The sequence below is a fragment of the Phocoena phocoena genome, chromosome 19, assembly GCF_963924675.1.
Source record: "Phocoena phocoena chromosome 19, mPhoPho1.1, whole genome shotgun sequence".
In the NCBI taxonomy this organism is placed as follows: domain Eukaryota; kingdom Metazoa; phylum Chordata; class Mammalia; order Artiodactyla; family Phocoenidae; genus Phocoena; species Phocoena phocoena.
This window is the reverse complement of record NC_089237.1, coordinates 57019106-57161793: the sequence shown is the minus strand read 5'-3', so window position 1 is coordinate 57161793 and position 142688 is coordinate 57019106. Positions and strand designations below refer to the sequence as shown.

The following is a 142688-nucleotide window of genomic DNA, read 5'->3' as shown; positions in this document are numbered from 1 at the left end:
TTACTGCCTGTGGGTTTCAAGCATCAGACGTGGAAACAGCTTCGCAGAGACTGTGTACCCAGCCCCCACGATTCCCAGAGCAGGTCTCCTTTGATACAGTAGCCAGGCCTCCCCAGGAGAGGATCCGTGGCTTTCTGGCTGATAGCAAATTTCCCATTACCTCTGGAAGGGTCATTGCCCAGATCCTGGGAATCACGTGCCTGGTCTTGATGGGCACAGTGGTGACTAAGACAGTCATGTTATTCCCTCTGTCTGTGAAATACGGAGACATAGAAATCTTTTCTGATACCAGGATCACAGGAAGCAATGAAGGAAAAACCTGAAATGAGAGTTTGATGGCCTGCGTTCTAAGGAATCTCATGTTTTATAGACAATCAAGAATGGATCAACAACAAGGTGCTCCTGTACAGCACGGGGAACTATATTCAATATCCCGTGATAAACCATAATGGAAAAGAATATGAAAAAGAGTATATATGTATGTATAACTGAATCACTTGGTTGTACAGCAGAAATTAATACAATGCTGTAAATCAACTGTACTTCAATTTTAAAAAATTTTTAAAAAAGTGACTTCTAAAGTTCCTATCAATTGTCACAGGTTGGATTCTTCTGCGAAAGCAGTTTCATTGATGGGTGTGGCTAACCAGCTAACTTTCAGCTAAAAGATTATAGATTTAGCAAACTGTAAGTATAACTGTGATTTTCTACACTCAAATGACATTAAATCAAACAGTTGTGGATCTTTAAATATATATTTATATACATTATATATATATTTATTTATATATGTATATATAAACGTAAGCTCTATAGTTGCAACACTTAAGCTTGGAGTCCTCTGGTGACCAGTTTTCATGAAATGAAAATAAGATTGCAAAGTCTTAGTATACTTTATGTTATTTGTCCTTATTACAAAAATGGATTCAAATGCATTAGTGAAGTATTTATAACATACACACCAATAAGCACAGAAATCATAACTCTACGACTCAATGACTTATCAAGAAGCAAAGACACCCTTGTAACTACAACACAGTTTAAGACAATGAAACAGAATAAAACTACCAACTCAGAGGCCCCTCTCCCCGACCTTCCCAATCACTACCCATTCTATCCTGCTAAAGCTAACGATCATCTAGTTTTCAACACCACACGTTAGCATCACCTGTGTTATAAACGTGTGTACTTAGATCCAAACAGCACGAATTATCCTGTGTCTGGCTTCTTTTGCTCGGCATTATATTCGTGACATTAATTTGTGTGGTTTCATGGAGAGATTCTTTCCGTTTCGGTGCTCTGTGTGTTCTTTGAATGACTACCTCACGTTTATCAATTTTGCTGTTGATGGACATTTGGTTTGTTTCCAGTTTGGGGTTATTAGCAATAAAGCAACTATGAACATTCTTGATGGTTTCTTTTGGTATATATGCATAGACATTTTAGGTAAGTATAGACCTACAAATAAAATAGCTTGGTCATGGTGATTGCAGATGTTCAAATTTACACATCACTAAAAAGCAACAGTTTGCTAACTTAACAATCTAGTTAAGTGATGGAGAAAGTCTGGGAGATCTTTCTCTGATCTCACTGTGTGGGGCAGGGGGATTATCACACGCCACCTCCTTTTTCTCATGTGTCTATGCCTTCTTAGGATTCCTCCTACTTTAGAATATATGGGAATAGATATGGGCAAATTCTCCACCACTCCCTAATCAGGTAAACCTCAGAAGATTTCCCTCCCCCATTTCCAATTATATCTCTCACAGGTGATGAAATGGGACTGGAACTGAGCAGTTACACATCCATGGCTCTAAATGTAAAAGGAGATGGAACTAAGGACTTAGAAACTAATAAAGGAGCTAGAACTCACCCAAATCTGTCCTTTTCTTTTGGGGGGCATGAAAGATCTTTGATATTGATGCTTATGTGCACATGAAGTCCTCTGAAATAAGATCTCTGGAAATAAAAAGCCAAGCTCTTCAACCCTGTTGAGTTGTTCGAAAAGTTCATGTATCTGGAGACTCTAAGGGGTGATACCAGAGACTCAGGCACTGCTGGATCAAAGACCGTTTACCTCTATCTCTGTGCACATTTTATGTATAGTAAACTCAATCTAGGGACAGATTATCTGGTTTATGGACAAACACAGTTCAAAAATAACAGGTTACACCGTGAAAAATGTAAAGAACAACAATGCAGGAAAAAATATCTAATTTTTTGAGGGCCTTATTTGGAACTGCAAGGTAATCCACAAAAGCCACATTTTATATATTACCACAGGGGAATACCCTTCCCCCTTGTCACCATAAAACCTATGGTGAGGGACAGCCCAGGTGGGACCTTAAAAAGAATTAGGTAAGGGCTTCCCTGGTGGCGCAGTGGTTGAGAGTCCGCCTGCCGATGCAGGGGACGCGGGTTCGTGACCCAGTCCGGGAAGATCCCACATGCCGCAGAGCGGCTGGGCCCGTGAGCCATGGCCACTGAGCCTGCGTGTCTGCCCCAACGGGAGAGGCCACAACAGTGAGAGGCCCGCGTACCGCAAAAAAAAAAAAAAAAAAAAAAAAAAAAAGAATTAGGTAAGGAAAGGGAGAAAGGGACAAAGAACTTCCAACCTGAATCCTGTTGTAATAATTTTTAAAAAGTGAGAACTCATTTAATAAAATTAAAGATTTTGAGAGTTAAAATAGGTAATTGAAATAATTAATTGCCAACTAGTTTGAATAACACATTCTTATACTATCGTTTTTATACTTTTGGGTGATGAAGCCGAAAGTAATTCAAAGTTTACCTTAAATCAGTTTTTTCGCATATTTGGCCTAGTTTTAACTGTACTTTTCACATGAAGTTCTCCCCTCCCTTGTCTCCCCAGTATGCCTAAGTGAGGGGTGTGCTTGGCCTGAGGACTTCGAGCATCATTTGGTAGGAACGACCTTCCTTGGCTCTCTCACCTTCTTGCAGATACATGGGTTGTGATCCCCCAGCTCATGTCTACAGAGGTTGTGAAGCCAAGATGAACAATTAGAAATGCGATCAGTTTCCTGAATGATGTGGAGATATTTTATAGTTGGTTTTTCTTTGCCTCTTAAAATATGCCTAAGTGAGAATTTGAAAGCAAGTTATAGAAGTTTCTGACAACAAATATATAAATGACATCTTTATTGACAGTGGGCCAATAAGAACAATCAAATTTTGTTTACACGTAACCAAAAACATTTGAAAAGCAGAACACTAAAACTTCCAAGATTCCTGTGGGAGCACAAATACACAGTCAGAACTGATTGAACTCCAAGCATAAAAGGAACAAATACTGAAACGCAAAGGGCCAGAGCTCTCCGTAAAACTAGCTTAGAGTAAGTCCTTTGACACTAATTAAATGACAATAATACTTGAGTCTCTGGAACCATGGTGTGGCTCCTGGTTAAGTGATAATTAGAAGGAAAAAAGGCAGATTCCACGAGGTCTCCAGGAGGCTGTGCAGGGAGCTGCATCAGATGGAAGCAACAGCAGGAAGAAGTGAAGCCCTCCTCTACGATACGCCAGGCAGCAGGATGGTCGGCTCTAGATCACTAAGTAAAGGTGTGGAAGACTCACTCATTCTTAAGTCATTTCTGATTGACGCTTAGTCACTTGCTATAGACAGAATGCTTTGTGTCCCCCCCAAATTCCTGTGGAACCCCAATCCCCGAAGTGGTGGTATTTGGAGGCAGGACCTTTGGGAAGTGATGAGGTCATGAGGGTAGAGCCCCCATGAATGGGACTAGCGCCCTCATGAAAGAGGCCCCAGAGGGCTCCCCTGCCCTTCCACCATGACAGGACACAGTGAAAAGATAGCCATCTGAGAACTGGGGAGGAGGCCTCACCAGACACTGAATCTGCCAGGGCCTTGATCCTGGACTTCCCAGTCTCTGGAACTGTGAGAAGGTTGTTTATAAATAAGCCACTTAGTCAATGATATTTTGTTACAGGTAGCCTAAAACAGACTCACCACTTCATTAAAATATATGTTAACAGTGGATCCTCCAACTGCATGGGTTTGAACTACTCAGGTCCACTTACGGGGATTTCTTCAATAAATACTGTCGGCCCTCCGTATTCGAGGGTTTTGCATCAGCAGATTCAACCAACAGTGGATCCAAATTTCCATCCATGGTTGGTTGAATCTGAGGATGCAAAAGCCACAGATACGGAGGGCCGACTGTACTACACCATTTAATATAAGGGACTTGAGCATCTGTGGATTTTAGCGTATGTGAGGGCTCCTGGAAGCTAACGAGAGAGAGAAAGCGAATGAGAGAGGTGGAGGAGGTCTCTCAATACAACTGACTATGTGCCAGGTTCTTTACATTCATTGTCTTATCTTCACAACAGCCTTGAGAGAGGGTTGATCTGTCCCCATTTTACAGATAAGCAAACTGGGGCTCAGAAACAGTAAGTAGCTTTCCAAAGTCACAGAATTGCCAAGTGGAAGTGGCAGAATTCAAACCCATTGATTTTGGGTTAGTCAAATATTGGCCCCCAGATGAATTTCTTCTCACTCAAGCATTTGGCCTGTTGAGAAACAGCAAATATTTTCCGGGACATGTAATCTCTGCTCGAACTATTCAACTCTGCTCTTTTAGCACAAAAACAGCCAAACACTTGTAAATGATGAGTGAAGCCCAGTTCCAATTAAACATTATTTACAGAACTAGGTAGTGGGTCCAGGCCATAGCTTGTCAACTTCCACCTCAGACCGTTAATCTGAATATCGAGGTGATGAGAGGGCTGAGCTCTATTTTGTTTATTTTGTCCTGTGTCAGCCATTCTCCGACCCTCACCTCTCAGACCTCGGCCCCTTTCAATGTATTCTTGTTTTTTAAAAATGCTTTTCAAAGCCTCTTTCTTCCCAGTCCTTCCCGTCCCATTTCCTATTGTTTTGATTTCCATCATTGCTGGATTAGACTTGACCTTGACCTGTTTTACCACCACTTTTAAAAACTCTATTCCTCTTCTTTTCCTCAGTAATAGAACTAAGGTCTACAGAGGAAACTATAAAAATTATAAGAAGTAACTGGGATAATGTGTAGGGGGAAGAGTGCGGGCTGATTGCTGAATGTCCAAGGATAGGATTTAGGAGAGGAGAAAGAAGAAACCTGTAACTAATCTTTCCCTCTCTATCTTTTCTATAATCTTCTTTTCACACCGTATAACAAAGCAACAATAAAAACGGACATTTGTATAGTGTTTTGCTAAATTTTTATTTGAACTTTTGCTTTTGTTTCCAATCCCATCACACGGTTCTTTGGTCACCCATGTAACTTATGTCAATCGATCACTGTGGCTTCAAGCCTTTTCTATCTTCCTTGGGGCCCGGGGATACAGCAAAGACCAACCGACATACAGGAGGACAACAAAAAAATGTGGGTAAACGTGAGGCCTGAGAAACGACAACTTCTTCCCGGGGTGCGGGGTAGGGGGAGAAGCCGCCTGTCCTCCTGAAGTCACTGTCCTGTGACTCTCTTCCGTATGTGACACGGTGTTTGTGCCTCAAAGCTGCTTCAGTTCTTCTTCTTGTCCGAGACCCTATATGTAACCACACATGGAACCCATCAACTTTTCACTCTGTACATCCCAGGGGCTTTCTCTCCAAGTGACAAAACATACTCTACAGAGAGCAGAATAAGGTAAAGAAATGAAATCTCCCTAATACTGTGATTACAGAAAACCAAGGATTCATTCAGTGCCAAGGATAAGAAAAGAGGGACTTGATCAAAAACTACAGTTAAGGTTCTGACTCTTTCTCTACCTCAGGGTAACTTCCAAGGAAGTGTAAAGTGAAGATGTACCCAGCGGGGGAATAATAATCATCTAAATCTCAGCGTAACCCATGTGAGCATAATTTAGACCGCTTATATTCATCAAATGAGATAGTAGCCTTTGGGGTTGGGAGGAAATCCAAAGCACATTTCAGCTCTTAACCTTTAAGTTTTTATAGTTAATGTAAAAGAAATGACATTCTCTGTATATCTGGGTCTCCACTTTGGATTCAAAGAGGAACAGCTCTGTGTCTTCCCAATGATGAGAATATGAGCCCTCTGCCTCACCTACCAGATAAGAATGTCCTTACAAAGTGAGATGCTATAACAGGCTTTGATGTGACAAAGAGGGGGGAACTGGATTTCACATTGATTGCATTGCTACCCACTCCCAAGGATTTTCTGAATTTCCACAAAAGGGTATTGGGGGGCAAGGGGGGTGGGTTAGGGATCAACCTATGAGATTCCTGGCTGGAAGCATTCAGAATGATCAAATCAATGGATATAAGGAACATTCTGTTTATGCCTCAAAGCTATGTATTATGTAAGTAGAGTTAGATACACACAGAACTGGTCCTCAGACAGCAATTTATGTGTCTTCCACACAAAATGCTCAGGTATTTAACATAGCGATAAAACCAACTCACATTTCTTCACATTCAGTCATTTTTCAGGGCTGCTCTTCCGTGTGAATCCTTTGATGTCTGATGAGGGATGAACTGCACTTAAAGCTTTTTCCACATTCGTTACACCTATATGGTTTCTCCCCAGTATGAGTTCTCTGGTGTTGAATAAGGGCTGATGAATGAATGAAGGCTTTTCCGCATTCGTTACATTTGTATGGTTTCTTCCCAATATGAATTCTTTGATGTTTAGCGAAATTTGAGCTCCGGCTGAAGGTTTTCCCACATTCATTACACTCGTAGGGTTTCTCTCCGGTGTGAATTCTCTGATGCTGAACAAGATGTGTGCTCTGACTGAAGGTTTTTCCACATTCACTACATTCATAGGGTTTTTCTCCGGTATGAACCCTCTGATGTTTGGTAAGGGATGAGCAGTGGCTAAAGGCTTTCCCACATTCCTGACATTTATAGGGTTTCTCTCCAGTGTGAGTTCTTTGATGTTTAATGAGTGCTGAAGAATGAATGAAGGCTTTATCACACTCGTTGCATTCATAAGGTTTCACCCCTGTGTGGATCAGCTGGTGCTGCACGAGGTGTGTGCTTCGATTAAAGCCTTTCCCACACTCACTGCACTCATACGGTCTCTCTCCAATGTGAATCCTCTGATGTATTGCAAGGGATGCGCTTTCTGTGAAGGCCTTCTTGCATTCGCTGCACTCGAAGAGAATTCTAGTGTGAGTTCTCTGATGTTTAGTTAAGTTGGCCCTGTGGCTGAAAGACTTCCCACACTCGGTGCAGCTGTAGGGTTTTTCCCCGGTATGGACTCTCTGGTGTCGAATGAGCACTGAATGGTAAGTGAAGAGCTCACCACAGTCATTACATTTATGAGGTTTCTTCTCTTTGTAGGTCCTCTGCTTTTTCATTAAGGTTGATTTCTGTTTCAATCTTTTTTCAAGGGTATGGAAGGCACAGGATCCTTTGGGAACTCTGTCTTGAGTGAGAAGTACTGACTTCTGGTTCAAGTTTTTCCAGTAAACACCATGCTCACGAGCTCTCTCTTCCGGGAGTGAATTCATGTGGGTGAACATTTCTCTTAAGCATCTCTCCTGATTTCCTTGCTGATTCTCTAACCGATTTTCACATGAGAGAGTTGTTTCCAAGTTGGAGTCATAGACACCATTCCTTGTCAGCCTGTCTATGACTGCAACCTGGCATGATTCTTCTTTGGAAAAATCTTGCACTGAAGTTGAATCTTTGCTCCCGGGTCTAGTCTCTGAGTCTGAAACAAATTGGAAATGCAAATTTCCTTTGTTTTCTGAGTTCAACAAAAAGGCAGGTCTGTAACGGGTAAGAGTTAATGAAGGTGAAGAGCATGGCTTCAACGAATAAGTGGATCTGACTCTTAGAAGATGACTTGCAAAGAGAAGCAAATGGAGGAAAACAAATGCACAGTAGATGCAGAGAAAATCAGCAGACCCTACCCAGGAATCAGAATGGGGGAAAGATGACCAGAAAGACAGGAGGAGGGATGCAGATGAAGCACCATTTCACCAGATGAGCAGGAAATGAGCATCCCAGATCAGGAAAGGGGAGGAACAACCTGTATAGAATATCAAGTGCTGTCATAAACTTCCAGGTAGTTACCACCTTAGTGCAGGGCACAGTGATGACTTCTAAATTTTCAGTTACCCAACCCTACTCACATCCTAATACGCATTCCATTTCCAGTTTAAAATCTTCCCTAAGAATTCTTTTATAATATGTCCCTGTTGAAAAATCAGTGATCTCCCAAACATATAATGGCAGATACATTAAATTATATCTGAACAAGGCTAATCATTACAACACTAACTGAGGTAGCAAAAGACTGGTAACATCTCAAATATTAAAATACAGTAATATTTTAATACTATAAAGAACGATTAAACTATGGTGTACACATACAATGAAGTATGTGCAACTTAAAATAATATGAGAATGATCTCTACATATTGCTATGAAGTGATCTTCAGGATACATTAAACTTAAAAAACCCAGCAAGCTGTGAAGGAGTGTGTATGGTCTGCTACTTTTTGTGCAGGAGACACAAGGGGAGATACAAATATATAGACATATTTGGTTATATTTTCCAAAACTAAGAACAGATAAATGAAATACTAATAAAAATGATTGCCTACAGAGAGAACACCAGAATAGAGAGGGCAAGGATGGAAGCCAACCTCTCTGAATATATCTACTATAAATCTATTAGAATTTTTATATTCAATATGAAACTATAAAGCTAAAATAAAGAGTTTCGTTCAAAGGAATAAGTAAATAGACCAATGAAACAAAAGGGCAATTTCAGAAGTCAAGTAAATATAGGAATTAAGGACAATACAAAGGTAGTATTTCAGTCAGTGAACTAAAGATAATTTGTGTTTACAACAAATGGTCCTGTGAGTGATTAAACATTCAAAAGACAGTTAAGTTAGATCTGCCCCTCATTCCACACAGCCAAGTGAATTCTGTTCCTTCATCTATGTATTCTTCTATCCATTTATTCAACGATTACCTATTGGATGTCTACCATACGCTAGGCTCTGGGGAAAAACACACAGTCCATATGTACATGAAGGGAGAGAAAATTTAGTCTAACATCTACAAATACATATAAAAATGCACCTGTAGTAAGTACTAAGAAATAAAAGGCAAATGATGCTGTGAAGGATGATAAGGGGAACCCAGGGGGATGAGGAGAGGCCTCCCTGAGAAGGTAAATGACTGAGCTGAAATTGAATTGGGTTTGGGGCTCAGGTGAGTGTTCCGGGTAACAGGTACAGCAGCACGGGGGTGAGTGTTCCCGGTAACAGGTACAGAAGCACGGGGGTGAGTGTTCCAGGTAACAGGTAGAGAAGAACGGGGGTAAGTGTTCCAGGTAGAGGGAATGACATGTACAGAAGCCCCAAGGTGAGAGGGGACATTTAGGAAGAGTACAGTGGTTGAGAGCAATGGACTCTGAAATCAGAATGCATGAATTTAATCCCAGCTCTGCCACTTACTAGCTGTGTGACCTGGAGCATGTTTTTTTACGTTTCTACTTCAGTTTCCTTATCTGTAAGATGGGGCAATAACGGTACCTACCTCGTGAGGAATAAAAACAACACCTACCTTAAGGAACACATAATGAAAATATTTATAAAACACTTAAAACTCTGACACAGCATCAGTGCTACATAAGTGTTTGTTAAATCAGTAAAACATAAATTGATACAAGGATAGTGTAGGTACGTAGAGGCTGTGACCTCAAAGTGTGGTCTGAGGACTCCTGGGAGTCTGTAGGTTCAAAACTATTTTCAGAATAATGCTTACATCTTATTTGCCTTTTTCATTGTCTTGACATTTGCACTGATGTTGCAAAAGTGATGGTGGTAAAACTGCCCACAACTTACGCACAAATCAGGACAAGACACCAAATGTACTAGTAGTTGTTGTATTTTTCCCCACCATGTACTCTCAGTTAAAAAAAAAAAAAAAAGCCAGTTTCACGTAAAAATTTCTGAGGAAACAACAGGAATCGTTATTAACTTAATAAATTAATTTTATTTATTAAACCTTGACTACATGCCTTCTTAATATTCTGGATGATGAAATAGGAAATATTCATAATGCAAGTCTGCTCATATCAAAGTATGATGCTTGCCTTGAGGAACACCACTCATGAGACTCTTTGAGAGCTAAACTGGCCTTTTTTTTTTTTCATGGACCATCACTTTTACTTGAAAGAGTCACTGACAAACTATGTTATCCATGTTGGGTATTTGGCAGATATTTCCTCAAAACTGAAAAAAAAAACGAGCCTGTCACTTCAAGGAAAACAATTGACAGTATTTGATAAAATGTGAGCTTTTGGGCAGAAATTAGAATTTTGGAAAACTTTTATCTACCACTGAGAGCTTGATAGCTTCCTAATACTGAAAGACTTTTCTGGTAAGGTCAGTGGTGACACTGAAAATTGTGGTTTTTAAAACATCGCATAATGTATTGTGTCAATATTTGGAAGATATGCATAACTCAGTGAACCAATATTTCCCAAAACATCAATAGATTTTAAGAGTAGGAAAAATTCATGGATATGGTTTCAGATGCACCTTGCACCTAACCTTTAAGAAACTACAACTCGCCCAACTTTGGTGTAGTATCAGAATAGCCAATTATCTGGAAAGTATATTAATTATATTTTGTTTGTGTTTTTTTAATTTTTTTTTATTAGTAAGGTTGTTTCCTGATGTGGATGCTAGCTACATGAATGTGTTCAATTTGGGAAAATTCATAAAACTGTACAGTTATGACATTTTAATCTATTTTACATTACAAAAAGAAGGAAAAGAAAAAAGGCAAATGAAGCAAATGTGAGCATGTGTTTGATCTCAGTGTTATTTTATTTCCTTGACTTTGTATGTATTCAAAATGCAATATAATTTAAAATAAGATATTTAAAAACTAAAAGCATGTTGGCACTTCTATATTCTTACTTAAGCACTGAAGAGCGCCACTTCTTTATTGTCTTGTGGGGTTATTCTTTCCGAAGATTCCCGTCTATCTGACTCACCTGAACAGCTGCTTTTGGGGGCTTTTCTCTCAAGCATCCATGGTTCTTTTCCATTCTCCAAATTGTGGTTCTCAGGTTTGGAAACTGGAAGCCCTGCTCATTAAAAAAGAAAAAAAAAAAGAAAGAAAGAAAAAAAAGAAAAGGGACTTAACTCTTTGTGATGGGCACAAAGCTCTATTCCAGAGCACGGTCCCAACCCCTGGATCCACAAATAGGAAGTTTTGGAATAAGGGTGCGGGGGGTCTCAAAATGAACCTTAAAACAGGTGCAGCAAGAGCCTGGGCCTCATAAAGAGTTACATGCATTTGAAAAGACAAATATTTAGCCTGTAAAAAAATAGAAGAGAATTTGTCTTGTTTACTGTGGGAGTTCTGGGGAGATACTGCAGACCCGTCCTCAGCTCAGGGAAGGAGTTGGGTGAAGTGGGACCCCAGTGGCAGCACCACAAGCCTGTGACTCTGTGACTAGCTGTCTTCTGATGTTTCTCCTTTCTTCCTTCTTCGGTTACTAGAACCTGCTTTCTTAGGGAATTTATTATACGAGGTTTGGGAGGAGCTAACATAGTTCCTTCCACCACTGATACGAACACATACGTGTACATGCATGTGTCTACATGTGTACACATGCAAATACCTCCCCCTGCCCAGAGGCGGGCACACTATCCAAACTGGTCAGAGCATACTCTATCTCCCTGGCTCGAGTTACTGCTTCACTGATGGACATGTGACCCTATCTGCTGAAACTCCCAGGATAGAAGCCTTCTTTTTTCCCTTAGCTCTCTAACTGGAAGAATAATGTAACCCTAGAGCGGCCAATGGCCATCTGTGCCACACAGGGAGATCAGGACAAGCTATACCACGTAATTAAAAAACAGGTAAATAAAAGAAATTCCTGACAATATATCTGATTCCCTTTTAAGCTAGTGTGAATTCGGTTTCCGTCACTTGAATCCAAAGACTCCAGATACAAAACAAGCCTAGACATTTCACCAAGAACCCAGAGCAGAAACAGATTTTCTCTAGGCCCAAAGGGATCACTACTTTACGATTACTGGCTTTGTTATGCTACTTCATTGTCAATAAGGTAATGATGCCCCCATAAGCAGGAGCCGGAGTCATGGCAGGAGCCCATCCTTACAGAGTGAGACGAGGTTCCTGTAGTTCTCCAGCATCACGTCCCTCTGTGCAGGATCCAGCCTCCCCCACTCCTCTGGGGTAAAGTCCATGGCCACATCCTTGAATGTCACCGATGCCTAAGACACAAAACATACTTTTGTTCACCATCTGTCACTCCACAGCCTCCCTTTCATGCCCCAGTTTCTGTTGGCCCTGGAGTAGATGTGTAGATGTATTCAACGGGGGAAATCACTGTGAAAAATGACAAGCATTCTCATGTGTCCTGGACGTTCCATGGAAAGTCACTGGGTATCAATTATGTGCCAGGCACACTGTCCGAGATTCAACATGAGAACCAAACGAAACAAGACCACGGTTTCTCCACTGACAGACTAATTTTTCTGGGGAAGAAAGAGTTAAAACATGAATCAACAATGAATCAACAATGTAGTCTGGCAAAGTAAACAAAATATAGGCAGAGAATAAAAGGCATGTGTCTGTATAATTCTCCTTGTGAGACCTCACCATGGAATGAACAGACTGGCACCAAATCCAGTGAAGCACGGAATCAATTCAAGGCAAGATGCATTAAATTGGAAAATGACAGCAACAAATTCATTAAGGGTACAGATATCACATATAAATGTTTATGGGTAAACACCATAGGATTATTTATACAAGACATAAAATACAAAAACTGTATGGAGATAGACACATACCAGTACTGAACACGTCTCTTTAAGTAAAGACATAGAGAATGAGAATAATATTCCAGGTTACTGAAATAAATATATACCAAATGCTATAACTGGATAGAAAACACCTTCTATTTAAATGTTCATGAAGCACTTGCAAAAGTAACAAAGTAAATGTTAATAAATTCCAAAACAGAAAAGAAAGAGCAATAACTGATAACTGAAAAAACGTATCAAAATTTCAAAATAATAATGAAATAAAACGCAAAAATCAATGCCATAAAGCTAAAATCGTACTCAGAGGAAACACTTCAATTTCATTAAAAGAAAATCAATGTAATTAAATGAACAAAGCATACAAATCAAATTAGAGACAGAACCCAACAACAAATTAGGGAAAACAGAAGGAATTACAGGATAAAAGTAGAAATTAAGGGGAAGAAAAACAAGAAAAATAAGACAGCTGGGAAATCTGAATAAGAGCAGTAGGTTATAGTACTATACCAATGTTAACTTCCTGATTTTGGAAAAAGAATAATAAAAGTGAAGTGAAATGCTAAATTTTGGAGAATCTGAAAGGAGAGCATATGAGAAATCTTTCTACCACTTGCTAAATTTCTATAAGTCTCAAATTATTTCAAAATAAAGTTCCTCAAAATGGAAATAATCTGAGACTTAAAAAATATAAGAATCATCCTTGGAAAATAAAATGTAAAAATCATTAAGCAGCTACTAAATAGACAAGATACTGTGGGAAAAAATAACTTTGATCCTACAATCTGCATATCTATAGCTAAACTGACAGTGGAAATTAACTTCCAAACCATAAAAGAAAAAAAAAAAAAATCAGAATAACAAAAATGCGAACCACAGCACAAAAGGCACAAAAAAATACAAAAGAACAAAGCATAGTAAACAGAATTATAAAAATCACATAGCAAGAAAAATGTGAAACATACAAGTAATCATAATAATATGAATAAATTAATTTCTCTTATAAAAAGGTTTCTTAAAATAGCCACATCCTCTTTACAGAAAAGAGATCCAGACAACACCCCAAAGTTGGGGATGGAGGGGGGGATGGAAGGAAATATAGTATACTACATATTTGAATACAGTACTTGAAGCTCAACAAAAACATATGGAAAAATGTACACCAAACCGTTATCCTCAGTAGGGAGAGGTGGTGGACTGAACTTGGGAAAGTAAGGACGGGTAATATACTTTAATATTTATATACGTCTGTACCGTTCACCTGGTTACCATGAGCAAAAATTAAAACTCTAATTATTAAAAAAGTCTAATAAGTAAAAGATAAACAGCCCAGGCAAATTCTAATAAGAAAGACAGTTGCAGTATTAGCATCAAACAAAATCCAATGCAATGCAAAAAGGATAGTTTTAAAAACTTCCATAAAAGGTTTAATCAATTCTGAAGCTATACAAGCAGTCCTGAATCTAATATTAATGTGCTGAAATGTATAAAGCATTCACCCTTTTTTTGGTATCTGTACTCTGACTTTCCTCTGGCTGCTATGCTTGACCACTATTAGTCCATGCAGTTCAGGTAGTACAACCCCATCTCTGACCCATGGGTGGGATGTGTGTTTGTATGTGTATGTACAGGTATATTTTCTAGTCTGATCATCACACTCAGATTTGCCAATAATGGTCCAACAATGGGCCTAATACCCATTATAGAGTTAACCTCAGTCCTTCTTCTGGAACGACCAGAAGGGAAGATGCCCCTTTTCAATGATCTTCAACGTGGGAAGATGTAGGCCTAAATTTGTTAGGGGCTACCCTGCACGAGAAGAAAAGCCTGCTTGACTGCAAAACACACAGAAAGAAAAGAAAAGGTCACTGAAATGGAGAAAATAGATTCTAATGTCACTGCCTGAACTCAGTTTTAGCCAGACCTGGATTTTTCACTTATAATAGTCAATAAATACCTCTTTTTGCTTAAGCCAGTTTGAATCGAGTTTTCATCAGGTGCAACTTAAAGCTTCTTGACTAATAAAGTCTTCAATATTCACGTAAGGTATTTAAGAAACCAATGGAAGCAAACAAGTATACAAGGATCCTGGGAAATCACGTTGACAAACGGCAGCAATGTGCAATGCCCACTTTCACACTTTGGATTAAAGTAGCAAAAAGAGAGGCTAGTGGAGGAATCTTTGCATTGTGGTATGACACACACATTGTGGTATGACACACACCATGTGGTATGACACACACACTCCCGCTCAACTTCGTTTAAGAAAGATGTTCAGACATACAAAAAGTTGAGAGACTAACACACTAATCACCCATATACAACTACCGCTTAAATTCAGCAATTCTTAATATTTGCCCTTGGGGAAGTGAGAGTTTGGAAACTGAGTTGTAACTTGGTAACAGTTCACCTCTAAAATACATCCGCATTCATCATCTTGTTGGGCTGGATTCTAACTCTTTAAATTAAATCTTCTATAGGCTTCCTTTTCCAGCATTCCTTTGAACTATTTGAGTACTCACTATGTTCATAATTCACTCCAGCACTTCAGGTGTTTTCTTAAATTCCTACTTAACAGTCATGTGTATGTTGTTTCCCCTAGTGAAACATACATTTTAAAAGGTATGCACCACACTGTCTTTTAAAATCGTTTCCCAAATAACAAGCATAGAAATTAGCTAATGGGCTAAAGGAGGGCAATGCTCCTTCCACGCCTTCTGAGTGATAATAAATACTAGACGGACAAGATACCACGAAGAAGCAGAAAACATTTTCCACTGAGCCCTTTAGTCACTCGAGTTGTCTCTTAGAGTTAGAATTCAGCTCTAGTGGACACAGAAGCTCCACATCAAAAAGAAGGGAGTGCGTCTGCACTCCGAGAAATAAGGTGGAATTTCAATAACCAGCAGAGACTCACTCACCTGTGATCTGGCTGTGAGGTGCAAAGCTGCCACTTCTCCCTCTTCTGTGCTCTTTTCTTGGGAAAAGGGAGAATCCTGGGAAGACAGAGCTAAGGGCAAGAAAGCAGTCATGATAGGGCCTAGATCTATCTTGTGACTCAGATTTATGAGCTTAAAATTCTCAGGACTTCCCTGGTGGCCCAGTGGATAAGACTCCGTGCTCCCAATGCAGGGGGCCCCGGTTTCATCCCTGGTCAGGGAACTAGACGCCACATGCATGCCGCAACTAAGAGTTTGCATGCCACAACTAAGGAGCCCTGGAGCCACAACTAAGGAGCCCTGGAGCCACAACTAAGGAGCCCTGGAGCCACAACTAAGGAGGCTACCTGCCGCAACTAAGACCCAGCGCAACCAAATAAATAAATAAATATTAAAAAAAAAAGTTGCCACCACCGTACTCCTGGTTGTCCCTACAAACACTGCAACTGAAGGGAGCCTGAAACAACGCCGTCCTGGAAGACGGCACTCTCTGATCTGGAAATTAAAATAAGTTTTTCTCTGAGCTTAATCTACATTAAATTAATATGGGAAAAAGAGGCTCAACGGTTCTGAAAAATCACCCTGCAAGCTTAGTCCAAATGTAGCTTGCTGGATCCCATCTCTAAATAATTATCACTAGTTGAGACTGGGGTACAATCTAGAAATCCAACAAGCACAGGTAGGGGCGGGGTGTGGATTCTGATATAAGAGGCCACAGACCAAACTTCTAGGAGAGCTGGAAGCCAGTCACTGACTCCTCTGCCTGGTGCCTCCTCTATTAATCAAAGTATCTGCTCTACTGAAACCAAAGGGTTTTCGTCCAAAGTGGAGGAACAGTGGTGGAAAATACTTTTGCCAACCAAAAAAAGCTAAACTGTCAGACCCACTGATGAGGCTAGGATGGTATAATCCCCCGGGGAGGAAGAAGGTGTGAGACAAAGTACGAGGCTATGCTCAAGCCTCAGAAGCTGACATTTCGCTCACATTTTGGGGGTGTCTTTGGAGGGTCCGCTGTGCACCCAGCTGGGATCCCACAGCAAGCCCTCCACTCTCACCCAAAGAGCCCTTCCATCCCCAGACAAAGGAGCCGGACAGCAGCGACTCCCGTTCAGGAGGCCCCCAGCACAAGGTCAACACCGGCCCCCCTCACCGCTCTTCCCAGGCATTTCGGCCATATCTGTCTCCATGGTCACCACCTCCCGGCCGCGAAGGTTCAGCTCTCCCCCCAGCGCAGCCCTCTCCGCGCGGAGGAGCAGGAAGCCCCGAGGCCTCGTGGTCCTCCTTCCCGCCTCCCCTCGGGGGGCTCCTCCGAAAGGCTTCGCTCCGTCCCGAACCGGCTTGGCCCTCGAGGCTGGCACCTGGAAAGCCGGGACAGCATCCCTGAAGCTGGGCGCTCGCGCCTGGCGCTGCCGCTCGGAGCTGCGCGGGGGCCGAGCGGCCGGAGGAAAGGCGCCGGGGCCGCAGGCAAGGGGCCGCCGCGCAGACCAAGCCCCCGCCCACCCCGCGCCCCGGGGCTTCGGGGATGGGGCTCGTGCCTGCCCTCGACGCCCCTTTCTCCAGCGCTCACTCCACCCGGCTCGGCGCAGACTAATGTTCCGGGGGCACCGCCGAGGACGAGCAAGGAGAGCCGCACCTGAGCAACAACTCACCTCCCACACCGGGCCTCACAAAGGCTACGAACTTCTCTGGCCAGCGGGGCCGCGCATGCGCAAAAGCACAGGGCAAGACTGGCGGGCCTCGTCCGGCCCCGGAACTACGATTCCCAGAAGCCCGCGGGAGTGGCCGGACTCCGCTCCTCAGCAGGTGGGAGCTCTGGTAGCGCGGTTTGGGGAATCCAAGCAGCTGCGGTCTCCCTACCTCTCGCGAGAGTAGCGGTCGCTTAGCTCGTGCGGGATCCCGCGGACACGCGAGAGCGTGAACCACAGAGCTGCGTTGTTGCGGGTCCGACGCTGTGTCTGTACTTGGTGCTGCTGAAGCTACCCACGCACGTCACTCCAGTGCAAGGTATCTTAGAGTATATGGCTTTCCCCATATTCTTGTCCTCCCAAGGCTCATCCTTTGCCGTCAAACAATGTGAAAGGTGTACTTTGCAAACCGATGTGCATGCGTCCGTAGGCTACTTGTTATACTGAAAATACACACGTGTGAGATAGGGGAGTTGAAAAGATTTAACCAGTTTCAACAAATTTGAGGAACGGGTTATTTGCAAGCATAAAAATTAGATTTATCAAAGGAGGTGTTCTCTCAAGGGAGCACGTTTCGTCTCTAATTCTGTTACTGCGCACACCCAAACTCAAAATGTCTAAATGCCCCTCTTCTTCTTAGTGAATAATATTACTGCTCACAAACCCATTTGCAAAAGCCAGAAGCAGAATATCCTCAACTCTCGCTATCTGTTCTTCACGAAGTCCTATTTATTGTATTCTCCAGTTTGTCCATCTTTCTCTTTTCCCACCAGTATTACCCTAGTTCTAGCCACCGACATTTCACTAGGATTACAGTACCAGTCTCTTAGCTGATTTCTACAAGTCGGGTTTGCTTTCCCACCAATCTATTTGCCACACGTTCTGGCTCGTGATCGTTCTAAAGCAAGAATAAGATGTTACTTAACCCTTCAATGGCTTTCAAAAACTTTGGGAAAGATGATTTTTAGTTCCTACAAGAAGGCACCCCCTTATCCAGTTCTCATTTTCCAATGTGGTTCTCATCATCTGAGCCTCCTGGTATTCACACCTGTGTGTAATCCACCCCCAACTGAGTGTGGATAGGACTTGTGACTCACTTTTAACCCATAAAACATAACAAAGGTGACATGATTCTAATTCTTGTTTTGCTAGGGTAATCCTCTTTGCTGGCATTGGTGAAGCAAGTGTAATGTTGGGGAAATCCACCTGACAGGGAATTGTCAGCCAGTAGGGACCTAACCCCTGCCAACAACCCCCAGGTGTTTGGAAGTAGATCATCCCTCGGTAGAGTTCATATGAGAACCCAGACCTGGCTGAAACCTTGACAGCTGGCTGCAGAGGACCCAGCTAAGCTGTGCCCGGACCTTTAGCCACAGATACCGTGAGATAATAAGTGTGTGCTGTTTTGAGCCACTAAGTCTGTAGTAATATTGTTATACAGAAAAAGGTAGCTAACACAGCATCCTAATGTAAGTGGCTAGCTCCTTGTCCAAAACCCAACCTGGATGCCTCTGGAAGGAGGGAGGTTGTTGGATTGAGAAACTATTGAAAAACTGATTGGAGACCTTCTGGGAGACAGATGGCTACAGTTGGTCCTACAGGGTGTGTGTGTGTGTGTGTGTGTGTGTGTCTACATGGGGAGGGAATGGTAGCAGCAATGGATAGCACCAGATGGCCCAAGGGGACTGCAGGGAGGTGCTTTCTGTTGTTTTGGGTGCTCCTTTCTGTTCACTCTCAAACTGCCCCAGGTAAATCTTTGCCCACTCTTTCACCATCACACAGGGTAACCTTAGAGCTGGTCTGGGAGAGGCGTGGATAGTAATACAAGATACAGGCAGCTCCACCTCAAAGGTTTTTATTCACCTTTCTCCCACCCTGATACACACAAACACACACACACACATATACATGCACAAACACACACACCGTGAGCCAGATGATTATTGCAAAAAAGAGGTGGGACGATGAGGTTCCTTGTGGGATAAGATCACCTGGTAGGAAGAGGGAGGTAAATGGGGAGTGGTCTTGCCCCAATTTTAACATCATAGATTCTCTGCTTTGAAAATAACTCAAATTTCCGTAAGCCCCCTTTTCCCTCCCCACATACACATACATACATATAATTCAGCCACAGCTTGTTCCCTTCCTAGTGAGTTGAAGGAGGTATAGGAAATACCCCCAGGGTTTTGGTTCCCTTTGTCCCTACATTACCAGCTTATATCCTGGGATTGGGGAATGTGGACTCACAGTGAAAAAATAAGATCTGAAGCATTCTATTGCTATAAAAGAAAAACAATAATTTGAACGATCTATAACAGATAAGGCAGACTTAGTGGGCCATTTAGAATGTATGTATTTTTAAAAAGCTTTCCTAAAAGAGTTAAAGGAGGACATAAGAAATATTAAGCAAGAACTTGTCATAGTATTCAATTTCTTAATGACTAGCAGAATGTGTAAAACTGAAGAGTGAATTTGAAAGCTGGACTCTCGGATCAAGGAAGTCTACTTTGCCATAAGATATCAGGAAGGGATAGAAACTTGAAAAATGTGAAAGGAATGTTAAACAATATCGAAACTGACTGGATATTCATATAATGAGAGTCCTAGAAGGGAAGAAAGAATAAACAGGAGAGCATGTTTTAAGAAATAACAACCACAAATTATGGAGAAGTAAAGGTTAAAGAACTTGGACGGAAAGTGCTCATTGAAAGACAAACAGGAAATATATGAAAAGACATTACACGTTATAATAAAATCTAACAACATAAATGTTGGTTCACAACTTCAGGAGTTTCCTGGGTGAAATTCGAAACTGGCCCCTGTATATGGGGGGCAAGGAGAGACCAAAGAAAGATGCAGACCACAATCCAGGTTGGTAGGTGGCAGGATTGATAAGGGAACTCAGATACGAGCCTTGTCTTGGGCCTGCCACAAGACGAGTTGATCTCTGCACCCGACCACCAGAGTCTTAAAAGTTAACACAGAGGCCTTAAGTGGGTTCAATCACGTATTCAGTCCAGATGTTCTCAACAACACACTGCTCTCTCAAGGCTGCATCCCTGAAACAACTCCTACTGTGGGAACAGTGGGCAGAATGTACATTCCAAGGACAGGGAGGATATGAGGAGCCTCCAGTTGGCTGAGTCTAGTTCTTGGGTCAAAAACCAAAGTGTCAAAAGCAGTGCCTGGCATTTTGTGGCCCCTCAATGAGTAACAATTGACTAAATAAATCTGACTTGTCAGTAGCACTGACTGCAACAAGAAAATGTAATGATATCTTCAAATTGTAAAAGATAAAACTTTGAATCTAGAACTTGATATTTTACTTAAGAAGCATGTAAATGAGGTAAAATATAGATACTCTTACGTATGTAAGACCTTGGAAATATTCTTGGAGGAAGTATTTCAGCAAGAAGAGAAAAAATGAGGGAGATGCTTCAAGATACAAAGGAAGTAAGGATAAGAATAATTTAGTAAGGGGCTTCCCTGGTGGCGCAGTGGTTGAGAGCCCTCCTGCCGATGCAGGGGACACGGGTTCGTGCCCCGGTCCGGGAAGATCCCACATGCCGTGGAGCGGCTGGGCCCGTGAGCCACGGCCGCTGAGCCTGCGCATCCGGAGCCTGTGCTCCACAGCGGGAGAGGACAGTGAGAGGCCAACGTAACGCAAAAAAAAAAAAAAAGAATAGTAAAGAGTTTGTTATCATCTTAATAATCAAGGAGCAGAGATAGTGAGACAGGGTGTGACACCAACTACATGTACATAACAGTGGGATACTAAAATTTAATGATACCAGTGGGGAAGAGAGTGGGAAGTAGAAATGAGAAAGTGAGAGTAAGTTACTTGTCTTGATTAGAGAGGGGATGTACATATTCACAAGCTTAATAAATGGATAGGGAGAGAAGAAACATAGGTGTGGGTTTTACAACTTAGGGACAAGTACCATGAGAATAAAAGTAGAACGCATAACACTCAAACCAGAAGAAAACAATTGATTATTCAATAGAAAACTGGACAAGAGGAAAGCAAAAAACAAGAAAGTGTGGTAAAGGGAAAACACAGAATAAGACCTGTTATATCATTTATCACAAAATATGTAAATGGGCCAAACCTACTGATCAAAAGGCAGAGAACTTCAGTTTAAATTAAAAAGAAACAAACAAATGGAAAAAAACCCCACAAAAGACAAACCCCAAGATGCAACAGTATGTTCTTTACATCAGAAACCAAGCAACACAGAAAGATTAAAAACAAAGTGATGGCAAAAGATATACCAGGCAAATATGAATTAAAAGAATACCCAGACCACAATGTTATTATTAATAAAAGTAGATTCAAGATAAAGCATCATATTGGACAAAAGAGGAACATTATATACTTGTAAAACTCATGAGGATAAGTGTAGTCAATTGTATTTGCCCATATTTCTGGTCTTTCCTGATGCTCCCTGATTCCTTCCTTTAGCATTCATTTTTTGATAGAACTTCTCTTAGCCATTCTTTAAGGGTAAGTCTGCTAAGTGACAAATTCTTTTAGTTTCCAGTCATCTGAGAATGTCTGGATTTCCTCTTCATTCCTGAAGGATAGTTTAGCTGGATATTCAATCGTGGTTGACAGTTCTTGTCCTTCAAGTTGACAGCACTTGAAAATGTGCCATTTCTTTCTGGCCTTCATGGTTTCAAATGAGAAGCCTGCTGTCATTCAGATTGGTGCTCTTCTGTAGGTAATGCGGCATTTCTCTCTGCTGCTTTCAATATTTTTTTCTTTGTCTTTAATTTGCAGAATTTTAATTATGATGTGTCTCAGCAGGGATTTTGTGGAGTTTATTTCTTGAATCTGTTAAGTTTATGTCTTTCACCAAGTTTGGAAACTTATCTGCCATTGTTCTCTTGAATACTCTTATCAGCTCCACCTTCTCTTTCCTGTGCTTTTGGGACTCTGATGTTAAGATTGCTGGATCTTTTGTCATTATTGCAACAGGTCTCTGAGGCTCTGTTCATTTCTTTTCAGTCTGTTTTCTCTGTGTTGTTCACATTGGGTACATTCAATTGATCTGTCCTCAAGTTCACTGATTCGAAAATCTGTCATTTCCGCTCTGCTGTTGAGTCCATCCAGTGAGTTTTTAATTTCAGTATTTGTATTTTTTAGTTTTATAATGTTCCTTTGGTTCTTTTTGTATAACTTCTTTTTCTTCGCTAAGATTTTCTGTATAGTTTGTTTTGAGAGAATTTGTAAATTCTTATCGAACATTTTTTTCAAACAATGGCTGCTTTATTTTATTTTTGGCTGTGTTGGGTCTTCGTTGCTGCACACAGGCTTTCTCTAGTTGCGGCGAGCGGGGGCTACTATTCGTTGCGGTGCGCGGGCTTCTCATTGCGGTGGCTCCTCTTTTTGCGGAGCACGGGCTCTAGGCACGCGGGCTTCAGTAGTTGTGCTGCACGGGCTTCAGTAGTTGTGGCTTGTGGGCTCTAGAGCGCAGGCTCAGTAGTTGTGGCGCACGGGTTTAGTTGCTTCATGGCATGTGAGATCTTCCCGGACCAGGGCTCAAACCTGTGTCCCCTGAGTTACCAGACGGATGCTTAACCACTGCGCCACCAGGGAAGTCCACGATGCCTGCTTTAAATCCTTGTCAGATGATTCCAGTGTCCGATTTGTCTCAGTATTGGCGTTAGTTTGTTGCCTTTTCTCCTCCAGGTTGTGATTTTCCTGGCTCTTGGTATAAGGGATGATTTTGTATTGATTCCTGGATATTTTGTCTGTTACGTTAGGAGACTCTAGGTCCTACGTAAATCTTCTATTTTAGAACATCGTCAACCTACTTGGAGGTCTTGGTGTACTTTTGTGGGCTGTGGTTTCAATGGCAATTTAATTTTCAGAGCCTTTGTGGTACTAATTTGGTCTGCTTGGTTTATCTGGTACTGCTAGGGCTCCTGCTGGTGCCTGCTGATTCTGCCTGAGCGGGTGGAAAGAGCTTCCCCAGGCTGGTCCAAGGTGGGGAAAGGGGTCTTCAGCCCTTGAGGAAAAAGAGTGCTTCTTGGGTCGGGTGCTTTCTGTGGTGGCATCCCACTGCCAGTGCCACCCAACCACCTGCTGTCTCTAGGGGTGTGTGTGTGTGTGTGTGTGTGGGTGTGTGTGTATGTGTGTTTTGGGGGGAAGTGGAGATTCCCAGGTCCGGTTGAGACAGAGTACTTCCTGGGCCAGCTGATTGTTGTGGCAGGATCCCCCTGCTGGTGCCATCTGGAGCCTGCTTTCTCTCTGTGGGTGAGCGGGGTCTCAGGTTTGGGGGGACATAGAGGCTTCTCAAACAGGTTCCCCCTTGTCAGTGCCACTTCACCCCTGCTTCAGCTCTAGGTGGGGGAGGGAAGACTCAAGTCCAAGGGATAAAGAGGCTTCCTGTCTGGGTGATGGTTGTGACAGTTGCTGACTGGAGCACTGTGATGAGGCCGCAGCGTGGATCGCTGTGAGTTGCTGCCAGAGGTCTGAGTAGAGTGTGGGGCATGTGTGCCAGGAATCGCCATCCTTGTTATTTCTGCCTGAGGCAGTTGTGGGGGGTCACTGGATAGGAGGGGATTTTCCTGTTAACTGAATTTAAAGCTCAGAACCTCACAAAGCTGTGAAGAGCCGCCATGGGTTAGAGTTCACGCCTTCCAGCTGACATTACGAACTTATCTCGCAAAGACTTTGCCTCATGTGAGCTGTTTGTGAGCAAATGAACGAACACATTTTATCTATTTATTTTGCATTCACAAGCGTCTTAGATCCACGGTTCTCAACCAGGGATGCTTTTGCCCCTAAGGGGGACAATTGCCAGTGTCTGGAAACCTTTTTGGTTGTCTCCACTTGGGGAGGGGGTGTCACTGGCATCTAGAGGCAGAGGCAAGGGATGCTCTAGACATCGTACAATGCACAGGGCAGCCTCCCTGCAGTAAAGAACGATCCCGCCCCACGTGGCAACAGTGGGGAGGCTGAGAAACCCTCAGATAGGCAACCCGCCATGGCGGCATGTGACCACCAGGCGGCAGTCATGCCCGCTGCTGAGATGTTAAATCACAGGAGCTCACCAGCCCCACAGTTGATTGTAATAACAGTCCATCACTCTTAACATACACACGAGTTGTTTTTAAATTACAAAAGTGAAACATTCTTTGCAACAGGTTCCAATAACATAGAAGTATATGAAGTACAACATAAGGGTTCTTCTGTTCCCCCTTACCCTTAAAGTCTTACCCTTAAAGAATTGAGTTTGAATCTGAGGATCTATCCCGATTCCTTTCTCAGATATGTGTGTGTATATATATGCATATGTTGTGTGTGTGTGGACACACACATCACTAGTATCGTAGTTTCTTTTGTTTAGCAACTCACTTTTAGTTCTCAACATCGTACTGTGGACAAATTTACAAGTACTTTAGAGCTACCTCATTTTAAATGGATGCACAGTGTTTTGGTGTATTAATGCACTACAATTTATTTATATATATTCTTATTGATGGGCGCTAGAGTTCTTTCCAATTTTTTTTTTTTTTTTTTTGCTGATGCAAGCAATTTTGCGGTCATGCTGCTATTTCTGTAGGATAGATTCCCGGAAATGTGATAAGTCAGAGTGTATGTTCGTTGGAAACTTGATGACACGGCAGCACTAATTCATGTTCTAACAGTGCAGGAGAGGACCTATTTCCCCTACTCTCACCTACATTGGATACTATTGATATTTTACTATCTTTAATTTATATTTTATTGTATGAGTTGGGATATATTTTTATATGTTTATATTTTCATATGTTAATCAGTGTATTTCCCTTTCCCATTTTTATATTTGTTTTTTTAAAAAAATCAATTTGAAGTAGTTCTTTATATGTTTTGCTTATTAATACTTTGTCTGAATTTTGATTTTGAATAAGGGGTGAGTTAGGGATAAAACTTAATATTTTCTCAAATAGCTAGCCAATCGAACTAACAGCCTTTATTAAATAATTCCTTCCTTTCCCCTTGTAATGAATTGCATGCATCCCTGTGTCTGTTTTTGGACTCTGTTCTATCTAATCTTGTGCCAGCTTCACAGTGTTTTGTTCATGGTAACTTTATAGCTGGTGAGGAGGGAGGGGAAGAGTGCTAGGATGAGTACTGTGATATACAAAAGCCGAGTGGGAGGAGAAGACATGGCACGAGACTCAAAGTCACCAGAAGCTGAGGAAGGCATGTAGGCGGGGGGAGAAGGGGATAGAGTTGGAGTGAGAGCAGGCTCAGATCACACAGGGCCCTGCAGGCCGTTTCTAATTGGATCTTTATCCTTAGAGCCGTGGATCCATAGACGGATTCTGACCAGAGGAATAATATGATCAGATCTACATTTTATTCAGCTTTCTCTGGACTTCTGTTTCCACCCACGATGCAGTAACTGGTACCAGACTAGCCCTCCCACCACACACCTCTGTAAAACTGGACAAGATGTAAGAGATAACTATTTTCAGGCATCGAATGATAGACAGCACAAGACTGTTGATCCCTGACAGAAGGAAAAACTCATGAGGTGAGCCCAATGGCCACCCAACTTTCTGTCTGGGAACAATTTGCCAACCATGACACAGAGAGCTGGAGTCCAGCAGGGCACAGAGGTCCCGCTAAGCTGAGGGTCTGGAAGAAATCAGGGTTCAGAGCAGCTGAAGCAGCTGGAAACTGTGGGGCGAGGTACACAGAGGAGGATGTTGTGTAAAGAAACACAACACTCTGATTGCATGTACATTACGCCTCGGTAAGGTGGATTGGAAAAATCTTTCCCTCGGGAGTTCCCTGGTGGTCCAGTGGTTAGGACTGTGCGCTTTCACTGCGGTGGCCCTGGGTTCAATCCCTGGATGGGGAACTAAGATCCCACAAAATAATAAGTATATAAAAAAATAAAAAAGCTTTTCCTGGATGCACTATGGAGAAAGGATTGCAGGGAGTGGTGAGTGGATGCAGGGGTTCCAGTTTGTGGGCTGTCACCGTAATGCAGGTGAGAGACAGTGGTGGCTCCAGCTACAGTCATGGAGCATAAAGAGTAAAGGTTCCGGAGGTACTTGGAATGTAAAATGGTGATGGAATGGACGTGGGGGACGAGGGAAAGGGAGGAGCGAGGGGCGCTCCCTGGGTATCTGGTTGAGTGCTGACAGCAACCTCAGGGAAGAGAACCAGGAAGAGGGCCAGCTTTGTCTGGGGGGATCCGGAAAGGTCGTCAGTTTCATTCGGGCTGTGCTGGGTTTGAGGTGACTGAGAACGTCAAGTCTTTATATTTAGAACGTAGTTGGAGATACGGATTTGAAAGTCTGAGCCGGAGATGTCAGTTTGTACCGACGGTAGCTGAAGTCTAAGGGAGGGGTGAACTCATCGAGGGCAGAGAGTAGGTCAGGAAGGGGAAGTGATCGTGGCTTGAGCTCCAAAGAGCTTCTCGTCTTTACCAGCCGGGGAGAAAGAGAGAAGCGAGAAGAGCAGATGGGAGAGTAGTAGCTGGGAGATGAGGGCAACTGGGAGAAAGGGGGTCCCTGGAAGGCTGTCTAGTCATTTTCCAACTTCCCACTACATCATCCTGATTTAAAATTTAGAATCTTGCAATAACCCTGAGAGTTAGACAAAGTGAGTACTACTCTAATTTTACAGGTGAAGGAACTAGAGACTCGGAAGGCAAACGACGTCTGGAAGTGGCTAACGAACAGCTGAGCTGTGTGCAAACCCGTCTTCTGACTTCTGAATCCTGGGCGTCTCTGCTTGGAAGACGATCACTGAGCGGCCACAGGAGATGTGCCAACAAACAGGTTTATTTTTTAAAGTTGCAGTTTTATGATTTTGTACATTATGAGTTGTTGGTTTAAAAATTGGAAAATATCAGGGCTTCCCTGGTGGCGCAGTGGTTGAGAGTCCGCCTGCCGATGCAGGGGACACGGGTTCGTGCCCCGGTCCGGGAAGATCCCACATGCCGCGGAGCGGCTGGGCCCGTGAACCATGGCCGCTGTGCCTGCGGATCCGGAGGCAACAACAGTCAGAGGCCCATGTACCGAAAAAAAAAGAAAAATATGGGAAAAAAGTAACTACCTGCGATCATTTCATGGAGCTCTTTTCCCGCTGTCTACACGTAGACACACATACACTAAAGCTGTTCTTTTTGACATAATTAGTCTCAAAGTGTACGATCCATTTTATAACCTTTAAGAAACAATATATTGTGATCCTTCCTCATACCTTTAAATGATGAGTAACTGGTTTGAATGACTTAGAAAGAAAAGCAAACAGAACAACTTGCCAAAAGCAAACAAGGCTTGTTGGCTGGATGACCTTCAGTCCCACCCAGCTGCCTATGACCTTTTTATATACTTTGTATTGGACATTTGCATCTGCTTTTTGGACTGAGTGGTGGTGTAGGAACTGAAGCTTCCACGGCACAGACTTGTAATTTCCACCGCTTTCATGCAACCCTGGAGGGCGTGTGTTGTATGCCTCGGCCTGACCCGATGTTCCCAGGCCCGTGGGTCCACTTGGGCTTCTGGTTTATGGGGACAGAATCAACACACTCTTCCTCCATCCAGGCTTTTTTTTTTTAATCCCCTTTGCTGTCCTACAGCTCTCATATTTACTATCCCCATCTGCTGTGCGTTATGAATTCTCCAACCAGTTTTGGCCATCCTGATGCTGATTTAACTTTCAACTTCATCCAAGCCTGCACCCCACCGTGGGCAGGTGCTCCTTTCTGGGCCTCACCTGCCCTCCCCTCTGCCGCAAGTCGGGAGATGGGGGTCACTGTGCTGCCTCTTCACCCTTACAGCTGACACGTCATCCCAGCAAAGTGTGAAACGCACCTGTACCACCCTCTGAATTACAGCTGCCGCCATATGAGCCCGTTTGTGCTTTTCAAAGATGATCCAGAGCCGGGGGTTCAACTTGGCTCTTAAATCCCATTTTAGCCACTGTATTGCTCTGGTTGGCTTGTGTCCACCATAAGGGACCCATGAGGTGTGGTTTTAGTCAAACACTGTGCCCCTCCTTTGTGGCCACGGGCGGACTCAACGTCCAGTACTGCTTTCTGGGCTGCCCACCATTCTGTGATCCACCAGACTGACCCAGGGTATTACTGGTGGTGACCGACCTGGGGTGGGCAGGCAGGGTGAATGGCATTGACTAGCCCTTCCGTGACATTTGCTGTGTGGAGACTGGTGGGAAGAAGGTCTCTTCCCTTTTGGATCCCAGGGCTGTAAGGGTGTAGATCGGACCTGCTTCTGGGAGCCTTTCCTGCCACGTGGAGAGAGTGTACCACTTACAATGCTTCCAGCTGGACCTCAAGGACATTTATTATCTTATATGACTTGAACCCTGAAAACAAGCAGTTTTGAACAGCTCAGCAGTGTCACCGAAGCTCTTCCCATCTTCCTGTTCCATCTTCCTCAACTACTGGCTTGGCCCTTGCCTTGGTCCTCACGACTGCAAGGTGGCTGCCGCGGCACAAAAAGCAGCGCTCTCAGCCAAGTCAAGGTGGAATTCCGGAGATTTTGTGAATGTAGGACTGGCCCGCTGTGCCCTTTGTGGGCAGGGCCTGTGTCATAGCCTGTATATGTTTTGTGACCTGCACAGGATCTCACAACAAGCGTGTGAGGGGTGCAGCCTGGATATAGATGGATGAGTGAACCCATCCTGGGGTGGGGGAGACATAGGCACGAGGAGACCTTTTCTGGGTCATCTCTCGGGCCAGGCCTGACTGTGGGGCAGACACGTGGAGACCCTTTTCACTGGAGGGCACTTCGGTGTTTGGGAAAGAATTGAAATGAGGTAAAGATGTTTCAGGAGAGAATGTGCCCATTTTCTCCTCTCTTGGGGAGGAGGGCCTCCTTAGAAGATTCAGCTGAAGACCAGACAGAGCCCGAGCATAGGCAGCCCGCTTCTCCACTACCAGCCGAGTCAGAAGAAGCTTCCCCAAATCTGCCGGTAAGGGACCACCTCCCTGTCCGCGGAGATGAACGGTACCTCAGAGCAGCTCTGGCCCTCCTGCAGTCCCCCTGGGGCTTCTCCTGGCTTTGGAGTGACCAATGTGCATTTAAATCCCAACTCCAGCATGTGTGAGATGTGTGGCTGCCCAATCTCATGTATAAACCCGCTCTCACAGAGATGTCATAACATGTATCCGCCACTCAGCACATGAGTAGTCAGCTGTGGTGATGGTGCTGGGGGTGGCAGTGGCTGGGATTTCAGAGACAGCCCTGCTGCCGAGCTCAGGAAGAACACAGCCTTGTCTTGGAAATGCTCTGTGATTGGGGGTCACGTGGAAGTGGTCTGAGGGCCTGATTGTGTGAAAGATGAAGTTGGAGGACCAGAAACCGAAGGATTCAAAGCAGCATGTGTGCAATGTCTGTAAATAGTGGACGAGACATAGGTGAGTCTGAACCAGGAAGTTCAAAGAAACCCCAACAAGGTCATGGTACGGAATCTGGGACGCTTATGAAAACTGGGCCGGAATCGGTACAAATAGAGACCTGGTTTTGGGGCAGCCGTACCTGAGCTCACAGCTGACTCTGGGCCTGGCCTCTCACAGCCAGGTCTCAGGAGGATTCGCTTTAACAGGTATTTATTAGGCACCTACCGTATGTGTTACGTAATTTGCCAAATGCTGTATTTTTGGAATAGATGATAAGCTCTAGGGGCAGTGAGGAAATGGAAAAACCAATATTTATTTATGAAGGGGGCAGAACCTGAGCTGGTACTTGGGGAGTGATGTTTGGAGGGAAGTGGGTGGGATCTTGAGGCAGAAATGATCCCTTAGCTCAAACCTAGGACTCAGAGTTTCTTTAAGAGTCTGTCAGAGAAGAAGCCAGAGGAGAGAGTGTGGGGCTGAGAGGGCAGGACCAGGTCTGGAGGAGGGAGAAGTGGCCTCTGAGCAGCTCAAAGGCTGGTGGGAGCATACTCAGCCACCATTCACCTTCTGCTAAATCCCCACGTAGGAATGACCCCTGAGGACGCTGGCCTGTTGAAAAGGGAGGCTGTACGAGACATGCACCGTATAATCTAATGCTCTCAGCATCCTGGAGGCTGAGTGCTGTTATCATTTCCATCTGGGTAAACTTGGAGGAGGTAAGGACGTGTCCAAGGTCGCCCCTGAAGGTTTGAACCCAGATGACCTGATTCCAGGGCACACACTGCAGAGCTGCAGGAGTTGCCAGTTTCCTGGCCAAGACGAGGGTGCAGGAGCCGCCTCGGGTGGCCACATCACATGCAGGCAGCCTCAGCGCGCCATTATACCCCGAAAGGAGTACCAGGAGTGAAGGATGGGCGAGGAAGGCAGGAAGCATCAAATGCCATGCTGCGACAGGGGGTGGGGAGCAGCATCTGGTGACGGCCACCAGTAGAAATTATGCCTGTAAAGTGAGAGGGCTCCTGCGTGCTGAGGAGACCACCTCCTGTAGCTCCAAGGGTGTTGTGATGAGCTTTGTGGTTGAGGTTTCCTGGCAATGTCCATTCCTTCCTGAGAAAAGGCCAGTAGCACCTGGAGGTACACTTGACTCAAAGTTCTTGCAGCAAAAGAATTCAAGCCGGGGGCTTCCCTGGTGGCGCAGTGGTTGAGAGTCCGCTTGCAGATGCAGGGGACCCGGGTTCGTGCCCCGGTCTGGGAAGGTCCCACGTGCCGCGGAGCAGCTGGGCCCGTGAGCCATGGCCGCTGAGCCTGCGCGTCCGGAGCCTGTGCTCCACAACGGGAGAGGCCACAACAGTGAGAGGCCCACGTACCGCAAAAAAAAAAAAAAAAGAATTCAAGCCGGTTTCAGGGCACATGCTTTTGAAAGTATTCCTCCGTCAGGTCAGATGTTTCAGGCTATTTGCCGACCAATCCAAACATTTAAAAATCATAACGAAATGCTTAGAAAGTGGATCAGTTTGATTCTGCAGCTCGGTGGTGCCAAGGACGAGGTCCTCTTAGTCTCTCTGCTTTGCTGTGTGCAGTGAGGGTACCATCCTAAGCTGGTCCCTTCGTACCTAGGATGGTTGCCAGGAACAACGCTTCTTAGTCCATTTCCAGAGGGAAAGAGGCCAGTTTCCCAAGTATCTCTTAGGAGCCAGGAAAACCCCAGCAAACTTGTCAGATATCTTTGGCCTAAATTTGCATGGACATCCCCATCCCTGGAGCAGTCAGCATAGACCAATGGGATGGAATGACCAGGCCCGGCGTAGATGAACAGAGTCTATCCCTGGAGCCCCCTGGGTGCTGGGGAGTCCTGTTTTCCAAGCTGCGGAAGAAAAAAAAAAAAAGCCATGTTCTGGTGATTTAGAGTGAAGCTAGAATGTGGGATTCAGAAAGTCTGGGCCTCTCTGGTGAACTCGTGGGGCAGCCCCCCAAGGGGTCTCCGCACGAGAGGCCAAGGAGGGTCCCAGCAGAGCGCCTGTCGCAAGGGAAGGGGTCGACTATGGTGGGTTTGGCTGTGCACAGCTTCAGGGTCAGAGCGGAAGGTGGTCCTGATGAGGGCAGAATATGTCCACAGCTAGCCTCTGTGGGATCATGGAGTTTCAGGGAGAAAAGGGGCTCTGAGCAAAGAGAGAATGGGCAGTTTCAGGAAGATGGGAGGGACCCTGGGTTTGGGACGCCTCTGACAAAACATGTTACGGGACCTCCCTGGTGGTCCAGCGGGCTCTCCCAGTGCAAGGGGCCCGGGTTCCATCCCTGGTGGTCTGGCGGGCGCTCCCAATGCAGGGGGCCCGGGTTCCATCCCTGGTGGTCTGGCGGGCGCTCCCAATGCAGGGGGCCTGGGTTCGATCCCTGGTTGGGGAACTAGATACCGCATGCACGCCACAACTAAGAAGTCCACATTGCCACAACTAAAAATCCCGTGTGCCGCAACTAAGACCCGGTACAGCCAAAACCAGCAAACAAACAAACATGTTACAAATCCCTGGGCGACCCTGGGCCCCTTTGGACTCTAGAGCATCAGAGGCAGCAATGGTGGGAGAAGAAGGTACCCAGTGGACAGTGGTGCCCCCGGGGACCCCCAGAAACACTGGGAGGAGGGGTTGTACGGGTCTGGGACCCTGGCCTTAGTCTGCAGGGGAAGGAGCAAGGAAACATGAATGGTGACTATAAATGTGACCCTCTTCATATTCACAGGCTTCTGTGAGCGGGGGAAATTAGGGTTTCATAACTTTTAGAGAGAGGAGGGTCATCCTTAGCCTGTTCCTTGTCTCACAGCTTACGAGAATTCATCAGAAGGAGCCTTTTGCTCATTAAATCCTGGTGTGTTTGTGACCATAATATCATTAGTATACAGATTCACTTGCATTATATGATGGCTTCACTTCCATTTTTTCACAAACCACACTATAAAGTAGTTGGAGTAGATATTGCTTCCCCATTTGTTGGATGAGGAAATGGAGGTTCAGAGAGGTTAAGCTACTTACCAAGGTCACACAGCTGGCAGGTGCTAGGATCAGGGCTCTGACCACCTAACGCTTCTAATCCAGGTTCTCTTTCTGACTGTATTTGGATTCCCCCAACATATGCAGGCACATCTCCTGTTTCATAAGCTTGTTTCTTTCCGACTAAAATATTCGTGGCAAGACAGCAGTTATTTCATTCCCATGGAGGTAATAGCTCCTACTCTTGGTGTTTTATTTAGTTCCTGAGTCTGTACACCAGGCTTTGGATCAGGGCGACCCCCCTCTTCCCTGGAAATCCAGATACAGATGTTATGCTTCCTCCACCCAGTCAGGGGTACAGAAATTCAGAGCGTTCTTCAACTTCTGGTTTGCAACAGTGAGGTGGAAATTGAAACCATTTGAGCAAGTGTGTGTGGGCTGTGGCAAAGTACAAGTAAGGATGCAGCTTCTATAGCTCCTGAGACACAGCATCTTCCTGCAGGGAGGGGGCTTTGGTGAGGAAGAGAGTATATTATGTATACAGACCTTTTGTCCTCAGACCCAGCCACAGACAATCCCTGGGGTGGGAGGTGGGGAAGGTCTATGGTTTTTCCCCTCTTTGTTCAGGGATCTAGGTCACCAGTCCTTTTTTATTATTAAAAAATAAGTAAATAACTAAGAGGAGCCCATTCCAAGATTGCTGGAGGAGAGTTAGCACAATGCAGTGTGGTAATGCACATTGTAATAGAAACTGTAGACATGTCCTCCTTAGCATTGTTGGGGAGGAAGACATTTCCCTCTACCCTTCTAGGTTCTTCTGGCTGGTCTAAGAATTAAAGTGACATGAAGCAGATCAACAGGAGGAAATTAAATGAAAGTTTAATAACGTGTACCTGGGAAAGACCCAGGAAAAATGAGTAACTCACCAAAATGGCTGAAACTCTCACCTTAAGTACCATCTTCAGCTAAAGACAAAAGAGGATGTTGGGGGTAGTGGTTTGGGATGTCAAAGGGGAGGAATGCAATTCACGTGAAGATGGAAAAGCGAATGTTTGGAAAACAAGTGTTTGCTGGGCCAGCAAGACAATGGGACTCGGAGAAGAATTTTAACAAACAGACTTGGCTGGGTTCCTCCCTGTCTGCCACTCAGTTCATACTATGTATATCCATGGGGATAGCTCACTTACTGGAATGGCTCCTTGCTCTACATTCTTCTAGGCTGCTCAGGGGAGGTAAACAGGAAGACTTCTTGAGTCTTCTGTTTCTTAAAAATAATCAGCCTAAATTAGTCCTCACGCCTAAGAGACACATTTTAGGGTCTACTTTTGCTCCCCTGCAGCGTCATGGGTTCTGAATCAGCCTCTTGGGTTCAAAGCCAGCTGGTTCAGAACCAAGGGTCTTTGGGCAGGTTATCTAACCAAAGAAAACTTCGTTTCCTCATCTGCTAAATAGGAATAGTAACGGCCGCTGTCTCAGGGCTGTTGTGCGACTCACCCAGTTGGTACATGAGGGCCCTCAGCATTTATACTGGTGTTGGTGCTATCACCAGCACGCTCCTCTGGGCTTCATCTAACTCCACATGTAGAGATGCCTGAACCACAGTTACTGCATTTTGATTTTTTAAATACATTCTTTCCTTCCATGGCTAAAACAGATGTGCAGTGTATGTGTGACAGGCCACAAAGCAGACTGTTCTGGGTAGTGTAAAGTTTAAGTTAAGTCACGTGTAAGCCAGAAAGACTTCCCCATACTTCACTATGTGAACATTTCCTCTGTCATTTTCCTCTTTTGACTGCAAGTATTTTGACAGAAAATATTGATGGTGAAAATATTTGTCCCTTGATGCCAGGGTGGTTGCTGCTTGCCCTGGGTCCATCATGTCCCTTGTTGCTAGGCAGAACACTCTTTGACATAAATTGTAACAGTATATTTTTGGATATGTCTCCTAAGGCAAAAGAAATAAAAACAAAAATAAATGGTACCAAAAAAAACCCCCAAAACAAACAAACAAAATAAATGGTACCTAATTAAGCTTTAAAGCTTCTGTATAGCAAAGGAAACCATTGACGACATGCAGGGACAACCTACAGAATGGGAGAAAATACTTGCAAATGATATAACCGATAAGGGGTTAATAACCAAAATATATAAACAGCTCATAGAACTCAACAGCAAAAAAACCCAAACAACCCAATAAAAAAATGGACAGAAGACCTGAATAGACATTTTTCCAAAGAGGACATGCAGATGGGCAACAGGCACATGAAAAGATGCTTAATGCCACTAATCATCAGGGAAATATAAATCAAAACCACAATGAGATATCACCTCACACCTGTCAGAATGGCCATCATCAAAAATAACACAAATAACAAATGTTGGAGAGGGTGTGAAGAAAACAGAACCCTTGTACAATGTTGGTGGGAATGTAAAGTGGTACAGTCATTGTGGAAAACAGTATGGAGTGCTCTCAAAAAACTAAAAATAGAACTACCATATGATCCGGCAATTCCACTCCTAGGTATATATCCAAAGAAAGTGAAAACACTAATTTGAAAAGATATATGCACCCAATGTTCATAGCAGCATTATTTACAATAGCCAAGATAATGGAAGCAACCCAAGTGCCTTTCAACAGATGAATGGATAAGGAAGATATGGTACATATATACAATGGAATACTACTCAGCCATAAAAAAGAATGAAATTTTGTCATTTGCAGCAACGTGGATGGATCTAGAGAGTATTATGCTAAGCGAAATAAATCAAAGACAAATATTCTATGTTATTACTTATATGTGGAATCTAAAAAATGAAACAAAGGAATGAGTGTAACAAAACAGAAACAGACTCACAGATATAGAGAACAGACTACTGGTTACCAGTGGGGAGAGGGGAGGGGGAATAGGCAAGACAGGGGTAGAAGATTAAGATGTACAAACTACTATGTATAAAATAGATAAGCAACAAGGATATATTGTACGGCACAGGGAAATACAGGGGCTTTGGGGTCATTTTCTGCATCTTTCCATCTGAGGTGCCCATTCTGACTGGTTGGGGGTGTGCAGCTGTCCCAGGTCCAGAAAACTGGCCAAACAACAGTGGTACCAAAGCAACAGCTGTCCTAGGACCTCTGGGGGGGAGCTAGACTTGGAACCCATCTTCCATTCCCAGGGAAAGAGAGCATTTGTTGTGCATTTTAAAAGATTTGCTCATTTGGTCGGAATAGGTTGTTTTGCCATTTTAAGCCTAAGCCGTATAGGTGACTAGAGTTTACTTTGTGTAGTTACTTTGGGTTTTCTCATACACAGCTCTCAGAGTTCGAGGAATGTGCTACATAAAGCGTCATGTCTTTGGGTCTGGAATTTACGAGGAATGATTGCAGAGTGTGGTCCGGGTTCTGGGCTCTTCATTTCTAGGACATTGAATGCTCCTGCGGGGGTTCCTGGGAGGTCCAGCTGCTAATTCTGGCCCTGAGAGCCTGGGTGGCTGGAGGATTGCTGCTCAAGGGTGCACCATGGCCACACCTTGTCGGCAAACAAGAGTGAGCTGGGAACAGCCCCGGGCCAGACCTTCTGTGGCCTTGGCAGGAAATGACCCCGTGTGCTTCCTTAGTTGCAGGTGGTCTGTAGGCCAGTTTTCTCCACCCATCATCAGGGGTCCTGCAGGCATTGTGTTAGGTGCTCACGGGCAAGGCAGACCCTATGCAGGCTCACAGTCTTGTTTGCTGAACCAACATGTGTGCCCCTGTCTTTGTGAAGAGCAGGCATATGGAACACCCTGGGACAGCCCTGCCTTCTTTAGTGGGCCAGTCGCTACCTGGCAAAGAGACAGGAGGCTTGGGGGAGGACCTGAGAAGGGGCTTAGGTGGTCACAACTGTTGTGCTCTGAGACTCGGAGCAAAGATCCTTTGAGTCTGTTCTCCTCCCCTGCAGTTTGTTCTCTTGCTTTGCAGTTGTTAATTACCAAAAACGATCTGAGAGGCCGGCTTCTCACTTTAGGACAAAAGCAGGGCTGGGGACCAGTTTGCTGATGGCAACCCCAGGCCAGAAAGTCTATTGGGCCCACCCCGCCAGGTGAATCAGGAAAAGTCTGGGCTGGTTTCTGGAAGAGGGATCATGCAGCTTCCAGCTCTGTGGTTCTCTGATTTGGGGATTTTACCAGAAAAACTGCACGGTGAATTTGGAGGACTGATTTAAATGTAACTCTTCCAGGTAACTCCACCTCACTGTCATCACCATCGTTTCATAAAAGAGAAGACTTTCAATTCCAGAGAAGGGGGAAGGACATACTCTTAATCAAGTGTCATCCCTTGAAATCAGTCAGTCAGATCTGTGACTTGTTTATTATGTTATTCTTATTTTTCTCAGTCTGATTGCCTGCTTTTTCTTAATTTCTGACGGACACATATTAGCTAGGTTTGTGAATCACAGCTCGGCAGACACAGATGAAAAGTATCCAGAGAGATTTTTGAAGCTGTTTCCTTAGGAGAGAGGCTGCGGGGCTTCCTTCGTCTGAAACTGCCCGATAGAGTCTTTGGGTTGAGAGTGCCCTTCTGGAATCCTTCCAGACCCCTCAGGGTGATGGCCTTAAACCCGTAAACTGGGAGGGCATCTGTTGGCGGCCATCGTTCATGTGACTCCAAGGGAGTTTGTCAGTTTGTGGGATTATTCATCACAGAGTCAACCGGATGAAAGATTAACGATGACCTACCTGCTGACCGATTTCCTACCACATGGCTTGGTAGAGTTTGAGTTTCAAAATTCTGAGCAGGGAAACCTCCCTCAATTCTGGGAAGGAATACCAAGCCACAACACATAGGATGTTGGCCCTAACATCCCTGGTGGCAGGTTTGATTCAGGAAAGAAGGAAATTACAAAATTTGTAATGACAAAACTTGTTTTGTGCCGAAGAGAGAGAGACACTCATTTCATGTGAGGTTGAGTGGTCGGAGGCTGGCCTGGAGGACAGGAGAGGGTGGAATTGCAGGGCCATCTGACGTCCGGGGAGCAGGTGTGATGAGAGGGCCGGGAGGTGGTCTGGACATTGTGACGGGGGGTCAGGAGGACCCCCACCTCAGCTCTGAGATACGTTGGCGGGGGGCGGTGGTGGGGAGAAGGATAGCACCAGCTGAGAGGCGGCAGGAGAAACAGCGTCTTTGGTGAAAGCTGAGCTTCGGTTAAGGCAAGGAGGCAGGGGACTGTCTAAGAAGAGGCTGAGGATGTTGGGGTGCTCAGGGTGCAGCGGGGGTGGGGTGGTGACTGTGAGCGCTGGGTCAATAGGGAATTAGGGTCTAGGAGATACGTGGGCATTAGCCCCGCCTTCCGGTGCGGGAGTGTTGACCCAGGAGGCCTGGGTGTGGTGAGGTACCCTGCAGCTCCTGGAGGCCATCCAGAAGGTGCTGTGTCAGGCCGGGCCGCGGAGGGGATTTAGAAACTGGGGTTGATTCTGTGGTCCTGGGAGGGCCAGAGGCTGCCACAGGGTCAGTGCTCTCAGGCCCAAGTCCGGGCAGATGTCACAGCTTAGCCACGGCGCCCTTTCCCCACAAGCTCAGGTGAATCTCAGACACAGCACAGTTTCCCCGAGAGCCGCACCGGGAATCTGTTTCCCGGCCCTGGCTTCGGCCAACCTGCTCACTTCATAGATGAGGAAGCTGGGGTCGAGAGAGGACAAATGATTTTCCCAGTTCAGGCTGGGACTGAAAATTCAGGTTTCCTGTTTTCCAAGCTGCTGCAGAATGTCTGGTGGCTTGGAGCTCCGTTGGGGCACCAGGACAGGCTGAGCAAAGCTGTGGGCTGCCCTCTGGGGTCAGCAGGAGAGAAGGGGCGGGGGAGATAAGAGAGAGCCTGGCTCAGTGCCCCCTGATTGGCGCCTGAGGTTGTGGAACAGGTCAGAATGGGCAGCCACCGCCCGCCCCCCCCCCCCCCAGAAATATCAGAGGCTCTGTGGCATGTGGGGTGGACCAGTTCAGCTTCCAGAACCAAGTCATTCAGAGAAAGGGACAGAAAAGAAAGCAGCCCTATTTGTTAATGTTGGAGAAAACTCCGGGAATGTTCTGGGCTGCGAGAAGCCAGCTCCTTTCCCTCCCGGCCAGAGATTTAAAACCATGAAATGAAATGCAGGGGAACCTCTTCTGGGGTGTCTTCAGCAGTGGAAGAGGACAGTCAGGTCAGGGATACTCAGGAACCTTCGTACTGCTGAAAAGGGCCGCATCTAGGCCATCATGACATGCATGCTCTGTGCGTGTTGACAATCAACAGAGCTGCATCTGACATAGATTTTTACCGTCTTCCACGCCCTCCAACACCAAGCAGGAATTCTCGCTCAGTGACAAGAACTGCCCTTTAATCCAGATCCTACCAAATCACGCGGGGTGGAGAACCATGGGGGAGTGCGATGGCTTGGACCCACCCCAACCCTAATCTCAGGGGCGAGCTGGACCTGCCCCCACCCCATTCTCTCTCTGTTCCGTTAGTTTTCCAAATCCACTTGAGTGTATATGAAGAAATCCTGCGGGGAAGCTGTAGAGCCTGTCCAGGACAGGGGTCCCCAACCCCTAGGCCACGGACCAGTAGTGGTCCGTGGCCTGTTAGGAGCCAGGCTGCACAGCAGGAGGTGAGTGGGGGGAGAGAGAGCGAAGCTTCACTTGTATTTACAGCCGCTCCCCATCGCTCGCATTACTGCCTGAGCGCCGCCTCCTGTCAGCAGTGTGGTGGGTTGTATAATTGTTTCATTATACATGACAATGTAATGATAATAGAAATAAAGCGCACAGTAAAGGTAAGGCGCTTGACTCATCCCGAAACATTCCCCCCGACCCCGGTCCGTGGAAGAATTGTCTTCCGTGAAACCAGTCCCTGGTGCCAAAAAGGTTGGGGACTGCTGCTCTAGGGTACAAATGTTGGGGGCCAGGTACGCTAGAATAGTCCTGGGTTCCTTGGTGCCCACCTGGCATCCCCACCCAGTGGTGATGCCCAAGAGCACCTTTCTTCTGAGGAGCTAGATGCTTCCCACCTTATCCCCTGGCATCCGTTATGGGCTGAATTGTGAACTACCTGCCCCCCGCCAAAACCCCGCATCGTATGTTGAAGTCCTAACTGATGCCGAAAGCTCAGCTTCCCTGTACTGGTGCCGAATTGAATCTCGGAGTTTTGGGTGAAGTAGAAAGAAAAGAATAGGTTTATTGCTTTGCCAGGCAAAAGGGGCCACAGCCAGTGCCTGCCTCAAAGAACTATGTGTCCCAACTCAGGAGGATCTGATGAGGGGTTTTATAACAGTGGTTCAGAGGTGAGATCTCTGACAAGATTAGGGTGTGTGCCGGGTCTCAGGTGGGTCTCCTAATTTTTTTTTTTTTGCGGTACGCAGGCCTCTCACTCTTGCGGCCTCTCCCGTTGCGGAGCACAGGCTCCGGACGCGCAGGCGCAGCGGCCATGGCTCACGGGCCCAGCCGCTCTGCGGCATGTGGGATCTTCCTGGACCGGGGCACGAACCCGTGTCCCCTGCATGGGCAGGCGGACTCTCAACCACTGCGCCACCAGGGAAACCTGGATCTCCTAATCTTGATGAGCTTCTCTGGTCCCTTGAATCTTGCCTCAGGTGGTTTTTTGACTGCTTCTCCCTTGATGAGCAACTGTTCAAAGGGAATCTGCCCTTTGGATCTCAGGGAAGGTCATGGAGGCTGGAGTCTTGCCTACAAAAAATGCGGGACAAAAGGAAAAGCCCTCCATGTCTGGGAGCCCCACGGGGCCCCGTTCGGTTTCATAACCCCCAGTACCTCAGAATGTGACTGTATTTTGAGACTGGGCTTTTCAAGAGGTCATTAAGGTAGGATGAGGTCATGAGGTTGGGCCCTAATCCAAATCTGACTGCTGTCCTTATAAAAAGAGGAGATTAGGACACAGATGTGTACAGAGGGGAGAGCATGTAAAGATACAAGGAGAAGACGGCTGTCTACACGCCAAGGAGAGAGCCCTCAAGAGAGACCAACCCTGCCGACACCTTGATCTTGGACTTCCAGCCTCCAGAACTGGGAGAAGATAAATTTCTGTTGTTTAAACCAACCAGTCTGTGGTACTTTGTTATGGCACTGGGAGCAAACCCATACACCTCGTCTAGGAAAACCTTAGTAAGTAGATAAAGCGCCCGCCCCTCTCTAGGAGCCACTGGGCAGGTTGTGCAGCCTGGGAGGGCTGTCTGCTTAGAGCTTTCTGTGGAAGGAGGCACGTTCTTCCTGAGCCTCCTGATCGCCACTGAATCCCCCTCCGAGAGAAGTCCATCTCCTGGAATGTGCCAGAGGTCATATGGAAAAGGTCAGGGTCAGAGACACAGATCCTCTTCCCAGCTGTTTCACGTCCAATTCTACGAGGTGGGAAGGGATGAGGGCTGCCCTATTGCTAAAGTCCTTACATTCTGGGTCCCTTTAAAAATTGAAAACAGGGGACTTCCCTGGTGGTGCATTGGTTAAGATTCCATGCTTCCAATGCAGGGGCCGCAGGTTGGATCCCTGGTCAGGGAACTAAGGTCCCCCATGCCACGCAGTGCAGCCAAAGAAAATAAGTAGAGAAAAACTGAAAACAAAAAATCGAACCTGTCAAGCCACGTAAAGCAACGTCGGCTTTGACTGCAGAGCTCAGGAATCTCCAGTCCTTTCCAGACCGATCCCCCAGCTTGGCTGAGATTACGGGGGGGGGGGGGGGGGGGGGGGGGGGGGCGAGTGATTCACAGAAGAATAGCAGTTTCGGGTCTGGGCTGGAGGACGGGTCGGAGCCTGTGGGGAGACAGCCTGGGTCTCCCTGAGCCTGGGGACCCGGGCTGCCTTGTGGCCACTGCAGCTGGCCGTCCTCTAAGCCGAGCAGAGTGATGACGACCGACTGAGCTTCCTCTGTGGGGAGGAAACAGTTAAAATCCTGAGGCAGCTGCAGTCAGCTGGGCGTGGTTCTCCCATCTGACTGGGGCCGCAGGACTCTGGGCCCAGGAGCGGAGGAAGCACAGCTCTGGTGCAGAACTTCCACATGGCTGAGTTTGATCTGATGGCTCCAGGGCCGCTGCCCGGGGTTCCCGCTCACCCTCCGGCCACTCTCAGCCCAGACCGTGGGTCGGCCAGCCCAGCAGAAGAAGAGGACGCAGCCGCCCCGGGGAGCTCCCCGGGGGAGAGCTGGGGACAGAGCCGTGGCTCTGCCTGGCAGGGGCGTCCTGGGGCGGAGGTGGAGGCGGGGGCGGAGGTCCTGTGCGACTTCTGCCTCGGGGCCAGCAGGGTGAGGGCCGTGAAGTCCTGCCTGACCTGCATGGTGAACTACTGCCCGGAGCACCTGCGGCCGCACCAGGAGAACAGCAGGCTGCACGGCCACCAGCTGACAGAGCCCATGAAGGACCGGGACCTGCTCGTGTGCCCGGCCCACCACAGCCCCCTGGTTGCCTTCTGCTGCCCCGATGGGCAGTGCATCTGCCAGGAGTGCGGCCGGGCCGAGCACAGGGGCCATGCCTCTGTCTCCCTCGGTGCCGCCCACAGGGACAAGGAGGCAAGTGCTGGGGTCCGTGCGGAGAGGGAGGTGGGGAGGCCGTGGGCCAGGGAGAGGCCTGGCCTCTGCCTCAGCTCCTGGGGCTGCCGGCTTCACTCCTGTGCTCTTAGCTTTGGCCCCTGTCTCTTGCATTTGCTTTGGTTACTCTGTCGCCATCTCGGTCCTGCTGTCCCTGTACTCTCTGTCTGCTCGCTCCTGTGGCGAGTTTGCCACTATTTCTCACTCAGCTTTTGGTGACTCATCCGTGGGTGGGTGTTGGGTGCAGAAGGTGTTTCCCTCTGGCTGGATCTGAGTGGCAATGAATGCAATGTAAAGCTTAGCAGAAATTCAAGAGAAAAGAGCCTAAACTTTGCCCGAAGTTCTCTTTTTCCCTTTACCCGAAACAAGAGATCAGTAGCAAGGGCCCCTTTGGAGATACCGGGTATGAAATCCAAGAGCTTGAATAGTGCCGAGATAACAGAGAACTGGAAACTTCCCTCCGGGGTACGATGTCAAGGACTGCTTACCTTAGGGAAAATAAATCTCCTCATCAGATAGAGGTATCAGGAGAGACTGAGAAATGCTGTGCTCATAGCCTGTAATTTTATTCCCATCAGGTAGGGCAACTGTTTCTAGAACAGCTGGCTTTTCTTTGCCCTGAGAAAGCTGAAAGCCTGGAGAAGTTCCTGGGAATGGATTCATATGCTTCGTTTCTCATACTCGGACTTTCCACGAGCACGTTTGTTCTCAGTGGGGAAGTGCAGTTCTTTTGTCCCACATTTCTTGTGTCCAGACTCCGGGCAGCTCCCTGTCTGCACTGAGCACGGGCCCGTGGCCGCATCTTGGCCCCGGGCTTCCTGGCAGCAGACAAGGAGCTTCCTGGAGCAGGACCCGCTTCTCCACACCCTCCCTTAAGTGTGGATTTTATCCAGCGTTAGTGCGAATTGTTCCTGAAAGCTCTGCATTCCAGATGCCAGTGAGTCACCGTTATCAACTCCACAATCCACTTGCCAACAGTTCCCAGCATCTCCAGTGCCAGGAAATGTCCACTCAGGAGAGCAGGTCACTGCCACCCACTCCCCACGTTCACAGCCACGTTCACAGAGGAGGCTCTGCGTCAGCAGACAGGTCAGAGGATAAAGCTCCATGTAACTGACTACATGGTCTTCATGTAGCCTTGCCGTGTGCTATGTGCTTTCCATGGATTTTCCCATCCAGTCCTGGAATAACTCACTGAGGTGGTGACTCTTTTCGTCTTTACCAAATTTGTCCAGACTCATACAGATGACTAAGCCATGGAGTGGGAATGGAAGCTTCTGGAAAGCCACCCCACTGGAGGAACACAGGGAAGGACCCCAAGGTCACAATATTATGACCTTACTTTATTTTTTTTGCACCAAAACCCTGCTACACATGTAGAGAGATTAAAGCAGAGTGTACTGCTTTTCCCTTGTTCAGGGTATAATATCTGAATTCTGTTACATTTAACTGGAAAAGTGATGTGTGCCCCCGTTCAGAAACAATCTCCACCAAATACTGAGATAGATTTTCCCAGAAAAGCCCTCCCTCCCAGCCTGGATCTGCCCATCTCCCTCCTCAGAGGCAGACACCACAATCTACTCTTTTCTTCTGTTTCCTTTCAGAAGTTCTATGCCTGTAGCAGCATAGCTACAATATGAATTTTAACGTGGTGTAAGCTGGTGCGTTACAGAGACATGGGGTAATTGTCATTCTGAGCAGGGAGAGTTGTGTTGCTCCTGGGTGGAACCCCAAATTCAGACATCCCAGGAGGGAGCTGTGTCAGGTAAAATACAGACAACTGGGGCAGTTCTTGGTGCTGAAAGCAGGCCGGTTACAGGTGTGATGCAGCAGCCCCGTACCCTAGATCCTTGGTGCGGGCCCAGTTCCCAGCCTCTGCTCCCTGGTGTGTCTATCAGAGTTCCTGCCTTTCCACCCTGCATCCTTGCTTTCATCTCTGAGAGTGAGTGTGTGCTCTGTCAGCGCTTTTTGGGTGGCCCTGCCACGGCTCAGGAGCCAAAAGATTTCTTGCAAGGAGCCCAGGAGACCAGCTCCGAAGACACAGTACCTGGATGAGGCTTCAGCCACCACCAGGATTATTTTGAAAGTCTTATTAGATATCAGTAAGGCTCCAGAAGCTCCATCTTTCCTCCAGCCAGCCCAAGCCCGCTGGAGCTGCTTGCTGAAGGTCACTTCGGATCGAGTCAAGCGCTAGTCACTCAGGAATGTTGTGCAAGGGAAACCGTGAACAGCAGGGCCAGCCACAGGGACACAGAGCGGCCGGAAGCTGCATTGGGTCCACAGCGATGGATTTCTCAGTTCACCGACAGAGCCCCTTCTGAGGCTCCCACGGTCTCTAGCTATGCCAGTGGGCAAAAACTCTGGATTTGGGAATTCTGGGTGTTCTCTGATTATTTGTTCTGTGCCGCTGGGCTTCCAGAGCCCAGCTCTTCCCAATGGGGACTCAGCTCTGCCCCTTGCCCAGGCCAGCGTCCCAAAGCCTCTTAGTTGTTTTTTTTTTAAAATGGAAGTGTAGTTGATTTACAACGTTGTGTTAATTTCTGCTGTACAGCAAACTGACTCCGTTTTACACATATAGACATTCTTTTTAAAATATTCTTTTCCATTATGGCTTGCCCCAGGAGATTGGATATAGTTCCCTGTGCTCTACAGTAGGACCTTGTTGTTTATCCATTCTACCTGTAATAGTTTGCATCTACCAACCCCGAATTCCCAGACCATCCCTCTCCCTTAGCTTTTTTGTTTCTTTTTGGCCACACCCTGCAGCATGCAGAACTTCCCCGACCACTGTGCCCCCTGCAGTGGAAGTGCAGAGTCTTAACCACTGGACCACCAGGGAAGCCCTTCCCTTAGCTTTTAAGAGCAGCTGATCTTCACTCCACTCACCTTCTTTGAACTCAGGCTCGCTGCTGGGAAATGAAGCTGTGGCATGCGTGTGTGTGAGTTGTGAAGTTGGCACTCTTTCTGTAACTGCTTTCCTGTTATTTTCTGTTCCTTTTCAAGTTTATCAAACATTATCGAGCACTTTCTATGGGCTAAGTGTGCTACACTATCTCAGGGAGCGTGGGCTGTAGTCAGGAAGCCAGGGCAGGTCCACGTCTGCCAAAGGGCTGGGGCAGCACAAAGGCCCTGCTGCGTGTTCCAAGGAGGAAGACCCCCGGCAGTGAGGTCAGGGCAGGTATCTTGGAGGAAGGAAGGCTCGGCTGGGCCCCGCCTTAGACCTTCAGGTCCATTAGTGGCAGGTCACCGCATCCGATCTCAGCATTGGTTCCAGAAAGCTCAGGATATGGTGGGGCTCTTGGACACAGTCTGCAGCTAGAGCAGGATCTGAGTTCTGAGAGCCACAAGTGTTCCCGCTTCTTGGGGGCGCCGTTAACCAGCATTGTTCACAGCCCGTCTGCTGCCAAAAGGCGGATGGCTTGAGGCTGTTCAGGAGAATTTCTTCTAGAAGTTCCGAGGAGTGCCTTGGACTCAGTATTATGCGACTTGTTTTATCCTGAACATTCCACCAGGCTGTGCATCTTTCAGGAGCAGGGACGGTGTCTTATATAACTGGACTGGCACGTAGTGAGCTCTGATCAGCTGGCCAAGGGGTGAAGTCAGGGCCCAGCTGGGACCCTAGTGTTCCCAGACACAGACTCTCTAGAGGGAAACACAAAGCAACTGGCACCATCTGGAATCTCCTCCTCTCTTCTCCCTCCCCCTGCTGTTCCAGTTTGCATCTCTACCCCGACCCTGGCCACTGAGCTGGGTACCACCTTTGCCCTGGAGACAGAAGCAAGAACGATTTTGTTAACATATTCTTGAGGCACCGGAGGAGACGCTAAACCATCTGATGAGGGTCGTAGAGCCTGAGAGAGGCAGGTCTTGTACCCCAGATGTGGTGCCTTTTGCACAGCATCTGCCCTCACCCCGCTGAAGCAGGGAGGACTCTCTGTGCCCTTGGACATGGGGCCGTCTACTCTCATTGGCACTGCTGTCCTGCTTTTGTATGGGGCTTGCCTGGGCCTGCGACCGGGAGCCAGGGTCTAAGGCACCCCGTCATTTCCTGGGAACAGGAAAAACTGGAGGTGCTCGTCTCCGAAGTGGCCCCGCCTCTTGTGATAAGCAGGAGTGCCTGCTTGTGGGGTGACTCACTCAGAGGTCCCCGTTAGGCACTTGGGAGCCCCTTTCTCCTTTTATGGCAATCCGCAGACAGCAGGGAGAAGCCCCCTCCCTGGACACTCTGGGGGTCTCCTGTGTCCCCGGATGGTGCTGGGGCCGACCGCTTTAATACGCTCTGCACTCGTTGCTAACGTGTGTTCTGTTGTGTCTCCCACCACCTTTCAACAAGCAGCTCATGTCCCCTCCCGTCATGGAACAGGTCACTGGGTAATAAGCCTTCTAGACAGACCAGGATTCCACGTTGCCCCCAAATAGGTCGGACCCCGCATCTTCCCTGCTTCCCCCACTCTCGGGCATCAGGTCTCAGGCCTCAGGGGCGGGAGGTCACCTGGACTCACTTGGCTCTGAGTCAGGGCCGCAGGGCCTGAGCAAACGTTGCCAGGCTTCTGCAGAGGGAGGCGAGTCCCCTGCCTGCCTGGGCTGCCACCACTGGGGCCTGGGATCCCCGTGGGCTTCAGTGGGAGGAAGGGGAGACGCGTCACGGTGCCCCCGCACCCCGAGTTCTGTTAGGGCGAGTGCAGACACGCTGCTGTGAAAATCAGTGAAAGCTCTTCTTTCTGTTGCTGCTGTCTCATGCCCTTGTGGACGCAGAAAGTGACAGGGCCTCTGAAGTTTGCAAAGGCTCTGGTTTCATGCCTCGGCATGTTCTCGGCAGACAGTGCTTGGGGAGTTTCAGGAGGCGAGAGTGGGGCTGGGCAGGGGCGTCGACGTGGGCAAACCCGGGGTTCTCAGGTGGGCACTTGCCTCGGTGGGGAGGGTTCGCTCTGTCTGCATCCGGCGGAGAATAAGAGTCCGTGATGGGAAGCAGCCGAGGTAGTGCTAGTAACGATGAGGATAATGACACCACTGACACGGATGGAGCGCCTGCAACGTGCCCGCTACTGTACAGAGTTCCTGCTGACACGCCTCCCATCCTTGCGGGAGCCCTGTGAATCGGGCACTTTAGCTGCTCCCACCTCACAGGTGAAGAAATGCAAGTGTGGAGGCGTTAAGTAAATTTTCCCGAAGTCTCATCTGCTAACTAGAAACCCTGGCATGCCCACCCCCGACTTCAAGCGCCCTGTGCTCCTTGTCAGGCCGTTCTGGGCCGGATGGGCTGGACTCAACTCCACTGACAACTGTGTGACCTTGGATAGGTGGCTCCATTTTCTCACCTGTACAATGGAGATAATGTGTTTACCTGCTATGGGCATGGTCAGGATGATAAGAGGTGACACAGAGAAATGCTTGAAGCGATGCCCAGTGCAGCGTAAGCTCTCCCTGCATTTTAGCCAGTTCACCCCAGGAAGTGCCGGCACACAGCTGACCCTCTGTGCCTCCACTGAGGGTGGGTGCTCCAGCCTGGCTTCTGAGAGCAGTTTCTGAGACAGACTCCCCTTTCCATGGAAGAAGGGCAGACGGTGCCCTTGCTCCTGGGGACCTTCCGAGTGCCCTGGGCTCCTTCCTCCTTGACGCTGACCTTTCCTCTTCTTAGGCTGAGCTTCGGATCACCCAGTTAGACCTGGAGCAGAAACTCAAGTTGAATGAAAATGCCATCGCCAGGCTCCAAGACAACCATAAATCTGTTCTGGTAAGGCTGGCCGGGGTCACCTGCCGGGCTTTGGCGCTGCTGCATGCCCAGCCAGGCCCACCCGGGGTTGTGGGATGCAGGGTGCAGGCCCGGCCCCCATGTCCACGGGCCCCATGGGTTTTATCATTGGGTGAGAACTGTGGGTACAGATAAGGTCGGCCACACTGCAGGGTGGCTTCAACTTGTTATGGGGATTTGCTATGAAATTAGTTCAAGATTCAGAACTGGCAAGTGATTTACTTTTTAATGTTACAGAGTAGAAGCAAGCTAGTCCTGTAATGACAGTGTCCTTATTTGTACATGTGTATATGCTTTTTTGACCGGGAGAAAAGGGTGTGTGTGGGAGTCAAGGGGGGTGGTTAGCCAGAGCTCCAGAAATTATGCATAATCTTGGATCCTTCCATCATAGGAGGGTGTTCTGCATGCAATTCTCACCAGTCCTAAATCCTGGCAGCCAGAAAAGAGAGGTGAGAGCTGCTGGATTAGTGGACGGTACTTGATAAGGCCAGTGGCATGCCAGGCTACTTAGTTTTAGTCTCTCTGGTTTGTGACCACTTTCTATAATAAACCCTATGTAGACCCAAACAGTTCCACAAAGGTTTCTCATTAGTGGCAAGCCAATAACCACAACTCAGAGGAGAATGCAAAACAACTACCCTATGGCAGTCAGTCAGCAGCAGCATCTTTGCATACCAAGAATGATTCTATCCATTCATCCATCCATCCACCTACATATCCACTATCCATCCACCCACCCATCCATCCATCCACCCACTTATCCATCCACCCACCTATCCATCCACCCATCCATCTATCCATCCATCCATCCATCCATGCACCCATCTGTCCATCCATCCTTCCATCCATCACCTACCCATCCACTCACCCGTCCATCCATCCATCCATCCATCCATCCATCCATCCATCCGTCCGTCCATCCATCCACCCACCTATCCATCCATCCATCCACCCATCCACCCATCCATCTATCCATCCATCCACCCACCCATTCGTCTGTCCATCCATCCTTCCATCACCTACCCATCCACTCACCCATCCATCCATCCATCCACCCATCCATCACCTACCCATCCACTCACCCATCCATCCATCCATCCATCCATCCACCCACCCATCCACCTGTCCATCCATCCATCCATCCACCCATCTGTCCATCCATCCATCCATCACCTACCCATCCACTCACCCATCCATCCATCCATCCATCCATTCACCCACCTATCCATCCATCCATCCACCCATCCATCTATCCATCCATCCATCCATCCATCCACCCATCCGTCCGTCCATCCATCCATCCATCCATCACCTACCCATCCACTCACCCATCCATCCATCCATCCGTCCATCCATCCATCCATCTGTCCATTCACCCACCTATCCATCCATCCATCCACCCATCCATCTATCCATCCATCCATCCACCCATCCGTCCATCCATCCATCCATCCATCACCTACGCATCCACTCACCCATCCATCCATCCATCCGTCCATCCATCCATCTATCCATATATAATACATGTAACCATTTCAACTTAATTTCTTCCTTCTTGGTGTTTATAACTAACTGGCTGTGGAAGAATGAATACCTATTTCTTACCCATATAGTCTTATGAAAAGAAGAACAATAATTATCCCTTTAAAGTCTTGGAAACCTTCAGAGATTGTTGATTTCCATGCTCAGTGTAATCTGGAGAACCGCATGGAGCATCTTGCCTTTTTCCAGCTCTTTATTTTCCAGACACTTTGATCCCTACTCAGTTCTTCTCTTAACTGCATGGTAACCAGGTGAGGTAGTTACCACAGTGGCCACCATGTAGGAGGTACATGAGGACACAGAGACAACAAGAATCATCCAGGGTCCCTAGATTGATGGGACAGGAGAGCCTGCGAGTGTTGCTCCCTTGACCTAAGAATTACTCAGTCTGTTGAAATGGTGGTGCTTTAGTTTCTTTATCTAAGAAATGGGGACTGTAGTAGTACAGTCGTGCCTTGGTGTCCTCAGGGGATTGGTTTTAGGACAACCCCCAATCCCCCCACCACGGATACCAAAATCCACAGATGCTCAAGTCCCTTGTATAAAATGGCCTAGTATTTGCACGGAAACCTACGCATATCCTCCCGTATACTTTAAATCTTCTCTAGATTACTTACAATACCGGATAAAATGTAAATGCTATGTAAATAGTGGCCAGCTTGGCAGAGTCCAGTTTTGCTTTTTGGAACTTTCTGGAATATTTTCCCAAATATTTTCGTTCTGTGGTTGGTTGAATTCGTGGTTGTGGAATCTGCAGATATGGAGGGACATCTGTATTTACCTTCTAGGGTCGCCATGAGAGAATATGTATACCGTGCTCAGAACAGTGCCCGGCCCATGATAAGCACTTACTAAATGTGGCCGGTATTGTATTACTATGTTGTGTAATTAAAAAGTGACCAGGCAGGCGGCAGGACCCCAGGAGAACAGAAAATAGTACCTGGAGGGGCTGCTCAGAGGGCTCTCAGATGGGATGGTCATGGAGGGACGATGGGGGAGATTGAAGGGAGGGTGAGCAAAGGAAAGTGTTTCCAAGAACGTTACATGAAGTTTAACCAGGTAATTTGTGTTGGGGCAACGATCTGGAGTTGGGCATTGTCAGAGGGAGCCGTCAGCACCAGGACCTAAGAACTACCAAAGAGAAGTGGAAACCGTTGAAAACGTGGATTGAAGTTGTAAATATGACATTGACTGAAGGCATTTGTAAAGGATGTGGAAGGATAGAATCCCACATGCACAAGTGCCATCATGCAAATCCTTGCTATTCATCACATGGAATTTGTTTTATATATTTTTGAACGTGGCATTCCATTCTGCATAGGTAGGCTGGTCCTGCGATGCTTACGTGCTGTGGACACCTGCACACACCCTAAACATTTTGTGCCTGGCACAGACACCATAGGGTTAGATGTGCTTTTGGCTCAGATGGACCCGGTGGGCAGTTTAACTGGACATAAATGAAATGCTAAGAAAGCAAATCCATGCTACTGATTTGTACAAAGAAGCCAAATTATTATTTTACCGCAAGAAACATGACTATCAAGTATACTGAATACGCACATTGTCCTGGTTGGTAGACTGATGTCACAAACTTGAAGAGCAGCCCGACTGTCAGAGCTGGACTCAGAAATCAGATAATTCACTCTCTCATCTGATGGATGAGAGACTAAGGGAGTGATTGGCAAATAAGTACTTATACCCTGGAGAGTCCTTCTTGTTTCCGGGAACCCAGGATTCAAATGAGAATAAAGGCTTGCTTTTACCATAGGAAATCGCTCCCTGATTTGCGGGTTTCTCGGGTTTGCGTTTCTGCGTGTTGAGCTTTGAGAAGCTTGGACGCCTCGCTAACGGGTTCTTCACCCCTCCGCCCCTCCCCCCGCCAGGTGTTGGTGTCGGAGGTAAAGGCGGTGGCCAAGGAACAGTTTGGGAATCTCCTTGCTGCCATGAGGAAGGCCCAGGCTGACATGATGCTCTTCTTGGAGGAGAAGGAACAAGCTGCCCTGGGCCAGGCCAATGGCATCAAGACCCACCTGGAGTACAGGAGCGCAGAGATGGAGAAGACCAGGCAGGAACTGGACAGAATCGCTGCCATCGGCAACCCCGTGATTTTCCTGGAGGTATGGGCTGCCGTGCCGCTGACGCCAGGGAGACCTTCGCTCTGCTCGGCCTGTGGCGCACGGGGGAGGGGGACTGCCCGCTGATAAACGGGTGCGCAGGGAGCTGTGAGGGCAGAGAGGAGCTGAGTACAGGGGTACAGGAGGGAGGGCTTTCCAGAGCGGAGAGGCTGGAACCGGGTCGTGGAAGACGCATCCTGTGCCAGCAGCGGCAACGGCATGTGCCGAGGCAGAGAGGTTTGAGACAGCACAGCTGATTTGGGGAACTGAGGCGCTTTCACAGGGATGGGGTGCGGGATGCTGGGTACAGAGTGATGGGAGGCGAGGCTGGCGGGGCCAGGTGGGCATCTGGCTGTAGAAGCTTGCTCTTCATCGTGAAGGCACAGCAGCCCAGGGAGGACTTCAGCTGAGGGGTGATGAGCTCAGGCCTCAGTGTGCTTTATAAACCGCTCCGACAGTGGAGGGATGCTTGCTGGGCCGGGGTGAGACCCGGGTCCTGCTGCCTTTCGGAGAGGGCTGCATGCGCTGGGGGTGACTGAGGACAGACAGCCCAGCAGAGAAGATGAGACCTTGCATTACCATGTGCCATTCATTGTATGTTAAGCCACCTGCCATCAGACATTCCATCCTCCTGGGTCTGTCACTAGAGCGCTGTGTAGTTTTTAGCAAGTCACTTGACCTTTTTGGGTCTCAAATTCCTCATTTATAAACAAGCAGGTCGGAGTGAATGATTTCCAAGGCTCCTTCAGTGCTAATATTCCTACATACAAATAGTTCTTTTATTGCATTTTGGGAAGATTCCCTTCTAGTTAAAGGCAAACATAAATGCTTATTATGAAAAAAAGCCTTGGAAAATATGGAAAAATATAAAGGAACGCGATCATTCATATTTCCATCACCCAAGATAATCATCGTTAGCCTTGTAGTGAGTGAGAGAAAGAGAAGCAGACAGAGACAGACAGACATACCAAAGAATGTCTTTCAGTTCCTTTACTTTTCAATATCAAAACAAAGAAACTATGAAGAAAAATTTGGCTTCCCATGTCATGAGTTTCCTAAAGAGCATATAAATAATTTTTAAAAAGAAATAAAATCTCTTTATTTTTTTCTCCTTTTGTAACTTTAACATAAAAACTTTAATATGTATAAAATATATTTTAGTATAGGCCAACTTATTTTAGTTAAACATAACTTCTTTTTCCACAAATTTTTAGCCAATCGAAATGACATGTATTGTTGTTCCCCAGTGATTCTTTTTTTTAGAAATAGACCATTTTATTTTATTTTATTTTTTATTTTTTCGCTGTGCCGTGCAGTATGAGGGATCTTAGTGCCCCAACCAGGGATCCAGCTCTCGCCCCCTGCCTTGGAAGCATAGAGTCTTAACCACTGGACCGCCAGGGAAGTCCCCCCAGTGATCTAAAATGTTACTTTTATCATATATGGCACTAACTCTACATATGGTGTTAAAATGTTCATTTTTCTCCCTGTCTACTCTCTGGCTTGGCCTCTTTCTTCTCTTCCATTATTAATCTAACCATTCTGGTACAACTGTTTTCATCGCTAAGTTTTCTGCCGTACCCACTCTGTAATTCAGTGCTTCCATTGCATTTGAATTTTGATAATGTGTTACACCTGAAAGCAACCTTTCCTGATCACTGCAGAGTTTTGAAGCATGAGAGGCTTAATGTGATTATCTATGTGAAAACACTTTTCAAACTCTAAAGCACAGACCAAGAATTAGAGAACACTGTGTATTGGATTGAACCGACTAGGAAAATGCAGCAGCAGGCACTCCCGCCTGAGGACTTGTCTGTGAATCTTCCAAGTGCTACACCCCTTCCTCCATCCCTGTTGTGGTTTGTGTTTAAATTAGTTAAAAAAAAAGTACTGATAGAATGAAGGTTGCAGGAATGTTACCGCCATCTGCGCTGTTGGTGTAACACATTTGTTCTTCGATTCCCTGTCTGGGCTGTGTATTGCATCTGCTCGTGGGTGCCTAGTATCTCTTGATTTCTAAAAGTCCACTTTCCCAGTTAAAAAACACGAATGCTTTCTACATTATCAGACACTGAGCTGGACCCATTACACACACTTTCTTTGTGAAGTGCACGTCACCATCAGCCTATTTTACAGATGAGGAAGGTGCCGTATTGAGGAGGACAGCCCTGTTTAAGAAGCACAGAGGCCAGGGCAAGTTCTGCCGTGTGTCCTTTCCTGCAGGAGTACTGCAAGTTCAAGAACATGAAGGACGATGCTTTCCCTAGTGTCTACATTGGACTCAAGGACAAGCTCTCGGGCATCCGCGAGGTCATCATGGACACCACTGCACACCTGATCGAGTTGCTGCAGAATTACAAGGAGAAGCTCCAGGAGTTCTCCAAGGAAGGTGAGAAGCTGTGGCTTGAAGTGTCTCGGAGGGGCTGACGCGGGAGGTGGGAGTTGGGAGGGAGAGCAGAACCAGGGAGCTTCTCATTTTCAGAGCCATCCTCTGGCTAGCCGTGCTACTGATGGACACTTACCTTGATGACTGAGACCAGAGAATGTGAGTCAGTCACATCACGCCCTTGGCCAGCATCTCCGAGACTAGCTTCTGAGGTTGCTGATGCCTGTACTTTCAAGGGAAATCCAAGTCGGGCTGGGGTCTTTCCTCAGCGTGTTTCACTTTAGTGTGGTCCATTGAGCAGGGGTCTCTGACACATGACTAGTGTCCGGGCCCTTCTTCCCCGAGGAAGCCCAGGGAAGAGGGGCTGGGGGTTCCTGCTTAGGTTCTCCTGCCCACCTGGACAGGTGTGCATTCACAATTCTCTGATTTTCTAGAGGAGTACGACATCGGAACTCAGGTGTGTGCCATCACTGAACACAAACACTGGACCTCAGAACCGGAGCCCAGCACCAGGCAGCAGTTCCTCCTGTGTAAGTCGTGAACAGCTTCCCTTTCCCTGGGTGTGGGTATACGCGTGAGGCTTTGGAAGCAAGGATGCCGTCTCACGTAGGTTTCAGGTTCTTGCAACAGCAGGGTCTGTTCCCAAATGGTACATTTAAAAAAGTTTAATTTAAGAAAAATTTGAACTTTTCATTTTGAAACAGTTTCCAACTTACTAAAACATTGCAAAAAGAGGACCAAGAATTCTTGTATACCTTTCATCCGGTTTTTCCAAACATTAACACTTTACGTTACAACGGTCCACTGATCCAAACTGGAAAATGAACTTACTGCAAGTCTATTAACTAATCTGTGGAATTTATTCAGGTTTCACGAGGTATTCCTCCCAATGTCCTTTTTTCTGGCTGCAGGTCCGGTCCAAGGTCACAGATGTTTCTTTGTCTCCAGTCTGGGTCCAGTCCCTTTGTCCTTCTGTGTCCTTCATGACCTTGGCCCTTTCAAAGATCCTGGCTAGTTCCCAAATGGCTCCCTGTTAAGTCTGACTTGGCCAGAACTGCAAAACCCATTGTCCCGTCATGATGTGGGAGTGTCCTGGGCTGTCAGCATTTTTGAAAACACGTTATTCCCAATCAATACTTCCTTATGGTTAACAAGGCAGGGAGGTTTCATCTCCCAGGAGAGGAAGGGCTGCATCTGGGTAGTCGAGGCTCACTTTTAGGACATGCAGCTGCTTCATCTCTTTGGAACGTGCTGTTGAACCCTGCTTCTGCTTGCTTTCTGGGGCTGAGCGCTGGCTGACCAACTCCTGAACCCCTTTTGCTCTGGTCGTGACGTGGAGCCTCGGATTCGATGACTGTCTCCTGTTCTTTCCACAGCTCCTCATTTTCCCCAGGACCTCTCGGTTTCCACACAGTTTCCTTGATTGATTCTTTCCTGCTTCCTGACACCAGCACGTCTATGTTTTTTTTTTTTAATAAATTTATTTATTTATTAATTATCTATTTTTGGCTGCATCGGGTCTTCGTTGCTGTGCGCGGGCTTTCTCTAGTTGCGGCGAGCAGGGGCTACTCTATGTCGTGGTGCGCGGGCTTCTCATTGCGGTGGCTTCTCTTGTTGCGGAGTGCGGGCTCTAGGTGTGCAGCTTCAGTAGTTGTGGCGCGTGGGCTCAGTAGTTGTGGCACATGGGCTTCAGTAGTTGTGGCTCACGGGCTCTAGAGCTCAGGCTCAGTAGTTGTGGCACATGGGCTTAGTTGCTCCGCGGCATGTGGGATCTTCCCGGACCAGGGCTTGAACCCGTGTCCCCTGCATTGGCAGGCAGATTCTTAACCACTGCGCCACTAGGGAAGCCCCACATGTATGTTTTACTAACAGATATAGTTAATAACAAGAAGCCAGATACCTTTTGTGCTTAACATTAAAATAAAAGTGAACCACATCCTATTATAATCTGTTTTCTGTTGCATGAAAGTCATCTCTTTTCATGCATGACATTAACTTTTGCTCCTAGAGTATTGCTGTGACCTTTTAGCTTTTTATGGACTCAGATCATTTCACCTGTCCAAGTTCTGTCAAATTGCCAACTTGACTGACCAGTGGGAGCCACTTGTAAGCTGGCCTCTGTGACCTTTAAGCCTTGACCTTCTGCCCTTGAGATTCTGAAAAGTATTGCTGCTTTCTGGCACTAACAGAATGTTCCAGACCCATTCTGGTTTTCTTGTCCCAAGGCATAGAATCACCTACCCTGTAAGGAGCCCTGGGTCGCCCTAGACGAGAAGAGTACTAACGCACTCATTCATTTGGCACGTGTATACTGAGCATCTTCTCAGAGCTAGAACCCCAGGATAGAGTCCCGCATAAAATGTGGAGCTGATAGAATAAAAGGAGAACATTCATGAAACAAACACACGGATAAATAATTACACATTGTGATGAGTACCAGGAAGTTATAAAGCCAGGGTTCTCCGAGAGACATTGAGGCAGGCATGGAGACCTCTTTGAGGACAGACTCACAACCGCAATCCGAACGGATCAGTCGGGATCTCCCTAACTCAGGTCAGGGCGAGGACCCCACCGTGGAGGGAACGGTCTGTGCCGAAGCCGCCCGAGCGGGTTCAGCGTTGGGTGGGTCTGAGGTCAGGGTGCTGGAGTGTGGAGGTCAAGGGGGAGAGGGCAGGAGACGAGGTTGCTGACGCAGGCAAGCGCCAGTCACACAGGGCTGGGTGGCCAGGGAGGCGGGTCACCGCTTTTTCCTAAGGGCAGGGGCGCCATCAGGGGCTGTAAGCTGGGGCGACGCGATTCACCTTAGCTGGCTCCCTGAAGCGAGCTCCTGTCCGGGAGAAGGTCTGGGCGGGGGAGGCGGGAGAGAGCACCCCGGCCAGCGTGGGGCTACTGCACGCTCTGGGGGAGATTTGGGGGTGGCTTAGATGGGGGTGAAGCAGGGCACTGAGAGGACTCAGGGCTGCCTGTGTGTGTGGTGGGACAAGATGTGGGAGGATGAGGGAAAAGAAATGGAGTGTGACTTGGGCACCTGGGTGCGTGGAGGTGTTGTTTTCTGGGACCAGGAAGAGAATGTGTGGGGCAGGGGACTGCTTGAGGGTTCCTCTGCTAAATATTGGCCAGATATTTTAACAAATGAGTGAATCAGATGTGGGTGTATGAGTGCCTGTCTGCCCCAGACCCTTGCCGACACTGGGTAGAAAAGTGCCTGGATTTCAGGACGTATTTGTTGAATGAATGAAAGCATGAGCCCATCCGTAGGTTTTACTTCTTGATTCAGTGCAGCAAATAATATAGTAAATTCCAAGCAATTTGAGCTTCAGGAAGGAAGGAGGTGGGTTGACTTGTCAAAAGGGGTCTGGGACCACTTACGACCTGCATGGGCGAGGTGCCCCCCCCCCCGCAAGCAGTTCTCCGTGACACTGCCCTGGCGTCCCACAGTTTAACTCGGTTCTGGCACTGCCTGGAGATGGCGTCAGATCCCACAGGTTGGCTCCCACTTCAGATGCCAGTCGCCAAGTATTGGGTCCCCAGGTGACGGACAACTTCTGTCCGACTTGGCTACAAATCAGAGGTTCCCAGGACCCCCCCGCCCCAGCCTTGGACTCGAGCATTTGCTAGAACAGCTCACAGAAGTCAGGGAGACACTTATATTCACCAGTTTATTAAAGGATGTGGTAAAGGACACAGATGAGCAGCCAGATGGAGAGAGAGAGGCACGGGGCAAGGCTGGGGAGGGTCCCGATTTCAGGAGCTTCTGTCCCCATGGAGATGGGGTGCATCGCCTTCTGGTGTGGATGTTTGCCAACCTGGAAGCACTCAGAACCCTGCACTATTGAGATTTTATGGAGGCTTCATCTCATAGGCATGATGGCCCACTAACTCCATTTCCAGCCCCTCTCACTTCTCATGAGAATAGGAGTTAGGGCTGCAAGTTCCAAGCTTCTAGTCATGACTTGGTCTCTCTGGTGACCAGCCAGCCCCCTCCAGGAGCCCACCCAGAGTTGCCTCGTCAGAACAAAAGAGACATGTATAACCTGGGAAATTACAAGGGTTTCAGTAGCTCTGTGTCGGGAACAGGGGCCAAAGACCAAATATTAGAACAACAGATGGTCCTAGTGCTCTTATCACTCAGGAGATCACAGGGAGCTTTGTGCCGGCAAACGGGAACCAGAGACCAAATATATATTTATTATAAATCACAATATCACACTTGCGTTCTGTTTTCTGGTTTTTACCCACCTCTTTTCTGGGAAGGAACAGGGGTCTGGGAGACGGATGTCTTTTCGTCCTTTGGAGGCTCGCTAGGTTTGAAGTGTTGGGTCTGAATCAGCTGTTGGTCCCTGACTTTCTGTGTCCCCTCAGATGCCTGTGACGTTGCCTTCGACCCCGACACGGCACACAGGTACCTCCGGCTGCAGGAGGACAACCGCAAGGTCACCAACACCACGCCCTGGGCGCACCCGTACCCGGGCCTCCCCAGCAGGTTCACACACTGGCGGCAGGTGCTGGCCCAGCAGAGCCTCTACCTGCATAGGTACTACTTCGAGGTGGAGCTCTCCGGGGCGGGCATCTACGTGGGCCTGACGTGCCAGGGCATCGACCGCAAGGGCGAGGAACGCAATGGTTGCATTTCCGGAAACGACTTCTCCTGGAGCCTCCAGTGGGATGGCAAGGGGTTCAGGGCCTGGCACAGTGACACGGAGACCCCACTCAGGGCCCGCCCTTATCAGAGGCTGGGAGTCTATGTGGACTTCCCTGGAGGCGTCCTCTCCTTCTACGGCATTGAGCCGGAGGCCATGACGCTGGTGCACCGTTTCGACTGTAAGTTTTCGGAGCCCGTCTTCCCAGCCTTCTGGCTTTCCAAGAAGGACAACGCCATCCGGATTGCGGATCTGGGAGAGGAACCCGAGAAGCCGGCACCGACCCCGGTGGAGCCTGCTCCCTAGATGCCGGGGTCCAGAGCCCAGACCTGTGCTAACACACAGACGGGGCGGCAGCTTGCGTTTTAAGGCTGACTGGGGGGCAGAATCCCTGCCAGCGGTTGCTGGCTTTAGAAATCACGTGGGTCACGGGATGAGGGGAAGGGTCTCTGGCCGCCGCCTTGGGCTCCATGCATCGCTGTTCACCACGTTTGCCATAATCCTCAGGCCCTAAGTCCCCCTCGCCATCTTCTCGTGATGTCCTGTCTGCTCGGGTGAACAGCACACGGTGCCCAGAGGTGGTCACCAGGAATCCTCAGAACCGTCAGAAAGACTGCAGAGGAATCAGAATAAATCGCTAACTTTATCTCGCTTCCCCCGCGTCCCCGGCGCTGTCCTGAGCTCCTCCCTTGCGTCAGCCCTCGTGGCTCTCATGGCAGCCCCGTGGGGTAGCTGCTCACACCGTCCCCATTTTGCAGGTGGGGAAGCTGTGGTCCGGTGGGGGTCAGTGAACTTGCTCGGGGTCACCGTGGTCACGTGGTGAGTGAGTGGCCGAGCCGGGATTCAGACCTGGGAGGGCTGACGTTGAACTTCTAACCCCGACCCCACGCTGCCTTGCTCCTTAGACGGCGGGTGTTGTGTGCACGGGAATAAACCACATCATGAACTGCGTTCATAGGAGTAGAGCGTCTTACGGCCTCCGTCGCTTTGCACCCGCACGTCTGACCGGGCCTTGCAGCTCTGCCGTGATGGAGAGCTCACTACCTCACCCGGAAGCTCACCTGGTTTGGGGACAGTGAGGATTGCAGGAATGTCTTAGTGGGGTCCGAGTCCTATAGTCCCTGTGACCTCAGGCGACGGGGCTCCTTCCTCTCTCCTGGAGCCACCCGGACGGTGTGGATGCGTCTGATTCCTCATTCAAGGGCAGTTCTCCACGTGTTCGGGGGCAGCTCTCACACTGTCCCGCCCGGGAATTATTCTTGGCTTCTCACTCTATCTCCCACTTTCCTTTGTGGTTTCCGGACCTTCTACTCCTCTGATCACATCCCCCTCCTTTCTTCAGACACGCTCCCTAAGCGCAATGACAAACTGTATTTAAATGGGTTTCTGAGGATATAACCTGAGGCCCCTTTCGGGATTCCCTGGAAATACAACTTCTGGGTCTTTTCCGTGACCTGTGTCAAGTCAAGCCCCTTCCTCTTTGGCCAGTCTGACGGTCCTGTGTCAAGAGTACTTTACTCCAGCGTCACTTGACTCGTTTCCAGAGACCCTGCCCTACATTTGAATTCTAGGATTTATATAGTATAGGATTTGAATTTTTTAATTGAATTTAAAAGCTTTGAATTTTATTGACCTTGAAAATATTTTAAAAAGTTTTTATTGGTGTATAGTTGATTTACAATGTTGTATTAGTTTCCGCTGTACGGCAAAGTGAATCAGTTATACATGCACATATATCCACTCTTTTTTAGATTCTTTTCCCATATAGGCCATTACAGAGTATTGAGTAGAGTTCCCTGGGCTATACTGTGTATCCTTAGAAATTTTTAAATTTGCATTTTAAATGTCATCACATCATTGCTGCTTGCGGAGACAGTTTTATTCATGACTCTATGCCCAGTGTAATAGCTCTCCTTCCTAGCCTGGTGTCACCTACAGAATTGGTAACCTTTTCTTCTTAAATCTTACTCTTGTTGATATACATATTGATTAGGTTGATACCTATATTGATTGGAATCTTGCAGTCCTCAGCCAATATCTTTTGGGTTTAGTTATTCAATGAGTCATGCATCAGTAGAATTGTTTGCTAATGTAGCCCACCTTACGGCCCCTTTATCCACTGCACACCATGAAGGACTTTTCAGTGGCAGAGATCAGGATATACTATGTCAGCATTTCCTCTCTAATGATGCCCTCTAGGGGGAAAGTGAGATCAGCTTGGCCGGGTTGTTGATTACTCCTTACTTCCTTCTCCAAATGGTCACATAATATTTGACAAACCATTCTAGAATTCTGGTGTAAGTTCACACCTCATCTGCTGTTTCCAGAATCTACCTTTTTTTTCTTTTAAAAAATCAAGACAACGTTGCCTGTCTTCATCCTCCACCATTCTTCCTAATTTCTCAAAATTTACTGCCTGGATTTCAGTCACGTTGGTAAACTGTGCCAGTGTCGTGAGATGTAATTTGTTTAGGCCACACTCAGACTCATAAAAGGAACCCTTTGGGTGTCTCCTTACCTGTTTTGAACTTCAGTTCCTCTTTTTGTCCACTCATTTTTGGTTTTAAGACCTTTCTTCTCGAGATAGAAGATCAAAGCAAAATTAAGCATTAGCATTGCCTTAAGCGATGGGCATATCTTTTTTCTTCCCCTGGGTCCAAAAACTGAAAATCGCCTAAAACAAAATAAAAAATTAAAAAAGATAACAAAGGCCAATTTTACGCCCTCTGTCATTTTCCCCAAGCTGTGTCAGTGTGTGCCACTCTTCTGTATGTCCCACAGAAGCCTCCACGGCCTTTGGCAACTCCCTAAGCATAGACTGGGACGTATAATAGCAGATGCAGCTGATCCGACATTCCAGAGGTTCTGGATCCTCTTTCCTCTTCACACCCACCGCTGGCTGCCGCGTTCCTTCACTGAAGTTTTGCTGAGGCCCTCGGGTTTCCTCTAAAAAGCTTAGGTTTGGGGACTTCCCTGGCGGTCTAGTGGTTCAGACTCCACGCTTCCACTGCGGGGTCGGGGGGCTCTGGTTTGATCCCTGGTCAGGGAGCTAGGATCTCGCCTGCCTTGCGACGCCAGCAAAAAATAAAAATTAAAAAAATTTTTAAAGCTTAGGTTTTTAAAGTTAATGATGAGTAGGGAGGGCTTTGGCATTTTGAGGACCGTTCCCCATTTCTTACCTCATTTAATCTTTGCAGCCCTGTGAGATAGGTAGTATTTTTCCTGTTCTATGGAATGAAAATGAAAAGGTTGGTGGCTCAGAGAGGCAAAACTTGGTCAAGGACGCTCAGTAGGACGTTTTGAAAAAAACGTTTGTGTTTATTTCTAAAACGGGGTTACGTTCACAGGTTCTGAGACATGAACATCAGTGGTTCTCAGAGTGTGGCTTCCTGACCAGCAGCATCGGCACCACCTGGGAACCTATTAGAAAAGCAAATTCTCGGGCGTCAGCCAGACCCGCTGAATCAGAAGCTCTGGGGCAGTGTTTTAACAAGGCCTCTGGGGGTTCTGATGCAGACTTGGGTTTGAGAACTTCTGTCTGCCCCACCTACTCTCTTGAATCTGTTCCACCCTTCATACCAATAGCAAGTGGCCGTGAGTTTCCGAACAAGCAGGAAGTCACCCGATCTCCTTGAGGACCTGGCCGTGTCAGCCAGGTGAGAATTTTTCTGTGCTCTCGTGTTTCTCCCCCTCCCGGAGAGGGAGACATTTCTAGCCAATGCCCTCGTTCCCCACCTGCTTCTCTTTTTTTTTTTTTTTGGCGGTACGCGGGCCTCTCACTGTTGTGGCCTCTCCTATTGCGGAGCACAGGCTCCGGACGCGCAGGCTCAGCGGCCATGGCTCACGGGGCCCAGCCGCTCCGCGGCACGTGGGATCTTCCCGGACCGGGGCGTGAACCCGTGTCCCCTTCATCGGCAGACGGACTCTCAACCACTGCGCCACCAGGGAAGCCCCCCACCTGCTTCTCTTTAAACCAAAGGGCAAATGGCAACTGGAAACTCCACGATTTCTCAGGAACGAAGACTTGTCTCAGTTAACTTTGCCAACAAGTGTGACACCACCAAACACGATGGTTTTCCCATCTTTCCTCTTGAGAACGATCCTAGTACAGCTTTTCCCATGTGATCAAGTGCCTTTGCAAACACATCACCCGCCTGTGAGCGAGGTGGACTCACGACCTCCATCTACAGAGGTGGGCAGCCGAGGGTGGCAAGTGAGTCGCGGGGTGGAGGTATGGTTGCTGCTCCGTAGCCGAGACCCTCCTGCTCTGCATTCTGAGCCCTTCCCTGATTTCCCGCCATCTGACCCAGGTCAGGTGCTGGGTGGGAACCAGCAGAACCTCAGGTGCACGTCGTTGGGCAGGACAGCGGAGCCGATGGGGGTACAGCAGCCATGCCTTCCGGGGCTCGCTACGCCATGCAGGGGGCGGGCAGAGGAGGTGAAGATTTGGGGCGGTGTAGGCTTTAATCAGAATCATGAACAAAACAGAATGCAAAGGGCAGAAGGCAGCTCGGGGACTGCATGGAGCCTGCAGGCTGCTGGTAGCCTGGATATTCGAGAAATCTCCAGATGTACGTCTCAGCACCAAAGCTTTCCTCTGAGAAGTGTTTTCCCCTCCTGGGTCTTACTCCAGCGAGACCTGTTTGCCCGCCTACCTCTTTGGGTACCACCGGCGCCACTTCCCCACCACTGGCTTACCCGTCAGGCCGTCGCATCCCGCCATCCGCCAAGGTCACATTCTAAACTCTAACACCCGATCTCAAATGGCTCCAGTGTCCCTGCCTGAGCCGGCTGACATGCCGTGTGTGCACGTGTGTGTGCTCACACCTGTGTATGTGGGATGCGGTGGCAGCAGAAGTAACCACCAGACTTAGTTACACTAACGAATGTAAGCCTCACCCTGCAGGGCACTGGTGATCACACATCTTCTACAGAGGAGGAGAGATGGGGGCCCAGAGGGGCCGAGGGGCTTGCCCAAGGCCACAGCCCTAGTAAGAAAGCAGCAGGATTCCAGCCAATCTCTGACTCCAAGGCTGAGTTGGATTGCAAAACTGCTCCCTTGAAGTATGTCAGCTTCACAGATGAAAATCCTCATTTATTTGGACCTTTAGGAACAAGCTATTGTATTTTCAGCTTGTAGCATTTCTGGGGGTAATGTGCCCCCTTATACACTCAGGTACTTTGGACCTCCCTCCTCTGTCTGGCCTTCCTGGTGGGTGAGATGCTAATCCACTCTGGCCTTTTCTCCAGGCATCTGTCAGATAGAGGAGCCCGAGCTGTTAGCACTGACCTCCTTCCCGGCCTGGTTCCTGTCCCCACCCCCACTCTTTACAAGACCTTCACGGCCAACCAGCCCAGCGATGACTCACGCTGCCTTTCTCTATCAGTGCCCGGTCGCCAGACGCGGGCGCTAGACATGCTCACGGTATTGCCAACCTTTTGGTTTAATCCGGGGTAGTAATAACAACACCAAGAGCAGAGGCAACTGGCCTCACACATTTGATCTGATGGTAGAAGGTAGCGTAATTTCCATCATCTGCCTTCATCTCCTCCTTCCTCATCATCAGTAAGATGGAGAAACTGAGGCTCAGAGAAGCCAGGCAGGGAGCGTATGATCATCCAGCTCCGTGGTACCAGAATCAGTGTGTGAACCTGGTCCCACCTGAAGTAGAGTTGTCTCAGTGTGTCCTCAAAACTCTTTTCTGGGTTGTCCTACGTTTGCAAGGGCATTTTGGCTGCGGTGCTGAGCTGAGGGGCTATGGTTACGTAGTAGTCTTTTACAGTCATTTTTCCTAATTTAGCAGTATAGCTTTATTAGTTATTTTGAAAAATTTCAAACCTGTGAAAAGCTGAAAGAATAGAATGATGAACACTCATATGCTCTTCACCCACCTCACCAGTTATTAGCAGTTTGTTGCATTTGTGCTCTCTTTCTCTCTGTGTATACACATATACACACTGAATATGTGTGTTGTGTGTGTGTGTGTGTGCGCGTATTTTTCTCAGACTTTTTGAAAATTATTTGGAGACACTTCATTCTGAGTATGTCAGCATTTAGGAGTGATTTTCAAGCTGTTTTCTGTGGACTCTGGGTTCTCTGGGGCTGCTGCCAATTTAAATTTTGTGGAGTCTGAAGCTGGTGTAAGACAATGTCTGTCATCTTTGGCCTCAGGTGTAAAGGTTTTGTCTTCAGAATAGCCCCGTGGCTCTCAACAGCTGCCCTGCTAACAAGTCAACTTTTGAACTTATAAATTTGTACTAATAGACGATCACTATGTCTATGTTGCATGTTGGGTTTTTACAGAAGATATAATTTGCAAACAGCCTTTTGTTACTAAAAAGTTTTGGAAATCTCAGTGAGCCCCTGGTCTCCTTCTGGGTCATCACTGACCATCTTTCGGGGGCCCCGAGGGCCGTGTGTGCTCACATGTTTGGCTGGAATGGCCCAAGTCACCACTTCTGAGTGGATCACAAGCCAGTGCTAAATGGTAATGATCTCATGAAACAGGTAAGTCACTGTCATGTCATTTTTCTTTTAAAAGCTCCACACATACTGTTTCTTCCCATGCATCTCAACGTCTGTACATACGCATGTATAAACATCATAGTGGACATCGATTATGTGGCTGCCCAGAATAATGACCCCAATGACAATAATACTGATGACAGTAGGACGATAGTTAGCATTTATTGGGGGCCGAATATGTACCAGGCGGTCTTCTGAGTGCTTTGCATATAATACCCCATTTCATCCTCACACTGCCTCTGAAGTAGGAACTACTGTTGTTTCCATTTTACAGATGAGGAGACTGAAGCATAAAGGGTTAAGTAATGTGCCCGTGTTCACAGAGCTAGTGAGCAGCTGGGCTGGGGTCCAAACCCAGGAATTTGACCCCAGACCCCACACTCCGCTCAGCTGTGCTTCCTCCCAGATACCTGGGTTGGTGTGTGATTGAGGCTGGAAGTCCCCAAATATATTCTCAGGCCCACAGACATTTTTTTCCACTAGGGAGTTTTCCCTGCAGAGGTTTCTGGTTAACCTTCTGAAGCAGTTAAGTAACAAATATATATTAAACATTTGTGTTTTCACTTTGATGATGAGTTAAGAAGATGACTATAAACGTATTCAAGATCGTTCTAACCAAACAGCCGTACACAGACGTTTCCATCTAATTTCATATTCACAAATATTTAAAAGTCACTCGCGAACAGCAACAATGGAAACTCAACACCAGGCTCCACAATGGTTTTTTTTCCCCTTTGAAAGGGGTCCGTACATTATTTAAATTTGACTACCTCTCTTCCTGTTGTTCTAGAAATGACATGACCAGCTCTTTCAGAATATACAGCAACTGCCTCCGCCTGAGCAGCGCCAGGCTTAGGAGATTTACGGTAAAGGCATGTTTCCTAGGAGGTCGGTACGGAAAGCCAGACTCAACGGCAGTTTCTGGGGAGAGCAGCTTTCTGCCCATTGCAGCAGTTTTCTTTTTCTTTGGGAGATGTTCACATTTGAAAAGGCTCAATTGGGATATTTATCAGCCTCTCCTGTTCCTCTGGGGTTTGGTGCAGTTGACAACCGGCAAGGATAAAATGAGCTGGTCATCTCGGGACCATGGAAAACATGGCATCGAGGCTCAAAAATGCCCCTTATTTTCGATGTGAGAACGGGAACAATTCTGTCCCCGTGTGCCAGAAGTGTGAGACGTGTGTCCTGGCCTGGAACATCTTCTCCACCAAAGAGTGGTTCCGAAGGGTGGGCAGGATATCCCAGAGGAGGTTTCTGGTCAGCATCCTGCAGCAGCTGGATAGCTTGTATTTGTTACAGTATTTTCAAAATATCCTTCAGACCACGCAGGGGAAGGATTTTGTCTACCACAGGTCCCGGGTCAACCTCAGCAAGAAGGAGGGGAAAATCAAGTCCTCCTTGAACCAAATGCTGGACAAGATGGTGGAACAGAAGATGAGGGAGATTTTGTACTGGTTTGGGAACAGCAGCTACCGGACGAAGGCGAATTACACACTCTTGCTGCTGCAGATGTGCGACCCCGAGTTACTGCTCGCTGCTGTTGATGTCATCAGAGTCCTGTTTCTGAGAGGGCGGAACGATGCCTCAGGTGAGCGAGGCCACAGGTAGAGACCTAAGGGTCCCCAGAGACCAGGAGGCCAGACTTCAGGAGCTCGTCAAGGAACGGGAGGTGTGGACAAGCTTAGGTAGATGGGGATCTTCCGGATTGCAGAACAGAGCGCTTTGTCTTGACACCCAATCCTGTTGACCGAAGGAGAAGCTGCTGAATGTGACTTCCTTCTAGAAAATTCTAAAAGGACAAATGCAGAAGGAACTTTCAACTGTCAGGCTTTTCAAAGGGATTTCTGCCTCCCTTAGGCCCAGAAGTGGCGGGTCTGCGCCTCTGCCGCTGAATGCTGGGGCGGTTCCTGCTTTAGCGGGTTAGGGGTTGAAGCGGGTTTGAGAAGGTGGTAAGGGGGGGTGCTACTGAGTTGTCTTGCCCTTCAGTTTGCACTGCACGGAAACTAGGCCAAGAGGTCAGAACCTAGGGCTTTCCTTCATTCATCCCACTGTATTCCTTGCTTGCACATAAAATCCAACCTCGACTTGGAGTTTATCCAAGGCGGGAGGTAGTGGAGGGGCCAAATAAGGCTGGGGTAGGCGTTCTCAATCGTTGCTTGTATCAGAATCACTGGGAGGGCTTATTAAAACCCAGGTGGCCGGGGTCCTCCCCGAAAGGTCCTGACCCAGCAGGTGCGATGTGGGCCACGAGTCTGCATTTCTAAAAAGTTCCCAGGGGATGCTGCTGCTGGTCTGGTGACCTCACTTTGAGAGCCAGTGGTCTAGGGTGTCGGTGACAAGGTCTTGGACATGTTTGGCCAGCTGGACTGGGGCAGCAAAAGCAACCAGAAAGGAGGCGAGGGACTAGGGGTTGCAGGGGGTCCAGTACGAGAAGCAGAGGATTAGCAGACTGGGACAAGGCTGGGAGAGGGCGTCAGATGGAGGGATTCAGAGGTTGAGCTCTTGAGGACGGGGAATTCCTGCTGTCCACGAGACCTGGTTTGTGGTCCTGTTTGCAGACTCATAGAATCCTGGGAAAGTTTAAAGCTACGTGACCTTGGGGGCAGTTAGATCCCGTTATATGCCCTTGATTTCTTTGGTGTGTCCACAAAGTAAAAGAATAATCATCTGGAATGAAAAAGTGGTGGAGAAAATCAGAGGATCCCATAAGTTAGATTAGAGATTGATCAGTCCAACTCCTTCATTGTTTAGGTAAGGAAGTCGAAGTTCAGGGATCCTGAGTGATTCGGCCGTGGTCACCCAGTCGGGGGGTTGAAAACCAGGCCCCCCATCCTGATCATCTCCCATGGGCAATGCTGGCCCCCGGACAGGGGCGGCAGGCTTGAGTAGCCTCATCTGTACACACAGGTCCTCACCCACCACAGGAATCAGCTCCTTGTATTAAACGTTGTGTAAGTCCAGTTACGGGTTGTGGCAATCTTCCCCTTTTCCTAGGGGAGCTTCTCTCTTAAAAATTAAATTTTCTAGGACTTCCCTGGTCGTCCAGTGGTTAAGACTCTGTGCTTCTCCTGCAGGGGGGCATGGGTTCGATCCCTGTTGGGGGAAGTTCTGCATGCTGCGCGGTGCGGCCAAAAAGAAAGAAAAAAAATTAAATTTTCTAATTTGACTCAAGGGCATTTATTCATATCATTGAAGAACATGACGAAAAAGCTTCAGAAAAGCAGTCCCTCTTCCAGCTCCTCGCTCGCTCTCTTCCTCTTTCCCTCCCTCTCTCCCTCTCATTCTCTCTCTGTCCTCGTGTATATAGAGCCCTGATGAAGTTTGCAGTGCAGGTGGGCTGGCAAAGGCTAACAGAGGCTCTCTGTGATTTTTATGTAGAAACTCAGAGGCCCCAAATAAAAACAGACATAACTGGCCTGGTCCGTTTTGTGTCGATTAAAAAGAAGCCAGTAGAAATAACACCATCTCTCTCTACCACTTCCTCTCCACACACCTGTACTAAAGAGCCGCTCATCTTGGCCTTTTGTTTTTCAGGGAACGACCCAGACTCCAAGGATGTGTTTTTCGGCCCTGAGAAAGGCCACACGCCCCCGTGCAAGACCTCACAAGTCTGCTGGGCAGCCAGACCCGGGCACACATCCTTCCCGTTCTCCAAAACTACAGGAAAAGCAAGCTTGCACGAAAATGTGTCGTGGGGAGCAGCCACTACTGGTAAGTCTGCTGGTAGGAAGAAAGCCGATGGGGAGGGAGTCCCGTGGAGATGGAGGGGCTGGTAGGGCAGCCGTATCTGGGGAGGACAGAGTTGGGCAACTAACATTCACTTGTCACCTACGAAGTGGGTTGGGCTCTGTGATATTTATTCCCTCATTTAATCCCACATCTGGTAAGGGGAGAAACAAGGATTAAAATCAGTCAGTGTGGGACTTCCCTGGCAGTCCAGCGGTTAAGACTCTGCGCTTCCCCTGCAGGGGGTGCGGGTTCCATCCCTGGTCGGGAGCTAAGATCCCACATGCTGTGGGGCGTGGCCAAAAGATAAAATAAAATCAGTCAGTGTGACCTTAAGTCCCCTTTTGCCCCAGGCCGGAATCTCTCGGTCTAGCCCCTGACCTCTGGTGTGGGGGGATATGGGGACGGGCACCTCCAGAATCCAACCCACCAGGAGCTATTTTTGCGGCATTGGATTCAGTCTTGAGGTGGAAACAAAAGCAGTGGGGAATTGGGCCCTGACCTTAGGGCCGTCCTCACTTGGGTTTTGAAGCAAGACATATACACGGAAAAATTATGGGAAACACAAAACATAGATTCAGAAACGCTTTTTATACAAAAATTTTCAAGTTTCAAAAGTAGGTAGAACAGTGTAATCATTACCCACATAACCGTCATCCAGCCTCAATAATTATCACCGCCATACCAATCTTATTTCCTCCAACCCCCTCTTTTGAAATTGAGACTTTTTCTTGTTGGGCTCATTTAGAGGAAACTCCAGACACCATGCCATCTCACCAGCAGGGCAGTTTGGATGCCACAGACATCGACTTGAGCTGGGAACGTTGAAAACTGCTGGTGCGTTTGGTTGGGGAAGCTCTGTTTTCATTTTGGCGGAAGAAATGACCAAACCCCGGTGGCCTCAGGGTAGACCCTGGTGAGCTCTGTTTTGGGGAAAACTTTTGGCAAGGACTTGCTCTCGGCCCGGAGTCACCCCAAAGACGCCCCAACCATGCCCCCTTCTCCGGCTTTCCTCTAGAAGGACAGTGGAAGAGTTCACTCCAGTATATTTCCGAGATGAATAGGCTGTCTTCTGAAAAAGCAAGCGTGTCCAAAGCAGGCTCGGCCCCCGCCGCCGATGCGCTGGTGGATCTGGAGGCCATCAGAGAGCTGCCTTCTGGGGTCAGCACATACCGCGACTTCATCCGTCACCTGCCGGTCCATCTCTCCAAGTATATCCTCGGTACGCGGGGCCTGTTGGGGGATTTCTCAAGACTCGCCCCCCCACCCCCACCCCCGCCCGCCACCATCGCAGCGCAGTTGGGAGGTCCCCAGGTCCACCTCTTGTCTTCCAGGTATGCTGGATAAGAACAGCCTGAACAGGTGTGTGTTCGTGAGCCAGCACTGGGCAGTGCTGGCACAGCAGGTCAGGACCGACCTGTCCATGCACTCTTTCATCCAGCACCAGATCACCTTACTGCAGGTACTTTCTTTGGGAGGGGACAGCTGTAGACCAGCCTCATGTCTGCATCAGCCTTTCCATCTGCGGTAGACCCTGAGCTGGCCTCCTGCTGCTTCCTCAACTGCCTTTTTGTCCGGACTCCCGATATCCCCATTTACTCTCCCCTTGTTGGTGCATCTAGCAGGGATGACACGTATAGAAGCCTCTTGGGAAGACAGGGGCAGAGCCTTTCCAGAGCCTCACAGAGCAGGGAGCTTTCCCCAGGGAGCCACACTGCAGCTTGTGCAATGTAAGAAAGCCTCATGCACGCAGATGTTCACGGAGTCACAGAGTATTTTTTTAGGTGAAAATGCAGTTTTCCCTGGATAGTAACCATCTCTGGTATTCATACTTCTGTTTCTTGCCAGAAGCCTGACCCTAAATCATGGGTTCCTGGTAGCTTGGATTTTTCCCAGCAGAGGGAGAGGAGGCCTTGAGCCAGGGGACATGCTGGAAGCTGGGAACCGCCCACCATCCTCGCTGGTCCCTCTCCGGATGTTTGGTGGGCGTTACCCTCCTTCAGCCGGTCTACACGCACCGCTGGCCTAGCTGGCCAGGCCCAGGCCTTCCTTGCCCAGAACTTACCCATCTTTCAGATCTTGCCAAACACTAGTTTTCCCCCTCCTCTTGGAGTGTAAGAACTAAGAGTAGCCATTTTTGGTTCTTTTCCCCCAGGGGTCCTACACCAGGGGAATAGACCCTAATTACGCCAACAAGGTTACTATCCCAGTTCCTAAGATGGCAGATGACGGGAAGCACCTATGTGTGAAAAATCAGAAACGGAAACTGAGAACGAAGGTGGGTTCCGATGGCGCCTGGGGCAAGCGACTGTGGGCGTCGTTTCCTACTGGCTATTGAAGGCTGAAGTCCAGACTCGGCCCTCACATACAGATGTCGGATATGGGAGGATGTAGGATAGAGCATATGGATGTAGGGTATGGGAGGGTGTAGGTTAGAGCACATGGATGTAGGATATGGGAGATGTAGGATGGGGCATATGGATGTAGGGTATGGGAGGGTGTAGCATGAAGCATATGGATGTAGGGTATGGGAGGCAGCATTCCCTAAGGGAGACCACGGTTGGGGGTGGTGTGTCCTTAAGCGAGTGACTTTCTCTCCTTAAGCCTTAACTACCTCTTCTGTTAAATGAGGGGGCTGATTTGGTTGTCTTCTCAGGGTTCTTCCTGACTGCAGCTCCCACGTCAGGTCCTGTGTCCATGGCATCTGCCATCTAGTGGGGAGCTCAGAGCCAGGAGCAGTGTCAGGATCGCTGGGGTTTTCCTCACCACCTCTGTCCCTGCATTGAGAGGCTGCAGGGGGGTCTGTCGCTCGGGATTGAGGACATGAGGGCAGGGCTAGGGCTGTCCCCAGATGTCCAGGGTCCAGAATGAATTAAGCTTTCCGACCTCTCACTTCCAGGTTCATTCTGGTTCTGGGATGGAAGGAGAGCGTTACTTAGCCTCAGACCTCTCTACAAAACCTCGGGCAGTAATAAAAAAAGTACCGTGTCTCAGATGGGAGACTCTGAGCTCTGGGTTCTGCCCATTCAGCCGTGGTGGTCGTTCCCCAGACCAGTGGACTCCTGCCCCCTCCTCTCTGCTCAAGGGCCTTCTATTTTGAAATCTATTCAATGGGCCCCAAAAGGATACTTAACAGGGGTGGTCAGACTGTAGCTTTCCATAGGAAGACTGTGCAGTTTCAATTAGAAGTTGAGAAAGAGAAGGGTCCAGTTCTTATGTCTGTAGAGGCCGTTCTGGTCACACAAAGGAGGGAGGGAGGCGGGGAGGGCGGCAGGATGATGGGACCGTGGTGACTCTGGGGGGTGCAGTCCCTACTCAGGTCCAGCTGAGCATTGCCACGGGAGACTGTGCACCCCGGCTTCCCAGGCCGCCTGAGCTTTCAAGGGAAGTGAGAAATCTGAATTATCACGGGACAGCTCTTGCTTTTCTTTAATGCTGGCAACCAATTAAAAGCATTAAAAAAAAAAACCCAAAACTACATGGGCCAAAGAAAGCACATTTGTGGGCCTGCAATTTTTGAAATCTTTGAGTTGGCCCCTCCACCCATTTTATAGAAGAAGAAACAGAGTGTCAGGCCTCCACTGGAGGGAAAGAGACATAAGTTCAAGGCTGACCCGCTCTTTCCAAGCCCGTCACTCTGTTAAGTGTAACACAGCCAGCACCCTTCTTCCTTAGGTGATGTAGCTAGTAATTGCCAGACAAACAAGGACTACCCGGACAGTGTTTGCTGCTTAGAAATGTATAATTAATTTAAGAAAAGAAAGAGAAACAGGTAAAGGTATGGAGACCGGTAGGGAAGCAGTAGGACTCAGCAGAGAGCGGGCTGCTGGGAAGAGGCGGAGGCTAGTGGTGAGTGCTTCCGGGGGTGGCGGCTACAGCGGGTACTGCCTGTGCTTGATTTCCGTGATCTACTTGATCTACTTGATCCTCACAACGGGTCGGGTGGACAGCGTTGCTCCCAGTGTGTGGGTGTGGAAATGAGGCTGTGCTGTTAGAATACTTGCCCAAGGTCTCCTGGCTGGTCATGGCAGAGCTGGGATTCGAAGCCAGATCTCTTCCACCCCATCGACTCCACCGAGTAGCCTCCAGGCTCTCAAAGCTCAGTGGGTAGGCGAGAGCCAAGGAATTCCAGCCTGGGCTGTGAGAAGCCAGGGAAGCCTTGTTTAATTCACGGCAGGATATCAGAGCTGCCTGAACACGTGAGGGGAAGCAGGCTGATGGATTCTTCTGGGGAGAGACTTCTATGTGGACGTCAGGACCTGGTGAAAGATCGAGAAGGAGGATGGGCTGAGGAAGAGTGGACGGGCATGGAAGAGAAGGCTGAGGTTGGGAAGGAAGACAGGTCCCCAGACACAGACGTCGTGCTGTGGTCCTCTTTGCTTTCATCATAAACTCACCTTGTCTTATCAGTTTCCTGTTAGCGTGATTGCTGTTTCCTGCTTTTTGAGGTTGAAGAAAATGAGGTTGGGAAGAAGACTGGAACTGGAATTCCAGTTGACTCATCTATACCAGAGTTTAGCATCCCTGGAGGGCCATAGCTACTCAGAAAGTGTGTGATGAAGGGAGGGAGTGGGGAGGGAGGAAGGAAGGAAGGAAGGAGGGAAGAAGGAAGGAGGGAAGGAAGGAGGGAAGGGAAGGAGGGAGGGAGGACAGAAGGAGGGAAGGAAGGAGGAAGGAAGGAAGGAGGGAAGGATGCAGGGAAGGAAGGAAGGGAGGGAGAGAAGGAGGGGGGAAGGAAGGGAGGGTAGCAAGGAGGGAAGGGAGGGTGGAAGGAAGGAAGGGAAGGAGGGAGGAAGGAAGGAGGGAAGGAAGGAGGGAGGGAAGGAGGAAGGAAGGAGGGAAGGAAGTGAGGGAAGGAAGGAAGGGAAGGAGGGAAGAAGGAAGGAGGGAAGGAAGGGAAGGAGGGAGGAAGGAAGGAGGGAAGGAAGTGAGGGAAAGAAGGAAGGGAAGGAGGGAGGAAGGAAGGAGGGAAGGAAGGAGGAAGGAAGGAGGGAAGGAAGTGAGGGAAGGAAGGAAGGGAAGGAGGGAAGAAGGAAGGAGGGAAGGAAGGGAAGGAGGGAGGAAGGAAGGAGGGAAGGAAGTGAGGGAAAGAAGGAAGGGAAGGAGGGAGGAAGGAAGGAGGGAAGGAAGGAGGGAAGGAAGGAAGGAAGGAGTGTTGGAAAGGGACGGGGAACACCCCTGTTGAGACTTGATAAAATTGATTTCCCCTCTCAGGCTCAGATGCATCATCTGTAAAATGGTGGGAAAACTTTGTGGGGCAAGTGATGTACTTTGTGAGGCAGCTGTAAGGAGAAATGAAGGTTGCGGATGTATGAAAACTTGGACACACAAGTGCGTAGAGCGTGCAACAGGAATTTCACATGTGACTTGAGTTCCCACGAGTACGCTCTGTACTGTCTCGTGCACACACACCAGGAACTCGAAACCCCGGCTTCTGTGAAATGGGCACCGGTGACTATTTTGTGTGCATCCTGGTCGTGAGCTCATTTTTGGAAAAGTTGTGCTATCAGCAGCATCGGAAGTTCACAGAATCAGAGGTCGAAGAAGGGTCAGGACCTTCAGCTCAGTATTTTCTCACACAGGGGTTCCTTTTGCTCACAGGTCCCTCCCCATCACCACATAGCAGTGGCCACAGCCTGAAGAGAAGGAGCTCTTGGGCCCCTGTACCCTCGCCATGGGAGAGTCATAGGGATGCGTGTCTGGGGTCAGGTTGCTGCCATCCTTTGACTGTAAGTGTTCCCTTGTTAGAATGGCTACAACCTGTGGACCGCGTACCAGAACCAGGAAACTCAGCAGGTGCAGATGGAGGAGAGGAATGTCTTCTGTGGCACTTACAACATCCGCATTCTCTGTGACACGTAGGTACTGTGGTCAGAGTCCAGGTCTCCAGGGACCCCTGAACTACCCACACGGGCATCTGAGGACTCCCATGACCTTCGCTCACTTGGAAAGGCAGTCCTTCCTCACCTCAAGCCCCAGCCTCAAACCCACATGAGATCCCACTTGGAGAATAGGTGCTTGATTTTTGCACCATTCTTGGCATCGGGTGGAGGTCGCTCTCCCCTTATAAACTTTGTGTACACTGACCAAGCTTTCACACAATTCACAGGCATGAAATCTTTTTTAAAAATATCTTTATTGTTTAATTCTTATTTTAGAAGTAATATATCCTTACTGGAAAAAAAATCCAAAAAATGCCAGGAAGTGTATAGAGGAAAGGAAAGCTCTCCTACAATCTTGTCACATAGAGATGACTACCATTAATATCGATGTCTACCCTAGAACTTTTTCTTTGCCTCTATAAATACATATTTTAAATAGAAAGGGGGCTATGCTATACATAGTTCTGTAACCCACTCTGGCAAGGTACTGTGAATGTCTTTCCGTGTTAAACATGAAAATGATATTTATGATAACTACCTAGTGTGGCATCGTTTGAATATGCCGTAAGAAGACCCTTTAATAGGCAACTTCCTTCCATACTTTAGACCTAGGACTTCACTCTTTATTCATAAAGTTTTGTGAAGACCATCATTGTTCTATTTTTGTCTGTGAACCTTACTAACGAATTGCTTCTTGACCAGCCAGTAGGGGGAAGACAGAGCAGATGGGAAAAGGCAGAGCTGAGATTTTATGGATAGTGTGGTGATACGTGCTCTTTAGAAGAGAAGATGACTGGTTGAACTCTAGATAGGACAAATGGAATGAGGACAAAAACGTCAGGAATTGCTTCTCATATTTAGAGTGACTTTATATCCCTGTTTACTGAAACAATTCGATTTTACTCTGTGGTCCTCCAATAATTAACAATAGTGTCCCCTTTCACAATAAAAAAGCTCAGTTTAGACAATAAATTATTTGGTCATCCTGCTCATATTTTATCTGTTTGCTAATAATCTTATGATTGGAAAATTAATTCAACTCACCCTGTTTTGTTAGACTGTAAACTCATTGAGGGCAAGGTCCATTCATATCTTATTCATCTATCTTTGTATTTCCCGTTAGCACCAATTATCCCAGGACTTTGCCCCTAATATATGCTCACTGGATATTGGTTAAGGGAAAAAAGAAGAACAGCAAAAAACCAACAATGGGACATGCAGTGGGTATAGGGCTTCCCAAGTGTGTTCCTCTGAGGTTTTCCATGAAAAAAAGGTTTCCATGGTCAAATAAGGTGGGAAATGCTGCATACTCTGTTCTGTGTCTTGATGATTTATCATACATTAGCAGAAATTATTAAAATAGTTTTGCCTTTTGTGTTTAGGTTTTAAATCTGTTTGAAATGGATTTTTGTTATGGTGTGAGGTGGGGATCCATCAGGAACCATTAACATTAGGCCTTGCCTTCTGCTATATCCCTTGTTGGAAGGCCCTGTATTTTCCATTATAGTATTGCTGCAGGTGAAAGGCACTGTGCTAAGTGAGTTCTAGGAAGGACACTAACTCTTCTTTCCATGGATCATCCTTTTTCTGGCAACTCAGGTGGGACCGAAACAGAATCATCCACTATTCTGGGGGAGATTTGTTAGCTGTGTCATCCAATCGGAAGATCCAGCTTCTGGACATCGTACAGATAAAACAGATACCCATCAAGTTCCGAGGCCACACTGGGAGTGTCCATACCCTCTTCTTGTGTGAGGAGGAAAACTTTCTCCTGAGCGGGAGTTATGACCTGAGTATCAGGTAAGTGGTCCAAGAAAGCTGTGGTCCCCAACCTGCCGAGGCCTAAATGCAGCTTGTGGAAAGAGCACGCATGCTTTTACCTTTTTGTATTTATGCAAAAGTTATCCTAAATTACACTGACTTTTAGAATAGCCCACTTTTTTTTTGGCAAGATAAAAACCAAAAATTTGTATATTGTTTAAACTTTGGGTGAGATAGATGTACGGCAATTATCAGATCTATTTTCTAGCTGAAGGCTGTGACTCAAAAAGTATTTTCTTTAGCATTATTAGGTGAAGGCATAATTTATATATATTTTTATAGATTTCTTCAGGGGAAAGTAGTTTTTTGTGGGTATGGAAACAAAATAGTGTTAAATATATATATATATATATATATATGTATATTTTTAAACAATCTAATGAACACCCATGTGCTCATTACTCAGGCCAGGCAATAGGGTGTTACCATTCCCTAAATCCCCTGTGTGCCTTTCTCTTATTCCTTCTTTCTTCCTCCCAACCAGAGGTAATGTTATCCTGAATTTTATACTAATTATTCCCTTGTATTTCTTTATAGTTTTGCTACCTATTTTTATATATGCCGATATATTAATTACTTTTGTCCATTCTTGAACTTAACATAAGTGGAATTGTATCTTCAAAGTTCATCTGTACTTGATTCTTGCACTGAACTGTGATTTTGAGGTTCATTTGTAGGATGTAGGTAGCAGTAATTGATTTATTTTCGCTGAGATGCAGTATTTTATTAGATGAATACATCATAGCTCGTTTATGTACTCTTCTGTTGGCGGATATTTGCACTGTTTATAGTTCTTTATTCTTTCAAAGAGAACTGCCACAGACATTCCTGGATGTGTCTCCTGATACCCATGTGCGTGAGTTTTTTTATTTTTTATTGAGGTATAATTGACGTAAAGTGTTAGTTTTAGGTGTACGATATAATGATTTGATATATGCATATATTGCAAAATGATTACCACAGTGAATTTAGTTATATCCATCACTACACATAGTGACAGTTTTTTTTCTTGTGATGAGAACTTTCAACTCTCTCAGCAACTTTCAAACATACAATACAGTATTGTTGGCTTGTTTTTCTGTTCTTGCTTCAAAACCGCCTTTTTTAAAAAGATCGTTTTTATAGAGCAGTTTTAGATTCACAGCAAAATTGAGAGGAAGGTACAAAGGGTTCCCATATACCCTTTGCCCCATTCTCAAGATACCCCATCAGAGTAGTACATTCGTTACATTTGATGAACCTTCATTGACACATCATAATCACCTAAAGTCCATAATATACCTTAGGGTTCATGCTTGGTGGTGTACATTCTATGAATTTGGACAAATACATAGTGACGTGTATTCATCATTATAGTATCATACAGAGTATTTTCATTGCCCTAAAAATCCTCTGTGCTCTGCCTATTCATGCTTCCCCCTAACCCCTGACAACCAGAGATCTTTTTACTGGCTCCATAATTTTCCCTTTTCCAAAATGTCACATAGTTGGAATTATACAATACGTAGCTTTTTCAGATTGGCTTCTTTCACTTAGTCATATGCATTTAAGGCTCCTCTGGGTCCTTTCATAGCTTGATAGCTCATTTCTTCCTTATGCTGAATAATATTCCACTTTCCGGATGGACCACAGTTTATTTATTCATCTACTGAAGGACATCTTGGTTGCTTCTAAGTTTTGGCTCTTATGAGTAAAGCTGCTATAAATATCCATTTATAAGTTTTTTGTGTGGACATAAGTTTTCAGATTCTTAGGGTAAATATCAAGGAGAACAATTGCTAGATTACACGGTAAAGTATGTTTAATTTTGTAAGAAATCTCCAACTGTCTTCCAACATGGCCGCATCATTTTGCTTTTCTACCAACAATCAATGCGAGTTCCTGTTCCTTCACATCCTCACCAGCATTTGGTATTGTCAGTGTGCTGGATTTTGGCCATTCAGATAGGTGTGTAGTGGTGTCTTGTTATTTTTTTTTGCATTTCCCTGATGACCTGAGGCGTGGAGTATCTTTTGGGGATGTCTTCTTTGGTGAGATGTCTGTTAAAATCTTTGGCCCATTAAAAAAAATTGAAGTATATTTGATTTACAATATTGTGTTAGTTTCAGGTGTATGGTAAGCTGAAATACATACATATATATATTTCAGATTATTTTCCATTATAGGTTATTACAAGATATTGAATATAGTTCCCTGTGCTATACAGTAAATCCTCGTTGTATATGTAGTTTATGTATAGTACTTTGAATCTGTTAGCCCCATCCTCCTAAATTATCCCTCCCACCCTCCCTTTACCCTTTGGTAAGCATAAGTTTGTTTTCTATGTCTGTGTGTCTGTTTCTGTTTTGTATGTAGATTCATTTTTATTATTTTTTAGAGTCCACATGTAAGTGATATCATATAATATTTGTCTTTCTCCATCTGACTTACTTCACTAAGTATATTCTCTAGGTCCATCCATGTTGCTGCAACTGGCAATATTTTGTTCTTTCTCATGGCTGGGTAATAGTCCATTGTATATATATATATACCACATCATCTTAAGCCAGTTATCTGTTGATGGGCACTTAGGTTGTTTCCATGACTTGGTAATTGTAAATAGTGTTGCTATGAACATCGGGGTGCATGTATCTTTTCGAATCAGAGTTTTCATTTTTTCCAGATATACGTCCAGGAGCGGGATTGTTGGATCATATGGTAGCTCTATTTTTAGCTTTTTAAAAGGAGCTTCCATACTGTTTTCCACAGTGGCTGCACTGTGGAAAAGTGCAGTGTAGGCAGGTTCCCTGTCCTCCACACCCTCTCCAGCATTTATTACTTGCAGACTTTTTGATGATGGCCATTCTGACTGGTGTGAGGTGATACCTGATTGAGGTTTTGATTTGCATTTCTCTAATAACTAGCGATGTTGAGCATCTTTTCATGTGCCTGTTGGCCATTTGTATGTCTTCTTTGGAGAAATGTCTATTTAGCTCTTCTGCCCAGTTTTTGTTTTGGTTGTTTGTTTTCTTTTTGTTGAGTTCTGAGAGTTCTTTGTGTACTTTGGATAATAGTCCTTTATCACATGTGTCTTTTGCAAATATTTTCTTCCAGTCTGTGCCTTGTCTTCTAATTTCCTTGACATTATCTTTTGCAGAGTAGCTATTTTAAATTTTAATGGAGTCCAGTCTATCAATTCTTTCTTTCATGGGTCATGCCTTTGGTGTTGTATCTAAAAGTCATTGCCATACCCAAGGTCGTAGTTTTCTTCTATGTTATCATCTAAGAATATTATAGTTTTGTGTTTTATGTTTAAGTCCGTGATCCATTTTGAGTTAAATTTTGTGAAGGATGTAAGGTCTGTGGCTAAATTCTTTTTTTTTCTTCTTTTTTTTTTTTTTTGCATGTGGACGTCCAGTTGTTCCAGAACCATTTGTTGGATAGACTCTCTTTGCTCCATTGTATTACCTTTGCAATCAGTTGACTGTACTTACATGGGTCCGTTTCTGGGTTCTCTGTTCTGTTCCATTGATCTATTTGTCTATTCTTTCACCAATACCACATTGTCTTAAGTACTATAGCTTTGTAGTGAGTCTTGAAGTCAGGTAGTGTCAGTTCTCCACCATTATTCCCCTCCTTCAATATTGTTTTGGCAATTCTGGGTCTCATGCCTCTTCCTATAAACTTCAGAATGAGTTTTCAATATCCGCAAAATAACTTGCTAGGATTCTGATTGGGACTACCCTGTTTTGTTTTGTTTTAAAGATTTTTTTTAAGTTGTTGTTGTTTTTGATGTTTTCGTATGTGATGGTGGGGCAAGTTTTACATTTCACTTTCCTTTTTTTATATAACTTAGCTATGGTATATATTTTTTGAGTTTTTAGGGTAAGTTTACCGACTTGAAAAATCTAACTAGACTTTCAATTGGAGTTGCATTGAATTTATAAACAATTTGGGCCACACATTCATTTCTTTGTTCTTTCTTAGAACTTAAAACTTTTTCTTTATAAAAGTCTTGTGTAGTCTTATTTAATACTTGTAAACTTTATAATTTTATTGCTATTTTGAGTGGTATCTTATTTTCATTTATATTTTAAAGTTGGTTATTGCTGGTATTGAGGAATGGTATTGATTTTTATAGGTGGATCTTGTATCCAGCAACCTTGCTAACCTCTCTTGCTAACCTCAAAGTATGTATGTTGGTTTGGTTTTTCCATGTAGATGATCTTATCAACTGGAAATAATGGCAATATATTATCTTCTTTTCTGATACTTACGCTTTTCTCTCTTTCTTTCATTCTAACTTTGCCTTGGCCTTATAGTTAAGCAGTAGCTGTGAAAGCCATCTTTATCTTTTTCCCCTTTTTGAAGGAAGTACATCTGTTTTTTCTTTTATAAGTTTGCTAAGGCAAGGAAGTCCCTTCCATTCCTATTTTTCTGAAAGTGTTTCTCAAATATCAATACCTTTTCTGCATAAATTACAAAGACAACCTGGACATGTGGTTGGCCATGTTGTTAGAAACAGAAGTTCAAAACATGCTTTTTGGGACTTCCCTGGTGGCACAGTGGTTAAGAATCCGCCTGCCAATGCAGGGGCATAGGTTCGAGCCCTGGTCCAGGGAGATCACAAATGTCACAGAGCAACTAAGCCTATGCGCCACAACTGCTGAGCCTGCGTTCTACAGCCCGCGAGCCACAACTACTGAGCCCACGTGCCACAACTACTGAAGCCCGCATGCCTAGAGCCCGTGCTCTGCAACAAGAGAAGCCACTGCAATGAGAAGCCTGCGCACCACAACGAAGAGTAGCCCCCGCTCCCCGTAACTGGAGAAAGCCTACGTGCAGCAACGAAGACCCAAAGCAGCCAAAAATAAATTTAAAAAAAACATGCTTTTTTTTCAGACCAGTGGGACATTGTTGAACTCACTGTGGGTGCGGAGCAGGCTCTGACGAGCAGGTAAAGCCATAGGACCTTTAGGAATATTAGAAGGAAAAGCCTAACAAATCGAAAGAAAAACAGAACAAAAAAAACCCATTTACTAATCATTTCTTATGTGCCAAGTCTCATAATAACTATGAGGTAAGTACCATTATTATCCCCAATTTACAGATGACGAAACTGAGGTACAGAGTGATTCAGTAACTTATTCGAGATCACACGGCTAGTAAGTGATGGACCTGGGATTGGACCTCAGGCAGCCTGGCTCCGGAGCCCACCATCTTGACATTATATCGATACTTTGTACTATCATAAAGGCATTTGGCTGAAGTGGAAGTCAGTATTAATGATAGTTGAGAGACCTCAGGCAGGTTTGCGTATTAAAAAACAGTGTGACTCTGGGAATTACCTGTCGGTCCAGGGATTAGGACTCTATGCTTTCACTGCCAAGGGCGCGGGTTCAGTCCCTGGTCAGGGAACTAAGATCCCACAAGCTGTGTGGCCAAAAAACAGACAAAAACAAACAAACGAAAAAACCAGTGTGACTCATACACGTTCCCACGTTATCTCTTAGATATGCTTTAGAAATGCACATAAAATATTCTAGTGGCTCGGGTCAATTGTTGTGTTGTTCTTGTTTGAAGGTCAGCTCTACCACTGAATCAGTGCCATGGATTCTGAGCCTGGTGACCATTCTAGGGACCCTTCCACCTAATACGAGCTAACAGTTATCAATTATTTTCTACACACTGCTCATTGTTCTAGTGTTACATGCGTTATTGCAGAGTTTCTCAACCTCAGAAGCATTGACATTTGGGGCTGGAAAATTCTCCCTGTGGGGGGGGTCATCCTGTGAATTGTAGGATGTTTAGCAGCATCCTTGGACCTTGCATGCTAGATACCAATAGCACCTCCCTACCAACTTGTGACAACCAAAAATGACATTGTCACAGGGGATGGAAATCACCCCTGGGGGTAGAAATCACCCCTGGTTGACAGTCACTACATTAGTGTATTTAATTCTTCCCCAAAACCCTGTGAGGTAACTACTATTATTATCATCTCCATTTTATCAATGGGGAAATGAAGCTTAGTCAGAAATTAAGTAACCTTCCCGAAGTTACAGCTAATAGGCCCTGCAACTGGGATTCAGATGCAGGCCTTGGTCATAAAACTGCTGCCTTCCAACTCCCTGTTGAACTCTATACCGTCTGATCCCTTGGGCCCTCAGAAAATCTCAAAAACTTATTAGTATTATTTTTGGCCTGATTCCTGCAGATACTGGGATCTGAACAGTGGGGCTTGCATACGCATCTTCAGTGGCCACCAGGGGACTATCAGTTGCATGGATGTGTGGAAGAACAAGCTCGCATCTGGAGCAAGAGATTGCCAGGTAAAAGGTGAGAAAGAAACACCTCCACCTCTCTAAGAAGTTTCCCCAAATCCATGGGTTGCCAAAGGACTTGTTTTGCTCATTTCTACGGGCGGTCATTTACCCTTTCAACTGTCCCTGTATCCACTGACCCATTCACTCAACAACTGTTGATTGAATGCCAGGTGCTGTGCTAGACGGCAAGGAAAAAAGCGCTTATGATATGGCCCTTCCGATGTGGCTTTTTATTTCCCCAGGAGTCTCATGGTCTTCTAATGGAGACACACGTAGAAATATATAATGGGGGATTATAGTAAATATGTGAATGATAACAGTTGCCATTCATTGAGTACTAACCTTGAGACAGGCACTGTGATAGGTGCTTTGCGTACATTACCTTATTTAACTCTCACAAGAATCCTATGGGGTGACTGTAATTTTAAATTACAATCAATTTTAAAAAGAAGAGAGAAAAAAGAGGGAGAGAGAAAAAAAAAAAGAATCCTATGGGATGGATGCAGATAAGGAATCCACAACTCAGAAAACCAACTTGCCCCAAATCAAAGCTGCTAAGTTGTCGGGTGGGGATTTGAACCCAGGGCTGTCTGGCTCTAAAACGTGTGCTCCAATGAGCTTGTGGGGTACTAAGGGACCGTAGATATAAGAGTAAAAGGGAAAGCACTGCAGGCAGGGTGCTCTTTGAGTGTGATCTTGAGGAGGAGTAATTCTACACGCAGAGGGAGAGTGTAGAGCATTCCAAGCGGAAGGAACACCTCAGGCAAATCACAGAATATTGAAAAAATATGAAGAATTTGGGGAATTTCCCTTTGCTCTGTACAGCTGGGCTGCAGCCTGTGGTGTTTGGAGATCAGGCGGATACGTTTGTCTGGGGCCAGATTGTCAAGGGCCTTCTGCGTCGTGGTTGGAAATTGAACTTTATTCTATAAGACGTGGGGGCCGGTAGATGCGTTTTAAGCTGAGGATTGATATGATGAAATGTGTATTCGAGAAAGATTGCTCTGGTGATATCGTGGAAGAAGGATTTGGAGAGGTGGTGACTCCGGGGGACAGGGGGCAAGTTAAGGTACTTACTCAGTCTAGAGAACCTGTGATGTCTTCAGAATATCCGAGAACAGGCAAGTGTGAAGACATCAGATGGATGCGAGTTTACACGAGATGGTACAAAGAGAAGGGAGACTTCTAGAAGGAGAACTGGTGGGACTTCAACACTAGCTGGAGATGAAAAGTGAGAGAGGAGGGCAAAGGGTGAGGCCAGACTTTATAACGCAGGCCTCTGGGTATCTGGAAGTACCGCTGATGGAAACGGGGCTTCAGAGGAAGAGTCGGGTGGGGGAGGGAAGCAGGAGGGGGTGAAGGCTTCCATTTTGGACACGTTGAGTGTGGCAGGCAGGAGGACGGCCGACCAGAGATGGTCACGTTCTAATCCCGGACACCGGCGTCTGTGTCATCTTGTGCCTCGCATGGCAAAAGGGACTTTGCAGATGTACTGAAGTTAGGGACCTTAAAATGGGGAGATGCTCCCGGGTTGTTGGTGTGGGCCCATGGGTAATCACTTGGATCCAGAAAAACAGACATTTTCTTACCTGTGATCAAAGGGAGTCATGACTATGAAGAGTCGTCAGAGAGATACAGTGTTGCTGGCTTTGGAGATGGAGGAAGGGGGTCGTGAGCCATGGAATGTGGGTGACCCTAGAAGGTGGAAAAGGTCAGGAAATGCATTCCTTCCCGCCCACCCCCCCAGAGCCTCCATACACGCACACAGCCCTGCTGACGCCTTGATTTTAGCCTTGCGAAGTCGTGGCGAACGTCTGTAAGATAATCCATTTGTTGTTTTCAGACACGAAGCTGGTGGTAATCTGTTACAGCAGCAATAGGAAGCTAACACATTGAGCGTGGGATTACCGCGGACATCCGGGGGAGGGCAGCAGGAGGTGGATGCAGCCCCAGATGGGTCAGCTTGGTGGTTACCAAGTACAGTGAAAGGTGGAAGCCCCGGGTGTGGGTGAAATTTCCTTTGCAGAGCAGGAGGAAAGAGTGAAAGAGAAGAGAAGCCAGGGCCTCAGGAACCCACAGCATGTTAGGTGTGGGCGGAGGAAAATGACGGGAAAGGGACAGTGGGCTGGTGGGACACACACGGATGCTCAGAGCTGCCTGGGAAGCCTTACTCCCTACCTCTTTGCCCTCCCCAACTGACTGAGCGTCTCATTGCCGTGATTGCTTTGAGGGGTGGAGCAGAAAGGATGAAAGATGAGGCTCTGAAGATGGAAGGGTGGACGTGACCTCCCACTCACCTGAGAGAGTCCTGTGGGCCACCAGCAGGGCTATAGGGCAAGGGGAGTTAGGCCCTCACCTCTGGTGCAAAATTTAAGGGGACAGAAAAAAAAACTCAGTGATCAAGATGGTTATTTTAATGCAATACTTTAAAAGTCAAAATTAACGTGCAAAACACACAATGAAAAAAGTATCCGAAGATCTCTCACTCCACCCTAATCCTGGCCCAAGCTACCAGCCAGCCTGCTTGGGCTCTTCCCGCCTTCCTGGGTTACCAAAATAGAACAAAAAGGAGACAATTAGAGACCTGAAGGGTACCCCCCCACACTTTAAAAGTTCTTTAAGTCAGGACACCTTACCAATAACTCCTTTAATTCATCTTTCAATTTTCCCACTCCTAATTTGATAAAAGGGCCAATATATATTTAAAAACGAGTGTAGAGAAGTGTATTCACATAGTTCTGGTTAGTGGTTAGGAGCGTGGCCTGTGGACCCAGACTCCCTGGGTTTGAATCGCAGCTCAATCTGCTCACCGCCTGTGTGATCTTGAGCAGGTTACAGAACCTCTCTGGGCCTCAGTTTCCCCACCTGTACAGTGAGGAATAGTAATCGCTCTGCCTCGTGAAGATGAGTTAATGCCTGTCAGGCACTTCGAGTGGCGCCTGGCTCACAGCTAGCGCAGCGTGGATGCCAGCTATTGTTACTCTCCGGTCCTAGCTTACGTGTTCTGTTAACCGAGGAGGAAGGTTCTTCGGGGGCTTTAATGCCCTCACCCCCCTGAAATCGTGGTGCCTGCTTTCAGCTTCTTCCTTTAAGCTCGGCTCTCCCACCCACCCAGGGACACATACCCACCCAACACTTACAGTTTGGGGTACAGTGGCTCTGACGCTGTCTGTGTAGCAGCAGCAGTAGACCTGCCCTGAGCTGTGACAGTCTCGCAAAAGTAAAATCAATCCAAAAGTCAGATTCAGGAATATTTTAAAATGTAAATGAGGAGACACAGCTTTCTTTCCTTTGGGGGATAGAAGGTGTGGGTCAGGAGGACAGCATCCGGGAGGAACGAGGACATGAACATCTGCCATGATTTTCCTGAAATCCACTCCCTAGGAAGCATTTTTCAGGCTTATTAGAGCTGAGGAGGCTATTAGAGATGAGCTGTCCGACTCTCGGACCCCGAGGCTAAGTTCCAGGGTCAGAGCCAAGGTCCATGCACTGCTGGCTCTCCTAAGGGCTGTGTTCGGGGAGCGCTGGGTTGCAGGTACATGGAGTGTGGGTCAGCCTCTGGAGCTGCCGGGCCAGGTGAAGCCTTGCAGGGTCTGACACAATGGGCTCGGCTGGTCTTAGCTTGTGCGATGGGGTGTGGAGCCCCACTGCCACCCTCTCCGTGCACCTACCCCTCTCTCCCCCTCCCTTTCAGAGTGGGATATAGAGACAGGAAAGTGCCTGAAGACCTTTAAACACAAAGACCCCATCCTGGCCACCAGGATCAATGACACGTACATCGTGAGCAGCTGTGAGAAAGGGCTGGTCAAAGTGTGGCACATCATCACAGCCCAGCTGGTAAAGGTGAGGGGTGGGGACTGGGGGGTCGGGGCACTGGGGGTGAGGGGCTGGAGGACGCTGGCAGTCCCCCTCCAGGTAGCTCCCCAGACTGCCCTAGAGCAGTTGAGTGGCAGTCACCTAAAGAGGGTGGTCCTGAAAAGGGGGAGCGGAAGGCCTGCCAAGAATGGGCCATTCTGAGCCAGTAGAAGGTCAAGGCCCGCGTGAGCCGCCTCGTCATGGGTGGGTGGCGGTGGCGGAGGCTGCATTCTGACTCCTCATGGTACGTGGGCTCGGCGTCTTTTAACAGCAGCACGAGTAAAGTGCCTTCTCCTCTTCTGGAACATTCCAGCCTGATTCTGGTGTGGGGTATAGGAATGAACAAAGCCACAACTGTTTTCCTCCTTCCTCTCATGAGAAGAGAACATTGGCTGTCTAGAAAGTGATTGTTCACGCACAAAAAGCGTTCTCGCTGGATTGGAAGCCCCCTGGCCCTAGTGGGCGGTGGGGAGATGTCATTTGTGCCAGGACACAGGATCACAGTGAGAAACACTGACGTGGCTGGCAGGCTCTTGCCACCAGTGGTGTCGTCACTGTGGTCTGCCCAGCAGTTGCAGGCAGAGAAGCCCAGCTGCCTCCGGGTCCTGGCAAGGAGCTGGGGACGGAACACCTGAGCCTTGCCCTTCTGGCAGCAGAGGAAGGTAAATTGTGGCCCTCTCTGGCACTTTAGGAAGGTGGGGCCTGCCCCGCCGCAGACCCGCCGGGAGCAAGGCCTCGCCCTGCTCACCTTCCTCCTTAACTCCGGAGAGCTCCGGGGAGCGGGGGGGGCATGGAGTCCGCTGGCCTCATCAGAGCAAAGGCGCGGTCAGCTCAGATAAATGCTAAGTGGTGGTGGCCACGGATTGGTGGAGTGTGGCTTTGGGATTCATCTCGAGAAGCCTCCAGCTCTGGCCTTTGAGGAGTCACAGTCTGAGTGGAAGACGGGCTGAAAACAGAGGCATCTTTTCTTGCAGACACTCAACGGCCACGAGGGAGCTGTGAAGTGTCTGTGCTTCGACCAGTGGCATCTCTTGTCGGGAAGCGCTGACGGCCTGGTGATGGCCTGGAGCATGGTGGGAAAGTACGAGCGGTGCATCATGGCCTTCAAGCATCCAAAGTAGGTGCCCAGGAAACCGTGACCCAGCTCCTGCCCCGCTCTGTCTCCTGCCAGAGCCCAGACTTCGCTCTTCAGCAGATCGGTCCCCTCTGCTCCTCGTCCGTCTCTGCTCCCTCTTCTTCTGCGTGTCGTCCACTACGAACACCCCCTCTCCTGTCCTCCCTTATTTCTCTTAAGAAATAATACTAAATGTGGATTTTGAGAGGTTATTGAAACTTTACACTTACGACACATGGCATAAATTTGTATCTGTTACCTACCAAACTTAGGAATATTGGCAGAACTGTCCCCCAAATAATGCCAGCTCCACTAAGCTTAAAATCTTGGAATTGCGTGTTCATAAAAGCTTAAAATTATCCAAGTGCCAAAGGTTTAAAAATAACCAAGGGCTTAAAGAAGGAGCTCCCCTAAAGCCTGCAGGCTTGATTCTATTCCAGGACAGCAAATGGATTTCATTGTACACTTCCAATCCCAGTTTAGTGATGGTGGCTGCTTGGTGCCAGTTAAGAAGTACTCTGAGGTCACATCTAAGCTTATTTGAAAGGGTATTGTGGTCAGTTAATGGTTCTGCCACAGTCATGGGTTTTACAGGCTGCTCTGTGCCACTTCTGTACTGCATGAATAATGCTTCTTCCCCTGAGTGCATTATAAGAAATACCAGGAAACTAAGTGCTGTCCCAATCGATTGAAAGAGTAAATGGGCCTTCCAGGAGGATCTATCACGGGATAGTTATTTAGTGAAATATGGCCCTATATTTCCTTGTACCCTCACAGGAACCTCTTGAACAGGCAGACTGGCTTTGTGGGCGGTGGAGGGGGATATGGGCGTTTATGTGTATGTTCTCTCTCTGGCGTGTATGACTGCATTGTTGACAGGTGGGTGTCAGGAAAGGCCAGTGTTCAGTGATTTACCCAATCCTTGGGTGATTCTCAGTAAGCTTCTCAGCATATCATCTGGATTGTCAAAACCTGACCTCAAGGAGGGACTCAAACTTTGTGATGTCACCTGAAAATTGTAACTCTGCGTTTTTAAAACCTTCCAAGCATGATTCAGTAAGATTTAGTTTACTTATTGGAAAATAATTGTTCCCAGCAAACTCAGCAGTATGTTCAACATTTCATCAATCTATGAGCCTCCCACTCTTCCTCAGCTATGACACCTTCTGAGACCATTCCCACTTCCGTCGAATGACAGCCCAACATACCATTCACATTGGCTCTTGATGCCTTGTACAGTTACAGCAAATCCATAGACAGTTACAGTACACCTGGAGGACATTGTCAATGTTCTCATTTTTAGGGCCCTTTCTCCCACTCATCTGTAGTAGTGCTGTATATATGTAAGTGCTTAATAAATATTTCCAACTGATTGATAATGAGGACTAATTTGACAGATTGCCTTCCTGGAGGGTTCTAACGATGCACTGATACCCATCTTTAGAATATGACATGGATGAAAAAACATATATTTGCTCTCTGTCCTTCGTGGAAGAAGGACCAGAGAAAAAGGGCTCCTTTCTGTTCTCTTGGTCCAACAATTTTTTTTAATCCAAAATTAAGATTCTGTATACAGCGTAGGAGAGAATGGTTATGAGGAATGAAATGAGAGGATGCAAAGTAGGGCTGACAAAAATGATGATCCTTAGAAAAGCTTCTGTACCCTGGAGTGTCTTTTTTTTAAAAAACCCTTATTCTTTAATGTCTTTTCCATAGCTAGTATTGTACTAATATATTTTTTTGCAATTTTAAAATTAAGATATAATTCACATTACATAAAACTTACCATTTTGTAGCATACAATTCAGTGGTTTTTAGTATATCCATAATGTTGTGCAACCATTACCACTATCTAATTGCAGAATATTTCCATTAGTCAGTAGTAATGTCCTCTGTTTCATTTCTGATTTTAGTAATTTGACTTTTATTTCTTATTTTATTGGTCAGTCTAAGCAAAGATTTGACAATTTCTAGCTAAAGGTTTGTTGATCTTTTCAAAGAACAAACTTTTCGTTTTATTAATTTTCTCTATTGTTTTTCAATTCTCTTTTCATTGATTTCTGCTCTATATTTTCCTTCCTTCTGCTTGCTTTGGGTTTAGTTTGACCCTTTTTTTTAGTTTCTTAAGGTGAAAGGTTAGGTTATTGATTGGAGAAATGTGAGTATTTACTGCTATAAATTTCCCTCTGAACACTGCTATAGGCTGCATCCCATAAGTTTTGATATGTCGTGTTTTTATTTTAATTTATCTCAAAGTATTTTCTAATTTCCTTTCTAAATTCTTCTTTCCCCCAGTGGTTATTTAAGAGCATGTTGTTTAATTTCCATACATATTTATGAATTCCCCAAATTTCCTTCTGTTGCTCATTTCTAATTTAATTTCATTGCAGTTGGAGAACATACTTTATATAATTTCCATCTTTCAAAATTTACTGACACATTTTATGGCCTAATGTATGGTCCACCCTGGAGAATGCTTCATGTTCACTGGTATGAATGTGTATGCTGTTGTTGGTGGAATGCTCAGTATATGTGTGTTAGGTCTACATATAGTTTATAATGTTGTTTATGGCTTGTGTTTTCTTGCTGATTTTCAGTTCTATCCATTTTTTAAAGTGTTGCATTGAAGTCTCCATCTATGATTATTGAGTTTTCTATTTCTCCCTTTAATTCTGTGAGTTTGGGGGCTCTTAGGTGAATATGCATTTATAATTGTTATATCTGCTTGGTAAGTTCACCCTTTTATCATTATACAATGTTCTCTTTTGGTCTCCATTAGCAATTTTGTCTAAAAGTCTATTTTGTATGATATTAGTGTAGCTACTCTGGAGCTTCTTTGGTATGGAGTATCTTTTTCCATTCTTTCACCTTTATTTGTGTCTTTGAATCTACAATTGAGTCTCTTGTAGACAGCATATAGTTGGATCACGTTTTTAATCCTTTTTCCAATGTCTGCCTTTTAATTGAAGAGTTAGCCCATTTACATTAAGTGTAGAATGGACTTAACTCTACCATTTTGATATTTTCTATATAGTCTTTTGTATTTTTTTGTTTCTCAAGTCTTCTATTATGGTCTTTTTGGATATTAAGTGAATATTTGGATATTTTCTAGTGTGTCATTTTAATTCCCTTTTCATTTTTTTCCTCTATATTTTTGAACTATTTTCTTAGTCGTTGCCCAGGGGATTACAATGAATGTCTTCATTTATCTAGTTCACATTAATATCAACTTAATTTCAATAGTATACAAAAACTGCTCCTATACAACTCCTTTCCCCCCCTTTTTTATACTCTTTTTGTAAACAAATTAAATCTTTATATCCTGTGTGTCCATTATCATAGACTTATAATTATTGTTTTATGCAGTTGTCTTTTAAATGAGATGAAAAAAAGAGTTATAAATTAAAAAATACATTTATGCTCTGTTTTATATTTTCCTAGGTAGTTGTATTGATAGTTACCTTTACTGATGCTCTTTATTTCTTCATGAGGATTTGAATTACTGTCTACTGTCCTTTCAGTTCAACCTGAAGGACTCCATGTACCATTTCTTGTTAGGTAGGTCTGCTAGTGATGAACTTTCAGTTTTTGTTTATTTCAGAATTTCTTAATTTCTCCATTTTTGAGAATGGTTTTGATGGATATAGAATACTGGGTTTACAGTTATTTTTTTACCCTTTCAGCACTTTGAGTAGGTCATTCTATTGCCTTCTAGCTTCCATGGTTTCTGATGAGAAGTCAGTTATTAATGTTATTGAGGATGCTTTTTATGTTATGAGCTGCCCTTCTCTTACTGCTTACAGTTTGATTATAATACGTCTAGGTGTGGATCTTTTTGAGTCTATCCTAGTTAGAGTTGAGGTTCTGGAATGTGTAGATTAATGTTTTTCATCATGTTTGGAAAGTTTTTGGCCATTATTCAAATATTCTTTCTGCTCCTTTCTCTCCTCTTTTTCTGGGAATCCTGTTATGCATATGTTGATGTTTGATGATGTCACACAGACTTCGGAGGTTCTGTTCATTTTTCTTCATTCTCCTTTATTTCTGTTCTTTAGACTATATAGTCTCAATTGACCTCTCTTCAAATGCTTTCCTTCTTCTGCCTGCTTGAAACTGCTGTTGAGCCCCTCTAGTGAATTTTCATTTCAGTTAGTATAGTTTTTCAACTCCAGAATTTCTGTTTGGATTCTTTTATAATTTCTAATTCTTTATTGATATTCTTTATTTGGTGAGACACCATTCTTATACTTTCCTTTAGTTTTGTGGGCATGGTTTTCCTTAGCTCTTTGAACACATTTAAAATAGATGATTTAAAGTCTTTGTCTAGAAAGTGCAACCATTGGGCTTCCTTATGCACAGTTTTTATCGATTACTTTTTTCCCTGTTTATGGGCCATACCCTCTAGTGTCTTTTTACACTTTACAACTTTTTTGCTGAAAGCTGTACATTCTGAATATTTTAATATGACAACTCGGGAAATCAAATTCTCCCCCATGCCCAGGGTTTCTTTCTTTCTTTTTTTTTTCTAGCTATTTGTTGTAGTTTTTATTGTTTGTTTAGTGAGTCTGTATTCTTTGTCTTGTTTGGCCACCGAAGTCTCTTTTATTACCTTGGTGGTGTGCTCATGACTGGAAAGAGATTTATTGGAACACCTGGAAACAAAATACCCCCCATTCTTTGCCAAGGGGCTCTGTGTGCCTGTTGAGGGAAGCCTTCAACACTCAGCCAGACAGTTTACAACTCTGCCTTAGCCCTCATTTCCTGCTTGTGCAGACCATCAAGGTTATTCAAGAGTGAGAGCTTAGGGCTTTTTCAAGTCTCCCCCAAGCATGTGCACAGCCCTGGGCGTGTATGTGGCCAGAGAGAGTCCCAGAAATACAGCTGAGCTTTTCACAGCCCTTACAGACATTTCATTCCCCAGTTTTTCCTCCAAAGCTTCTTGGTTAGTGTATTGTTTGCCCCAGCAGATATCTATTGCCTTAGGCAACCATGACTAAAATATTTGCCTATGTTTTTAACAAAACATTCCCCCCACCTCTACCCTCCCCAGGTAGTAGGTTTAGCACTGGGTAAGTTCCTGGTAAGATGAAATAATAACAAGTTTTTTGAGCCAGTCTCCCAGGAAGCCACCAGACAGGTCAGATAATTCATTGTGAATGAGGTCTGTTCTGTTGCCTCCAGTAGCAGGAATGTGGGCTGTTATTGATATTTTCATGGCTGCCACTGGGCTGGAGAGTTGGGATTGGACTAGGGTAAGTTAACATGCCACAAAGTCCACTGTTCCTACTGAGACTAAGATCATTTTCTTGTCTAAGTGCTCCCTGGGTTGCTGCAAGCCTTTGGTTATTTTCCAGAGTTCCAAATAGTTGATTCTGACAGTTTTTGCCAGTTTCTTCGTTGCTTTTATGGAAGGATGGAATTTTGGAGTTCCTTCCTCCACCATTTTCACTGACATCACCCTCTGCAGTCTCTTTTGATAAAAGAGGAACAAAGAAGGAGACAAATGACTTATTTTTAGAACAGAGATAAACCTGAAAGGAGACTGGATTATGCCAGGACCATGAAAACTTGTGTCAGGTATGGGCTAAGTTTTAAAAATACCTTGATTGATTTAATCCTGACAGCAATCCTCTGAGGCAGTTCCCCCTTTTCATGGAATAGAAAACTGAAAACTGAGAGGTTAAGTTATTTTCTCAAGGTTATATAGTCAATAAGAGGTAGGATCAGGTTTTGATCCCAGGTCTTCTGATCCCAAAGCCTGTGTTTTTAATCACCAGGCTATAATGGTATAGGTTGAACCACCAAATGTCACAGGAACCCATGAGAAGTGTAGGTTTAGCTCAGCAAGATCCAAAGAGATACACAAAGAGGCAACCCTTCTATCATGAGGCATCTCTCCTAGTGCTGGATTCCCCCACAGGTGGACCGAGGTGCATCAATATAGTTATTGTATTTCCAGCTTAAGAAAAAACCGGAACTTTGTTGGACTTTCTTATACTTATTTTATACCTTAGATTGGTCTATCTATCTATCTATCCATCCATTCATCATGTGAGGTGGGATTCGAACCACATTGGCGTCTTTGCTGCTTTTTGAATATCTCCTGTCTTTCAAGGTCTTTGCTATTTCTGTTTTGTTAGTTGTTGGGGCCTTGAAAAGTCTTATTATTGGCTCTGGGATCTGACCAAGGCCAAATGGCGTGGGGTGGATGTCATTCTTTTAACATACTGTAGCAACAATCATACACTGAAACGTGAGTTGACATTCACTTTTCTAACAAATGTTTATTGAGGGCCTGCTGTGGGGCTAGGCACTGTGCTGGGTGTGCAAAGATGGATAAGATGTGGACTGTGCCCAAGAGGTTCTGACAATATACCCGAAGTTTGTGTGTGTGAGTGGAATGAGAGGAGAATGAAGGTAAGGGATGGTTTTATGGAGAAGGTATCACGTGAGCGAGGCCATGGATGGACTTGGATGGGTAGAGACGGCAGGAATCAATGGATCTGCTTTACAGATAAGATCTAACAAATTGGTGGCATCGAGGTCCATTTTTCAGTAGCATTAACAGCAATGGGGTAATTACACTTCTCAGAATTGAATACTCCAACTTACCTGGAGCCCAAGTTGGAGCCAGCTGTTGTAGGGAGAATTTTGTTGGAGGCATCTACCTAAGTCTTCTCCTGATCCCCTCTCCTTTCCTGCTGGTTGTCACAAAAGGGAGCTCAAAAATCTCACCCCTGGGTACAATTTTCCTTAAGGATGTTTCACTGAAAGAATTAAAGCCACTAATTTAAGAACCAAAAGAAACTGCTCAAATACCAGGTTTTTGCTTATTATAAAGATGATTATTTTCCCTTGTTTTTTCTTTGTTTCTTTATATAACAATGCTACTTTTAGAAAGATTCAAAACGTTAAATACTTCTCAGCATGAGAAGTATTAGCTAGGAATCAAATTGTAAGAGAGAAGCATGGTCATCTCTGTATCAGACCAAAAAAGAATCTGTGACTTAAGCTTTTTTGTTTTGCCACCTTGTGGCACTGTGACCAAATTGCAGGAAAAATAACAGAATATGGGGGGAGATTCCATCTGTGTCTTGAGGGTTAATGGTTTACATCCAGAATCATAGAATGATGGCAAACATCGTTTCAAGGACAGTCACGACCCCTGCCTCCCAACAGTACCCGAAATGCCCCAACTCCAGACACACCCACACAGTTTGCCAGAAGGTGGGTACTGCCCATTGCTCTGTTCCCTTCCAGGGAGGTTCTCCACGTGGCCCTTCTCTTCCTCCGGGTCATCAGTGCCTGTGCAGATGGCAAGATCCGCATTTACAATTTCCTAAACGGGAACTGTCTGAAGGTGATGAAAGCCAATGGCAGAGGTTATCCTGTGCTGTCCTTCTTTATTCAGGGCAACAGGTGGGTGGTAGGTCAGAGCCCTGAGCATTTCTGTTTGGATGATTATTTTTCCTCCTATGGGACACCGGCCCCGGATTTGCTGGCAGCAGGAGAGAGTGGGCCGTGCTCCGCTCCAGTCTTGGCTGCAGTAATAGGCTCGTGGGGGACTCATGGGACTTCACACAGAACTTAGCAATCAGGGACCACACTACTCTTCATTCGTTCTGGGTGTCTGATCCAGTCACGCGATGGGTTCGATACAGCTCTGCCGTGGGGACCGAGGTTCTGCCAGCCTGCAGCCCCTGATCCCACGTCCAGCCTGAGAGCTTCCCAGCTCTCTGTGTCTCGCTTCTGATGCAGAGTGACGTGCAGGAGGGCGGGAGTGGCATTGGCAGGCGGCCCAGTGTCCAGTGGGGCAGAACTGAGCAGATGAGTTTACAGAAAGCAGAACCATGACGACACTCACTGTATATAATACTGTGTTGTTAGACGCTAGGTTCAGGGTGATATTATGTGAAAATACCCAACTAGACTTAACTTTTAAATTCTACCACAGCCTCACTTAAGACATCACTTAATCGCTTCGAACCACATTGCCTTCCTCCTGATTAGTCCTCCTTGCTTAAAGCAGGGGGGGTGCTAGTATACGAAGGCTCAATAAATGAATGGTTTTCAGTTACGAAGTCAGAAGGCTATAAAAAAAGGTCACCTTTGACCTTTTCTTAATCATGACATCCGAAGAGAGATGTCAGCTTGAGCAAAATATGTCTGAAAGAGATTCCTAATTGGAACGATTCCCCAAGTTCCATTCCAGTGCTTCCAACCGTAACGAGTCACTTTTATGGAGAGTTTACGCTAACAGTGACAGTCTTAAAATTGCAGGCTTTTGGCGCAGAAAGGAGCCCACACATAGCATTTCCATTTCTTGTTTATGGTTATGGGAGACCTAGGAGCAGAGGTGGGGGAGGAAAAGCAATGCCCTGTAACCGCTGTGAAGCCCAGGAACAGTGGGTGGGTAGGAGGTGATGTTGGGGACCCCGGGTTTAGAACTCTTTTTTTCTCTAGTGGCATGAGAGTGGGGATTAGGGAAGACAGATGTCCTCCTGCTTTACAAAGTACAAATGTTCTGTCTGAACGTAGAGCGTGCACAGACACCCAGAGCGATGGCTTGAAGGGGGTGGGGCTGGAGGGTCAGCGAGGGCTTGAAGGCCTCCCCCATTAGAGTTTTCCTCACCCCATCACGGCAGTAGAGCCATGGCATTTGGATGCTGTGCTTAAGAAAAAAGGAGTGAACTTGAAGACATCTGTGTGCAGAGTAGCTAAGCCTTCTGACTCGGGCACCCCAGGTTCTTGGCACTCACTCCAGGAACGGAAATTCGTTAAAAAATATTGTAATCCGAGAAGCGAAGTAATCAGGACGTGTGTGCCTTGTTCACATCTAATTTCTAAAGAAAACGGCTACAGAGCTAACGACCCCCGCCGCACGGCCTGCCACCTTTCTCCGCCCGTAGACCCTGCAACAACCTACACCACCCTGTCTGTGCGGTCATTTCCCGGGCACTGATCCCTTGGCCTCAGGATCGGACGGGACGGTAGTCCAAATGCATATCTGGTAGCCGGGCGGTGGCAGCCTCCACACTCCTTTTGTGGGCAACCCTGTCGCTTTGGTTCCAGGATGGTGATCAACACAGAGAGCAACATCCTTATGTTCCAGTTCGAGAATATCAAGTGGCAGTACTCCCTGGAACGGGCCAAACAGAAGAAGAAGGACAAAGAGTGTGCCAGGGAAGAAAACGGCCTCGCAGAAGCTCTCTCCAAGTCGAGCACTCAGATTTACAGCCCTCAGGAATCCATACCTAGCAAACACACGGCCCAGGAGTCCCTGTTCAGCAAATCTCACAGGTCCCCAGTTCTCCTGAGGGCATCCAGGTTACCTACAGGTAAGAATCGAATCCCAGGCAGCCCAGTGGTACCCGGTGGAGCAGGTGAGGGGCTTCCGGGACCAGTTTCTCTGTGGAATATTTCGGTCAATGGTTTCTTGATGATATGAATCCCAACCTGTATGTCATTCTCTTTGATGTGACAATTTGTTAGCCAGCTCAAGGGGATCTCCTGATTTTCAAGGCCTAAGTTTTCAGACTTACTAGAATCTTTCTGCAGTAGATGACACTAGCCCTTCGTACTTGCCATTAAAACAAAAACCAGACAACCAACATCCTCCCCCTTGCGCCCGATCCAAGCATATAGTACGTGATTATTTCCTTAGGACACAGACAAGATGTATTGTACTGCAAAAAAACCTCCCCTGCGGAACATATTCTCTGTAGACCTCTGACTGATAACATGCGTACCTGGAAAATACTAGATCAATAGATCACCTCCAAGAGTATTACACCACAAACGGTCAGTTAGGACAGAGGACCGAGAATTTCAGATAATGCATAAAGCTGGATAATCAGTAGGAAACGGGGGTAGGAGGGGGGCGTCAGGAGGTGATCTAGATGGACCTTCGGCTCCAGGTGATTGCCTAGTTTCATGGGACAACAGGAAGCAACAAACAGTAAAGTGATCATTTGGATGAAAATCAGTTGAATTATCGGCTACGCCCCCAGTATTCATACCTAATTGAATCACATAATTACTACGGTTTCCTTCTCAATCTTAATTTAGGAGTGTTAACGGAGGCACCTCTAAGTCAAGGAACGCCAAAGTCACCCCGAAGAGATGGCAGGAAGAGACCGAGTTCTAGGGAAGCAAATGGCATGGGCACCGAGCAAGAGAATTTGGAAGCAGAACCCCTCGCCAGAGATAAGAACGGTGACCCTTCATTCTGAATTCACGTGGCAAGATTCAATCTCTCTCTCTTTCTCTCTCTCTCTCTCTCTCTCTCTCTCTTTGTTCAGTCTGATTTTTCAGCAGGTTCATCAATCAGTTTGCTTGCATTCTGAATGGATCAAATGCCCAGCTTCTCCTAAGAGTGGTGGGTTTTCCCTAATCGTCCCCTTACTGACTTGAGGCCACACAGAGCGAGCGCCTTTCTCAGAGCTGAGCCTCTGGTTTTGGGCTCACAGTCAGCCTCCTCACTTCTTGGACTGTTGTGTCATCAATCTGAGTAATGGGCTCAGCGGAAGGGAGAAGAGGCAGTGGGGCTGATTGCAGAGGCGTTTTAGGGGGGTTTCATGGGGGAGGAGCTGGATTGGGGGGTGCTCTACATGTGAGATAAGGGGATCAGGGAGATAGGCGGGGAGGAGCTTTGGAGAAGAGTTACCATGAATCAGGTGTCCCTTTGTTGTTTTCGAGAGACTCTGGTAAAGATTTAAAATGCCTTTCAAATATTTTTGGCTAATATAGTAGTGTTTCTTTGAATCAAACTCCCTGCAGAGACTAGCTTCAAGGTGAGGGTAAAACAATTGAGTTTTGTGAGGTCTGTAATAACAATGGGCATCCTTGCATATACCTGTCTCTGTATACCTGTATAGGTATACCTGCGGGGTAAAGTCCTAGGTGTGGCATCGCTGAGCCACAAGGATGATTGCATTTTAAAAGCTAGAAGGAGATCGCCATAGTTGTCTTTAAAAACTGCTGTGTCACTTTTCACTCCCACCAGCGATGCTTGAGAGCTCCCGCTGCTCCCAAGCCAACACTGGGTGTCCACCATCATTTTGCTCATATGATAAGTAAAGATGCTATTTGCATTTCTTTAAGGTTGATCACTCACAAACTAAATGTCCCTCAGTGGGCAGTAACTAAGTAGGTGATGACAAAGCCATACTATGACAAAGGCATATTATACAACAGCTAAAAATGGATGAGGAGCCCCATTTTTTTTTTTTTTTTGAGGTACGTGGGCCTCTCACTGTTGTGGCCTCTCCCGTTGCGGAGCACGGGCTCCAGACGCACAGGCTCAGCGGTCATGGCTCACGGGCCCAGCCGCTCCGCGGCATGTGGGATCCTCCCGGACCGGGGCACGAACCCGTGTCCCCTGCATCGGCAGGCGGACTCTCAACCACTGCGCCACCAGGGAAGCCCATGGAGCCCCATTTTTGACTTGGAAAGAGATCCATAATGTATTATTATATGAAAAAAAGACAAGTTACTGAACAATGAGCCCATCACAATTCCTTTTAATAGAAGGAGAAAAACTGTGTTTTGTCTCTCTCACACACACACAGAGTGGTGTATTCTGGAATTGGATGAAGCACGGGGAAGACTTTGACATCTTAATTTCATTTAGATAAGACCTACTTGGTCAAGGAAAATTATACACTGTTATAAAATTGTGAAATCAATACCCTGTTGCATTTTCTTTGCTAGTTTTATTGGTGCAGTTTGAGGTGCAGATTTTACTTGCTAGGTCAGACTAGACAAATGCCTTCTCCTTTTCATGGTTCAGTTATGCATTTTGTAAAAGGAGGATAATGTTTTCAGTGTGTCTGTGAGGTATTGCAGGGATTCAAAAGCCCAAATGAGAGACATAGTAAATTTGCTCACCTGTGAAGACATCGTTGCTAACTCAAGGGCCTTAGGCATCTTGGAGGCCTTGACCCTAAAGTAGCATGCCAGAATGAATCTCTTGTCCTTGTCAGTGGCTTTTGGACCTACAAAATGTTCACAACATTTTGGGGGACTTCCCTGGTGGTCCAGTGGTAAAGAATCCGCCTTCCAATACAGTGGACGCGGGTTCGATGCCTGGTCCGGGAACTAAGATCCCACATGCCGCGGGGCAACTAAGGCTGCGTGCCACAACTACTGAGCCCACGCACCTCACAGGCCACGTGCTCTGGAAGCTGCGCGTCTCAACTAGAGACGATCCTGCGTGCCTTAACATGATCCGATGCAGCCAATAATAATAATAAATAAATCTAAAAAAAAATGACAGGTGATTTTTAAAACAAACCAAACCAAAACAAAACATTTAGGGAACTCCTGTTCAGGAACCGCCTTTTGGCCATTTGATAGTTTCAGTTTTGCAGGGGTGACGTGTTTTTTGAAGGCAGTTTTGATTTTGAGAAACATCCAAAGATCATTTGGAGTCAAATTTGATGAATAAAGTGGAAATCAAGCTTTGCCATCCAGGTTTTATTTAAAAATATAGGTATGTTACTGAAACTTTGTAAGGCCTATAAATGGGGTGTGAAGGTCCTTCCCACAGGGAAGTTTCAGGAATGTGTGGAGCACAGGCATTACATATGTTCCTTCCAAAATATGTGTATCTAGAGGTTAATACACACTTGTACACAAGTACTAGCATATTTGTTAAAAACGTGTGTTAAATATTTTGTAATTTCTCGTCTCATAGAGGATTTTTGCTCACATGATGGCAGCATGTCCACTCGGTAACAAAGACTATAGTCTGAATAGCAGTTGGAATGGATTTAACTTTCATACGTAAGTACTTAATGGTTTTCACGGAACACTTGTTTTTCTTTTCTTTTTTTTTTTAAAAGCAGATGATGTGGAGGAAATACCAAAACAAGGACAACTGGGAACTTTGGGAGACTTGATCAGTTGCTCAAAGAAGAAGTCCTGGTGCATCCCTATGTCACCTGACCAGTTCCTCCTGACTGTGAATGCCCTGCAGAAAGCCCATAATTCTGGGGAGTTTGCCTATCCCCGGAGGCCCCAAACCCAGGTCATCGATGCCTGGGGACCTTCCATTTCATACCCAAGGAAGGTCCTGAGTTTGAAGGGACGATCGGTCCAACATGCTGTCGATCGGTTGAGATTGAGCAACCCTCCCATAGACGTGAAACAAACCAGTATTCCCCTTGAAATCCAGAAGCGTCAGCCTAACCTGAAGAACTCCGTGCACAGCCCCAGAGTCCAGTCTACCATCCCCCAGCCGGTGCTCATCTTCCCCAGGTTCTCTGGAAGCTTAAAGGCTGAAGACCCGCCAACCAGTTCAACTGATGGAGCAGTGCGCAGCTTCAGCCCCTTAACCAGCACACAGGTCATCCAGCCAAACCGCGTGCTGGCTCCGCCGATGGGCACGACGGCCCAGGCTGCCAAGAGAGATTGGCCCCGCTTCTACACGGCCCTCGACCCCTTCAGGGTGAACACGGAGTTCATGCTGCTGACTGTGAAGGAGGAGAAAGAGTACGAGGAGGCCAAGATGAAGGAGTTTCAGGCCATAAAGCCGGCTGGAGGGGTTGACCTGGAAAAAGCCAGCAGAGCTGCCTGGGTCAGGAAGATCAAAGGCCTGCCCATTGATAATTTCACGAAACAAGGGAAAACAGCAGCCCCTGAACTTGGGCAAAACGTATTTATCTGAACCAGCCTTGGGAAATTGCAGCGTTTTATCATAAACAAAAAACCAAGTGGATGTTGGTGTTCGGCCTCTTTTTGTTTGTTTTCAACTGTTCCCTGGCAATTAACATGGGGACTCTTTAATTATTTTCCTATAAGCCAAAGAACTGATATTTATCAAAGTAAGAAAACAGAGAGGCTGGGGGTGATTGGCATCTGTAGTTCCACTGAAAACCATTCAGTGAGAGGCATGGAAGCCCTGTTTCATTGATGGGAGATGTTGGAAGTTTGATACCACTCATGGCTACCAATTTAGGGCTGTCATTTCTTCTAGCAAATGAACTGATGGGATTATATCAGAATAATGCACTGGAGTTCCCTGGTATTTTCGTATGGAAGCCTGATGAAGCTCAATGAGTTCAATTAAGAATCTAAAAGGAGAAGCCCTCAAATTGCATTCTTCCTCCTCAGGGCTAACTCCTATGGAAGAGAATTAGGCACATTCATCCTTTCTACATTAATATCATGTGTGTTGAGGTTGCTACTTAAGCCTGCTGAGGTTGGTGTCAGGGGCCAGGCAGGTGATTTAGACGTGAGCAGCCCAGCATAGGGGCTGTGGCCCATCAAAGAGCACAAGCCCCATGTGAAGGGGGTAGCTCCTACTCAGTAGCTCAGCATGGCCTAGGATGGAAACCATTGAAGCAGAATGCAGAACAAAACAACAAAACACCAACCCCACAAAACTCTGCAACCCACACACTGAGTGGGCCACCAAAACCCTGGCCTCGGTAGGCTGGATGCACAGGCCACCTGTTCCCAGCCTCCGCTTTCACCTCCAGGTGCAGGAATACCATCATTTGCCAAGCTTTCTCTCCCTGGAGAATTTTTTCTCCATTCTTAGGAAATCAGGTTTAAAGTAGCACTGGCAAACAGCCATGTAAAAATTGTGATTTGAATGGAAGGAATCCCTTCAATTAAGGAAACGTGCTTCTACACATTATTCCATGAGCCTTCCAACAGCCGTTTGACAGCAGGCTGGGCAGATAGGATATTGTTATAATCACAGTTTCAAAGATGACATGAAGTCCCTGAATTTCAGCTCCTTCAAGGGGCAAGATCACAATATTCACAGCTAAACTTAAAACCGTGATAAGAATAACATCTATTGAGTAGGTATGGACCCTGGAAGGGAAGGACACATAGATGTTAGCTAGATAATTGGTTAAGTGGAGTAGACGGGCTCAAACCCAGGGGGCTCAGACTCCGGGGCCCACGCTCTCAGCCTCTCTCCTTACTGTTTCCAAGGTCTACCTTCCTCCCTTAATAAGACCTGCCATGTTTAGGGTCCTCCCGCCTACTTCTTCTTAATAACATTTACCCCTTCGCAGGAGGACATTTATTTCTTCAACTGCTTCCACTATTTAAGGTACAAAAGTAATCCTGTACGGAATTACACGTCATCGTAAAACACTCAAACGAAATGAAAACTATGGAATAATCATGGCCCTGACCCCCACCCCTGCCCTCAGGACATCCACACTAGAGGAATGACACTCTGTAGGCGGCAGCAACATCCAGGCAACAAACCATGAAGTCCCAAAAGCAGCATCTTTTACTTTCCTCTCCTGCTTGGACCTGCCCGTGCCCCAGCCTGAGTCCTGGCTTCTCGCCCCGCCCCGCCCCCTCTCTAGCCCCGCCCCTCCCTAGCTCTAGCCCCGCCCGGATCCTCCCACTCCGAGTCGCCCCGCCCCCACTTGCTCCTCCCCTGAGGGCCCGGAAGCGGAAGTGGGGTCAGGTTGCCGCTGTTACTCCGGCTCCTCCAGGCCCGTAGTGACCCCTCCTCGTCTGTTCTGGTCGCCGGCCCGCGGCTGCGGCGCTGACGTGGCTCCCGGAAGTGGGGCTGGCGTGGGCCGCCATGTTGCAGCAGGTGAGGGGCTGTGGGCGCGGAGAGCGGGCCGCGGCGGCTGGGCCGGGCCTGCAGGGCCTGAGGGGCCCGTGTTGAGCGTCCGGGGCCGCTGCCGGAGCCCGAGGAGGGGCGGGTGGGCGGCGGGCGGGGCGGCCGGGGGCGGGGCCGGGGTCCGGGCTGCGCTGAGGGCCGGCGCGGGTGTGAGAGGCGCGGGGTCGCGCCCGGGCTGGCGGGCGGCCGCGGAGACGCCGTGTGTGGCCGGGCGAGGGGAGGGGGGCCGCCACCCCGCACGTGGGATTAGGGGACACCCCCCGGCCTTGCGTTCAAGTTTGTGCTGTTACAGCAGCGTTGGAGGTGGCTGGTCCACTCCCGTGACTGCATCTGCGCCTCCGAGCTAATTACAGCCCTCACGTGTAGGACCAGAGATTAGTAAGAATCATTTCGTAGTTTCTTCCTATTTTTAAAAAAGTTTCACTTTTAGTTAGATTTTGTAGGCGTTTTTTCCTCTTGAGGGGTTACTGTGGCCCAGGCACTGTGCTAGGCCCCGGGGAAGGGCTGCGAACCGCACAGACGATTTCCTGCCGTGAATCGGAGGGAGAATTGGAGGGTGCCGGCGGTGGGGAGGCAAGATAAGTTAAAGACTGAAGGTAGTTTTCACAGGGCTGTCACAGAGCCAGGGTGGTGTGATAGCAGGTGTCTGCGAATAGGACGCCCTCGGGATTTAGTGTCGGAAAGGACCGCTCCGGGGAGGTGACCTGAGTGGGGAAAACCCGGTGATGGTCTGCACCTGCGCCCCGGCTGAAGGAGGCTGGAGAAAAACACAACGGCACTGACTGTTCCCACTTAGGCGTGTGGCCAGGCACCTCAAGCGAGCCCTTAGGGCCGCCAGGCAGTCGTCACCCTGCCCCCTCCGTAGACCCCTCTCCCTCCCACCTAGGCTGCTCTCGAGGGCTTCTCCCTCAGACCTTCAGCGTTTCTTCCTTATCTGCTCTCAGCCCCTAGCCTTGCTGCTCGTTTCACTGAGAAGGTGGAAGCCATCGGTGTCCGCACCGCCTGCCATCTCCAGCTTTCCTTGTAATCTCCTGTTCACTCTGCCTTTGTTTTATGTAACTGCACTGTCTGTGCTGCTTTTTTTTTTTTTTTTTTTTTGATATGGGCCGTTTTTAAAGACTTTATCGAATTTGTGCGAAAACAGTATTGCTTCTTTTTTTTTTTTTTTTAATGTTTTGGTTTTTTGGTCACGAGGCATGTGGGATCTTAACTCCCTGACCAGGGATCGAACCCACACCCCCTGCACTGGAAGACGAAGTCGTAACCACTGGACAGCCAGGGAAGTCCCGGTGCTGCCTTCTAAAGTCGAGCCCTCTCCTTGTGCACTGGTTTCCATCCCCTCTTGCCTAAATAAAGTACCCCCAGAGAATTCTAGCCTGTCGCCAAGGTGGAGACCACTGGTCTCATAGATGTGAATCCATTTTACATTTTCTAGCTTCAGCTGTTCCTCCACTCTTCCACCTTCATTTACTATGAAGGCTTTCTCCATACATACTCTGTGTGTTCCCACTTCTGTGCCTGTGAACAGATACCTAGTCAAGGGGCCAGAGGGAGGCCCAGCGGGTGAACTCTCCTGGAAGCCTCCCCACAGCCCGTCCCTCCCTCTGCTCCTGTTTGCGCTCAGGTTACTTCTGGCACTGATCACAGTCTGCCACGTGTCGTAGGTGATTGCTTCTTTGTTTATTAGCTCATGCCTTCAACAAATACTGTAGCACCTGGCCTGGTGCTCGGCTAGACACTAGGATTTATTACAATGCAGGGATGGAACTTGCCCTCCAGTAGCTTGGAGTCTAGGAGGAGGTAGGAGGAGTAGACTTGCAGTAAGACTATCCCGAGATAATTGTTCAAGCGGGGATTTGCCCAGGTGCTGTGGGGACGTGGGAGGGGGGATGCCTGGGGATTTCAGGGCAAGTTTCTCAGCCGTTGCAGTATTTGAGCTGAAAGTTGAAAGATGATTTGGCGTTTGCCTGATGGTCTGCTTCATAGGGGATGGGGAAGGGAAGAGCTTCTGGGTAGAGAAAACATGAAGGGCAGAAAGGTGGGAGGGCCCGAAGTGTTTTCCCAGAGCAGGTAGTAACAGCATTGCTGCAGTGCTCAGTGGGAGGGGGCGTTGTTGGCCAGAGCAGGTAGTAACAGCGTTGCTGCAGTGCTCAGTGGGAGGGGGCGTTGTTGGGAGGTGGGCATGGGATCAGGTCCTGAGCTGCCGCGAGCTCTGGTTGGCTGTGCCTGAGGGATTTAAGTCTTATCCTGTACAGGGAGGGGCGCCACTGAACAGTTTGGGCAGGGGGGTGACATGGTATGCTCTCCATTTGGGGAGATACTCTGGGTAATGAGGGGCTGGAGTAGAGCGGGGGTGAGACCAGAGATGGCGGGTGAGTGGGGAGGGGCTGGCACTGTGAAGGTGTGAAGCATGACTGAGGCTGCAGGTGAGTTGCAGTGAGCTGAGGTGTGAACCACTTAGAGACCTGAGGTCGAGGAGGGAAGGGAAGTAGAGGACAGAAGGGAGATTCAGCATCAGGACTTTAAAACATCTCTTCACGCTGTAAAGGGCACCTGAAGAAGCTTGTATGCTGATGAGAAAAATCCACCAGAAAGACCTGAAGATACAGGAAACTGTAAATAAAGGGGACGAGTGATGGAACACGCCCCCAAGGAGGCAGGAAGAGAAGGGATTCTGACTACAAGTAGCTGGTTTAGCCTTGGAGAAAAAGGGACAGAGTTGTGAGAAGGGGTCAGGAAAACAGGGCTGCAGTCAGATGATTTTGTGGAGGAGCCAGAGACAGTGAGTTTATCTCGGCAGCCTCAGCCTTCTCTGAGAGCCGCCTGAGGGTGGCTGCATTGAGTTTGCGCTTGGCAGCTTCTTGGGTGGGATGGAGACAGCAGGTGCTTGGGTTGCCACGTGGGGTTTGGCCAGGTGATCAGGGTTGGGGGAGGGAACTGACCTCGCCCCTTCCCTAGGCTGTGAGTTGCAGGTGGCCGTGACCGCATCCTGCCGTCATCTTCCATATTGACTTGTGTGCTGCCTTGCGTGTAGTAGGCATGCAATACGGAGTTTCATTCTGCTTCATGAATATTTGCTTTTCCTATCAGGACAGTAATGATGACATTGAAGATGTTTCACTGTTTGATGCAGAAGAGGAGACAACTAGTAGACCAAAAAAATCCAAAATCAGGTACGATGAAAAGTTACAAGACTCGGGTTAGTGTCTGGTGCTGTTCTGTCCATCGCCTGGTGCCAGCGACGGGGTTCGGGGCAGAGTGGTTGTGATGTGCAGGTGAATATTGTGTATTGCTGCTTTGCTCTTTAGTCTGAGATGAGGTGACATCTCACGTTTTCCCTGGGAATAATTGACATATGGCATTTTACTCAATACTGAGTTTTCAAATCTGCAAATCCAATTTTTTGAACACTGGTGTTTTTAATTCTGACTTTCGTACCAAGAATGCACCATTTCTTCAGATAGTTTCTGTAGATATATTACATTTTGATTTATTATGCAGATTTCAGAATTGTCTTTTGTATCAACTAATGTGAGAATATCAAGCCAAATATCTTTCTATTCCAAACTTAGTTATCGCTAAAGAAATTCACTTGATGAAATCAAATTCTACCTGAACCTTGAGAACATCTCTAAGTGAGAGATGCCCGTCACAAAAGACCACGTATTATATGATTTTGTTTATGTGAAATGTCCAGAATAGGCAAATCTACAGGGACAAGAAGTACATTAGTGGTTGCCTAGGACCGGAGAGGGGTGGGATTGGGGTCAGTGGGGGGGGTGACTGCCCATGGGTATAGGCTTTATGTTTGGGGTCATGAAAAAGTTCTAAAATTGATTGTGTGATAATTGCACAATTCTGTGAATATACCAAAAATCACTGAATTATACCCTTTAAATAGGGGAATTGTGTGGCGTGTGGATTATATCACAACGAAGCTGCTGATAAAACGGCAACTATGCGTGGTGGTCACTTTGTCTTAACGCCTGAAGTGATTTCTGAGGGCCTAGAAATTCTTAGGGCATGATATTTAGACATGTGAAAATAGGAGTCAGTCCTAAGAGTGTAGTTTCCTAATTCCTCTAAGCTTGGTAAAGTTTTTTGTTATATATTTTGTGAAAGTATATAATCAATGAGGTGTTAAAGTCACGTTTACATAGTGTATTTTCTGTGACAGCAGGGCCTAGTCAAATAATGGGACTTATGAAAAAAGAGAGGTAGGCGGTTTGCTTCTTCCTCAAGTCATCTTTTATTTTGGCAAGACTCTGCATGGTTCTGCTTTGGCTGAAACATTTTCATCTACATCTGCAGTACCTGTTGTAAATGTAATTGCATATCTTTTATTATGTTTTGGTTTTCAGACACCCAGTGGCATCATTTTTCCATTTATTCTTTCGAGTCAGTGCAATTATAGTCTATCTGCTCTGTGAATTGTTCAGCAGCAGCTTTATTGCCTGTATGGTGACAATTATCTTGTTGTTGTCATGTGACTTTTGGGCAGTCAAGGTAGGTTTGATTGTTTTTATTTTAAAACCGTATTTATATGATGAGATTGAATGACGTGTAAACAGTAAAAAAAAAAAAAAAAAAATGACACTTAGCATTTCCGATTGGTGTTAATTTATCTTTTTGTTATCTTAGGCCTCACCGGTGTCAAAGTGCCAGTTGTGGCAGATCACGTGTAGGTTTACTGACTTGTCTGTGCTTTACGTTAACCTATGTCAGCTTTAAAGTTAAACAAATAAAAAAGTGACCAGCAGCTACAGACTACACATATTGCTTCTAATCCTCACCACTGGGTTTGCTTCAGGGTCACCTCCGGCTGTGCCACGTATGATTTCTAGATAAGACCCCAGGGTAGCTTGTCCACCATTACAAGTACCGACCATTACAAAGGCTCCTATTTGAGCTTGAGGGCAGTGTTTCTCAGCCAGGGCCAGTTTTGCCCTCCAGGGGGACGTTCGTTTTTCAGTATCTGAAGACATCTTTGGTTGTCACAACTGGGGGTGGGGGAAGTGTGCTATTGGTATCACACGGGTAGAGGCCAGGGATGCTGCTAAATATCTTAAGGTGCACACACGGGGCAGCCCCCCCACATCAGGGAATCATCCGGCCCAAAATGTGGATAGTGCTGAGGCTGAGGGATCCTGTTGTAGGGGATAGAAAAGAGTGTAAGAAATGGTTCAAACTCAGAGGCTGTGGTAGGTAGAGGGATGGATGGATGGAGAGATAGGTATATAGATAGAGGGGCATGTGATAAAGTAACTATGGTAAAATATTAAATGTAGACACTAGGTGATAGGTATATGGGTATTCACTGTAAAACTTGACTTTTCTGTGTGTTTGGAAATTTTCATAATAAAATGGTAGGGGGAAAAATTGAAGGCAAAAAAAAAAGGCAAAAGCTACTTTTGGAATTTGAGGTATGTATATTGATTCAAAAACCAGTAAGATGTTACAGGTCTGCTCATGTCCACCAACGCAGCCATTTTTAGATCTTTTGATTGTTACAGATATCAGAAGTGGTTGGCTTGGTGGTGGCCAGTTTCCGTAGGCCACAAAATGCTGAGAGTAAAGATTACAAAGGTCTGTTTCCTGTAGTCTTTTCTTTTGTACAGTCTTCTTTGCCTTGTATTTCTTTGAATTTCTTCTGTTGCTTTATGCTCTAAAGTGTTTACTGTATCCAGGTCACAGTTTTGTTTTGAGGAACATTTCTTTTTGTTGTTCATGTAATTTCTGCTTAGCCAAATAGAACACCACCTTCAGTCAGTTCTTCCTGGTAATTTCCAAAAATTATATAATTAGATCCTTGTGGGTTTAGAGTTTTAAAAAATGTGGCCAGAGGGAGTTCCCTGGTGGCCTAGTGGTTAGGATTCCAGGCTTTCACTACATAGCCTGGGTTCAGTCCCTGGTCAGGGAACTGAGATACCGGGATGCAAGCCGCAGCATGACCAAATTAAAAAAAAAAATAAATAAAAATGTGGCCAGAAAGTATATTTTCTGATAACATTTTTTTTTTTAAAACAAGGGCTTTAAAAATACTCTTTCATCTGTGGCAGAATTACTTACAGATATGCAGACAATTGAGATATGAAATTAAGAAGTCAAGAATGGGGAAATTATTAAATGGACTTGGGGAAGGGGGTGTGCAGGGTTCTGAATGTAGTTAGAACAGCAGTGTGTGGTAGTTGTAAATCTCAAGGCAGTTGTCAAAAGAAGAGATAATTATTAAAAAAATAAGATAAATAAGATAAAGTTATTTAAAAAATGAAAAGAACTTAAATGTTATAACCTATATGGGGCTTTTGTCTTATTTTTTATTTTGAGAAATATAGTAAAAAAAGAATAAATAGTTGTTTTCAAATTTTTATGGTAACTTTTAGTAAAATTTAAAACATTGTGTGTCTTCCACAACATTGGAGAAGACAGGAGCAACTAAAACATCAAGAGAAGGAGAACAAAGCAAGCGTCCAGGAACCTGAAATATCATAGGACAGAGTGCAAGGGGATGGGAGCAGTAGCACATTAGTTACAGCTGTAGATGTAATTTGATTAAACCCTCTTTTTAAAGATAAAAATTAGATTTGGTCAAAAATCAAAGTCTAACCCAAAAGATCTAACTATAATTGTAACGTTAGAAAAAGTAAAAGAAGGCAAAGATAACATAAGACTAATTCAAACAAAAAGAAACTTGACGTTATATTATTATCAGACAAAGCAGAAATGAGAGTAAGACAGCATTCAGTGGAACAAGAAAGGTGAGTTGATGAGTCACAGTGAGGATCATTCACAGAATGACATCACATCAAACTATAGTGAAAAACTACTAGAAACACTAGAGAAGATGGAGGAACACTGTTGTGATAGAAGTCTAACAAACCATTGTCTTTGCAGATCAGAGCAACAAAAAATACATAAGATTTGAAGGATCTGAATGAAATAACAAGGTCACTTTCATAGCAGTATTTGGAACTCTGTATGTAGAGGCATAATACCTTCTTGTTCAGTTCCTGTGGAACATTTACAAAAGCTGACTAAATATCACTATGAAGAAAATCCAAAGAAATTGCCCAAAGCAGCTACATTTTCTAGTCCAGTACAACAGAACTGGAGACTAATGAAAAAAAAAAGGTTGTCAAAATTGGGATTTTTAAAAAGAGCCATTCTGTTAAATATCTTGGCGTAAAAAGGAAGTAAAAACTGTAAATATAGATTATTTATACCTTAATGATAATGAACATCTACATTCAAACTTTTGAAATGTGTCTAAAGCTGAATTCAGAGGAAAAACAATAGACAAAAGGCTTTTATTAGAGGTCTAGAAGTTTCAAAAACAAAAATAATAAGCTTGAGAGAAATTCGGAAAATAAACTAATAATGACAAAAACAGAAAGTAAAGAATTGGAAAATGGGAAAATGGAGGAGTTTGAGACTATTCGAAGAGCTGTTATTTGAAAGTGCCACTAAAATAGACCTCTGGCTGTTCTCGGTCTTCTTTGCCAGCTCTTCTCTTTTGCTTAGCCTTTGATTGGTAGCGTTTCTACAAAACGAAGTTTGGTCTCTAAGGCTCCTCCTCTTCTTCTCTTCTGTATTCCTTTCATCATGTTAGGAAAGCTATTAAAGCAGTTTGTTACATTAGTAAGAGGGAAAGAGCTTGGTGCATTTCAAGTACTGAATGAAGGTCAGTGCCTATAACCATAGTCTTCATTTGGGCTGCTGTACAGAATACCAGAGACTGGGTGGCTTACGAACAATAGGAATTTATTTTTCCAAGTCCTGGAGGCTGGAAATCCAAGGTCAGGGTGCCAGCATGGTCGGCCTCTGGTGAGGGCCCTCCTCCGGTTCCAGAGTGCTGATGTCTCGTTGTATCCTCACATGACTGAGAGCAGAGAGAGGGTGAAAGCTGTCTCTTGACTCTTATGAGGACACTAATCCCATTCACAAAGGCTCCGCCCCCATGGCCTCATCTAATCCTAATCACCTCCCAGAGGCCCCCTCTTGATACCATCACTTGGTGATGGGGTGGGGGCAGAGTTTCAACCCATGGATTTGGGGGGGACACAGTATTCAGTCCATAACCTTTTTTAGAGATACATAGTTATAAACTATATGTATCTGTGGTCAGGATATATAGGAAAAAGTAGGTCCCAGAAGCTAAAGATCAAGGGGTTTAGAAACACATTAGGGAACTGGAGAAAGGACAAGAGTTAGCTAGGGAAAAGAAGGGTAATGTTTATGGGTGTGCTGACCCTGTCACCTCTGCCCCTGTGGGGCCTGCCATGGCATTTTATTTACTCTTTTGTCCAGGCCTGGTACGTAGTGGTCTTTAACTGGATATTATGGCGGGAAAGCTGATGATTTCTTGTTTGTGAACTGTTACACTAAGATACGATGTTATGGTAGACCTGTAAATAATGTTTTTAAAATGTGTGTGCATATATTAATCTTTACCAGAATGTCACAGGTAGACTAATGGTTGGCCTGCGCTGGTGGAATCATATTGATGAAGATGGAAAAAGCCATTGGGTGTTTGAGTCCAGGAAGGTAAACTGCCTTTGTTTTGTTTTTTGTGGTTTTTTTTGCGCGTCATTCAAAAAATTATGTGTAGGGCTTCCCTGGTGGTGCAGTGGTTGAGAGTCCGCCTGCCGATGCAGGGGACATGGGTTTGTACCCTGGTCCGGGAAGATCCCACATGACGCGGAGCGGCTGGGCCCGTGAGCCATGGCCGCTGATCCTGCGCGTCCGGAGCCCGTGCTCCGCAACGGGAGAGGCCACAGCAGTGAGAGGCCCGCGTACCAAAAAAAAAAAAAAAAATTACGTGTAGATACATTTGAGTATTTAAGGGTCAATTACCTAAACACTTCAGATGCATCTACACATAAGGGACCGCCCCAGGTCGCTTGGCATGGTATAGCACAGAACCAGATGATCTTCTAAACTTGCCTTGCGTTTCTCTTTAGTTCCGACTGGAAACAGGGCGTGTCCAGGAAAGAACCCTGAGAGGGCTTGGGCTCAGGGTTTATGCCGCGTGCTTAGCTGCCTACCAGGGGCTGCTGCTGAAGGGTCTCTGTTTGGGGTCCCTGTGTGCCTTGCCTAGTGTAGCTCCCTACAGTGGCTCCCTCTGTCCTTGCCCCCCGGGTCCTCCTCCATTCGTACTCAGGAGGAAGAAAGAGGAAGTTTGCATCTGGATAGAAAATCTGAGTTAAGCAGAGAGCAGTCAGTTCTTCAGGCTGTGCCTTCAGAAGCCCTAGGGGACCTTGCTCTGTTTTGGGTTAGCCTGCTTATCTGTAGTGGAAATCAGTTTGGGAGCCAGAGGACAAAACTCCTGGAGACAGCACCAATTAAATTGCTTGCCTCTGCTTGTTAGGGCCCCTGACTAGGACTCCTCAGAAAGCAGCATTGTGCTCAGTGAGCCCATAGTCCTTTATATTATAAAATCTACCTTGGAAACCACTCAGCGCCCTTTTAAATTCCTGGGTGTTGCTGAGACATTCTGGTCATTGTCCGGAATCCCTTGACTGCATTTCTTCCTGTGGACCCTGATGGACCTTTTAGTCTCCAGGATGACCATAGCCTTGATTTCCTGAATCCTCACCTAAGAAGGCATCTTTCAAAGCTTGCTTATGAATAATCAGTATAAGTGCAAGAAGGATTGACTAGAAGCCTATCAGAGGCCACCCTTACTGTCTTGGGCGATGACAACTGTCCACTCTGCCCTGAAAATGAAACATTCTCGATTGAAAACAAAGTATGTTAAGACCAGTTCCAAAAATTACAGTAGTGGTAGATCTACTGTTTTGCTTGAGGGAGATTGTGGGGCGGGGGGTAGGAGTTCTAACTTGGGATTTGGGTTGTCTGTATTAATTTATTTGAATTTGAGGGTAAGGGGTTTTTCATTAAAAATGTTAAACTTTTTGCTGATAAATACCACAGAACATTGGTTATTAACTTCATGTTCTTTTGTAGGCCTCTCCTCAAGACAGTAAAACTGTTTCAGAGGCTGAATCAAGAATCTTCTGGTTAGGACTCATTGCCTGTCCGGTGCTGTGGGTGATATTTGCCTTTAGTGCCCTCTTCTCCTTCAGAGTGAAGTGGTTGGTGAGTATCAGTGTGGAGCTGTCAGTAACCCGCTAAGGTGGCTGGTGGACAGTCATAATAAGCAGCACCTGTGTTAACATCAGGGACACCCCCCCCCCACCCCCCTTGAATAGGCAGCTTCATCATGTATTTCCCAAGTTTGGTTTCTCAACTCTGCTTTTCTCTAAGTACAGAGAGCAGAGTCCTGTGAAAGACTCCATCTCACGAGTTCTCCAAGTGCTGAGCAGAATTTGATTTAGCCCATCTTGTTCAGTGATTACCACATGTATCACATAATCTTGTTGGTCGGGGATGGTCAGTATACTCCACACGTGCTTAGCTTGGTTTGGAACTAACAGAGTGGTCTTTTCTGAAAATACTGGTTGGTAACCTGTTCTGGTTATCTCCTACAACAGTCATTTTATGATCTCTCGCAGTTTCACTGGTTCAGAAGTTTGGGAAGGGCTTGTCTGGAAAGTTCTGGCTTGGGATCTTTTGTACTTGTGGTCAGACAGTGGCTGGGGGCTGCTGAGGCTTCTCCTCTTTATGGGGTCCCATGGCCTCTCAACACGGTCTTTCCACATTGCTGGTTGGGGCTCCATTACAGTCTGGTGGCCTCATGGCAGTTAGACTTGGAGGGTCACAGCTCCAGTTGAGAGTGTTTTAGCTCACAAGCTGTATTACCTTGTACAACTGTATTAGTTTTCTAGGGCTGCCATAACAAAGTATCACGGACTGGGTGGCTTAAACAACAGAAATTTATTTTCTCCCAATTCTGGAGGTCTGTCTCTTTGGCTAGTTGACTGTCTTCTCCCAGTGTCTTCATGTGGTCTTCCCTCTGTACATGTCTGTGTCCTAATCTCCTCTACTTATAAGGGCACCTATCATATTGGATTAGGGCCCACCCTAGTGACCTTATTTTTCCTTAATTCTTTAAAGACCCTGTTTCCAAATACAGTCACATTCTGGGGTCCTGGGATTATATACATTAAACATATACATTTTGGGGGAACAAAGTTCAGCCCATGACAACCACCTAGCCTCAGAAGTAACAGCATCACTTTTGGCACCCGTCCACATTCAGGAGAATGGAAATTAGGCTCTACAGCTTGATGGGGGAGTAAGAAGATTCTAGAAGAGCATGTGGAGATACAATTGCCACCATGTTTGGAAAATATAATCTGTCACTTAGCTCAAACTGTGTGTCTTATTCTTTTAATAATTGATTTTATCTCACTTAATACATATTGGTATCAGATGTATTTTGGCCTTAATTGTGTTTTTTTCCCCTGTTTTTAATATTTCCTTGTCTAGTTCGCTGTATAGGTTCTCTTTTCCTTTGTGCATACACGTACATAAATACTTTCCCTTTTGAGATTTGGAAGGTTTATTTTCTGTTTTTAGTTTTTCTAGTAGTTATCTGTATCACATAACCCTCTTTCATGTATTTCATGTATCATACCCTCTTTCATGAATTAAGAAATGTATTTAATGTCTTGATTTCCTGCTGTGAAAGATGTAAAGTTAACATTCATGCCTTCTCCCACCTTTCCTCCCTCCTTCCACTTCTGGATTTTTGTTGGTTGTAGTCTTACTTTAGTTATTTTAAGTAATATACTTATTCCTGTTTATTGACTTAGAGACTGTTTAGAAAGGGAATGAAATAAACACTCTTACATTCCCTCCTTTGTTTCTTCCCTTTCTATGCCTGAGCTTTGTTTGTTCCAGTATTATTTTTGTTGTCAAGGTTTATAACAATTACCTTTCGAAACGATATTTGTTACTGGTTGTTCAGTCTTTGATCTACTTTTAAATAAATTGATTCAGTCCTTTTATTGCAGCTTCTCCTTTACCTCTTGGTTGGCTGAATTTCATTGTTGGGTGATTTTTTTCAAAAAACTTGTGGGTGTTATTTTCCTTTGGCTCTGTCATGTTTAAGAATATGAGCCTGTTGACTTTATTCTTGAATAAACTTTTCTTTTTTCTTTCTGAATAAACTCTTTATGCTTGAATAAATTCTTTATTTCTTCATTCTTGAAAAAAGATTCTTTATTCTTGAATAAAGAATCGGCTAAGTTAATATTCTTGGGTCACAACTTCTTTCTCTCACCATTTAGAAGGCATTACTTCCTCATTTTCTAATATTGAATATTGTAGAGAAATCTGAGGCCTGGCTTACTTAACCTCCATGTAAGGGAGTGAATTATTTTTCTCCCTGGACAAATAGTTTTTGTTAATCATTCTTGAAGTTTTAAAATAGCATACAGAACCAGATGGTCTTTGTGTTTATCTTTGTGTATTGCTTTTTCTGGAAACTGTGCCCCTCTAGTATGCAGGCACAGGTTTTGCTTTGAATCAGGGAAATTATCTTCTGTTGTCTTCACATGTATTTACGTTCTGTGTTTTTGGGGTCTCTGATTCTGAGGTACCAGTTCCCTGTGTGTCGGATCATTTTCATCTCTTCTCATCCACCATCTTAAATGCTTTCGTCTCATCTTTTCCTTTCTGGTTATTCACTCAGCACATCTTTGTAAGAGTCTGCCGTACACCAGAGCTGTCTTGGGCGCTGGGGATGTGATTAAGGGCCCGATAAACAAGATGACTGCTCCCATAGCACTGCTTTCTAGTGGAGCAGAGTGTAGACAGACAGTAAATAAGGGTTGTTAGAAAGGTGACCCACAGTAACGGAGTGGAGAGTGCCAGGGAGAGCAGAGTGGGCTGCTTTAGCAAGGGCTTCTCTGCGTTTCCTGAGCTCTGCCAGCTCCGTTTTCAACTCCGTCTGGTGTCTTGTCTTACCTTCATTCTCTTTGAATTCTTGTCTTTAGGTTCTTCTGTAGGGTGATGTATGCTTCAGGAATGCTTTTATTTTGGTGGACTCTATTTCTTTTTAGAATCGATTCTTCGTCTGCTTTTTGCATACTGTGTTTCTTTCTTCTTTTTGTTTTTTGCTGTGGTCCTGCGTAGCTGCCTTTCCCTGTTCCCCTCCCCATTTTGCTCCTGTTCGCAGTGGCGGCTCTGTCCAGACCTTCTCTTGATGTTGGTTTCGTGTGGGTGAGTTCTCCTTGCCTGCCTGCCTTGTTGTCTGAGACATCTGGGCTCTGCTGTGAGCTGCCTGAAGGCGCAGGTGTGAGGAGGGGACCGCAGCCCTGCCGCCGGCTGCCTCGGCTGGCTTGCTCGGGTTCCTTCCCTTACATAGTGGAGTTCTTGTTGCTCTGTCGTGGTTCTGCCCTCCTGCTTTAGATCGTTTGTGAGCCCTTGGAGCCTTCACCTCTCTCTGGGGAGGCAGCCCAGTCTTTCTCTGGCAGTGTTTCCCCTTCCCTAAAGCAGAGCAGGGAGAGGAGGGGGTGAAAGGTGGTTTGGGCTCCTGTTTTAAGACCACAGGGCGGGAAGGGGGCATCCTGTCCCTCAAGCTTCCCCACCCACTGATGGGCTTGATGACCGTTGGTCCTCCTGCCTACTCAGACCATTTGCTTATTCTAGAACAGGGCTTGGCCAACTGGCCTGCAGGCCAAATCTGGCCTTACGCCTGTTTTTGTAAATTTGTGTTGGAACACAGCCTTGCCTGTTTGTTTACATATTGCCTGTGGCTGCTCTGGGGCTAGAATGTCAGAGTTGAGTATTTGCAAGAGACCATATGGCCTGCAGAGCCTAAAATATTATCTGGCCCTTTACAGAAAAGCTTTGTAGAATATTTAACCGTGGGATCCCCTCATGTTGTTCTAATTAACTTTTCTTTAATAATATTTAAATAGTAGGCTTGCGTTTCTTTTTCTCAGTCCTTAGCGGTCTTAGTGGGGTCACCTATAGGATTGTGGCCACAAGGAAGAAACAACTCTGCTGAAGTGCATTTCTTCCTAGTGCTGTGTCCCCCTCTGCGCCCTTCCCCCATCTCCTTGTCACAGAAGGCAAACCCCTGTTGCTTGCTACTTTGAGGCACTGGTTTGCTTTCTTAGAAGCCAGTTGTTGGCCACACAGTAGCATAGAGCAGAGACTCAGCTCTGTGTGCTTTCAGTGTGTTGAACTTGATCTATCTCTTGACCATTCTTAAGGAAACAGTTAACATTTGAGCCCCTTCTGAGTCTCATTTACTTTTTTTATATCTTTACTCACAGAACCATGGAAAATATTAGAGAATGAATGATCCCCCTGCTGCATCCCCGGGGCTGGCACAGAGCATGTGTGTTGATGGGTGCTTGTTGGGTGGTGAAGAGCGCATATTGGACGGGTCTGCTCTGGGAGGGAGGGAGCACGGGAGTCTCACGGCCACAGCCCCCCTTCACAGAGCTTCCACTTCCTGCTCTTTCCCGAGACAGTCTCCGCGTTTTGTTTATGGCAGAGAGATGGTCAGTCAGTGTCAAGCCCGTAACTGTTGGTTATTCCCCTCTCCCAGGCGGTGGTTATCATGGGTGTGGTGCTGCAAGGGGCCAACTTGTATGGCTACATCAGGTGCAAAGTGGGCAGCAGGAAGAATTTAACCAGCATGGCTACGTCGTACCTTGGAAAGCAGTTTTTAAGACAAGTAAGTGTTTTCTGGATGTCAGGGTAATTTGGATGTGGTCAGTGACTAATGCAATGAAGATTTCTAACTCTTGCAGAGTTTAATTTCTATGAAGTACTTTAAAAAAAGTATTTTAAAGGGACATACTTATTTAAGTACGACATGATGATGATAAAGTTGTTTTAATTTCTCTTTGGAGGCTTTTAGGGCATTCCAGAAATGTATTGTTGATATCCTGAAATTATTTTAAAACCAGAGGGATAAATGTTCATTGATAATAACTTCTTTTTTTTAATTAGGTGAAGTTCAGTTGCTTTCCATTACTTCCGGTGGCTCTAAATGAACAGTTTTGAAGAATGTATCAATATATTGTATGGTTTTAGGCTTTATAGTAAGAACAAGTTAGAAACATAATAAGACCGTATCGTTAAAGATTGTTTTAAACTACTCAGTTTGTTTTTGAAGAATGTATAGGTTTTACTATAGTTCCCCGATATGAAGATTTAAATCGTAGTTTTCCACGGGGTAAGTGGTATTCATAGGTAAATAGTAATTGGTAAAACCTTTGGGAAATTGATTAGGTCTTTGTATGAGTGATGTCTCGTGTTTGTGTTCATGCAGTTGGTTGGGCAGGTAACGTTATACAGGACACTTACGGGTTCTCAACCTTGGACATGCATCAGAATCTCCTGGAGGGCTAGAGCACAGATTGTGGGGTCCTACCCCCAAAGTTTCTTATTTAGTTGCCCTGGGACCGGGTCTCATAGGTCGCACGTTTGCAGGTTCCCAGGTGGTACTGATGTTGCTGGTTCAAGGATTACATTTGTGACTAAAGCCCTGAGAGGCTAAGTGACTTCTCAGGAACATACAGAAACAAAGTGGTGCAAAGCTAGGGCTTAACCCAGCTCTCTTGAAATCCAGTGCCGTTTCCTGTACAGTTTCTCTTATATAAAAGTTAAGAAGTAGGGAAAATGAGGATTCTTGTAGGGACATGACTCTCCTCCTGAGGGTTTTTGCAGAGTCCCAGTATACCTTTGCGGGGTAAGGTCCACCTCATGGTAATTGTCAAGTGTGTGCTTAATAGGTTTTTTTTCCCTTACGATTACCAGCATTCAGGTGAAATTGAACCTTGAGCTGACATACATGGACAGGGTCAGTAGACTTACATGGCACTCGGTGATGCTCTGCTCAAATGCGAGTGACTTGCTGGACATCTGGGTGGACCCATTGCTGTACTTCTTTAGCGTGACAGTAATTTTTAATGTAATTGGGCCATGGGATGCCAGGTAATGTAGTAGCTGGCTGTGCTGGCAATTACAAAATGTTTTCCTAGTGCTTTAAATCTGGTATGTTAAGTAAAATAGCTTTGAGTGTTAAGGAGTTGTTTCTCTTTTGCAAGTGAAATAGCTTTTAGTGTTAAGGAGTTGTTTCTCTTTTGCAGACCACTGGAGACGATCAGACCTCCTGAAGAGAGTGAGGGAGTTTCCATTGGGAACAACTGAAGGGGATCTTGACTCTGAACCTTTAGAACTCAGTACCTATTGCAAAGAGGAGTGTTGGGTTTGTTTTTCCATTTTAAAGTTTACTTTAAAAAAAAAAGGAAAAGTAGTTTTCATATTAAGTTTTTACTTTCTAGCATATGGGGCTTGAAGGTGTGGTGTAGCTAGAAACATTGTTAACATTTGGTTCATGGTGTACATATGTGTATGCACATAGTCGTGTAAGATCCATGTGTCTTAAATTAACAAAAGTGTTTGTGTTCATGCCCATATGGAATGGAGACCTTTGCATTTTGATCCACAGAACAAGAAGGATGTTCCTAGTCTATCTCAAAACTCTCTGTGTTTACATACTATTTCTGTAGATTATTTTAGGTTTTGCTTCCATGGTAAGAGTGAGCACTTTGGCTCATATATAGAGTTAGAAATAATTGTTAATTTTACACTTAATATATACTTCATGATGAAACTTCTTATCCTAGGCGTTTACAGGCAGGTAAAAACCAAATTTGGGCTATTGGTGTTAACTAGTTTCTAAAGTTTTGTTTATTTTTATTTGTAATGAGTCACGTACTTAAGGCCCAGTTAATATAAAAGGAATTTTCATAGTTTATGTTCATGGGATACGTAGGCATTGCTGCTGTTCTATTTATTTTTGGGGAAAGATAGCCAGATTTTACTTTGGAACCTTCCAGAAGCTCTTCAGTGGTCCTTGGCCTAATGAAATCTATCTTTTACCACTAAAAGAGTATTATTCTTATGTCATAGTGAGAATAATCATTTCAATACTTGGCATTGTAAATGCCTAAAAGACGTTTTATTTTACGAATCTATTTTTTTTCTTGCTATAATGGGGATATTGTAAATCATGTATTTGTATTAATGGTATTTCTTAAAACAATGTATGTAACAATCCGCAAACTATTGTAGGCATCTGTAAATTCTGTTGTAGGTACTGTAAATTTTCTTTTAATTGGCAGATAGATTATTTTGTGATTGTATTTATACATTGTTAAAAATTTTTTGAAGATGTTTTGTTTAATTGAATGTATCTTATTGGTGTGATAGCTTTGAAGGTGCATAACTTTATATTTGTATAAAACTCTACTGCTTACAAAGCACTTTGACACTCGTAATCTCATTTGATCCTCACGACAAGCCTGTTATGTGTGATGCCGGTTTATAGGTGACGAAACAGGACTTCAGGTTATTGACTGACTTGCCCAAGGAGACACTGATTACAGGAAGACCCATCAGGACATATTACTGATTTTAGAGGAAATATTTGTCTCTAAATGTCCTTTCCTTTCGTACGAATCGTTAATTTACTAAGTCATTAATTTGGTAAGTGCTTGTTTCCCATTTTATTTATACTTGTCTGGTGAGGAAAGTGGATGCTGCATAAATGTTTTTATTTAACCTGAAAGATCTGGTGTCAGTCTGTAGAGCTGAGAGTCTCATGGGGGGGTTGCTCTTGAGGTTACTATTGTTATTTCAGGCTGCAATCCTAAACCAAATATGAATTGAATTTTGGAATATGTACGTGGCAAGACCTACTGTTTATCCCCCAATATTCATTTTTCCCTTTATTCATTTCCCACTTACTAGCCAGGACATGGCAACAAAGACAGTTTTTCCCAGTTTTTCTTGCTGCACCTTGGCTACGCTTCCAGGAAGTATTCTTAGAAGGTCGGCATGCGCGTCCCCTCCCCTTTTCGCCCCTCTTAGCTGAAATGTAGACAGAATAGATGGCGCTTGAACAGCTGTCATGGACGATGGGGTGGAAGCCTTATTTTTGAGAACAGCAGAGGAATAAGGTAGAGGTTGAGTTCCCTCTGATGGGGCCAGCAGCCCTGAACTGCCAGTCTGAATTTTTAAGCGAGAAACAAACTTCTGTCTTGTTTATTGCTTTGGTTTTTCTGTTACTACAGCCTAAGTGAATTCTTATCAATACAGTGTATTTTCAGCAAGCCCCACAATTGTTTCCATTAGTATAGTATTTGAGATGTAATAGTTCATCAAATACATATTTGCTCTTTTCTGTGAGTTAATTAAGCTAATATTACAGATTCTAACAAGTCCAGCTGTTCCAGATGCTGTTGCTGCGTAAAAATTCACCCCAAAACTTAGCAGTGTAAAACAGTCATTTTCTTATGCTTACACAAGCTGTGGGTCAGGAATTTGGGTGGAGCTCAGTGGGGACAGCTCTCCTCTGCTGCCCAGTCTGGGGCTTGGCTGAGAGATTTGAAGGCTGGGTTTTGCACATTGGCCAGGAGGCAGGAGACATCTGGGGGCATCTTCACGGGTCTGGAGATTGATGGTGGCTGTCAGCTGAACCTCAGCCAGGTTGCTGGTTGGAACACCCACATTTGTGACCTCTGGGTCGTCTCTCTGTGGAGGCTCATCTGGGCTTCTTCACAGCCTGGCAGCTGGGGTCTAAGACAGGCTTCCCCAGGGAGCCAGAGAAGTGTGTGACGTTTTTATGACTAGTCTCGGGGTTCACATAGTGTCACTTCTGCCATACTCCGGTTGAAGCAGCCACTAAGGTCCCCCTGAGTTCACGGGGAGGGGACAAAGCAGCCATCTTTGGAAAGTAAAATCTGCCACACATAATCGTTTCAAGACGGGAAAACTGCTTGAAGAGACCGAGGGTAGCAGGTGTTGCTTTCTTTTTTATCTTCCCTGGTCAGCCTTGAGCACAGGTAAACTGACTGAATGGTGCAATTAAAATGAAAGTAACATTGCATTCTGGAGCCCCCAGTGTGCCTGTTGTTTGGCCCACAACTCTGAAACATAGGCAAGGGTGTGTATGGTTGTGTGGAGGTGATGGCACAGTAAGTCCACCATGGTGTCAGTACTGTGGTCCTTTAAATTTGTAAAACTCTTCAGAGCTCATTCAGAGTTCTTTTATGTCTATTACCTTATTTGATTTTCCCCCGTAACCTCTAGAAGGAGGAGAGATCATGAACAACCTCATGTTACAGATGAACAGCTAAGACAGAGAAAAGTAAAATAATTTACTGACGCTTGCAGGTAGTAGAGACAGTGATGCTCCCCCAGTATTCCCTTTGTTCTCCTGTACTTCCCACCAGCTCCCTAATTAACTGAAGCTATGAGATCAGTTATGGCCTGTGTGATGTGAGTGAAGGTGACCTGCATCGCTTTTGGGTGAGGAAGGTGAAACTGATGTGAGAGTCTCTAATCTTTCTTCCCTTCTGTGGCAGCCAGTGGTGCTCGAGATGGTGCCTCGGCCAGCTGGGTCCCTGGGTGGCTTGTAGAGCAGAATCCCCCACCTGCTCCTGTTGGACGAATGGCGTAAGTGAGCAATAAACTTTTGGTGTGTGAAGTCACTTGATTTCCTGGTTAATTTGTTTCCATAACATAACACAACGTAATAGCCTCTTCTGACGAATATAGGTGCACACCTGACAAGTAATACTCAGAAAACTTTTGAGTCCTAATTCAGTAATTTCTCCACTGTTCCATGCTGTTTACTTTTGCAAGGAAAGAAATTGGAATCTGGTCCCTTAGTGCAGCATCACCAATTCTAATCAGAACAGACAGGTGAAGTTGACCAGGTGAAAATTCAACTAGGAGAGTCCACCTGCATCTAAAGGGACAGGAGCTTCTCATTTCCAGCCACTTGTTGCCACTCAGGAATGTGGTTCCTGTGTTGCTAGGGTTTTCAGTTTTTTAAGAGGAATGGAAAATCTGGATGTTTATATGAAATCTGATCTTTTAATGTTTGTAAATTAAATTTTAAAAGAAAAAAACCGTGAAGTCAAACTGAGTATGTTTGCAGGTCAGGTTCAGCTGTGCTAACTTTTGTGGCATTGCAGTGATGTTCAGACTAGTAGAGCTCTTTCTTCTAAGTCTTGTGTCAAAGCTGAATATCTGTAATGAGCAAAACAGAGCTGCTCTAGAGGAAACAGGTTTGGAGGTTCTGGAATCACCCGCTCAGCCCTAACTACCATTTTCCAAGGAGCCCCCGAGCCACTGTTGGCTGCACACCACTGCTGGGAAGGTGAAACCAAAGTCTGCCTGGTTTTGAGGAACACGTTCTCAAATCACACGTCACATATGTTTTTCAATTAAAAGTAAAGTTGAAATAATATCAAATTCTTGTGAGAAGCAGGAAGCATTCCTTAAAACCTTAATATTGTTATTCTAAAAGGAAAAGAGCAATCCTCCCTTCCTGAAGAAGTTAAATTTAGTGCCAAGAAAAAATGTAGTCTTATATATCACTTTTCCCCACTACAATGAATTACAAAATAATAATTAAAGCAGTCATGGTCAGGAAACCGAAGGGCTACAAAGAAATGCACGTCTTATCCCACTCTCAGTTCTGCTCCCCAGAAGCAAACATCTGCAGCTGCTGCAGGTTTTGTATTTGGGGTATTTACTTCCGTACTAAATAAAATGCTTATTGTTTGTGCAGTGTTTCTTGACTTATCAACTTGCTATAATAGCTGTTGGCTTCCTGCTAAGAAAAATGAAGATTTAACTCAAACCCCTCCCCCTCATATAGTTTGAGCACTATTTTCCCCCCCACTTGGTTGTAACATTAAAGGCTTAACATAAACCTCCGTCTCTTATTCCTTAAGTTATCTGATGTTTAACTGTTTTCTCTATTAGTAATTTGTTCAACTGCAAGTAACAGGAAATTCCACAAATAATAGTGGCTTGAACAAAAAAAGGGTATGTGTGTTTCTCTACAAAGGAAGTCTAAAAGTGGGCACCTGCTGGTGTTGATGCGGTTACTAAACAGTTCCTCAGAAAGCTGGTTTTTGTCCCCATGCTCATTGCCTCAGGGTCACAAGATGACTGTCACAGCTGAGGATGACTCCTCTGTTTATAAGCAAGGAAGGAGAGTGGAGGTCCCCGTCCTATCTGTTCCCTTTTAGCAGAAAAGCAAAAGCTTTCTCAGAAACCACCGTAGACTTTTGCTTCTGCTTGCTTACGTCTCATTGGCCAAAGCGGTGTCACCCAGGTGTACGGAAGTCTGGAAAAGCAGGTATGAAGGTGGGCACGTGGCTGCCTTGAGTCAAAGTGAGTTTTTGTTAGGGGAGAAAGGAGAAAGGGACGTTGGGTAGGAAACTGTCAGCGCCAGCCGCGTACTTCTCATGGGGCTTTATGTAGAGGGCACCGGCTGCTGCTGTGGCTGGTGCTGTCGGCACCGTTTCTACAGTAAAATAGCCTTGGATCTGGACGGCCTTTTTAAAGCCAACTTTTGATGCAAAGCCATTAAAGCACCGTTTGGTGAAATAGTTCTGTGAGGGCGTAGGCTGCTGTACTCTTATGTATATATTCTTACTTTAATGTGATTTGGGGGTTGGATTTAGGATATTTAGAGCTACACCCTCAAGAGTTCTCTTGAGGTGGTGCCACCCCCAAGGGAGGGTGTTTTTGTAAATGTGTTAATCATTGGTTAGCAGGATGATTGGTTATTTCAGTGGGTGGAGGCTAGGGATGCCTGGAGCTTGTAGCACGTAGGACAGTCCTGTACAACCCCAAATTGTCCTACATCTCTATAGCTTCCATGTGTCCCATGAAAATTATGTACATGACAGTCCTGCTATAAAGAGAAAGGAAAAGCAACCCCTGACAGCTGTCAGCTGGAGGCTGACCTGGCCCTTACAGCTAGGCTCTGGTGTTCTCTTTGAACATGAGTAATTCTCTACGACACCAACATCTGACAAGGCTGCTCTGTGACCATGAGGCAGCAAGACAAAAATGAGGACGCTTTGTAGTCGTGTTGGAGCATAGAAACAAGAATACCGTGCAAACCACAAAACATGAACAAACACCCCCTCTCCTGGCTTATGTGGAGACTGCTGCAGCTCTGCTGAGTATGGTCTTAGACCACTCTGTTCTTCCTACCACCTAGATGAAAATTACTAAGGTACCTACTCAGAATTGCTTTGCCTTCTGAAAGCACCCAATCTGGAGTAAAACTATGGGTCACGGAACCCTGCTTGAAATCCCCTAACACAGGCCCAAATTCTCTGATAAGCCCGTCCTAGCGCCCTTGTAGTGAGACACCCCATGGTGTGTGGTCTTCCTTGTGCGAAAAGTGCTAATAAACCCACTTTGGTTCAACCACACTTCTGTTCCGCATGGTCTCTAGCTGGTGAGCACTGACACTGATTAATAATTATCTGAGCTTAGACTGTAAGTCCTTTTTTGTTGCAGATTTGCAGCACTTGACTTATCCAAAAACACAACTATCAAGTGAAGGAAAGTTGTACTCTTTTCAGTACCTTACAAAGTGTCTCAGCAGTTTGAAAACTGTCACCAGTTTTCGTGTCAGTGTTGGTCATGGCATTTGAATTGCAAGTTAAAACCGCTGCAGCTGCATTAGTCTGCTTTGTAGTGGCCACATATACGGGAATTATATGTATATTTGCGAGCACCCGACTATGTGTCTCATGCATGTGCAGGATTTGCATGCCCAGGAAAGACCCGAAAAGGCCCTCATCTCTCGATGGTCTTGAGGCTCTGCACAGACAGGAAATAAAGGCTTAGGTGGAGTTGTAAACTTCCGGAGTGTTGAAGGTGTACCCCAATACACATGAGCCCCTCAGCCAAAGGCAGAAGACTTATTTCAGGTGCTTAAGGAAATATCCGCCCGATTATTAGCTGAAGATGGAGCTTAACTGAGTAGAGATTTCAGTGGCTACACGTGACAAAGAGTACGGATTTACAGAATTAGTTCTGGAAAGTCACTAAAAAGCCTGCAGCCACCACCACAATAAGCATTAAAGGGAAGGGGCCACAAATCTGGTTTCCAGAGTCGCCACCTTATATTACTGAAATCGTCCAGTTTTCAACAACAACAAAAAATTACAAGACATGCAAAGAAACAAGACAGTGGCTCGTACACAGGAAAAAAATATTCAACAGAAACCTTCCCTGAGGAAGCCCAGATTTTAAATCAGCTGTCATATATGTTCACAGATCTAAGAGAGACTTTGGGCAAAGAACTAAAAGAAAGTAGGAAAATGAGCTGTGAACAAAATGCAAATATCAGTAAAGAGATGAAAAATTTATAGAAAGGAAGCAAATAGAAACCTTTGGAACTGAAAAGTATGGTAACTGACATGAACAATTCACTAGAGAAGTCCAACAGTCAGATGAAAGAGAACAATTGAAAATAGGACACTTGAAATAATGCAGTTTGAGGAGCAGGAAGAAAGGAGAATGAAGAGTGAATATAGCCAAAGGGACCTGTGGGACCATCAAACATATCAACATATATGTTATGGGAGTCCCAAGACACAAGAGAAACGCAGAAAGAATATTTGAAGAATTAATGGCTGGAGACTTCTCAAATTTCATGAAAGACTTGGAAAAATAAAAATCCCCTACATTAATCTGCACTTTCAAGAAGTGCAACAAATTCTAAGGATAAATTCAAAAGAGATCCACATCCAAGCACATCATAGTTGAATTGTCAAAAGCCAGTGACAGAATATTGAAAGCAGCAAGAGAAAACAATCCATCACATATAAAGGATGCTCAATAAGATTAAAAGCTTGCTTCTCATCAGAAACCATGAGGTCAGATGACACATTCAAAATAGACTTTAAGACAGAAAGAATTGTTACAAGCGACAGGACATTACGTACTGATAAAAGGGTCAATCCATCAGGAAGACATAACAATTATAAACATATATGCACTTGACAACAGAGGTCCAAAATGCATGAAGCAAAAGGTCAGAGGATTGAAGAGAGAAATAAAAAGCTCAGTAATCATTATTACTAGTGGTTCACTATTAATAATTTAACGATTAAGAGATAATCCATGTAAAATATTCAGCATAGTCCCAAGCATATGGTAAGCACTCCGTAATGGTAACATACTCAGAAAGGAAAACAGAGTTGCTTAGCTAGTTAAAGGTAGAGCAGTCAGGAGGTCTAACTCCTGGTTGAGTGGCTTCCTTATGATTTAGATTCCCATCCAATATGTGGCATGGAGAATTCAAATGGAGAAAAGTGGTCAGTTGCAGGAAAGAATGCTGATTCTTTTATTTTTTATTATGCTTAGAACAAGTTAGAGATTGTAATAGTATAAGCTGGTAACTTACTGTAGTGTTCATTGACTATTTTCTATTCAGAGCACATCTCGTTATTTATGTTTTTCAGATAGTTGTTGAAATCCAACAATGCTATGGACCAGTCTTCACGGTAAACATTTCTTTTAGGATTATCGCCTTTGTCTGCACGCCCTTTTCTTCTTTTGCTTGTAACGTGCATTGTCCACTAGATGGCAATACGCCAACATAAAATGGAAAGGAAACAGCCATACTGTAGCATCTTATTTACTCGATTTAGTGGGAAATGATAGTTTTCCTGGAAAATTAGCCTGCAAGTAGTGGGTTAGGACTAAATCCATGCTTCCTACTGTGGAATAAATTAAAACCAGTGCTGATGAATGAATAGATGTTGAATGACTGAGTACAATCATATATTTAGTGCTTACAATGTACCAGACCCCAAGATAGGTACTACATACAGGATATGTGTCCGCTTTCCTCATATCACCACCCGCCTCCCTCCATTGAACAGATGGGGACTCTGAGGCTTAGAGGGTCAGTAGCTTTCCCAGGGTCATACAACTAGAGAGAGATGAAGCCAGGACTGGTCAGTGGCAGGGAAAGATGATGAGTTTGAATTTAAGATGTGCTGGGTTTGAAGCCAGTGGTCACATCCAAGTACCAGAATGCAATGGAAGCATGGAATTCTTCCTTAGGATTGGGCAGAAGCTACGAATTTAAGAGGCATCTCTGCAGAACAGAGTTGAAGTGGTAACAACATATGTGGGCTGTCTTGGGCAGAGCGTCTGTTAAAGAAGAAACAGCTGAAGTGTAATCCCCAAGGAGAAGGTGACGGCAGAGGGTTAGGGGGGCGAGCACTGGTGGCAGACAGTCCTGAGTTGAAGTCCTGGCTTCACACTTCCTAGCGGCGTGTTCTTGGGCGAGACAGGTGACCTCTTTGACCCCTTGCATTAACCTCAGGAAGAAGATGCTATCTCCATTTTACAGGTGAGGAAACCGAGGCTTGCAGAACATAAGAACTGACCCAAGGTCATGGTGCATCTAGTGCATGATGGCTCTAAGGTTCAGATCTGGAGAGTCTGACTTAGGCTTACACCGTTAAGTACGGCATGTGATGCTCCCCCAGTTGTAGCGCGTAGGACACTGGCTAGTAATGCCTTGTGTATGTGTGAGTCTCCTTGTACCAGTCAGAGGAACAGACCAGTAGGAGATATAAATGTAAATTATATCTATAGATCTATGTCTGTATTTACATCTTATGGATATATTCCTTGAAATAAACTCTCTCTCCATATCTATATCTACCTACCTAGTGCATGTACACAGACAGACACACACACACACACACACACACACACACACACACATACGCATTTATTTCAAGGAATTGGCTTATGCAGCTGTGGGAGCTGGCCAGTGCTGGTCAGTATGGTAGAACAGCAGGCTGGGACTCCTGGTGAGGAGCTGATGTTTTGGTCTTGAGCCAACTTCCTTCTTCCTCTGGAAACTCAGTTTTGCTCTTAAGGCCTCTTAACTAATCGGATGGGGCCGATCCACATTCTCAAGGGTAAAATCTCTTTTACTTAAAGTCAGCGGATTGTGGGTGTTGACCACATCTACAAAATACCGTCACAGCAACACCTGGATTAGTGTTTGATTAAAGACCTGGGTGCTGTAGCCTGGCCAACTTGACACCTAAAACTAACCATCACTCTTCTCCGAGTGGTCTGCAAGCGCTGTGACAGCACGAGGCTCTCTTTCTTGTTGACCAATGCCAGGGACCCAGCGGCACCCAACAAACCTTGAGCGTGTACTGACGCTCCAACAGCCTGGGCGGAAGTGAACTTTCAACTGTAGACCTGGAGAGGTACAGATTTTCGGTGTCTTGAGTCACATGTTACTTCCTTTGGGGCCCCCTGGATTGAGCAGCAAGAAATGAAGACGAAGTAACTAATGGTCATCGCCATTTGGGGCCAGGAGAAGGGCTGCTGCCACCACTAAGAGCTGGGTGGGGGTCCTTGTAGAACGCTGGGTGTCCACTGTCTCTGTTTTTAGGTTTCTGCTGGCACCTGTTTCCAGCCACTGATGCTACTTGTCTTTGTTGGGATGAAGGCACAATGTAGCACAACCTGTGAGGTTAGGTAAGAGTGGATGACTGTGGATCTATGAGTGCCTGTGGTCACTGAAAGACCAGCCCTGCATGTGTCCTTCTGAGGCCTGGCAGCCTCTTCTGATAAAATATGGAGACAGCATAGTGGATGCCACCCAGATGGTGGAAGCATCCACCAAAAATTAGGCTAAAAATGCCATCCTTCGGGGAGCCTTCCTGGGCATCTGGTTTCATACCTGCCACCACTTCAGAGAGAATGGCATCACCTCTTACTTGAAGAGCATTTAAACACATCTTGGAACACTTGCTCACCTTCTCCTCTCTCTTCTCTGGGATCTCGTCACACTGCCTTCCTAGAAGCATGGACGCATCCCTTAGTTAGCTGTATCTACAGAAGTAACCTGACGACAGCCAAACTCATCTTGATACCCTAAGCCCTAGGACAGAGGTGGGCTGTGGCAGATGCTGCTCAAGACTTGTACAGATTTCAGAAAGCTTTTTAAAAAACAGGGGTGGTGGAGGCAGAATACCTGCCAGGACTGAGTTGTGTCCCCTCCCTGGCTCCTCCAGTTCTATGTCGAAGCCCTAACCACCGTGACTATTGGGAGGTAGAGCTTTTTGGAGGTAATTAAGGTAAAATGAGGTCAGAAGGGCGGGTCCTAATCTAATAGGATTGGTGGCCTTATAAGAACAGGAACAGAGAGATCTCTCCATGTGCACATGCCAAGGAAAGGCCATGTGAGGACACAGAGAAAGTGGCCGTCTGCAAGCCCAGAAGAGAGCTGTCATCAGAAGCTGAATACGTTGGCACTTTGATCTTGGACTTCCAGCCTCCAGAACTGTGAGAAATGAATTTCTGTTGTTTAAGCCACTTCATCTATGGTATTTTCTTATGATAGCCCAAGCTGCCACTGCAATACTAATCATAATCAATTGTAGCATTTTAAAGCTTGTCTCATAGAGATGTGAAACGAGCCAGAGAAGCATCAAGGAAGGAAAGACTAGTTTCCCTGAAGTCTCTTCCAACTCCTAGAAGAAAACAGGGAAAGGGCTTTCTAAGTCAAAAGAATTCCTTGTGCAGGAGCGTGGAGCATGGCATGCAGATGTTTGGGCATGCACGCGCACACACACACACCACTGTGTGCTACAGCCACGGGAGATTCCTCGTTGTTCTTCAGATGTGCAAGGCTTTGTTTAGCAAGACATCTTTTAAATATTCTGGATATTTATCCCTTGTCCATGACATGTGTTCTGTAACTTCAATTTTAACTTGATTTAGGATGTTTTGGGGCATAACAGCTTTAAAAAAATATGTAGTCAATTTGTCAGCCTTTCCTTTTATGACTTGATTTTTCAGTATTCATTTAAAACACTTGTTCCTTAAGCAGTGCATAGTGGTACTCCATATTTTCTTTTAAAATGACAATGTAGCTTTTCATATTCAGCTTTTTAAATAATCCAGAATGTATTTTGGTATACAGTGTGAGGCAGGGATCTCTTTTTATCTTTCCCCAGATAGACAGTCAGTTGTCTCAGCACCTTGTACAAAACAGTTCAGATTTTTCTCTCTGATTGTAATGCTGCTTATGTCAAATATCAAGTTTGCCATATGCACAGGTCTATTTTTCTTATTTATTTGGAAGGGTGCTTTATATATTCTGGATACTAATCCTTTACCATTGATATATGTTGCAAATGTTTCATCTCATTTTGAAATTCTGATCAACAGAAGCTTTTACTTTTAATGTTGAAATTATCAATTTTTTTTTTTTTTTTTTTTTTTTTTTTTTGCGATATGCGGGCCTCTCACTGTTGTGGCCTCTCCCGTTGTGGAGCACAGGCTCCAGACGTGCAGGCTTAGCGGCCATGGCTCATGGGCCCAGCCGCTCCGCGGCATGTGGGATCTTCCCAGACTGGGGCACGAACCCGTGTCCCCTGCATCGGCAGGCGGACTCTTAACCATTGCGCCACCAGGGAAGCCCGAAATTATCAATTTTTAATGGTTTCTTTTTTATGCATCATATTTGGGAATCTTTTTCTTACCCTAAGGATATAAAGATATTCTCCTAAAAGTTTCATAACTTTGTCTTTTACCTTTATGTGTTTAAGCCTCTAAGATGAACTTTTTTTGTATGGTATGACATAGAGATCCGTAGTAAATTGTATTATTTTAAAACAATTCTTCCTTTCCTCTGTGTCCTTGCTATGGCTCACTGTGGGCAGAATATACTCCACTTTCTGACTTTCTTTGAACTTAACCATGTGACTCGCTTTGGTGAATGGAATGGGAGCAGATATAATGTGTGCCCCAGCTAACAAGAGACTTTAAGTGTGCTATGTAGTTTGGCTTACCCTCTTGGGTTCCTTACCGGCAACATGAGAAGTCCGTGTCCCAGGTCCCCTCTTCTCCTCCAGCCTGGCTCAGAGAATGAGAGACAGCTGGAGCAGACCTGACTCTGAACTGTTAGATGTCACAGCTGGCATACAGACCTCTATGTGTGTGAGAAAGAAATGTTGTTTGTTGTAAGCCACTGAGATCTTGGGGCATGTTTGTTATACAGCATCATTGCAGCAACATGGCTGACTAACACTAGATTTAAGTTATTTTTATTTTCAATATGGATAACCAATGATTGAACTATCCATCCTTACCACATTGATCTCCAGTACCAATTCTGCCATAGATTAAATTTCTGCACGCATGTGGGCCTGCTTCTGGAATCTCTTTTCAGTTCCAGTTCTCTATTTGAGTACTTCCTTTACCATTTTTAAATATATTTAATTGGGTTTGATTTTATATTTTACTTATTTCATTTATTTTTAAAATTTATTTTAAAATGAATTTGTTTATTTTTGGCTGCATTGGGTCTTAATTGCTGCATGTGGGCTTCCTCTAGTTGCGGTGAGCGGGGGCTTCTCTTCCTGCGGAGCACGGGCTCTAGGCGTGCGAGCTTCAGTAGTTGTGGAACGCAGGCTCAGCAGTTGTGGCTTGTGGGCTCTAGAGAGCAGGCTCAGTCGTTGTGGCGCACGGGCTTAGTTGCTCTGCAGCATGTGGGATCTTCCCGGACCAAGGCTCGAACCCGTGTCCCCTGCATTGGCAGGCGGATTCTTAACCACTGCGCCATCAAGGAAGTCCTTATTTTATTTTTAATTTAATATTTTACTGAGGTATAGTTGATGTACAATATTGTATAGGTTTATATAAATGGAGTTTAACCTTTAAAAGTTGTGAATCACTATACCGTACACATGTAACTTATATAATATTGTACATCAGCTATACTTCAGTAAAAAAGGTTACACTCCATTTATAGTTATTACAGAATGTTGGCTAGATTCCCTGTGCTGTGCAGTATATCCTTGTAGGTGATTTATTTCATACGTAGTAGTTTGTACCTCTTAATCCCCTACCCCTATCTTGCCCCTCCCCACTTCCCTCTCCCCACTGGTAACCACTAGTTTGTTTTCCATATCTGTGAGTCTGTTTCTTTTTTGTTATGTTCACTAGTTTGTTTTATTTTTTAGATTCCATGTGTAAGTGATATCATACAGTATTTGCCTGACTGACTTATTTCACTTAGCATGATATCCTCCAAGTCCAACCATGTTGTTGTTGATTTTATATTTTAAAAGAATATTTTTCGGAGCTTCCCTGGTGGTGCACTGGTTGAGAGTCCGCCTGCCGATGCAGGGTACACGGGTTCGTGCCCCGGTCCGGGAAGATCCCGCATGCCGCGGAGCGGCTGGGCCCGTGAGCCATGGCCGCTGAGCCAGCATGTCCGGAGCCTGTGCTCTGCGATGGGAGAGGCCACAGCAGTGAGAGGCCTGCGTACCGCAAAAAAAAAAAAAGAATATTTTTCATCCATGTTCATGAGTGAGACTGATCTGAAATTTTTCTTTTTCAAATTGTCCTGTTGAGTTTTGATATCAAGGGTATGACTGCCTTGTAAAGTGAGCTGGCAGGCATTCCCTTGTTCCCTATATCATCCACTTCTTGAACACTGGAATTATTGTTTCCTTAATAGTTGGTGGTACATTGGAAGAACAGCTTGAGCGTTGTGTTTTCTTTGTGGGAAGGCATCAAGGTCACATTACCCTCATAAAATCAGTTTGGGAATATTTCTTTCCTTTGGAACAGTTTGTGCAAAATGTGAATTATCCATTCCTTGAACGTTAATAGAAACTGCCTCTGAAACTCTAGGTAGGGTGATTGTGTGTGTGTGTTAAATTCCTAATTTGATTACTTTTATTGTTATTAGTCTGTTCAGGCTGCTTTTCTTGAGTCTGTCTGCTCTTTATATATTTTTAAGAGAGTTGTCCCTTTTGCCCAGTTTTGAAACATGGGAGTGAAAACATGATCAGGCCGGAGTTTTAGAAAGATCTCTTGGTCAGGTAGAGTCGCAGGCACTAGAAAGCACACATTTTCCCATTTACACTTTAATTTTAGGTATGTGTTTGGGAGGCTGGGGCTTAGAGGGAGGAGCTCTGGCTGTGTCTAACTTGGTCCCACCCCCGTCAGTGTCCAGGTTCTTTCCTTGTGGGTGTGGAGCTCCATCACTTTTCACCTTGCTAATCCCTTCAAGCCTGGTTTCCTCATCTGATAAATGGAGGTAATAATACCCACCTCAACAGAATTGTGAGAGTTAAGTGATAACATATATGCCAGCACCTGTATAGATTCAGACATAAAAAACCCTTTGGAGAGCTCCCGGACCAGACATTCTGATGGGACTCTCAACTGGATGGATCTCTAAAAACGCTCAGAAATAGCTCTCAAAATCACAAATGTATGTTGTGGGGACTTCCATGGTGTGATAACAAGGCCTGGACTTAACCTCCCATTGTGAACAGTTGGAAAGCTGAACAGGATACATAAAATACATAAAAGAACTTTTTTCTCCCAGGCATCGGACAACAGGTGGTGCACAATTGTGGTGCCTGAGAAAAGGGATAACAATGAAGTGAGCCTTATAATCGCCTGAGCTTTCTGCCTGGAGGCAATTTGACACCAGGATCAGGGAGGAGGAGCCCAGAGAGAGGCAGGCAGCCGCCTTGAGTTGTGAGATCAAAGAAGATCCAAAGAAGCCAGCCCAGGGTAAGTTAGGTGATCTGAGAAAACCAGGTCACCTGGAAAACAGGGCAAGTCCTGGGACTGCTTGACTGGGAGCAGGAAAGGCGCCGACCTCAGATAAGTGGTGTTCTTCATGCTGTGTATGGCCCTGGAAGACGGAATCAGGACGGTTGGATGGAAATTAGGAAAAGAGGTTTGGGCCAAGCCTAAGGAAACACTTTCTAGGAGTCGTGGTTGATTGGGTTGGAGCGGCTGCCGTGCCCGGCTGGGCTGATGAAGGGACTGGGCAGCGTGCCAGGTTGTTGCCGATGGTGGTTTTGCAGGGCGAGAGGGGCTGGGCTCAATGCTGTGCAGTGCTGTGCAGGGCCCAGTCCCGAGGTTGATTATGGTTTGGTTTTGATAGCCTGGCTTCTGTAAGAGGCAGGCGACAACTGACTGCATTTAAAGCCTGATGAGAAAACTGAAAGTCCCTGAAAGCCCCACCCCATAAAAAAACAGAGCAGTTTTCCCTACGCATCATTTGTATTTATATTTTTATTTGATTTCTCACCTCCGTGTGTTTCTTCTTGAAGGCAGGGACCATGGCACATCTATGTTTTCATGTCCCCCTCCCCTCCCCTCCCCTCCCGGGAATAAACCCCATGGTTACCAGGTGCTTTCTCAATACCTGAGCGTAGGGGCTTGGCCTGAGGAAGGGCTGGCAAACGTGCATCTTGTGTGCTGCCCTTCCTCCTGTGCCCCCGGCGGACATCGCTAGTCAAGCATGGAGTTCTTTTCCACTGAGCTCAGCCTCAGCCATGGTTCTAGACTGTTGCTTCTAATTAATTAGAATTAGTGCTGACAGTGTTTAACTCTCTGCCATCGTGGGGCTGAAGGAATGCTTAGGATTCAAAAAGCACAGTCATATCCTGTCCTGGTCACAGTCTATGTTTTTCACCAACTGTCACCTGCTTTCCAGTACGTGGGCACAGCCGGCATGCTGGTGGTCTGGCTGAGAGCCAGGGGGACATTTTGGGGGCACTGAATGCTAGGAATGCCTTGGGGCTGATGGAATGAAAAGGCTTTGGCACTTGGATGGGATATTGATATAGCATCCAGGGTTGCAACCACGTAGGGTAGGAGTTGGGACTTGATCACATCTCTGAACCCCTTATTTTTGGGGTGGAGCCTGATGCGATGTTGGCCTCCCACTTCAGACTGTGAGCACCTGCAGATGTTCCTCTTGGCCGAGGATGATTTCAGCCTAATTGCACTGCAGTAGAAAGAGGGCAGGTGTGAGACTCAGCTCTGAGCTCATGTTCTCTCTCTCTGCCACCTACCAGGTGAGCAGCCTGGCTTCCGCCTCTTTGAGGAGGAGGTGACAACATCACCTGATAGTTGTTTGGAGATTTAATGAGAAAAACTAGGTAACGTGTCAAGCACACAGTGGATATTAAAAAAAAAAAAAATGACCAGCACATACTGTCCACTGTGTGCCATTTGCTGCTCTGTGGGGTATAATGAACGCATAGATTAATTCAGTCAATGCTCAGAATGACGCTGTGAGGTTCTGTAAGTATCACCCTAACTTGATAAGATGAGGAAACTGAGGCTCAGAGCAGTTGGTTCTACCCAGGGTCACACAGCTGGTACTCGGTAGAAACAGCCTTCTGACCCAGAGCCTGTGCCCTTAGCTGACACTCCCTGCGTCGCATATGTTGGCCACCAGCTCCATGCGAGATGCTGTGTTGGGTACCGGGTGGACAAATATTAATAAGATACATTTGGGAATGAGTGAACGGGGACATGGAATCGAGTAGGACACAGTTTGGGGGCCACGGAAAGCTTGTAATCAGTGTGGGGTGATGGGATAGGGCAGGAAAGGAGGGTCCCACGGAAATGACCGGCACTCAGTAACCTTCCAGAAATCTCTGCAGGTAGATTATTAGATAGGCACTCTAGTTTACGGAGCCGCCTGTTCTGAGTTTGCCGGGTGTGAACTGACTCACCGGGGCTTGGTCAGCACTTGGCGATCGGACCCTGCCGCGTTTCTGAACCTGCACCCCTAGGGTGAGATGCTGCGCGCCAACCTCGCCAGGCGGCCCGAGGTGGGCAGGCACGCAGGCTCGTCTAGTCCAAGCTTTATGCCCAGACTGGTGTCCTTACAAGAAGAGGAGATTAGGACGCAGACACACGCAGAGGGACGAGCAGGTGAGGACACAGGCAGCAGGCGGCATCTAAGCGCCCAGGAGTGAGGCCTCGGGAGAAACCAGCCCTGCTGGCACCTTGGTCTCAGAGTCCTCCAGACTGTGAGGAAGTCAGTGTCTTGTCTGAGCTGCCCGGCCTGTGGTGCTTTGTTACGGGGGCCTGAGCCCACTCTGACACTAACCATTTTCCATCTCACCTCTCACACCAGCTTCCAGACCCCTGGGGTTCCCTCCACAAGCACCGCCAGGCTTTCTTCTCTGTTCCTGCTGTTGCCTCCGCTCTGGCGCCCTGCTGTGGCGGCCCCAAGCCTCACTGTGTCTGGAACCTGCAATCTGCCCTGGAGAGAGACTCCAGAGCAAGGGAGATACTGATGAAAGATGGGATTTAGGATAATTACAGTCTCAACCCCTTGGTGTGCTGTTCAGAGGCCTGTCTTCTATTACCTGGCCTTTCTGGATTCTGGTTCTCCACAAGCAAAAATGATTAAAAAAAATACTCCATGATTTCTCTCCTCTGAACCCAAGTGACTCTGGTACCATTTCGTCATAAAAGTCACATCCAGCGTAGTAGCCGGTGTCTCGCTGCTCAGGCCCAGCCCCCCAGGGAGGCCTCCCGAGTGGAGAAATGCTGCTGCTCTGGGTGGCAAGTCCTCCACGGAGCCTGGCGCTGTGCCCCATTCACCCAGGTGCTGGTTCTGGGTCAGGCGCCCCCAGGAGGGATACCGAGATGACGATTCTCCTGCAAGCCTTGTGCTTCTGGTGTCCGCACAGCAGTGGGAGGAGCAGGCTGGAGAGGGTGTGGTTTTAGGCTGAGTCCCGGAGGGGTAGCTTCAGCCTGTTTCTGAAGGGGAACCCTGGAGTGTCAGCTAGGCCTTTGAAAGTTTTGAGTGCGTCTCTGGGAGCAAAGAGCAAGGGAGCCGGGCTCTCTGGGCTCCTACCCATCAATCGCTGGCCACGGGCCACACCCAGCGGGGGTTGGAGGCTCCCCGCCATTTCTGGCTGGTTCTGGAAGAGCCGCTCCAGTAGCCCAAGGGCAGCTGTCTGAAAAAGACTTGCATCTATGGGCTGTTGGAAGGAAAAAGCCCCCCGAAGCCAGGGAAAGGATGCCCCCCCACAGTGAAGGGGTCCCTGGGGCTGTGGGCAAAGCTCCCAACTGGGAGTTCCGTAAGGCCAGGGTCTGTGTTTTGATGTCTGCATCCCTTGCAACCAGCACGTCTGACACATAACAGGTGGTCAGTAAGTGGACGTGCTGTGGACTGAATTGTGTCTCTCCTGAGATTCATGTGTGAAAGCCCTGACCCCCAGTGGGAAAGTATTTGGAGACGGGGCTTTGGGTAGATGATTAGGTTTTATATGAGGTTATGAGGGTAGGGCCCCCATCATGGGATTTGTGCCCTTATAAAGAAGAGGCACCAGAGCTCGCTCGCTCGCTCTCTGTGAGGACACAGCAAGTAGGTGACCACCTGCAAGCCAGGAAGAGGGCCCTCACTGGAAACTGACCATACTGGCACCATCATCTTGGACTTCCAGTCTCTAGAACTGTGAGAAAATACATTTCTGTTGATTGAGCCGCCTCGTCTATGGGGTTTTGTTCTGGCAGCCCGAGCTAAGACCAGATGGATGAAGAGCCTGCTCCAGCCTGAGGGGAGATTATTTTAGTTTTAAAGGGTGTGTTTGCTGCCAGATCGATGGTCCACGTTCACCTTTGGAGTCTGAATCCATAGGCCCAAGGGAAGGCCCTGGGCGAGCCCCCCGAATGGGAAGGAACGTCTTGGCAGCTTCTCGATGCCGCGGTTTCTGGCGAGTGACGGCCGCTGGGTCTCTGTGCCTCTCTCACTGTCGGCCCCTGGATTCAGAGCCCATCTGAGAACATCAGAGAAGCCACTTTCTCCTTTCAGCTCCTTCTGTTTTGTGCTGGGATCCAGGCAGTGGTTTACCACGTTCAGTTTTCAGTATCATGAACTTTTGCCTTCCCTATGTCCCCAAATGTATTTTAGTGTGAATTAGGAAAAGGTTGCCTGGAGGGTGGTGAGACCCAGGTGTCCATTTTACCTGTTTCAGACCGTTTACGGATATCTTGCTCACGTCTTGCTAGGAGCAGGCAGGCAATTCCAAGAACTAAGCATTCAGCAGATGCCAACTCCTGGCTGAAAAGAACCCTTTGTCCTGCAAGTTGATGCCGGGAACGGGAACCCTCAAACTATCAGTCAGAAGGGAAAGAAAGCATTTTATCTTTTTTGCTTTGAAAATGTAAATTGAGAGATTTAAGGTTATAAATCGTGGTCCTCTGGGTAGAATCTTGGCTGTTTGGATAGAATCTTAGGACTGGATGGCCTTATTGGCCCTGACGTTCAGTTCCCCTCTGAGGCTCGAACACCCTCGGTATTTCTTATTCTTTCCAGTAGTGAAAAATCTAAATAAAGAAAATGCATAACTGTTTTAAAGAAGAAATGCCCAATTGTTTTCGCACAGAAAGTTTCTTAAAGCAAAGTTTAAAATTCAGTCCACTCTCAGGATATTTTTAGTGTCTTGAGAATGTTCCAGATCGCTGACTCAGTAAGCCCAGGCTCTTAGAAATGAGTGCTTTTAAACCCCACAATGTAACATTGTCTAAGGTCCTTGCCATTTGAGTCTGACCGTACAGTGCCAAGTCGGCCCTGGTTTCCTATGGGCTGTTCTCAGCCTTTCTGAGCATCCAACACCCCCCAACTCAAATCTGATGATAGAGCAAGTTCCGGGCATAGCATAGAGAAGAGGGGACCTGTGGTGGCATGTGAAAGAACAGAAGGTTACTGTGTTCATGTCGGTCAGAGCCGCAAGGGCCCCCGAGCTGCTGGAAGCCAGCATCCTCACGTTGCTGAGGAAGAAATGAAAGCCCAGGGAGGGCCAGGCACTTGCGGAGGCCTCACGGTGCCCGTTTGCTTCCCTTCCTTCAGCTACCCGAGCGGGGGAGTGGGGGGCCGGCTCCCTCTTGGTTCAGTGGAACTCCTAATCCGGGCACCTTCCTTTGGTGCAGTTAGGTCTGGTCATGGTGGTAGCATTGGTTTCCTTGACACACATGGATGCCTCAGGAGGTGGTAAACAGGGAGTGTGACCCAGTATTTCCAAATCTGAATTATGTTGCATTACGCAAAATGTCTCAATGATCTATGGGCTACTTAAAATCTCTCTATCTCTCTTTCTCCCCCTTCTCTCTCCTATTTATCTATCTATCTATCTATTGTGTTTATCTAATAATCAATATGCACAGCAGAGACAGAATGCTCCCAGTAGTTTCGGATTGTAGCAACACAGATCATTTCCAGATGGGAAGCTCCCATCGTACCACCGGATGGGACCATGTACTCCCCTTCTTTATGAGCCCCTGAGCATTGCAGGGGTTGTGTGGGCTCTGTCATGGTTACTGGTGCTGGAGAATTCCCCCTGGAGCCTTGGCCTCTTTGAGTCACCTCAGGGAAAGCCCCTTTGGAATCCCAGGGAGGCAGACAGGATCTGGTCCCAAAAGAAAAACCTTAGATCTCCATGATGTCTAGCCCTCCGATGGAGAATGCCAGGGCGCATATACAGCCCAACTCAGAGGCACTGTGGAAAAGGTTTTATACACGAGACCCGTCCCCCTGCCCAATGTGTCTTCCCTAGTCTTTCCCAAATCCCAGCCCCTTTGCCCGTAGCAACCCACCTCCCAAGGAAAACGGAAAAGAAGGCTTCCATGGTTTGTCTTTGCTGGCTCTTCCAGTAACCATTGTTTGTGTCAGTAGTTCTCAACGTGGGATCCCAAGACCAGCAGCACCACTGTAACCTGGGAGGTTATGAGACGTGCAGGTTCTGGAATCCCACCCCAGCCCTCTGAGGATGGGGCCAGGGATCTGTGTTTAGCAAGTGGTCCCGGGGTCCTGATGCTCTCTGAGAATCACTGCTCTGCATGACTGCTGATGAAGCCGTACTTTCCAGCTCCTTGAGTCTCCCTTGCCCTTCTACAAATTAAGTCTGATGTTGACCTTATTTAAAGGTATCAGATTGCCGAACTTTTACATATCAGCTGTTGTAAGTTATTTTTACAGAGTCACAGACACTACTGAAGAGGGGAAATGAGCGGTATTACAGTGGCTCCTGAGCCGTCAGGTGGAGGCGAGGGAAGCCCATCCTGTAAACTCAAGGCCATACTGATCTAGAGGAAGATAGAGACTGAAATGATTTTCTGATTAGAACAAAGAGACAAGGGAAGATGGGACTAATTAAAAACCCCTCTATCCTCCGTCTTTGTAGGACTCCCATTATCTCTATTGGTACTTTATATGATTCTAATTCTTCAGGACCTAAAATCAATTCCTTTGGGTTCCTGGAATCTGTAGAAACATCTAGGATGCTTTTTTTCTTTTCCTGCTATGATTTATTAATGAACTATTTATTAGAAGATTCAATCTTGGAAAGATAAAAAGGAAAAACATAAACTATAAGTATAAAATTTAATTTTTTTTTTTTTTTTTTTTTTTTGCGGTACGTGGGCCTCTCACTGTTGTGGCCTCTCCCGTTGCGGAGCACAGGCTCCGGACACGCAGGCTCACCGGCCATGGCTCACGGGCTCAGCCGCTCCACGGCACGCGGCATCTTCCCGGACCGGGGCACAAACCCGTGTCCCCTGCATCGGCAGGTGGACTCCCGACCACTGCGCTGCCAGGGAAGCCCATATAAAATTTAATATTTATAAATTGAGTTTGTTACAAAATCCCAGAAGTGTCCATTAATTCACCTTTAAAAAAGTATACACACAACACACTTTTATTTAATACATGAATGTCCACATCTATTATAATGTCTTTAGAAATTGCAATAAGATCATCTTGACGCCTTTTTTGCCCTATATTCTGTTTTCTGATACTAGTAATGACTTAACGAGTGGACAGTCTCTGAAGGCCTCATTGGGGCAAATTTATGCCTTGAGATCAGGGACTGTCTCTCTTCTGGTGATGCGTTGCAGCGAAATAGGACCCTTGTCCTTGATGGCAGTGAGCACTTCCCAATCTGTAATGTCATTGTTTGCCCATAATAACCTCTCACAGTTGTCTGGCTCTGAGGTTTTCAAAGCTCTTTGATGTTCAGTCTTTTATTTTGTCCTTATAAAATACCTCTAGTGGAGACAGGGTATCTGTGATTAACTCTTGTGATCCCGTTTCCTTAGCTGTGAAGCGTGGGTGGTGGCTTGTCCAAGGTCACATGACTTGTGGGTAGCTGCCCCTCCCATTATCCTTCTTAAAATGAAAAGGGCCAGTGACTCTGGTTCTCCATTTTTAAGGAAAATACATTAATACGTGTAAAATCTCAGGTGTGTGGTTAGGACTTGGTAAAGGTTAGCTGTTACTAACTTGTCATTGTTCAATGTGGGGCATGACAGGGATGAAGTGGCTTTCTGGTGACAGCCAGGCCATCAGAGAGCTGGAACTCTGGGGTGACTGGGCCCTCAGCCCCGAACCCTTTCCCTGGACCATGGGGAGCGGACATACCCGACCCATGAGGAGGGCTCCCCGGATTTCATCTTGTCTTGCTTCATCCGTTTCTGCTTTTATCTTCCTCAAGCCCGTGCTCTGCTCCATCACTC

At 46.1% G+C, this 142688-nt stretch overlaps 4 protein-coding genes across 4 annotated transcripts; 3 read left to right on the top strand and 1 right to left on the bottom strand.

The window, feature by feature from the left end:
- Positions 1-5522: 5522 nt before the first annotated feature.
- Positions 5523-16964, bottom strand: ZNF286A (zinc finger protein 286A). Its single transcript, XM_065897875.1, has 5 exons — positions 16906-16964; positions 15738-15826; positions 12150-12264; positions 11013-11105; positions 5523-7700 (listed from the first exon to the last, which is right to left on the bottom strand). The coding sequence occupies exons 1-5, from the start codon at positions 16940-16942 to the stop codon at positions 6469-6471; spliced, it is 1566 nt and encodes a 521-aa protein (XP_065753947.1). The 5' UTR covers positions 16943-16964; the 3' UTR covers positions 5523-6468.
- Positions 16965-41803: 24839 nt separating this feature from the next.
- Positions 41804-59068, top strand: TRIM16 (tripartite motif containing 16). Its single transcript, XM_065896646.1, has 6 exons — positions 41804-42310; positions 47967-48062; positions 51506-51739; positions 53960-54125; positions 54557-54652; positions 58485-59068. Exons 1-6 carry the CDS (start codon positions 41804-41806, stop codon positions 59066-59068), a joined length of 1683 nt encoding a protein of 560 aa, XP_065752718.1.
- A 7306-nt stretch (positions 59069-66374) lies between these two features.
- Positions 66375-101660, top strand: FBXW10B (F-box and WD repeat domain containing 10B). Its single transcript, XM_065898069.1, has 14 exons — positions 66375-66876; positions 68823-68999; positions 70033-70236; positions 70349-70476; positions 71170-71292; positions 74763-74872; positions 76496-76696; positions 82914-83035; positions 86717-86865; positions 87852-87994; positions 95252-95410; positions 97064-97329; positions 98060-98116; positions 100837-101660. Exons 1-14 carry the CDS (start codon positions 66375-66377, stop codon positions 101658-101660), a joined length of 3165 nt encoding a protein of 1054 aa, XP_065754141.1.
- A 1752-nt stretch (positions 101661-103412) lies between these two features.
- On the top strand, positions 103413-120787 carry TVP23C (trans-golgi network vesicle protein 23 homolog C). The gene is made up of 7 exons (XM_065896509.1): positions 103413-103562; positions 106683-106765; positions 107954-108098; positions 112047-112136; positions 113559-113690; positions 118060-118188; positions 119609-120787. The coding sequence occupies exons 1-7, from the start codon at positions 103551-103553 to the stop codon at positions 119633-119635; spliced, it is 618 nt and encodes a 205-aa protein (XP_065752581.1). The 5' UTR covers positions 103413-103550; the 3' UTR covers positions 119636-120787.
- The last annotated feature ends 21901 nt before the right edge of the window (positions 120788-142688 follow it).

Bases quoted from the DNA above. Each gene is read 5' to 3' on its own strand.
- ZNF286A (XM_065897875.1), bottom strand. From the start codon at position 16,942: ATGGAGACAGATATGGCCGAAATGCCTGGGAAGAGCG. The intron at 15,827-16,905 runs GTGAGGGGGGCC...TCTTGCCCTTAG, and splicing joins CGAAATGCCTGGGAAGAGCG to CTCTGTCTTCCCAGGATTCT. The intron at 7,701-11,012 runs GTGAGTCAGATA...AATTTGTTTCAG, and splicing joins CCCCAAAAGCAGCTGTTCAG to ACTCAGAGACTAGACCCGGG.
- TRIM16 (XM_065896646.1), top strand. From the start codon at position 41,804: ATGGCTGAGTTTGATCTGATGGCTCCAGGGCCGCTGCCCGGGGTTCCC. The intron at 54,126-54,556 runs GTGAGAAGCTGT...CTGATTTTCTAG, and splicing joins CCAGGAGTTCTCCAAGGAAG to AGGAGTACGACATCGGAACT. The intron at 54,653-58,484 runs GTAAGTCGTGAA...GTGTCCCCTCAG, and splicing joins CAGGCAGCAGTTCCTCCTGT to ATGCCTGTGACGTTGCCTTC.
- FBXW10B (XM_065898069.1), top strand. From the start codon at position 66,375: ATGGAAAACATGGCATCGAGGCTCAAAAATGCCCCTTATTTTCGATGT. The intron at 70,237-70,348 runs GTACGCGGGGCC...CTTGTCTTCCAG, and splicing joins TCTCTCCAAGTATATCCTCG to GTATGCTGGATAAGAACAGC. The intron at 70,477-71,169 runs GTACTTTCTTTG...CTTTTCCCCCAG, and splicing joins ACCAGATCACCTTACTGCAG to GGGTCCTACACCAGGGGAAT.
- TVP23C (XM_065896509.1), top strand. The intron at 112,137-113,558 runs GTAAACTGCCTT...GTTCTTTTGTAG, and splicing joins GGGTGTTTGAGTCCAGGAAG to GCCTCTCCTCAAGACAGTAA. The intron at 113,691-118,059 runs GTGAGTATCAGT...CCCCTCTCCCAG, and splicing joins CCTTCAGAGTGAAGTGGTTG to GCGGTGGTTATCATGGGTGT.